This window comes from Trichomycterus rosablanca, chromosome 21 (genome assembly GCF_030014385.1).
Source record: "Trichomycterus rosablanca isolate fTriRos1 chromosome 21, fTriRos1.hap1, whole genome shotgun sequence".
Taxonomy (NCBI): domain Eukaryota; kingdom Metazoa; phylum Chordata; class Actinopteri; order Siluriformes; family Trichomycteridae; genus Trichomycterus; species Trichomycterus rosablanca.
In genome coordinates this window covers 16,339,656-16,467,281 of record NC_086008.1, presented here as the reverse complement: position 1 = coordinate 16,467,281, position 127,626 = coordinate 16,339,656, and the positions used below count along the sequence as shown (strand labels likewise).

At 37.9% G+C, this 127,626-nt stretch overlaps 1 protein-coding gene across 3 annotated transcripts; it reads right to left on the bottom strand.

Annotated features, from left to right (window-relative positions):
• Positions 1-15,436: 15,436 nt before the first annotated feature.
• slc4a4a (solute carrier family 4 member 4a) lies at positions 15,437-123,961 on the bottom strand. Of its 3 annotated transcripts, XM_063017729.1 has the most exons (26): positions 123,708-123,961; positions 112,902-112,975; positions 98,760-98,906; positions 84,251-84,386; positions 76,445-76,605; positions 74,742-74,894; positions 67,895-67,971; positions 65,092-65,249; positions 63,626-63,713; positions 63,384-63,538; positions 54,941-55,054; positions 53,803-53,977; positions 52,844-52,977; positions 47,645-47,916; positions 40,162-40,226; positions 39,261-39,446; positions 35,219-35,332; positions 34,890-35,051; positions 28,073-28,251; positions 21,676-21,748; positions 21,005-21,073; positions 20,741-20,914; positions 20,443-20,607; positions 18,678-18,771; positions 17,110-17,183; positions 15,438-16,150 (listed from the first exon to the last, which is right to left on the bottom strand). In XM_063017729.1, the coding sequence occupies exons 1-25, from the start codon at positions 123,725-123,727 to the stop codon at positions 17,146-17,148; spliced, it is 3,183 nt and encodes a 1,060-aa protein (XP_062873799.1). In that variant the 5' UTR covers positions 123,728-123,961; the 3' UTR covers positions 15,438-16,150; positions 17,110-17,145. The 3 variants fall into 3 exon arrangements, with proteins under 3 accessions (XP_062873800.1, XP_062873799.1, XP_062873798.1); XM_063017728.1 differs by lacking the exon at positions 123,708-123,961 and having other exon boundaries at positions 74,715-74,894; positions 112,902-112,992; XM_063017730.1 differs by lacking the exons at positions 18,678-18,771; positions 123,708-123,961 and having other exon boundaries at positions 15,437-16,150; positions 74,715-74,894; positions 112,902-112,992.
• Between the last annotated feature and the right edge of the window lie 3,665 nt (positions 123,962-127,626).

Sequence of the window (127,626 nt, the reverse complement as noted above, 5' to 3'; positions counted from 1 at the left end):
GATCTAGGACTTCACATTTCTGTCGTGATCTAAGTATAAAAACTATTAAAAAGAATAGCACAAATAAAAGCATTTATTTTGTGTTGTTACAAGTTAAATGCCACTCTGAATAGATGAGTTTTGAGAAGTGACTTGAATTTGGACAGGTCAGGACAATCTCGTAGGTGTTTGGGGAGAGCATTCCATAAAGATGGAGCAGCTATGGAAAAGGCCCTGTCACCCCAGGTCCGGTGCTTGGTCCTAGAGGGTATGGACAGTAGGTTAGCCTCAGAAGAGCGAAGGCTACGGGAGGGAATGTGCTGATGGAGCAGGTCGGTGAGGTAGGATGGGGCCTGATTATGGAGAGCTTTGTGAGTGAATAGAAGAATTTTGAATTGAATGCGTTGAGCAACGGGAAGCCAATGAAGTTTTTGTAGAACAGGTGTAATATGATCACGGGAGCGAGTATGAGTAAGGAGGCGAGCAGCTGAATTCTGGATATACTGAAGTTTTTTTAGGATTTTGTTAGATGTACCATAAAGGATGCTATTGCAATAATCAATTCTGGATGTAATAAAAGCATGAATCAAGGTTTCGGCGGCAGAAAAAGAGAGTGATGGACGTAGACGTGCTATGTTTTTTAGATGAAAGAAAGCAGTTTTGGTGATGTGATTTACATGGCGGTCAAAAGAGAGGTTGCTATCAAAAATTACACCAAGATTTCGGATGTTAGAAGACGGAGACAAAGTGTCATTATCAATGGTAATTTGAAAATTTTTTGTGGTTTTTGCCAGGGTTGTAGGACCTACGATGATCATATCTGATTTTTCACAGTTTAATTTGAGGAAATTAGCTTTCATCCACAATTTCATTTCAGTGATGCAATTTGTCAGAGTGGAGTGAAGTTCAGTATTAATGGATTTGGAGGAGATGTAAAGCTGAATATCATCAGCATAGCAGTGGAAATGTAAACCATGCCGACGTATGATGTCACCAAGGGGGAGCATATAAAGAATAAACAAAAGGGGACCTAACACTGAGCCTTGGGGAACGCCTTGGGACAGTGGAGCAATGGCAGAACTACAATTGTTGATATTAACAAACTGTTGTCTGTTTATGAGATATGACCTTAACCACAAAAGGGCAGTACCAGTGATGTTGACAGAGGATTCAAGGCGGGACAGAAGAATGGAGTGATTAATGGTGTCAAAAGCTGCAGTAAGATCAAGGAGGACGAGAATATTAATTTGTCCAGAGTCTGAGGAAAGAAGAAGGTCATTTGTGACTTTGAGGAGGGCTGACTCAGTGCTGTGCTGGGGGCGGAAACCAGACTGAAATGATTCAAATAGATTATTGGAATTTAGGTGATCTTTGAGCTGTGAGGCAACAACACGTTCCAGTATTTTCGACAGAAATGGAAGATTGGAAATGGGCCGAAAGTTACTCATAATGTTAGAGTCAAGTCCAGGTTTAATTTAATTAATATCACTCTAACACAAGACTGTCAGTTCTGATTCCAACACATGTTATGGGTTTGCATTAAATTTCTTCCCCATTATCTGGTAAGTCTGGTTGGAAAATTCGATCCGCTTCAGTCAATTCTGGATCTTGAATATCTTGATATTGATGCAGGATCTTTTGTCTATGACTGTCATTCCTGTGGCTCTGGAATTCTCCTACAGTGACTAGCGTGTATCCATGTGGCTCTGCTTGTCATTTTCACTGCTGTGTAGGTCGTCAGCTGTACTTGGAATGGTCCAGTCCACCTTTGTTTATTCCATTTCGTCCTTCTGAAGTCTTTGATCACCAAATTTCCTGGTTTTAAGTCATGTAGTAGCCCCATTGCTGGTGTTGGAAGGGCTTCTTTTACCTGCCTATGGATCATATTCAGAGCAGAGGACAGGTTTACACAATAATCAAGCATTTCATTATCACATTGGTTTGCGTCTAATGGTGTGGGTTTACTTGGCCCAATTCCTGTTTTTGGAGGTCTCCCGAACAGAATCTCAAATGGACTCAATCTATGTTTTGATCTTTCCCTCATTCTCATTTGCATGAGAACCAGAGGTAACACTTTAGTCCAAGACAAATTTGTTTCAGCACAGCACTTGGTGAGCTTGTTATTTAGGGTGCCTTTTTCCCTTTCCACAGCTCCACCGCTGGCTGGGTGATAAGCACAGTGCTATCTCAGATCAATACCCAAGTATCGGCTGATCTGTTTTAATGCTACACTTATGAACGGAGTACCATTATCACTAGAGATTTTACCTGGAATTCCCCATCGAGGGGTGATTTCTTTAATCAGTGCCTTCGCTACAGCCTCTGAATCTTGTTTGGCTGTTGGAAATGCTTTAATCCATTTGGAGAACATGTCCACAATTACCAAGCAGTATTTTTTTTCCTTCACTGGGAGATAATTCAATAAAATTCATCTGCAGGTGATTGAAAAATTTATTTGCAGCAGGGTATGCAGCCTGTGCTATCACTTGGCCTTTGCCAGTGTTGTTACAAAACTGTAGACAAAGTTTTTGTGCATAAGAAGTAAAGGCTGTAGTGAACCAATGTTTTATAAAGAATGCACTAACCCCCCCTTTTTACACATGGTGCTTCCCATGGGTAAATTTTGAACAAATATTTTGGGAGATACTGTTTACCATCAGCGCTAGACCGCACACCACCAGAGACAACACCACCTGCTTTTCACCTCTCTGTTCTCATCGGAAGTAGCCCGTTATTGGATTTTAGGAACCTGCAAAAATTGTTTGGTGTTAGATCCTGTACATCAGAAAAAACATTCTTATATGGTATTTTAGCAGCAGCATCCACTTTGGCTCTTTCCTGTGAAACAAATTCAAACTTGTTAGTATGAGCTCCACACTGTTTTGGAAGTAGATATCATCAATCAACTGTGAAGCCAAAGATTTGTGGGCAGTGTGGTTATCAGAACTAATCAAAAAACATTTGTGTTTCCAAATCCCCTACTGTCTATGTAAATGGTTAAGGTTTTGCTTTACACAAAATGTACACACTTCAATTAAGAATAATGTGATAATAAGGAACCACATCATGAATGTAACAACATCATGAACGATGACCACTGTAATGCCCACTTGACTCTTGCCAGTTTCAGGGTTGCGAGAAGCTAATCCAGCAACAAACAATTCCAGTTCAGGATTAAGGGGTGAGGTTTCTATCAGATCTGGCCTGGGGGAGGAAAGCTCGTTAGTTATTGAGACAGTCATGTGGTTCATCATCCTCTTCTGTGTACAATCGATTAGCTGGATTCAAGACAGTGTACCAATTTATGGTAATGTTAAGCATTTCAAGAAAAACATTAATTGTAACAAAAATGAAAATAAAATAAAATAAAATAGTCCACAGGTCTCCGTCTGTCATTGCAGTAAGGCTGACCCTGGTGTAAAATGTAATGAGCTCAAAGTATCCTTCAACAACTCATTGTAGATGGTTGGAGATTCACCAAAAACCTTGGCCTAGCCTGGAGGATGTGTAAGTGGCACCGTGAATAGAAAACGCAAACCAGAATTGGTTGTGTTTATGCATCAGAATACTGAGAAATACATTAGCCAAATCAACAAGGCCACTTACTATCCTGTGGTACTTGACTCAAAATTGTGTATAGCTAAACCGCCTAAAGGTTTTGGACAAATCTCCAGTCATCTGGTTGTGGCAGATGTCTCACCTTTTCCACCAAAAAAAACTAAAAATAAATAAAAACTAAAAAATAGAGGTCCGGACTGGGGAATCTAGACAAAGCACAATGTCACCTGTCTATAAAAAAACTTAAACCCTGGTGTTATGCCTCTGAATACTTCAGGCTTAAAAGGTACTGTGTTTGAAAAGGACAACAATCAAACTAATTCAGAGGTTTAATTCTCACCGCCCCCTTTACCAACCCAACATCATTTTTCCCTTAGCCCACAAATGGCTTGGCACCTCTGCCAACCTTGGTTGTATGTCTGTATACAACAGACCTAGCGAGGTGGTGCAAGTGAGAATCCCCACAGTCCTTAACTGTTCTAATCGCATGCACAGTAATTAAAAGCCTTTTTTTCCAACTCTTGTTGGATTTTTTACCCACTCTGATCAATAAATTAAACAAATGTTGGATTACTGGTTAATTCCCACTTGTTTTACTTGTTGGCCCAACTCAGGGCCCAATTCTTGCCATTTGCCATGTCCAGGCCTTGCTAATGAACACGCGGTACGAAACCTAGTACATCAAACAAATTACCAGGACAGAGCAAAAAACATTCTGGGAGTTTGGCAGAGAAAGCTACATTAGTTTTAGATCAATAGATATTTTGTAGGAAAAAAAAAAGTTTTCTGTAAAACATTTTTTCTGTACCATATTGCCTTGAAATCTACATCTGATCCTTCAATAACGTGCTGTAAAATGTAGTTCATCTGGTGATATGAAAACTACTTCCTCACTCCTGACTTGTTCTCTAGCCAAACCTACAAGATATTTAGTGACCTTGGTTACTGCATCAGGGCTGATTTTCCATTCATCACACGAGAAATCAGACACAGATGCAGTAAGTGTCACTCTCAATCCTATACATTCAAGTGGTTATAAGCAATGTTCTAGGTGTTCCGTGGACATATCAAGTGAGTGAAATGAAAAATAGAATATTAAACACACTTATGAAATACACTAAGATAGTTTTAGGTGGTGTGTGTGTACAATTATACAACAGGTAGTTCCGACCTTACAATCTGATTGGTTGAGAAGCGTTCTAAACGTGCTGATATTCATGATAACAGCACGGTCTTTTTACACCACAATGGTATTACTCCGCTGACATGTTGCCATTAACGACAAGCTTCATGCACACAAACGCGCACGCAGGCGACACAGCCTTTTTTTCCCGGTCGCGTTTTAAATCCGTTATCTGAAATACAATCTAGCGCACTGTGTAGGGAACATAACCAATTGTCTAATTCACTATCTAGTGCACTATGTAGGGAACATATATCCATGATCTGATACACAATCTAGTGCACTATTTAGGGAACATTAATGTGTTTGTAACGCGAACAGTTAGTTAAGCCAGTTAGCAGCTCCTAGTAGTTCTGTTTTCATCCATAGCCTTTGGTGTGTGCGAGAGGTTTTTTTATTTCTTTTTTTCCCTTCGGAGGTTCTTGCTTTCTTCTTCTTCTTGTTCTTACCTCCCTGAAATGAGTTTTTGCAACTTGGGATGTCTGCTTTGTAGTGTTAAACTTTATATTCGTTGTGGAACTACTTTTTGGCGGAAGGTATTGTCAATATTAAAGCATATTTAATATGAAATTCAGGGCTTCTTTGATTTATTTTCTTTCTTTATTTTGTAAAAACTGTTGTATAAAAGCAATAGAACACTCAAGGTCGTGTGTTATCGCGAATAACATCACGGCTGTGATGATCTACGGCACTCACCTTCCCACGTGCCTGCGACCAAATCACAGCCGTGATGTTATTCGCGATGACACACTCCCTCTCGTGTTCTATTGCTTAATTATACTCATCTGCTTCATGAGTTTTGCTGCTTCCCCAGACTCCACCCTCCAGTCTGAATTTAGGACCTTCAGCTGGTTGGTCTCTTCATCACCGCTGGAACAGTTCTTGGCTATGTGTCCCTTCTTCTCACAGTTATAGCATGTGACTGATATTATTTGGGCAGTTCTTTGAAAAGTGTCCAGTCTTAACACACTGTATCCAGAGAGGCAGTGGGTCCACCATGACCCCATCCTATTCCACGGCCACAGAGTCTTTTCAGCATAGACTGCATGTGCATGTCAAAATCCCAGGTAATGCACGTGTTTTTACCGTGTTTCAAATTTCATGTCTCAGTTCATTTCAGATGTGTTTTTCATGGGGTGATATCAGCAGGATTGCAACTGTCCTTTGATGTCAAGCTTGGGCGGAGTCATCGTTGATGTCTGGTGGCTTTGTCTGTTGACACCGCTTGTGTGAGCAGATGACATGTGGTCTTTGGTTGCTGTGACCAGTGGTGGAGGTGTTGGAAGATCTGGCTAGAGTCTTGCCTGGAAGTGTCTGCCTCTCCTTTCTTTTTTGCTGCTCCTCCCTCTTTGATGTGATCATCTGAATCCATGTCTTGTACTTCCTGTTGCTGCTGATGCTGCTGAGAAGAAAGTCTCTGTTGTATGCATGTTGGGGTGGAGTCCAGGTCAGCGTTGGCCTGTATTTTAACACACTGAGAGACAGATGTATTTGGCCCTGCCTGCACTGTCTTCTTTCTCTTTCCCTACCAGCAATTTCTCTTTCCCTACCTGCAAATGCTTTCTAATTCAGCAAAAAAACAAAAATTCCTTTCTTTCCCTTCTTGATATCTTTACATACAATTGTCACTTTAACATTTACTTTTCACATTAACACTTGTTTTATCCTACAACTTATTTGTGTTACACTGTCTGATCAATATTTAACATGCATAAATCATATATTAGGGTAATCATATGTGTTATCACATAGAATGTTTTTTGCTCTTATTGTGGCCCATATTTAGCGGAAAAGTGTCAAATTTCAACAAGAAAAATTTATAATTACTTAGTTATTACATACCTACTTACATATGTACTACAGCTTTGTAGTAGCAGCTCAGAAGTTTTAATGATATCCAAACAAATGATAATATACCACTAGAAATAATATACCCAAGAATGGTAAATGGCAAGTCAGAAAAGTTACAAAACACATACAACAACTACAAAATACACGTAACAAGACACACATACAAAAGTTACGACATACACATAACATAAATCCTCAAATCTACCGAGAATCCAGTCTTTTAGTTTGTGCAAGTGCTGTATATACGCCCCGAGCTAATGCACATGCCTTGCAGCCACAACACGTCACGGACACTACTTGCCAACCCGTACACAAGTTGCAGGTCCCAAACCATGCATTCAATTAAACACCCAGTGTTTACCTTATCTGCCGTTTCCCCGCTAAGTTACATTTGTCAATGTAAATCCAAGTTTTATCGAAAAACTTTGGTCAAAAATCCCATTTAGTCGAGAGACGGGAAGTCTCGACCCCGAAAACCCAGTTTTGGGACAATGTATATACACAGTTCCACAAAACGAACTAAATCACAATTTCATTACAGAATTACTACTGAAACAAAGAAGGGTTCTTTCTCACCTGTATGAGTATGGACAGTAGCACAGGGCAAACCACTGACGATCAGACAATGCTTCCTTTCATCTCAAAAAAATGAGGTAAAGGATGAAGATAAATTTTAGATCTCCACGAGCATCCTCAAGCTTGTCTGTCTGTCAGCCCAAACCCAAACGAACTGGCCATCTGGGGTGCCAAATTGTGGTGGAAAAACCCTTTTAATAAATACCTTGAAGACTGGATTGTAAGTAGAAAAGAGGTTTAATTTCTTATCTGCAGATAAGGATCACACTGGCAAGCCTTTCACGTAGAAACCTCAGCAGTGCGATCCCGAGAAAGGGAATGATCCACTTATATACATAGAGACAAATGTCCTTGTGGGACAGTGGGAAAGTTCACACGTTGACAGATGTTACTTAGGTAAGAAACAGGAACTGTTTGAAGACAACTACTACAGGATCTGTAAGTCGTAAAACTGAGCAACAGGGTTTGTAGGTCACTTAATTGCAAGCAATGCGTTCTTTTTGTTATGTATTAATTAACCTTTTCCTTTACAGGATTCTGTCCAAACACTAACTGATGAGGACTGTAGCCATGAACATTCTGCATGGCGTTTTTTGCCATAAGAGCCCAGTCCAATGCTGTGTCCCAGTCACAACCATTACTTGTCTCAGTAAGTGTTTGGTTGTGTCGTTCCATAAGTCCATTGCTCCTTGGACTGTAAGCAGCTGTTGTCTTTATTTCTATGTTGAAGTTTTCTGCCATATCTCTCACCTCATCATTGTTGAATTCTCCCCCATTGTCACTAAATAGTCTCTGGGGTGCACGCTTATTCAGACATGGACAAAGTGTTTCACTATTTCAGAGGACTTCTTTGTGGTCAGAATGCTGCCTGCACTAAACCGTGTGAACTGGTCAATAATGTGAAGATACCACAGGCTTGGTTTGAGTTCATGTAAATATATTGCCACGGTTTCATTGTACTGAGATGCCAGAGGCAATCCAGCTGCAGGTTTTGGTTTGGTCTTACTGTATCTCTTACATGTTTCACATTCACTAACAATTCTCTGTAGAATGATTCTATTTTCTGCATCCTTATTGCCTGAGCTACTTAGAAGTCTCTGCAGCCTGTCAGCATGACCAAACTGTCTATGAAGCTTTGTCAGGATTTTATGTTTTTTCTGCTGAATTTATTTTGTCTGAGATCGTAAGTATTTCCTCATCACACTGACCTAGATCCTCATCCTTTAAAGTGACATTGTCAGCAGTTACCAAGACACGGTCATCACCTTGAATGTTCTTTTCGTCATTGTCCACAACGCTTACACAGTAATTACCAGAGCTTGTAAAGTCAAGTTTTATGGGTTGATTGAACATCACTGCACTATCATTTTCAATGTCTAACACTGTCCCTGCTCTTTTCATGGATGCTTTGCTTAGAAGCAGTGGAAATTTAGCTGGGACAACTTCAGTTTCAATCTAACATTTTGTCTGTCCAATTTTTGCAGGATTTTTCAACTTTCTAGTGGAATACACCACTTTCCCATCCCCAAATCTAAAGGGTCTATGACTCAGTGTTTCTGTCTTCCTTAGATTGTTTATCTTATTTTTGCTTAGCTGACGGACATAGCTATCTAGCCACTCCTGTCCACACACAGTTCGTGTGCATGCAGTGTCTATTATGGCTGAACCAAAACACTCCATCATAAAAATTTCTGCTTCAGCAGGCGACTCTTTTGCATATAAGGCAATGTTACATTCCTCTACATCATTTGATTTATAATCTTCAGTCAGTTTGACTGGCTCACCTCTGTGTGGACAGTCCATGGCCCAATGGAATGTGCTTTGACAGACAGCACACTTTGATCTGCGTCCATACTTATCCAGAGGGTTAGTGCCAGGCAGTGGCGTCCTCTGTTGGTCATTTTGAGACCCAAACTTGCCCCTTTGTCGCCTCTGCTCTGCTACATACATGGTCTCCTGGTTAATTCCCACGGCTGAAGCAGGTGATTTTCCTCCAAAAATCCTCTTTAGTGCTGATTTCATTGCCGCGAAAGTCTAATCTAAGCATGCTGTCAAAGCTAACTGTCGGTCTTTCACATCCAAGCACGCTGTATCTAGTAGCTTGAATGCTAATACTGCATTGGGAAGTTTCATCTTGTATTTATGCATCCGTGAGTACCGCTGTTCAAAATCATTATATAGTCTGACATGGACACACTACTGTCTCTCATAATCCGGTCACAACTCGAGTATGCTTCATATGTTCAGTCTTTTTCTTCTTTAAGAAACAAATCATCAAGTTTCCCAAGTAAAGTGTTCATGCCAGTGTCCTTATTCAAATCGTCTACCGGTATTTCCATCGCCGTTTTTCTAGCCCTTCCCAATAGTGCCAAGCCACGGCAAGCGCTTGTTTACTTTTTTCATGTTTTCCAAAACTCTTGTCCAGATCTTCTTTGGAAGTTCTTCTTGGAAGAACTTCTTTCTTCCAACTTTCGTATGGTTTCCCTTCATCAAAGTGGTGGGACTCTGTAGTTGCTAACCATCCTTTGCTACCAATGTTACTCGATAAAAGACCAACAATCAAAGTTATTCCACAACTTTTCTTTGATGCATATATTGTATTTTGTATAACAGATTTTGCATACCTTTTAGCAATATGTATGACTGAAATATTTGCACTTGATCATTGTAAGAGGTGTCCACATACATTTGGCCATACACCGACCAGGCATAACCATATGACCACTGACAGGTGAAGTGAATAACACTGATTATCTCTTCATCACAGCACCTGTTAGTGGGTGGGATATATTAGGCAGTAAGTGAACATTTTCAAGTCAACCAGTTTAATATGCTAGTGTTTAGTTTTGGTAAACATCCAGAATCAACAAAAGCTCTGTCACAAAGCTTAATAGAATAAGAACAAATAGAATAAGAACAATTAGGGTAGTGCTCAGAAGCAGCAGACAAAACAGAAACATACAAATGTTTCACCAAATTCTTTAATAACTAAATATCTACAGAAAGACCTGAGTTTACAATGTCCAAAGCCAATTATTGGCTTAAGCTTAGCCATCAGTCCTGGTCCCAATCCCAAGTGGGGTTGTGTCAGAAAGTGCTTAAAGCATATGGGCAAATTTTTTGCTTAAAAAGGAAAGGGACACAAAAGGTAAAAGCATATAATTTACATTATACATTTTAAATCACATACTGATCCAATTTGTGTGAATTTTATCACAGCAACTTACAGTGCGACTCAGTAGTGCGTATGGCCCTATGTGCCGTTGTGCACTCCGGATTACATCTGGGCATGCCCCTAATGAGACAGCAATGGTGTCCTGTGGAATCTCCCAGACCTGGATCATCCAGGAACTGCTTACATACTCTGGGATCAGCAATTGTCCTAAACCTAGGGTTCATGGCACCAAGGTCTAACAAGGTCTCGGAGGATTTCATTATGGTTCCTAACAGCAGTCAGGGTTTTGTTGGCTATCATGTGAAGGTTTGTGCTTCCTCAGAGGCATAAATTCCACTAGAGGACGCTGGGCTCTCACATGGAGTCACTGGAGACAGTTTGGTCAGAAACATGCACAACAGTAGCTCACATTATATAGGGCTCTGGCAGTGCTCCTCCTGTTCTTCCTCTCACAAAGGAGCAGATACTGGTCCTGCCACTAGATTGATCGTCCTTGGCTCATCCAGTTTTCCTTATGATGGTCTAGTGACAAGGACGCTAACAAAACACATAACTAAAGAAGAATCAGTCAGAAAAGATAAGGAGAGAGTATTTATCTGTGGCCAGCACAAGCAAAACCATTATTTGAGGGTTGTCTTTCAGTTGCCTTCAGTGTACCTGTTGTCACAATTTGCACCCAGGCAGGTAAAATTGATTCACAATCGCTTATGCTTCCTAACTGAACAGATCCCTGAAGTTTTAAGTAATTTAGTATTGTACTGTGACAATTAAGGGATTTAACATTACGCAAGATAGTTCGTTACAAAACCAAAAACCAAAACAAATCTTCAAACGTCATAAGCAAGACTGTGTGGATCTTTGAAAGACTAAACACTAGATGGCACAGTGGTACCATCTATCATCAAGGGAAAAGCTTGGCGTTGAAAAAAAACAAGATTTCTACGCTCTTTTCTTTGCACCTTACACATGTGCTAGTAGGTGGACAGACATGCCATGAACATAGAATAAACCTCTAATAAGTAAGTGTAAGTAAATGTGCTGGTGTATGGCGCCCTGTGTTCTGTCCAGGTTGTAATCCAGTCTTGTGCCCTGCTTTGTTTCAATAAGTAACAACTGCCCTATTAGATAAATTGCCCACAGCTATCCTATTAGCCTAATAGTCAACCAAAAATACCCCATTAGCCTAAAAGCCTTCAACCAAAATTACCCAAACAGCTTAATCCCCCCTCAGCCTCAACTACCCCACAGCAAAATACCCCTCATCTCAAATTACCCTCACAGCCAAGTGCTTCTCAACAACAATTAGCCCATTAGCCTAACAGCCTTCAAACAAAACTAAATTTGCACCCCCACCAAATACATGCTTGCACACACACACACACACACACACACACACAATTACCTATGTGAGATATTATTTGGACCCCAACATGCACACTTGCATACATCCTAGCAACCACCTAGAACACTACCTGAAACACCTTAGCAACCACCTATCAACAGCTTAGTAACCCCAGTACACCTTGACAACCACCTAGCTACACCTTAGCAACCACCTAACTATCTGGTAGCAATTAACTTGTTACCATTTCAACAGCCTAGGAGTACCTTAGCAACCACCCCTATATCCTACTAGCCACCAGGCAACACCTTAGCCACCACTTGTATACTTTAGTAACCACCAAATAACAGCTTAGCAACCACATGCTATGCCTTGGCAACTGCCTAGCAATACCTTAACAACCATTAAACAACAGCTTAGCAACCTATTTACACCTTAGCAACTGCATAGCAAAACCTTAGCAACCACCCAGTAACACTTAGCATGTTAGCGAACAATACATTAGCATTTGCCAAGCATGCTAGATACAAATACATACATACTTACATACTTGCACACAACATACTTGCCCCATTAGCTAGATCACCCACAACTACCCCATTAGCCTAACGCTTTCAGCCAAAACTCTGCCAACAGCTGAAAACCAAGAGCCCCAACTACCCTACAGCCAAAACTCTCTCCACAGCTAAATACTCACTGAGCCTCAACTACCCCACAACAAATTACATATGTTTAAAGTGTTTAACATAATCTAACAGTATTTTATGATTATTTCAGATTACATTTTACGTTTAAACAGCACTTAACAAATTTTCACCAAATTTCAGGTTTACATTTAAACATTGTTTGGCCATTTTTTCAGTATTTCAGAATAGCATTTTTGTTTAAACATTATTTTACAGCCACAAACAGCCTGTTTTTTATGTTTGTAGCTGATTTTTCAAGCCAACATAAAGTTTGTTCACAAACTTTCCCTTTTTCCCTTTGTTTAATGTTTTTTTTTGTAAAAGTTTAACAAACCTAAATCTTAAACAAATGATGAAATCATGCTATGGTATAAATACATTATTATTAATGAGCATGTTCAAGGATTTTAAATATTTTTGACACATGTTGCAAACATTAACTTTGAAATAAGTGAGTATTTAGCACCCGAGCACATTCTGATATTTTAATAATGAAAATTAAGTTTCCCCAAAACAGATAAAACAAAGTCATACATGGCAGAAAGACCTTATAATTACCAGAAACTTTCTGATGTTTGGATGGTATTAGCAGGTAGGTAGATTTTCTCTATATATTAATTTAGAGAGCCCAAGTAACAATTCCTTAAGAAATACATGACTTCCTTTGTTTGAGAAAGATCCTCTTAAAATGTTGCACTTGCAAACTGAATGTTGCCCAAAACCTTTAACAAACCAGTAAAGACAAAATCCAGGAAACACTGGATACAATGCAGAAACTGGGTGCCAAACTCACCCAGTCATTTTAGAAAAAGGGAAAAAAGACCCTATTTCATAAAATCAGTTTATCTTTAATACTCAATCTTTTAAAAAATATAAATCTAAAATAATCATTTCAATGGTGTGCTCTAAAAAGTTTTCAAAATTACATGTTATTATTTAAAAAAACTATTAATACATGGTTCTTTTTTTTAAAGCTCTAGAATATTTTAATAGACTTTTTTTCTAGTATAGATGCCCAGAAATATTAAAAAAAAAATGCATTTACATACATTGGTGATTTATTGGTGAAACAAGGTGATTTAGAAAAGAAAATAGTGGGAAATAGTGGATACACAGGAACAAGGCTGAAGCGTCACACACACACTGTAAACTCTTCTTGTAAAGTGGAACATTGAAATCTTTCCTTCTTTAGATCAACACTGTGAAATCATTTAGATACTGCCAAAAAACATAATATTCAGATCCTAGATAAGGTAAATATAATGCTTATAATAGAATAATGCTGTGACATACGTTAGATATTCCGGTGAACTATTTGCTATACTGTCTATAAAGCCTGTATTAAGAATTATTTTTTAGATATGGGGCAAAGCGAATACAACACACATTTGCAACAAATAATAATTTATAAATTATAATATATTATGTCAAGCTGTAGAGCATTTGATTCTTCAAGATTCCATAATGAATTATTTATCTTAAACCAAATGTCTATGCAGTAGTGGTAATTAACTGCAGAATTATGCAAAAAAAAAGTCATGCAATTCCATTGTTTTACTGGCAGATAGTGCCAAACTTGCTTTTTATTTACTTAGTGAATTGGTCTTAAGGAATCTTGCGGTAAAGCAATGAAATTGTAAGTACTGTCAATCAAAAAGGCTCAGATTATATAAAACCCTAATACACCCATGGGAACTGTGGGTCCTGATGCAAGATGCAACAGAGGACTGATTTGAACAGACTACTGTAGAAACCTAAATATTTTTGAGAACCCTTTTTATTAAAAGTAGTCAATCAATCAATCACAAAATGCCACTGGAACAACTGCTGTGTTTTTGAAATGTGTGAAGCCAGTAGGACTGTATAAAATGTGTGTCGAAGAACACTCATTTTGCATACTTGGCATGACAAAATATGCAGAATATTAAAGGTTTTCATGTAGGGCATGCAGTTCTCCTGCTTCACCACCAAATGGCATCATACATTTTTGCAAAGCAATTTTTGTAAAATGTTTATTAATATTTTTTTTTTACTTTTTTGGAGAAACGTATTTTATTGGTAAAAATGTCTAAAGGTATTTTTGTAGAATGATGCGTGCTTCTAACAGAAGACAAATCTATATTATGTTTCTATTTTGGCAGAATTTAGTTTTGTTGTGTCCAAATGCAGAATCAGAAATGCTTTAGTTTATACAATCAATTACAATATAATAATTATAATAGTAGTAGTAGTAGTAATATAAAACAGTGATATACACTATAAGGTCCAATATATTTGAATATAATTTGAATATAAACTTGCTGGACATCCTATTTTAAAAACAAATTAAAATCTTTTCAGCTATAAAAACAGTCACTCTTGTGAGAGGGCTTCTCAAAAGACCTTGAATTATGTCTATGAGAACTTGTGCTCATTCAATCAAAAGAGCATCTGTATGGCTGGACACTGATTTGTTTTTCAAGAAAGCATCAATTAATGTTCCAGATCATTCCAAATTAATGGCATTTATTAGTCAAAAAAGTGTTAAGATAGTGTGTGTTAAACCAATACAGTGTTACACAATAAAAAAAATAAAAATTGGTTGCTAAAAATTAGGCACAGGTACATTCTGTATATAAAAAAGTAAATCTGCCCAGTTTTCAAAATTTATTTTGCTGGATACTTTTGTTTAAAATGTTTTTGCAATTCTTATTTTGGTTGTATTTGTTATTATATGTTGAAATTCAACCGATTTGAACAGGAAGGCTTTCTTAAAAAAGGAAGTAGTAAAAAAAGGGCCAAATTTGCTTGGTTGTTGACTTCTTGAAAGTGTTAGCTTCAGCAAAAAAAAGACAAAAATCTCTTTAAATCGATTAGGTAAGTTACATGCTAGATGAACAGATCAGAGAAAGCTGTAATCCTTAACATCTGATTGCAAAAAAGAGCAATCATAGGGCAAAATAGCAAAAAAATGATTGCATAATTGAATTACTTTAATTAGTGTAGAACCTTTTGAATTATTTATATATATATATATATATATATATATATATATATATATATATATATATACTGTATATATCATATCATTGTATTGAATTAATATAATTTAGAATTTAGAAATGTGTACATGTAAATTATTTATGTAATTTTTCTGTTTTAACAGTTTACCTTAGTTTATTTTAAAAGTTTAAAAAAGATATAATATTACATTTAATCCTCATTATTAAAATCAAAACCTTTTTTCTATCTAAATCTAAAGTAAGAGGTAGAGCTACAAAACAGAAAAGGAAATCAAAATATTATTTTCCTGCTACAGAAAAAGCAATTAAAGTAATTCCTTATACAAAAGAGGAATAAAGAAATGTGATGTGCCAAAATGAAGGAGTGTCTTCTGTCCCCCCATGTGTAGTTAAAAATCTGATACAGCATTATTATTTCATCATTTGAAGCATAAATTGCATAGAAATTACATCAGCAAGTGGTCTAGCAAACGTGAATAATGAGTGAGTTTTCTCACATAAAAGCAAAAGATTAAGATGACATCCATGAAAATGCTGAAGTTCTACTCACAGTAAAATAAAAGTGTTTCCACATCTCTTTACAAATTCCCTTAATCAGGTGTCTTTTATAAAAAAGAAAAAATATATATCAGCAGGTTACACTGACAGCGTGCTAGCTCATTGCGTAGATTTCTGATTGGGTGAAAAGGGGGCTACAATGAAGTCTCAGACCCTCGACTCCAGAAGAAGACATCTTCGTTGTTGTCAGAGTCAAAGTCAATTCTAATCTGAGGCACATTTAATGGCATTTTTTCAGGACTGAAAAAAGAACAAGAAAATAAATGAGATTTAGGTTTTTGACAAAACTACAGCAGAGATACACTATTTGTTTGTGCAGTCTAAAAATATGGTCACACCAGAACTGGCATGAATTTGGCCCACTAAAACACTTTCAGAATTAGATGTTAGCAAGCTAAGCTAGCTCTGCACCTATCATTAGTAAAAAGCACACACATTAAGTACATTTATACAATTTTATTATAATTTATTCTCAAGTTGGGTAATTCTCCTAAAAATCAAATTCAAATATTATAGCAATTGTGTTAAAAGTTAAAGAACCCCATTAAAGATCACCCAACAAATCATAATGATAATAACAGTAATAATAATAAACCACACTGTACAACTATTATACAACATTTGACAACACCAGGAAACACTGGGTGCAAGGCAGGAATCACCCTGGACAGGACCATGATTCCAAAAAGAAGGTTAAAAAAAGTTTTTGTGCCTACAAAGATGAGTTTAGATCTTAAAGCCAGCATGGGTAAGAATAATAAATAATAAACAAACAAATAACTAATGATAATGTTATGGCAAAAACTTTTTATAATGTCTTGCCACAATACTGCAGCCATGGTGCAAAACATGCATCAGATTATATGTATGATATATATATGCACCATTAGGAAAAAAATGCCTCTAATCACTTATATGTGTAGCACCAATCTGGAAACTTTCACAGCACACTGCTTAACCTACCTAAAATCATCTGCTCCTCACACACAAGCTACCCACTAACCACTTTTACTCTGCCTAGAAAAAGGCTATCCAGACAACCTTTGGTCATCCATAACTCACTACCGCTAGAACCATGTGACTCACACATTAGAATTTCCACTGCCACAAATTTAAATATACCAGAAATTTAAATATACCATATTTTCCACAGACAATGACGCACTAGTGTTTTATCATTCAAACCTTTTTTGATTTACCTTGATAATGGGCTATCTTCATAGTAGCACATTCTCTCAGCATGAAGAGTATTGATTAAGGCATGACTTTTCTCCTGCAAAAAAACGTCAAAATGGGTAAACTAATGTACATGGAATCATGTAAAAGTTAACACATGCAATTCACGTAAATATGACAAATATGACAATATGACATATAAATATTGTTACTGTAAGCTCAAGACCAGCTGATTCACAATATGTAACAAAAAGTTCATACTAGTACAAGTATATACGTCTCATTGGTTAGTTGTATACAAGCAAACAGCAGTAAGAAAAAAGTTCCAATATTTTAAAGCATGCAAGTCAAGTTGCAGCAGTTTACCTGCATATGCAAACACAAGTAAATTTCAGTCTCCACATCTTTCAATAAGGTCATGCTTAACCTTCCACCTAAACTAGGGTTTTTATGATTATAAATATCCAAAAGAAACCAATGGTTTATAGCAAGATTAATGATTAGAAACATGCAACTAAAACAGAATATTAAAATAAGTCATTTACTTACATCCCCTTTTACAACTTCATATTAACCCAGGAAAAGTGTAAACACATGCTAAAGTCGAAATTACAAATTACCAGGTAAAATACAAAGTAATTACCTAGATGTATTATGTATGAGCAGAACCATATTGCCAAAAGTATGGAAATATGACTGACTATAAGATTGTTGGCCTTTTTATTCCAAAACCACTTTCATTAATACACAGGCCTCCCCAGTCTTTCTGTGTAAATGTGTGTTCGTTCAGTCAAAAGAGAGTTTGTGAGGTTATGCATTGGTGTTGGATGAGAAGCCTGCAATGAAGTTCCAAATGAACTCAAAATATTTTCAATGAGATTGATGTCAGAATTCTGTACAAGATGTAAGTAGTGTGTCTGTAGGAACTGGTGCTGATTCAGTTCAAAATCAACCCTAATTTTCCTCCCAATCTAGTCATATCCAATTAGGATAAGACTAGACTGCAGTGCATAAACTGGACATGTGGCAACCCTGACCATAATAAAGTGTTTGATTAAAAAAATAACATAAAATAAATTATTTTATGCACCCATTAATAATAAGTGGCACTAAAAAACCTGAACTTAAGATAAGATGGGTGGCCATATAGTATTTAACAGAGGGCAAAATGTAATGGTGTAAAATTATGTAATTTCAAATTAATTTAGCTTTTGGAATCAGCATCTAACCAGGTAATCACTGACCTACATCACACACTAAGACTCAAGTGTTGGAAACGTGAAGGCCAACAAAACTATTTAAAATTACATCTATTTAAACTTAAATGTAAAGGTTAACCAGGTAAACCACCATTTAAAAGCTTAGAACTGGAAAGCTTAAAATTTAGGACATTACCAGTAAAGGTAACCCAGTAATGTCACTGCTTTAAAGTGTGAAAAAAGGTGTAGGATCGTTTAGGTGAAGCTGAGAGGGGAAAGTACTGATCAGAAAGAAGTTAGTGCCATCACGCAAACAGAACAGTTAGAAGGTTGTAAGGTTACAGAGGCTGATAGATGAATGAAGAGATTAGCTCTGTTCTGCTTCTACTCACTGTCAGAGGCCTTATCCCCTAAAAACGGCTCCTGCTCAATCATATCCAAGGGGATTTTAATGCTGGGCACATTCTCGTTGTATGGACTGTCAGACTGTAAGAAGGGAATAAGATTTACAGAATAGTGAAAGTGGGTGACATGGTGATATTCTGTGAATTGATGGATACCTACGACTCAGTTGTTTAAAAAAACCTTTCATTGCTTCTTGGTGTGGTTTAGGAGGATAGTTTTAGATCATTTTAAAAGGTTATGAAGTCCTCTTAAATGCCTATATTCTCCAGACTCTGTTGATACCAGAGGACACAAAGGCTATGGTGTACGGTACACACCAACAGATGTGCTACTGTGACTCAAAATAAGGCTTACTTTATTCTGTGTAATGAGGTAATTCAATACACACAGTGCATTGAATCCTTCTGTATATAGAGCTGTGTAACCACAGACCAGTCAAACATACCAAGCTAACTTCTGTCCACTATCAAAACCACCTACAAAAAACCCCAAACCATACTCAAATAAAAGTACTTTGGTTGGCAGTTCTGAGTCACACCTGAGGAAATAAACATTCAAATCTTTAACATTTTCTTTAATGCCTCAAAATTATTTAAACTACTTTGGAAAATTACTTTGGTCTAGGAACATGAGAAGCTTGCAGAAGCTTGAAGTTGCTGGTCATATCTGTACACCTGCCAACAGTAGATTCTCGCATAAAAAGCTTTAGCATGTGCTTAGCACCATGCCACTCGCTGTATTTTCATGACGATTGAGGTGGTGTCTTTACCAGACCAAAGCCACAAGGATTCCCTAACTGGCTTTTCGTACCTTAGACAGGGACAACTGTGTATATTTAGCATCCAGCCAGGCCAGTAAATTAAAAGTGACATTTGTAGTGGGTGATAAAGTACCCCATCATGCCTGGTGCTTCTCTCTGGAGATGTGATGGAAGTCCTTAAATAAGGAGCGACATATGAATCTACTGATGTTACCTAGAGAATAGCTTTTTATTATTCATCGTTTTATATTAAATAGTTTAGAAATTACTAATACATTTGCATGATCTAATTATAAAATATAGTCTGATCTTAATTCAAGTCATATTCACGAATGTATTATGTGTGAATAACAAACAATTGTACTTTTTATGTTTTTATAAAAACACAATAATAATTTATAGTCCAGGCTGAAAAAAATATGAAAACATTTGTATTAAAAATTTCAATATTTATTGTGTCTTTTAAAAAAGTGTGAAGCATTACGGAAATCTTGTACAGCTATTTTTGTTGGAAAACAGTATTCCATTATTATAACATTAGTTTATTTACTTCTTTTTTAAACCACCTTCAACATTGAACTATTAGTGTGATCTTTGTCCACTTCTAGGTAGAGAAGCAACAGTACAAAATGCTCTCAACTTGTAGACTATTTGTCTTGTCAATTGACAATTAACCAAGATTTAGAAATGCTTGTTCATAGTATATTTTGTAAAATTCTTTATTTAAGGTAGATTCACATAAACATATCTTACATGAGAAGACGTATAGAAGAAGACACCAGTATATCCCACACCTCCAATCTATTTCAATTAAATCATGAGCCCAAAGGTTCACATACCTTTTCTAGCCTGGAATGTACAAACGTGTTTGTTTTGACTTCAATGAAGATTATCGTGTTAGCTTTCCTGTGTATGGGTAATTAATGCAGAATCCATTTGGTCTTCCAACTGTGTGTAGCAATGAATAACAAACACACATTTAGAATACTCACATCATCCACATCACTGTCTATGCTCCCATTTTTCTTCTTCTTTTTTTTCTTCTCGTCTTCCTTCTTCTTTTTATCCTTTTCTGGGATGACGTCATCCAGGAAGCTGAGGTCATGCTGAGAGAAGACGTAGTCCATAGCTTTCCTCACGGCCACCAAAGCCAAAATCTGGCCAAACAAGTTGCAGAAACAGACGTGTCAATCACTGTTAGGTCTGCCCATAAAACCAAGGATCACAGCTTTTTTGTGACATTCTTGTGACATTTTGACATTCCAATCCTAACAATAAAAGCTGACTTACCATGACAGGGAAGATAATAGCAGCCACAGTGGACTTGAGAACCCAGAGCAGGGCCAGACACATCACTTGAACAAAAGTAAAAAGATGGACTTTGCGCAGTGGCACATGCCGCAGATAGATCAGGTCTGGCTGATGCTTGGCAGGCATGAGGAGCAGCTTTAAGCGGTCCATAAACTATGGTAGCAAAAAAAAAAAGACATAATAATAGAAACGTCACAGAAGCTGAGTATAATAAGGGAGATGGATGACAGAAAATTGATTTACCTGGACTCCATTAAGTGAGGCCACCCCCATGTAGAGAAAGACTCCATACAGTACAGGCATGGGAATAAACTATAGGGAAGGACAAACAAATAGCTTAGCATTACTTTCATAAACTGTCTAAATACTGATACTACAAATAATACTACAAAATATGATCACTTAGAAAAGAAAGTCACTTGGAAAAAGAGTAGAGAAGATAAGTGAAGGAATGGAAGATATAACGTGATTAAATAATATACATGGCAAAAATTAGGACATCTGAAAATTACATGCAGAACCATGGGCACTAATGGAGTTGATGCCCTTTTACTGGTATAACACTCTCTACTCATCTGGAAAGGCTTTCTACTAGATAAAACATGACTAGCACTACTGTTTTAAATAACAAGGATGCACTGACAGTCTATATGCACTATTGAATTGCCATGTATAAATCATGCTCCATCATCCGGAAAAAATCAATTCAAAGAAAGTCCTTTACTTAAATAACATTAAAAAGAACATAAAGAACATAAAAAGAAAAATAATCATGGGTGAATGTATCATCTTGTTGGAACAAACTGTGCCAGTTTTTATGTCGTCACAGAGCTTTTTATTATGACCAATTCTACAGTCAATGACTGCAAACTACAAGACATTTGTTTAGACTGAGTAATGTATAGCTGTATTACCTTAAGAATAGGAGACATGAAGACTGAAATCCCAGTAAGAAGGAAGACACAGACTCCAGTCAACCTCTGCTCCCTGCAAAACAATCATACAGCTTAATTTAACAGTCAGACAACACAATGACTCGGTGGGTAGCACTATGTTTTTTGTGTAGAGTTTGCATCTCTGTGTCTGCATGGATTTCCTCCAGAAGCTCTGTTTTTGTTTGTTTTTTACAGAATTTTACAGTAATCTTAAAAAATTACAGATTCAAAATTGCCCATAACTTTGTTTGACATTGAACTTGAACTGATGAATCATGTGTAAACATAACAAACTGTCTTGTCATAAATGTAACCAAAGTGTAAAGCATGATGTTACATTCTAATAAATAACTTAATAAACAGTCTTGCTAATAATATTTGCTAATTTAAAAATATAGACAATTTTCTGCCATTAAAAAAATAGAAGTTAACAAGTCCTTTTGTATTTTTGTTAACGTTAAGCACAATACCCTTTTGCATCCTCTTGTGGTTAAGGCATCAGTGACACTTTTTGATATTTTGTCTCTGAATTTTCAGACAACTACACGATATGACTCAAAGTTTGAAAAACGGAGCAACTTCTTTCCAATCCTTCTGACCTTGCGGCTGTAAGGCGCCACAGTTTGATGCTTCCACTACCATGTTTGGAAATTGTAATAGCCAGGTATACCTGTTTTTGATAGACATGCTTTTCTGCCCAAGGTGTTAAATTTTATTACCATAAAATCTTTTTCCTTGTGTTGCCAGTGTCCTTTTACATGCCATTAAGCAAACTCTAAGCACGTCTCGTCACTGCCACAAAAGGCCTTAATTATGAATTGCTGCAAAGATGGTTGTCCACCCACCAGGAATTTCCATCTCCACATGTTACTTTTGGAGCTTTTCTAGAGTGACCGCAGGTTCAATGTTGTTTTTTCACATTAACATTATTAAGTCCACTGTAATCCTTGGAACACTTAAATCTTTAGAGATTTTTTTTTATCTTTTCTATCTATGCTTTGCCACAATATGATTGCAGAAATTAAACCCTAGATTACACAGACTTTGACATCTTGGACTTTATGTCCTGACAATGCACTGTAAATTGTGGGCCCTTACAGACACAGGTGTGCACCTTTACAAACTATGTCTGATCATTTTAAGTTGCAACTGGTGGACTGAGTAAGTTCTATACACATCTTAAAGATAATTAAAGCAAACAGGATGCACCTTTCCACAATTTGGAGTGCAACAGCAAGGGTCTAAAGGTCCTAATATTAGCTGAATATCTGTAAGAGCTGAAATAAGTAAGAGATTAAATAAGGACAGCATTTTTTTAGTGACCACTTAGGTGAAGTATGATTAACATCAGATTTTGAAATTGTTAAATACGAAGAGACAAACCACAGAGTTAAGCTGTTTTTTATTTATTATGCATGGCTGTCTAAAGTGTTTTCTGTTTATTCAGCTTACAGCTGCATTAATAAAACAGCCCTAGAGTTTAACCAAACATGCTGGTTTTTCAAGACATGCATCACACTGAGCTGAACTCAACAGCACAGCAGCAAGTACAAAGAAAATGTTTTTAACTCTACGTGAAACCTACATGATCAAAAGTTTGTGAACACCCCGGATAGTAATCAGGAGGCATGAACAGAGCCCTGACCCTTTGAACACTTTTGCATTGAGTTGAAACAAATTGGACCTTCTCATCTGACATTAGCACCTGACCTCACAAATTATCTTTTTATTACAGTTTTTCTGAGTTGCTAAAACACATTTCCTGAAATCTCCTCTCCTAAACACAAAACCCAAAATGTAAGCTACTTTCACAAAACCTCTGACTTGTCTTGCAAAATCAATCAACTTAAAACTACTTTATCTTTGCTCAAAACCAAACACTGCCGTCAAAATACACACAAAGCCAGCCAATACATAAACACTACACAGCAGTTATTACACACTACATAAAACATTAGAAAACACTGTGCTTTTATCATAGCAAATCCAAACATCTTAATTCAGGAATTCTGGATTTTTTTTTTGTATACATGAAAACATATTTAATGATGTGTTTATATATTTATATACTAAAGAACCAACAAAGAAATACAGTATATGAACTGCAATATATTTATTTATTGTATATACGGTTTGCAATGTCAATCATTTATTCTGCCTCAGGATCATGTCTCTGGGTCACGTCACAGGACTTCATCTACATCACAGGCAATAATCTCCCTAACTAGACAACAAACAAAAAAAAATCCTTTTGCATGCCGAATCCATGCTAGAAAAGAATCCACTCTAATGTCATCACATGCTGCATCCATTGACTGGAGTATATTTTCCTAGGTATGCTGAGAAGAATTCCTCAAATGGGTTTAGAAAGAGAGAGTATGGTGGAAGGCTTAGATTTATGAAATGGAGGTTATTGATAAACCACTCACATACGTTTTGACAACGGTGAAAGCTCACATTGTCCCAAACGACAACGTACACAGGATGCTTTTGCAGCTCAGAATCCCCCGCTCAAGTCCATGCATAGCATCTTGTAGACCATCCTGAATTTGTTCTGTGTTGTAGGGCCCTATTTTACAGCATTTAGCAGATGCTTTTATCCAAAGCCACTTGCAGTATACAGTTTAAGCAACTGAGGGTTAGAATCCACTTCTCGGCTGCAGGACTGTTTTGAAAACACAGACTGGGAGTTATTTGCACAAAGTACAGACTTAGAGGAATATAGCTCATCTGTTTTGGCATACATAGCTTTTTGCACTGATGCTATGCTAACCACCAAGACCATTAAGGTGTTCCCAAACCATGGGTCGACAGAAATGTGAGGTCTCTACTTAGGGCACGGGACACTGCTTATAGGTCAGGGGACAGGCTGGCTTACAATAATGCCCGGAGGAAATTGAGGTATTAAAGAAGCCAAGTGCAGATACCAGCAGCGCATTGAGGGGCACTTTGAAAACAACAACCCCGCAGCATGTGGAAAGGCATTAAAACCTTAACAGACTACAGGAGCAACACCCCATTAATCAACCAAGATGCCATGCTTTCTGATGCCCAGTTCTTCGCGCGCTTTGACAACCACAACAGAGTGAGAACTCAAGCACCTTCAGGTGAGATCCTCTTTCAGAAAGATAGACATCACTAAAGCAGCAGGACCGGACAAGGTGTCAGGCCGCACACTGAAGTCATGCGCTGAACAACTAGCAGGGGTGCTTAGTAACATCTTTAACCTGTCACTGCAGCAGGCGGAAGTTCCCACATGCCTCAAATTCACTACTACTGTCCCAGTACCCAAAAAACATCAGCCAGGGGCCTCACTGACTATCGCCCAGTTGCCCTGACACCCATCATTATGAAGTGCTTTGAGAGACTTGTTCTAACATACATCAGAGCCAACATCCCCACTGATCTGGACAGCCACCAGTTTGCCTACCGGGGAAACAGATTGACAGAGGATGCAGTCTCGATGGCACTCCATTCAACCCTGACCCACCTGGAGCAACCTAACACATACATCAGGATGCTTTTTGTGGGATTAAACACCACACTCTGCTCATAAATTCTAGACTTCCTTACAAACAGACCGCAGAACGTCAGAGTGGGCAACCACACATCGTCCACACTAACCCTGAACACAGGAGCATAGTTAGGACTGTGCAGAGGATTGTGGGTACCAAGCTTCCAAAACTGGACACAGTGTATACTAGCCGCCTGCATAAGAGGGCTAGGAACATCATCAAGGACTCAACTCACCCAGGTAACAGACTGTTTGTCCCCCTCCCATTGGGCAAAAGATTCAGGACAATTGAGACCCAAACAAACAGACTGAGGAACAACTTTTTCCCCAGAGCTGTAGCCTCCATTACAGCTCCACGCCACCCCCCACCCAGACACAAACCCATAGCTACTGAGACAGAAAACCCAACTGTCTTGAACCCTGCCCTCCCCAAGCTGCTATTAAAGCACAGATCACTTTAAATTCTGTACATAAATATACCACTGTGCAATAATAATAATAATGTTAATAATTACTACCTGTCACAATGTAAATACTCATCTCTCATATTTCTTGTAATTTTTAGCTTATTTTGTGCTGTACCGAGTTTTTTATATTTTTTTTTACTTTTTTCTAATATATTTTCATACTTGTATCCTATGTTTATTTTATTACTGCTGCTGAGCTCACTGAGAGCTACCAAACAAAGTCTCGTTGTACAACTACAATGACAATAAAGTCTATCTTATCTATCTTATCTTAAGGGCCTTGCTCAAGGGCCCAACAATGGCAACCTGGTAGTGGTGAGGTTTGAACCTGCAATCTTCTGCTTACTAGTCCAGTACCTTAACCACTAGGCTACATGGTCACATTGCCACCACGATGGACAGGCATTTCTATAATTGCAAGTTGACCAATTATGTTGAGACCTTTTCTCCACCTCTTTGAGAGACTACATCCAGCTGTCCAAATATAAACTTTCATGGGGCCTCTCCATGGGTTTTAGTTTAAATGTGACACATCATGACAGACCTTATGTCATTGTATACATGTGCTGCTTTACACAGAATACAGTATTTGATATGACTTGTTCTTGGTCATCCTCATCTTCCTCCTCGCCCACCACCTCTGAAACGCTCTCCTCTTCTTCTTCTATTGTTGCCCTCCATTGCTTAAGTCACAATACAGCTCAGAAATGCCACATGCATTTGAACTGACTTTTATTCTGTTTACCTAATACTAATTTTAACCATATTTACTGATATGACACTTGTGTGCACAGTTTTTACCTGTAGTGTGTTAACAATGACAATAGTGTGTTTGTTGTGTTTAATCTTTGTGGCATGTGTGTGCCATTTTGCATCAAAGTGCACTACCATGCACAATGTGTGTTTGTCAGTGAGAATGTGTTTAGAGTTTTGCAAAAAGGTTAACTCGGATATAAAAGCTGTGTCAAACTAGGAGAAAATGGTTTAAGGTTGAAAAGAGTGAGTAATACAATAGACACGTTTGGCAGTTGACAGATGTGTTTCCAAGAATAGGGTTTAGTGTTTTAGCAATAGAGAAAAAACTGTAAATGGGCACAAGCTCCTACAGACACACTTCTGAATTTTAAGGAACGCCTTTCCAGAGGAATCAAGGTTCTTACAGAAAATTGAGGTGGAGCAACTTCATAATAATTCTAATGGTTTTGGAATGTCCAACAAGCTCACAGTCAAGATTGCATGGTACAGAGCAGGCTTGGGGCTGGTCCATTTTTGGCTTTGTAGGCAAGAGTCAATGTTTTAAAATGAATGCGTGCAGCTACAGGAAGCCAACAACTACACTGTTATGCCAACAGCTACAACTGTTAACATGTCTATTTGCCCACACAGAGTAAACACTGCAGAACATGTCTACATGTCTATTTACCCACACAGAGTAAACACTGCAGAACATGTTCTAGGTCTGCTTTTAATTAAATATTTTTTCTGCTACAACAATCATAATTAAAAATGATTTTCAAACTCTGTATTATAACTATCATAAAAAAACAAAAAAGATTATCATTTACTACTTTATTCCACTATGATTAATATAAAGTTATCAAAACTAGTCAATTAAAACTGCTTTCTCTGTGTCTGTGACTGAAAATGTTGAGTAATAGACATTGTCAGGACTGAAACAACAATAGTTGGTTCCTCCAGATCTTTACATAACATCACATACTCTTCCTAATGTTTCCTAATGTTAAGTGACCATGCACTGATGTGATAGGGACAGCAAAACAAGACACAGTTACTGTATCAGATTTTATAAAAATTACTGTTTCAAAATTGCTATGACTTTGACATTTAGCACTTTGTGCTAAATCTCCTTTTTGTGAACATTACAGGATTGTGATGCTTTATAAGACCAGGACCACGAGAGCAGGACATTTGGGAGCACTTCTCAATACAGAATCTTTACCAGACCTTTCCTCTTTAGTTTACCCCACAGCTTTTCAACTTTGATTCTGTGGTCATCAAACCATCCCCCTAATATTTAACATAATTGTTTTTTTAACTTCATTCTTCTTTTTACAGCAAATGAATCAGTGGTAGCAGCAAACACCAGACGATTATGCTTCTGTTCAGATTAAAGAAAGGACTTTGTCTGCCACGCTTTGCAGATGATTTTTGTGCAAAAAGGTGGCACCTTACTGTACATTTTGAGAATTTAGTTGGCACCAACATGCTACTATTATTTCCAAATGCTTAACTGTGATCAGTAATTCAGAAATGAGAGGCTCTGTCAATCTAATCATTCTTCTTACTGGGCATAATGCACTTTCTTAATACAACATAAATATTTTTATTTAGTAGAAACTTTGAATAAATTAGACTTTTTGTTGGTAAAACATACCTGACACCCAAAAATTTTGGCTGTTCTCCAGGAGCCGATGTTTCTGTCTCCATCTTCAAGCTGTCTATGTGGGCGATAGAAATGACTGTAGCAGCGACATACCAAGGCAAACCCATAAAGGAGCACAGTGCAATCAGTACAGCCACCAAAAACAGGTCCAAATGGTAGCCTGCACCTTTCTGTAATGCAGAAAGCAGGTAAAGCAGGTTATTAAAGACCACACTGTTAAACACAGTTATTTATCAAATTATAAATGCTAAATGTTAACATTTTAATGGAGAAATTTAATAAAGCCAGTAAATAGTATTTGAAGTACATATAGTGCTGTAAAAAAGTACTGTCCTCTTACCCAATTTCTTCTTTTTTTTACTAATCTGTCACATTTAAATGTTTCAAATATTTCAACTATTTTTTATAAAAGATAGACAACAAAAGTAAACACAAATGCAGATTTTAAAAGATCATTCAGTTTCTTGAAGATAAAGATTTATTCAAAACCTGTATTACCTGCATTAAAAGTAATTGCCCCCATACCTAATAACAGCTTGTGCCCTTGGCACTAACAAATGCAATTTATGTCTGCAATAACTAACAAAACTAACAATTGGTCAACTTTTCTTTGCAGGATTGTGTTCAATTAGATACACTGGAGGGTGTTTGAGAATGAACTTTTTAAGGTCTTGCCACAGCGTCTCAATAAGATAAGAACCCTACTCATAAGTCCACAGTTATATATATATATACAGTGGGGGAAATAAGTATTTGATCCCCTGCTGATTTCAACAGCAGAATATCAACAAGAAAAAAAAACATTAAATAAAAGTTATAAATACTTATTTCCCTTAATTAAATACAAATTAATTTATAACTTTTATTTAATGTTTTTTTTTCTTGTTGATATTCTGTCTCTCTCTGTTAAAATAAACCTTCCATAAAAATTATAGACTGTTCAAGTCTTTGTAAGGGGGTAAACTTACAAAATCAGCAGGGGATCAAATACTTATTTCCCCCACTGTATATATATATATATACATATATATATATATATATATATATATATATACATATATATATATATATATATATATATATATATATATATATATATATATATATATATATATATATATATATATATATATATAAAACAAATAAGAAAGAAGCATACTATTTGACATGAACAGGGTTAAAGGCACTCTTCCCTAATACTTCGTTGCACAAACGTTGGTAATAATAGCATCCAAACATTTAAGCCATCTGTGAGCTTCTTGCACCTGTCTGCTGGTAGTTCCTTCCACTTCTCCACTGCAATTCTTTTAAATTCTCTCAAAACTCTTAAATGTTTGCTACATTTTTAACTGAATTGAGATCCAGACTCATTGATGGCCAATTTTAAACATTTTTACTTCTTAACTACTCTTTTGGAAAGTGGTAGATAGGGTACTGGAATCAGAAAAGTAATTTTCTGACATGAAATGTACATGTAAGTAGAAGTACAAGTAAATGCTGTTAATAAAAACGCAAGTGGTCAGAATTTTAACAAATATGAAGATTTTAATCCTTTTAAGCCTGTAATCCACTTACATTATCTAGTTTTAGTCTAACTTTTTTGGAATGTGTTGTAGGTCTGAAATGCATGTATATGTATATTAAGTTGAAATGAAGTTGACCAGACAAACCATATCTTGAAATATCTTGAGTTTTTCACTGAATTAATTTTAGCAAAATTAGGTGGAACGTTATATCTGTGACTCAAATGTAATTAAAAATGTTAGCTAGATACCGGCACAATCTTAATGCTAATTATTAGAAATAAAAATATATGATGAGGCTTTACTTTATTAATCATTCTTAACTTACATCAATGTGTTTCTTGAGGTTGGATGGGGAGTTCTGAAATGCCTTTTGTTGCTGGAGTATCAGGCACGGTCGCTAAATCTGCTTTCATTATTAAATCAGACTTATGGTCAAGTGGAATACTACTCATGTTGCTGCTAGCATCTGACATGCCTGGAGCTGGGTGAAAATCAAAATGTATCCATCACTTTTGAATAACATGTTTGCACTTGCGCAATAATGTGCTTAACCATTGATCTAACTTATAAGTGCAAATCACAAATTCACCAAACCTGCCTGCTTGCAGTCTGTCACACATCTTTTCATCATTTAGCTACCAAATTTCTTGCCGTCGTACTTTGTAGTAACAAGTAACGAGTCTGCTTAGGGCAAATGTATCGGAATAAAAGTATAAATTTTATTTAGAAAATGTAGTGGAGTAAAAGTGAAAGTTAAAAACAGAAATTTAAAAACTCAAGTAAAGTACACATACTCCAAAAAATACTATAATGAAGTATTATTACTTTGTTACATTACACCACTGCTTTTGCACATGTGCTTTGAGCATTATACAGCTGTAGGACCCATATTGTTTAATTGAAACCTAGTTTTCTTACACTTTGGGCCTCTAGTCCCAAAGGTAGCAAAGTAGCACCACAACATTATGGATCCTTCACCATGTTTCACCGTAGGGAACATAATGCTGGTATGCATTGCCAAAGAGCTCAAAATTGGTTTATTTAGGAAGGTATTTTACATGGTGTACTTAATATTAGAGGATGTCAATAATGTTGACTACAACTGTACTATATCAAACAGCTGACCAATTTCAATTCACATTGGGTTCATTAAGCCATTGGGTTCATTGTGTCATTGAGTCTGAGAAGGGTTACAAAGCTATTGCTAGGAATTCAGCAAACCACAGTAAAAGCCATTATCCACTAAGAGAAAACTTTTAACAGTGGTAAACCCCTTCAGGAGTGGCTGAACGCATAGACAACTCTTCCAGTAGGTTAAAAACAACCCAGACCAACATCTAAAAAATTGCAGGCCTCACTTACATCAGGTAAGGTTGCTTTACATGATTCTACAATAAGAAAGCAATAGGCTAAAGGGAAAATCCTTTTTTACAGCACTGTACAGGGTGAGTCAAAAGTCGCAGGACACTTTTTTATTCCAGAAACAAAAGGGAAAATGACATATCTGAATACCCCAGCAAGTAATGGGTAAGGGGGCCTATCTTTTAAGCTATGTCCGGAACATGGCCGCCATCTTTAAAGCCGCCATATTGGATCAAGGGCAAGTTTTTCCATTGGGAAGGTGGTCATGTAACATATCAAAGAAGACCAGAATTTTCTCAGAAATCGATTGCCTCAAATTTGCAATATCTCTTGTGGTTTAAAAGTTATCAACACAGAAAGTTCAAAACTTTTGTTGTTCCATACAGGTAAATGAAGATGGAATTGACAAAAGAAGAGAGGATTGAGGTGATTCTGATGTCCGGGGAACGCAGCTGCCGTATCATAGCCGTGAGGTACTGGAGTGACGAAAACCCTCACTGGATGGCAGACACCAAAGTCATAGGTGATGTGGTGTGGAATATGGGGCACCCGTGTAATCGGACCCATTTTCATCAACCAGACCCTAAATGCTCAGCGCTACCTGACAATGCTACAGGAAACATGTTCCCATCCATTCTGACCAAAGACGGCAGTTTCCCCTGTTATTTCCAACAGGATGGGGTTCCACCACACTACGGAGCAGGTGTTCGTCAGTGGCTGAATATTAAATTTCCTGGTCATTGGATTGGCCGTCATGGTCCTGTGGAATGGCCGCCCAGATCACCCAACCTCACACCACTCGACTTTTATCTCTGGGGTCATCTCAAACACATTGTGTATGCTGAGAAAATCTGCAACAAACACCACCTTCAGCACCGCATCGTGGAGGCTTGTGACAGCATTTCTCCAGAGATTCTCATGTGGGTTCATAACAATTGGATCCAGCTCCTTCAGCTCTGTGTTCAGCACCAGGGACAACACACTGAACACGTCAAATAGCTGTGCATCACAGGGAACGTTCCCGGTTGTTGTTGCAACTTTCTCTGTTGATAACTTTTGAACCACAAGAGATATTGCAAATCTGATTGCTGCGATTTCTGAGAAAAGTCTGGTCTTCTTTAATATGCTACATGACCACCTTCCCATTGGAAAAACTTGCCCTTGATCCAATATGGTGGCTTTCAAGATGGAGGCCATGTTCCAGACATAGCCAAAAAGATAGGCCCCCTCACCCATTACCTGCTGGGGTATTCACATATGTCATTTTCCCTTTCGTTTCTGAAATAAAAGAGAGTGTCCTGCAACTTTTGACTCACCCTGTATATCTAGCCTCCAATGTCTTGAACAAACCTGCATAATTACTGTGCTATTTAAAAGCTTTGAGTCAATAAGTTTAAATGGATGATGCTGGTGCCATTGGTCACTGGTGCCATTACAATAAAAGATACTAACCATGAAACAAATGTAAGGAGAGAACAGTAATCCATACTCAAACTTGCAGCTGTAAGTTTGTTTATTTGTTTATTTATTGGTTTAATGCCATGTCAACACATTGGTTACATTCATGGCAGGATCATTAAATATTTTTTTTAACAACCAAGTCATAGTCTTTCTTGTTCTGTTGTTTTGTCTATCCTTGTATGTGTGTCCTCAGTTTAATATTCGTGAAGAGTTTGAGTACTGTTCAAGCTTTAACGCTGTTGAAAACGTCTCTCATGGTTTGGGGAAAAGGTCCTATAGATACCTGGGACAGTCAGCCAGAATATGCCTGATGGAGACAGGTACTTGGCAGGTGTCACACAATGGAGCGTCTTCTCCTCTTATCAAGTGAAAATGTGTTAATACGGTATGTCCGATTCTGCACCTGGTGTATGCTACCTGATCACTGCGTTTTTCTAACTAGACTTTTTGTTGTGTGTTAACATTTAGGCATATTTCATGGAGTTTACTTTCTTCCTGAGTATCCCATTTGGTTTGCCATCTGGTTATTATTGGTTTTTGTGTCTGAGGGTGGGAGTTTATGCTTTGTTGCTTGCTTTCCTGTTTCCTCTCTACCAGGTCTGCTTTATTGTTTCCTGTAATGCCACAATGTCCCGGTATTGCAGCTGAAAGTAAGTATGTAAGTCAGCTTTATTTATACAGCACATTTCTAAGGCCAAACTACATAGTGCTTCACAATAAACATTATTAAAAGATCATCACTTAAAAAGCATAAAAGCTTTCATAACAATAAATAAAATAAAGGCTGTTTTTAAAAAATATATATGGATTTAGAAAGTCTAATTTCATTCATTTCAGTTTGGTTCTGAGAACAACAATAAGCCCTTTTGTCTGACCTAAAAATAGTATGGGAGACATATACTATACACAAATATATTAACACAAGTAAAGCCTTAAATGTAAGGACCAGTACTTAAAAATGTATCTCAAATTTCCTGTCAACCAGTGAAGAGAGGCTAGCATTGGGCTGATATCCTTATGTGCAGTTTTAGTTTAAGTTTAGTTCTATTTTAGTTCTATTTTAGTTTAATAAAAGAAGCAGCTGCATTTTGAATCAAATTAAGTCTTGCCAAAGCTCCTTGACTCAGACAAGTATATATGACAATGCAATAGTCCAAACAGTATAAAACAAATGCATGAATAATTCTCTCTAGATCCTGAAACGTCAGAATTTGTGCAGTGTTGTGCAGTAGTTGAAAAAAAAAAAAAGACTTAACAGCTCTGCAACACACATTATCAAGACACAACAGCTATAAAACTGCATTTTTTAGGCTTTGGTTTTGTTTCTCCACTCACTGTCCATTTTATCAGCTCCACTTACCATATAGAAACACTTTGTAGTTCTACAATTACTGACTGTAGTCAATCTGTTTCTCTGCATGCTTTGTTAGCCCTTTTTCATGCTGTTCTTCAATGGTCAGGACTCTCCCAGGACCACTACAGAATAGGTATTATTCCGGTGTTGGATCATTCTCAGCACTGCAGTGACACTGACATGGTGGTGGTGTGTTAGTGTGTGTTGTGCTGTTATGAGTGGAAAAGACAAAGAAATGCTGATGGAGTTTTTAAACACCTCACTGTTACTGCTGGACTGAGAATAGTCCACCAACCAAAAACATCCAGCCAACAGCGCCCCGTGGGCTGCGTCCTGTGACCACTGATGAAGGTCTAGAAGATGACCAACTCAAACAGCAGCAATAGATGAGCGATCGTCTCTGACTACATCTACAAGGTGGACCAACTGGGTAGGAGTGTCTAATAGAGTGGACAGTGAGTGGACACGGTATTTAAAAACTTCAGCAGCGCTGCTGTGTCTGATCCACTCATACCAGCACAACACACACTAACACACGACCACCATGTCAGTGTCACTGCAGTGCTGAGAATGATCCACCCCCTAAATAATACCTGCTCTGTGGTGGTCCTGTGGGGGTCCTGACCATTTAAGAACAGGGTGAAAGCAGGCTAAAAAAGTATGCAGAGAAATAGATGGACTACAGTCAGTAATTGTAGAACTTTAAAGTGCTTCTATATGGTAAGTGGTGTCAGAGACTGGTAAATGGTTATAAGAAACGTCTAATTGAGGTTATTTCAGCCAAAGGGGGAAATACCAGCTATTAGGGCATAGGGTGTCCTAACTTTTTCCTCACAATAAATTTTCATTTTTGTTCATTACATTTTACAACTTTTGAGTTTTTTCTGTTTTATTTGTTTACTTATATAAGCTCCATCTCTCAGTACACTTCAAATAAGGCTCAAATGTCTATATGTTCAAAAAGACAAAGGTCCTCATGGAGTGTCCTATGTATATATATATATATAAGCACAAGTGTGGCGTGTTGCTTCTCAAGACTGCAGGTTTTTCCTGGACACCTAATAGGCTCAAATCAAGACTTAATTCATAGCTCAGTGTGGGCTACCTTTAACTTATGCTCCTTGCGGTTGACAATCACAGCGGTGATCTGCTGGTCCATAAATAGCAGGATGGTGACCAGCAGCGCAGGCACAGCTGATGCCAGATACACCCACCAGGGGTTGCCTCCAAATGGTGCCACAAACCAGCCTCGCTTTGGGCTTGTTGGCTAAGGAACAAGAAGAGAGATTCAGAAGCTCAGATAAGAAATTAAGTCTGGTCAAGACCCAGGTGCTGGAGGGCATAACACTACTTGTGATGTCAGTGTGCTACTGCTATTTTAAAGTTAAAGTTTAAATAATTTTAATAATAATTTGTAGAAAAATCGCAACTCACCTTAAATTCAGTTGGCACGATTAGCTTGGGTGTGTCGACTCCCACCAAAGCATCAACACAACAAAAAACCAGGATGGCCAAGATGATGGCAAAATCACTGATAAGTTTTCTTACCTAGAAACCATAACAACTGTAACTGTAACAATCAGCTGTAATGCAATGACATCAATAATGCAGTCAGAATACTATTACCCCGGTGTTTTATTAGTCATTTCCCGAATCAAATTACACAGACACAAAAATCTGTATTCAGAATAAGCATCTTCAATAAACTGTGCTTTATCAAGAGTTGGCATCTTAAAAAGGCTGTTTAAGTTGTGCTAATTTAATCAGAGACAGCATCTTAAAATTGCTGTTTAAATTGTGTTGCCAGAGTTAGTATGTTAGTAGTTTTAACTGTGCTGTATTTAGAGTTAGCAGTTTAAATAAGCAATTTATTTTGTGCTGTATACAGAAATAGCAACATGGGCATTAAGCTGTATGCAAAGATTGCAACATAAGGAACTTTTTTTCTTTACTAATGTGTAGCAATTAAACATATTTACACTGACATAGAAGCAAAAATGAAGTTTACCAAGAACAGGGCAGTGCTAGCTCGGTTCTTAAGGTACTGGACTAGTAATCATAAGGTTGTTTGTTTAAGCCCTGCCACTGCTGGGCCCTTGAGAAAGACCCATAACCCTTAATTGCTCCTAGTTGTAAGTCACTTTGAATAAAAGTGTCTGTGTCCTACCTGTGACCTTCAATTTAGTAAATCGCAGCATTCACTAGTACACCCTCTTCAACCATTTTTGGGTTTCGTTTTTGGTATATTTGGGTTCTTAGACTGTTGTCTACCGGTACTAGAGCAAAAATGTTTACAGAAAAAGCACTTCTGTAAGTCGCTCTGGATAAGAAATATAAATGTAAACTACATTGTTTATAATAAAAGGCTTTACTGACAGGCAGAATTAAAGCCCCATGTAAAACATCTTTATTTTAATAGTAATTGTACAGCTAGATTGATTTTAACAACATGTTCTCAAAGTGGGTAAAACCTTAATCATAAAAAGATTATAAAAAAAAAAGTTAAAGTGTGATAATGCTACAATAGGCTGAGGCCGACACTGACAGCGCACTGACAAATGTAACTCATTGTCGCGGTGTATCTTCCCCCCAGCACAAACTCAAAGGAGGCATTGTGTGAACTGTATAGAGCCATTGGAGGACTGCAGAACATTTATCCAGACGGACTGTTTGTTATCTCTGGAGATTTCAACCACGCAAATTTTAAATCTGTGCTCCCTAAATTCTACCAACATGTGGACTTTGCAGTGAAAGGAGCAAACACGCTGGATAATGTTTACAGAAACCTTCCCAGTGCATACAGGGCAGAGGCCCGACCCCACCTCGGCTACTCAGACCGCATCTCTGTTATGCTGATTTCAGAGTACAGACCGCTCATCAGACGCTCCAAACTGGAACTAAAACAGGTGAGAATCTGGCCAGCAGAAGCCATCTTTGGTCTTCAGGACTGTTTTGAGCACACTGACTGGGACATGTTTAGGGAAGCTGCAACATATGGCGACTTCACCAACCTAGAGGTATACACTTCTTTAGTGACCTGCTACATCAGCAAGTGCATTGATGACTTCAGAGGTGCATGCACTGCTAAGGGCCCAATACTCTGCTTTCGAAGCAGGCGACAAGACGGCCCTGAGAACAGCTAGGGCCAAGCTGTCCCAGGCAATCAGAGAAGCAAAGTGCACACACGGCAAGAGCATCCACAGCCACTTCCAGAACAGCGGTGACACACGTCGCATGTGGCAGGGCATCCAGGCCATCACCAACTACAGGACTACATCACCCGCATATGTCAGTGATACCTCCCTTCCAGATGCGCTGAACAACTTAAGCACAACTGGACCTCAGTCTGTCGGCAATAACACCTTCAGCACCACCACACTGAGTACTGGAGCTTCTCACAAGTGCATCCTGAGTAGCTGCATCACTGTCTGGTTTGGGAACTGCAATGCATCCAACCACAAGACTCTCCAGTGAATAGTGAGGACAGCTGAAAATCTTTTGTGAATTTTTTTGTAGAAATTTTTTGTAAATGTCTGTGAGAAATGTAAGAGAGACCAGACCCCTCTCTTAAATTTTTTTACAAAAAATGCTGTACCTACACTAGACTGTGCAACAATACTAGACTGTGCAATAGCTTCATTTCGCAAGCCATCAGACTCCTCAAATCTGAACTGATGGACTCGGACACACACACATACATACATAAACACACTAACACAATTACACTCACACATACACTGATCGGCCATAACATTAAAACCTCCTTCTTGTTTCTACACTCATTGTCCATTTTATCAGCTTCACTTACCATATAGAAGCACTTTGTAGTTTTACAATTACTGACTGTAGTCCATCTGTTTCTCTACATACTTTTTTAGCCTGCTTTCACCCTTTTCTTCAATGGTCAGGACCCACACAGGACCACTACAAAGCAGGTATTATTTGGGTGGTATCCAGGATAAGCAGCATCCAGGAAAGGCCGAGTCTTTGATTAAGTTTGTCAAAATATGCGTGAAAAAATTATTGAAATGTTTAAAAACAATGTACCTTAAAGAAAGATTGAAAGGGATGAGCATATTTCTCCCTGTACAGTGCATAAAAGCATTAAACAATTCAAGGAATCGGGAGGAATTTCAGTGCCTAAAGGCCAAGGGCACAAGCTTAAGCTGAATGCTTGTGATCTTCGATCCCTCAGACGGCACTGCATCAAGAACCGCCACTCAACAATAGCTGATATAACCACATGGGCAAGGGATTACTTTGGCAAACCTTTGTCAAGAACTACAATACGGAGTTACATGCACAAATGCCACTTAAAACTTTACTGTGCAAGAAACAAGCCTTACGGTAACCATGTCCAGAAGCCTCGTCGACTTCTCTGGGCTCAGCGGCATCTAGGATGGACCATCACACAGTGGAAACAGCATTCCAAGTCTTTTTTGGAAAAAATGGATGCTGTGTGCTCCGGACCAAAGACGAAAAGGACCATCCAGACTGTTATTAGCAACAAGTCCAAAAGCTGTGTCAGTGCCCTTGGCAAAGGTAATTTACACCTCTGTGATGGCAGCATTCATGCAGAAAAGTACATCTTAGAGCAACATATGCTGCCTTCAAGATGTCATCTTTTCCAGGGACGTCCATGCATTTTTCAACAAGACAATGCAAAACCACATGCTGCACACATTACAAAGGCATGGCTGCAAAAGGAGAGGGTACGGGTACTGGACTGGCCTGCCTGCCTGCCTGCAGTCCTGACTTGTCCCCAATAGAGAATGTGTGGATAATTTTGATATGAAAAATGCGACAACGACGAACCTGTACTGTTGCACATCTTAAGACGTGTTTGCAGGAAGAATGGGACAAAATAAAACCTGAAACACTGAATCTCTGTATTGTCTTGCACTTTTGTTCTGTGTTGCACCCTGGTCCTGAAGGATCATTGTTTAGTTTTAATATGTACATGTATATAGCTAAAATGACAATAAAGCCTCTCTTGAACTCCCAATGACTAGGCTGTTTTGGCCATCACCCCCTCAAGAATTAGCCAGTCACCCTTTAGCACAGCTTAGATTCAAACCAAAGATTTGAATCTCAGCAGTAGTGGGCTATGGGCCGAGTGCACAGTTTAATGTTATTATTATTATTAATTCCTTTTGCAGTTCCTGCCACTCATACACTAAGGCTAGCCAAGGTGGGATTTAGTCTAGTACACACCTGCTACACAACATGAGAAGCCAGTAACCGCTAATTTTCTGAGCCACCTTTACAAGACTTCTACTGAGAGCTTTGTAACATACAGAGGAAAACACTATGCTATCTATAGTCCTTATGCCAATACTGCTGCGCCACCCAAACTCTAAAATGCAGCTCATAACTATGTTCCTATAAAGTCACTTTACATGGCTTCCATGGTGCCCATTGCTTAATAATGAACAAAAAAGAAGAATAAATCCTAGTTAACAGTACAATTGCTTACCGTAGTGGGGAAAAATGGACTAGTCTTGAACTTTTTCAGACACATTGAGCAGGCGTAGGTGCCAAAAAATAGAATGAAGCACATGAGGGTGATGTCTGGAACATATTCACAAGCCTTGCCAACCAATTCCCCATGATACTTCAGGCATTCCTTCTTTGTCAGCGAAGACCAGGTAGTGTTTAAAGGCTTTTAGAAAGAAGACAGACACTTTGGTTAATGTGTGGTTTGGTGTAGATCTTGTGAGCAGTACACAGACTCTCACTTACTGCACAATTAAGAAAATGGGATTGTATGGCTTTTTGGACAGCTCAAATCACATTAAGGAGGAGCTCACCATTAAAATGCACTCTAAGACCAGGCTCACAAACCTGCCCTAGGTGGTGTAATTTCACCTAGTAATTTAGCTTGGGTTCACTTAAGACACAAAATGAGCTTTTTTATAAAATTACAAAAAAAATTAAGATTTTGTAATTTTATATCTTTTGGAACAAAGTGGAAGAATGAATGTAGAATGTATTGTGTTCCTGCCATTGTTCCATGTAACACAAGATCTAACATTTTGAGTTGATAGAATGGATTGGTTTTGTTATTATGTTTCAGTGACCTCTGACTAAGGTCCAAAGCTGAAAGAAGTCATTGTGACCAGGGACCAGTTTCCACATTATTATAAAGGATAACAGGACAAAGTGGGTTTTGGGGAGCTAATTGTGGCTAAGGTTGCAACAATGGATCAAATTTCTATTGGGCAATATTAAAGTAGTGTTTCAGACATCTAAAGAGGGCATGAATAATACTTGCTCAAAAACTACAGTTAGTTCCTTTTATCAATGGGAAGTTTGCATTCAGAGAAAAGTGTAAATTTTGCAAATTTAACATAACTTTAGGTGATCAATGAACTTACTAGATCGGTGTAGCTGTTGTTAAACCACACAGACATGCCTCCCAGTGGATCATCAGAGGTATTAACTAAAAAATAAAACAGATTTTATAGTTACTAAAGATTAGAAAAAAAATCTAGGACGCATTTTAATTCTCATTTTAAATGACATTGCATCAAAGCACAGACCCTCATTTGATAATTCTGAAGGCTGGACAGCTAATATGATGTTAGAGACTACTCTGATAAACATGTTACTGCAAGCAATGGACAAAAGAGCAAAATTCCCCAGGCCAACACAGATTACTTTTATTGATTGATTTTTTTTTTTACTATTTTATTTATACATTTTCTCCCTCCCCTGTTCTTCCAATTTGGCATAGCCAATTAGTCGTTCACTGCTCAGGACCTCAATCACATCTGAGGAGGGTATATTTACCTGACACATGCTCCCTTCATCGAGTGTGCACTCCACCAACCCTTTCTCATTCGCCCATACTTTGGTGGATTCGCGCATAAGGCCAATTTCGCACACAGAGAGTCACACGCTGATCTCCCTCCTCCATTTCTGCACAGGTGCCTTGGGCTACTAACCATGGTCCTTACACAGTGTTAAAGACCCGACCTTCTTTGTCCAGTCTTTTCCCACCAGCAGACTAGTGGCCGATTTTGTCTGCTGCAGGCACTGGCAATTGTGCCCTTAAATGTTCTCCCCGTGTCTACATGGGTTTCCTCCGGGAGCTCCGGCTCCTTCCCACAGTCCAAAGATATGCAGTTAGGTTAATTGAAGCTTCTAAAGTTGTCCTGGGTGTGATTGAGTGTGTGTATGTGTGTTTGAACAGTGAGGAAGCTGTTTCCTACCTTTCACCCAGTGAATTGTACCCACTGTAACCCTGAATAAAGCACTGGTAAAAACAGACAATGACTGTATGAATGTTTTTTTTAGTTTAGAGTTGTTTTTTAACAAAAAGAAATACATAGAACTTACTATACAGTGGACCCTTGACTTACGAATTTAATTGGTTCCAAATAAGTCAAAGTGTTCGTTCCCATAAGAAATAATGTAAATAGAATTCATCCGTGCCAGACCTCCCAAACCACCCCCTTACCAGTGGCGGCTGCTGGTCTTTCAAAGAGGGGAAGCTCATTGTCGGCTTACATCATACATTTTGTCAATTTATTGATACATAAATTCTGCCCTCCGTTCCTTTTCAAGAAAATGGCCTGAACTCGAACAAGGAAATGTTAAACTGAAACAAATACTATGAGTGTGTTTTATTTACACAATGAACAATGGAAATGGTCAAGTAATTTCACCAAGCAAATACCAAGAAATGGGTTGCAGTTTGTCTTTCGACTTCACTCGCAAAATCCGCGATGGGACTGAAGTTCTCAGTGATTAAGTGACGGTGTAGATCTCAAAATAGCTGTCAATCAAAACGGGATTCAGCCTTTCAACTGATCCTCCAATCATCTTGCAGAAGCTCCGCATCCAGACCCGCCCACAGCTCCATTCACCCCCAGAGATGCTCAGCGTCCAGGGGCAGGACAAAATCGTGGCATTTATCCAATGACCGGCGAGTTTCGAAGCAATGAAAAAAAACGTTCCATGCAGTCCCGTTGAAGTGAATAGACGCTCAGCTTCTACGGGCAAATGCATTGACGCTACGAGAATGTATGAGAAGTTAACAAAATCGAGTCAGTCGATTTATGACAAGTAGCTGATTCTGAACAAACTCGTCTTCGAGATGAACGTATTTGTAGTCAATAAAATGTTAACACAACTGTACATATTTGACCATTTAATTTTTGACATTTTAGGGGAAGCTGAGCTTCCCTTGCAGTCTTAGAGAAATCGCCAATGCCCCTTACATAACCTTTCTAATGTCTTAAATGGTCTTTTTCGTTATAAATACAATTATATTTTCCCTTAAATCTTAAATTATAGAACAGACATTACTGTAATAAACAATAATAAACAACAATACAGAGAAGTACTGTACTGTACATAAAAAAAACTCGCATCACATTTCAGTACAGTACGTGTGCTGTATCATACACCATAATAAATTTCCTTCTTTTTTTTATAAAATGTATCCTCCAGAAACAACAACCCTCATATTTCTCTATTATTTCCTTTTTATTTTAATAGTGTTGTATGTTGTAGGTGTAACTGCATGAAAGAATAACTTCCTTCTTCTCTCTCACTCACTGTCCCCTCTGTCTGATACACAGTGACAGCTACTGGCAGGAGAAATTACACAACACACCAAATATGAATAGATTCATTTTCTCACCACTACGCTTTCTATGCACATTCTTTGGGCCATTTTAATATAAAATTTTACAAAATATAAAGAAAACACAGAAAAAACACCGTCCGCTGTCCGAATGTTCGCTCACTGCATATATATAGAGAGAGGCGGTCGGAGTCAACTTGTTTGTGACGTCACGTGTTTTGCGAATTTTGGCTCGTAAATTTGCAGCATAATTGTCATGCATTTGGACACCTGACCATAAGCTTATTGGGTATCCTTATACAAAACCATGGGCTTTAATATGGATTTGAAATGCTAGAGTAGTGTCTGAGGAAATGTGAGACCATTTAGTCAAATTTAGGCTAGATTTGAGGGCTGGCCTGAAATCACTGCTTTAATTTATCCCAAAGGTATTCAGTATGGTTTAAGTCAGGGCTCCGTGTAGGCTACTTAAGTTCCCCCATTAAATCATGACCTTGCTTTGTGCACAAGGACATAGTCATGCTAGAACATGATGCTAAAAAATAAACTCAACAATTTAAAGGTGCGTCCATATACTTTTGGCCATATAAAATAATTTTTATAATTAGCCTGTGCTGATTTTTACCCAGTCTCCAAGTGCATTTAGAGTTTGCTAAGGCTGAGGGTAGACAGCATCCCTTGCTTGATGGTAGTAGGAGGCGAATGAGGTCACAATCCGCCTGCTGATCCATCAACACAAGAAACTTTTACCATAATTTCACACCTGCTAAAACTGCTTTGACACAAATCCACTCTCTCATATGCATGTCTGCCTAAGACAACAAACACATGTCAGCTGCTACACACGTCTGGAACACGGTGGTGAGCCACAACCAGTCATATTTACAAACTACAATAATGATGATCAGTAATAATATTGGATATCTATAAAAGTTCATGCTGCCTATGATAGAGAGGTGTCAAAACACAGTGCACCAGAGTAGCCACAGACCTGTCCACCACCGAAAGTGCTAACAATGGACATGTGAGAATTACCCAAATCAGAAAAAGTTGGGACGGCATGGAAAATGCAAATAATAAAAGTAGAGTATAAGAGTTTCTTACTTTTACTTTTATTTAATTGCAGACAGGATGAATCTGAGATATTTCATGTTTTATCTGCTCAACTTAATTTCATTTATTAATAAACCTCCATTCTGCAATTTTCTGCAATTTCCCTCTCATTCCATTCATTCAATTTCACCACATTTTAAAGACATTTTGGCACCGAGGAGAGTTTTAGCTTTTATTTTGTCCCATTCTTCCTGCAAACACGTCTTAAGATGTGCAACAGTACAAGCTCGTCATTGTTGCATTTTTCCTTTCAAAATTCTCTATTGGGGACAGGTCAGGACTGCAGGCAGGCCAGTCCTGTACCTGTACCCTCTTCTTCCGCAGCCATGCCTTTGTAATGTGTGCAGAATGTGGTTTTGCATTGTCTTGTTGAAAGATGCATGGACTTCCCTGGAAAAGATGACGAAGGCAGCATATGTTGCTCTAAGATTTCAATCTGCATTAATGCTGCCATCACAGAGGTGTAAAGGGCACTGACACAGCCCCATACCATGACAGACCCTGGCTTTTGGACTTGTTGCTAATAACAGTCTGGATGGTCCTTTTCGTCTTTGGTCCGGAGCACACAGCATCCATTTTTTCCAAAAAAGACTTGGAATGCTGATTCATCTAACCACAATACATGTTTTCACTGTGTGATGGCTCATCCTAGATGCCTCCAAGCCCAGAGAAGTTGATGCCGCTTCTGGACATGGTTAACATAAGGCTTTTTTTTTTGCACAATAAGTTTTAAGTGGCATTTGTACAAGTAACTCCGTGTTGTAGTGCTTGACAAAGGTTTGCCAAAGTAATCCCTTGCCCATGTGGTTATATCAGCTATTGTTGAGTGACGGTTCTTGATGCAGTGCCGTTTGAGGGATCAAAGATCACAGGCTTTCGGCTTAAGCTTGTGCCCTTGCCCTTTACGCACTAAAATTCCTCCCGATTCCTTGAATCTTTAAATGATATTATGCACTGTAGAGGGAGAAATATGCTAATCCCTTCCAATCTTTCTTTAAGGTACATTGTTTAAAACATTTCAATAATTTTCTCACGCATTTGTTGACAAACTGGAGATCCTCTGATCATCTTTGCTTATCAAAGACTCAGCCTTTCCTGGATGCTGTTTTTGTACCAAACCATGATTATAATCACCTGTTGACATCACCTGTTTGGAATCACATCATTATGTAGTTATTTCACCTCATTACTAGCCCTAAATTGCCCTGTCCCAACTTTTTTTGGAATGTGTTGCAGACCTGAAATGCAGGAATGGATGTTTATTAATAAATAAAATCAAGTTGAGCAGACAAAACATAAAATATCTCGGGTTCAAACTGTCTGTAATCAAATAAAAGTCAAAGTAAATGTAAGGAACACTGCATTTTTATTTTATTTGCATTTTCCATACTGTCCCAACTTTTTCTGATTTGGGGTTGTAGAACTGAACCATGAAGCAATGGAAAGAGATGGCTTGGTCTAACGAATTACCGGCCAGGGGCATGTGCATTACTTACTTGGGAAAGATATAGCACCAGGAGGCACTGTGGAAAGAAGGCAAGCTGACTGAGGCAGAGGCATTCATGTGTACATTACATCAATTCATGTGACAAGTACTACCTTCCTAAATGCTGACGCACACCAAGTACACCGCTTCCTGGCAATGATATAGCTAATGGAAGTGGGCTCTTTCATTTCATTTGCTGTCATTTATCTTCAAAATTATTTTTTTGTAATCAGGGTCAGGGTGGTTCCAGTGTCACACTTGGCACAAGGTGGAAATACACCATCACAGGGCAACTCACACTAACAGATTCACTTACACTATGGAGCAATTTAAAATAAGATCAGACCACCTTTTGTATAAATGATTAATGCAAACATCCAGGTAATTAATAATCATCAGGTTCACAAACTGTGAAGCATAGACACAGTGCTACAGTAGAGATTCATTTTGTTCAATAAACAAAATAAGAACAGAAGAGATTCAAAAGGCTGCATTAAACATTCATGCTTATTGTTTTAATGATTCATGCACCATCTGTATAGCAGAAAACATTATTGAATGTTATAAGAAGCATAAAATATTTTAAAACCTGTGGGTGATTTCCATGTCTTAATAAATGCATGTCACGTTTTTAGCACAGCAATATTTTACTGCAGGCAACTTTCCAAAAACCTGCATTAGTTCAGCTTTCTAGGGCATAAAAAACTAGCGTTAGAGTAAAAAGGGACAGTTTGTGCCAAATCAAGCTTGCTTCAGTGAGCAAGTGTAATTTTACCTTTATTTCTGCTTGGTCAGCAGCAAATATCTCTGAATGCAGTGATTCTGGCTGCTCTTAACCATGTTAACTTTGTCTTTGTTTGTTTTTTTTGTCTAAAATGCTTTTCTTCTCAGACATAAAAAAGTGAAAGCAATTTCATTAGTGAGTAGTATACAAAACCCTTTAAAAGCTGTAGGCAAAATCATGACAAGGACTTAAAAATAATCTACAAGGCTTGAGAATTTATTTGTATTTGTAAATTATTTTAATACCTACTTAAATGTATTACTTTGAATGACTAAATACAACCCCAAATCAGAAAAAGTTGGGACAGCATGGAAAATGCAAATAATAAAAAAACTTACTAACTTAACTAGCCCTAAATTGCCTCCGTCCCAAATTTTTTGGAATGTGTTGCAGGCCTGAAATGCAGGAATGGCAGTATATTAACAAATGAAATGAAGTTAAGCAGACAAAACATGACATAGCTACGGTTCAAACTGTCTGCAATCAAATAAAGGTCAAAGTAAATATATGAAACACTGCATTTTTATTGTATTTGCATTTTCCATGCTGTCCCAACTTTTTTGATTTGGGGTTGTAAATAAATACATTTATTATTAGTAATAGTAATATTATTATAATTGCTATTATTATAGTTGTTGTTGTTATTCATTAGTAGTAATTATTAGTAATTTGAGTTTTAGTTGGTTATCTGGGATTCAAGTAAAAGGTTTCCGAGTTCTAAAGTAAGATCCACTTGTTTGCCATACAAGGTATGCTCAAAAGTCTTCATCAGAACCAAAGTTCAAAAATATGAATATTCTTCCTGACTCACTTTTTTATTGGTGCCAGTCTGTTTATCCAGGTAGGTAAAAGCTGTCCATTTCAACATAATCTGAGGGTGAAGTTATTTGTCTTTACTGTGTAGATTTGTACAATCATCTTCATTGTAAAGTAATACATATCTTCTATAGTAATATATAAGTATGCAATTAAACTGAGGCTGCTGCTGGTACCTTTGTCAGATCTTCCTATCCTGCCAGTAAATGTACAAATGTACAGCAAATGTACAGCATTTTTTAAAGAGGGACTCACATAAGCACTTCTGAAAAACCAGAAACTCCCATTTTGGCTGCATCCCAAACCTTTTCACACTCCAAAGTACACTTTATGTCCTCATGTAAATAATACAGAAGCTTAATACTACTTAGAACCTCTTTGTGTGGCTAACTAGGAAAGCAAAAACTTTTAATTACTTAAAATCTGCTAAATGTTTAACAATGAGCCAAAACAGCTTTGGCCTGGCGAGACATGGACTAAACAAGACATCTGAATTTTTGTGGTATCTGATACCAGGGCATTACCAGCAGGTCCTTTAACTTCTTCAACCATCAAATGCACAATTAACCAAAATGCCCAAACGGGCATTGCTATGCACATTTTTGGGGAAGAACTGACTTGCTTAAACATGCTTAAAATGTGTAAATTACTGATACTACAAAGTGTCTTTGTTACCTGCATAGGTCAAAGCCCTGTAATACAGTGTCACCCTGACATTTTTTGGCTTGTGCCCAGTGTTTCTGTGTGGAACTGGACCCACTGTGACTCTGATCAGGATAAAGAAGTTGATAAAAATGAAGGAAATTGTAATAAAACAAATATTTTGTTTCATTTAATGCTAAACTATATGACAAGACCAGAATCCTTAAAAAGTGCTTTTACAATATATCAAACATACTGTTATGCCAGTACTGTGATATCAGGAACACAGCTTATGAGCTTACAAGGAGCAGTGCCCTCTTCATGTTCTGCACAGCAGAAATGACAACTAAAACACATTTTATCAGACCTGGTTAGGCATTTGTACCAGAAAAGTAAAGAAAACAATTTGGAGGCACAGTCCCTTACCTATAGCGGGTGCCATGCACATGCAGTCATACTGCGTGACAAGGTCCACTCTGTAGTCAGAATTGATGGGGTAGGTATGGGCAAGCTTTAGCATCTTCTTAAATGAATCATAGATGAAGATGAAGCTAATAAGAGAGGAAAAACCCTCCTCTGTGAAGCGTGTAAAGTACTGCACCAGGAAGCTGGCATCTGTGGCCACAAGCAGCAAAAGGAAAAAGGCCGACCACAGGCCAATCCACAGACGAAACTCCAGGTAGTCAAAATTGTTGTCCCTAAGAAAGCAGAAATTAGTGTGTATATATAAATATATATTTTTAAAAAGCAGGCTAAAAAGTATGTAGAGAAATGGATGGACTATAGTCAGTAAATGTAGAAATACAAAGTGCTTCTATATGGTAAGTGGAGCTGATAACATGGACAGTGAGTGTAGAAACAAGGAGTTGGTTTTAATGTTACGGCTGATCGGTATATACAGTCATGTGAAAAAATTAGGACACCCTATGAAAGCCTGTATATTTTTTAACATATTTGGACATTTGGATATTTAATATCAATTTTAACAATACTGAGGGATCCAAGTAATATGACTAAACAATTAAAAATTAAGAAAGGCCTTTTTACAACTTTCTGTAAAATGTTATTTAAAAAGAATGCAATTTCTGGTGAGGAATAAATTAGGACACCCCTACATATTGTCCCACTTAAAATAGTTAAGATCACACACAGGTGTATCACATCAGGTGCACATGATCAGAACATCGTTACCCAGCATTTTGAATGAGGCTTGCCCTATTTAAACCTCAGAAAATTAGTTTGGTGTGTCCCTGACTGTTGAAGTGAGAGTGAGCACCATGGTGAGATCCAAAGAGCTGTCTGAGGCCCTCAGAAAGAAGATTGTGGCTGCTTATGAGTCTGGTAAGGGATTAAAAAAGATCTCAAAAGAATTTGACATCAGCCATTCCACCATCCGGAAAATTGTTTACAAGTGGAGGACATTCAAAACAACTGCGACCATGCCCAGGTCTGGCCGTCCAAGCAAGTTCACCCCCAGAGCAGACCGTAAGATGTTAAAAGAAGTCATGAAAAATCCTAAAATTTCATCACAGGACCTACAGCAGGCTCTTGCTACTGTCGATGTGAAAGTGCATGACAACTATCAGAAAGAGACTACACAAGTTTAATTTTCATGGGAGGTGTGCAAGGAGGAAAACTTTGCTCTCTAAGAAAAACATTAAGGCCAGACTGAAGTTTGCCAGAGAGAACGCAGACAAAGGCCATGACTTCTGGAATAATGTTCTTCGGACAGATGAGTCTAAAATTGAATTATTTGGACACCAGAACAGAAGACATGTTTGGCGTAAACCAAATACAGCATTCCAAGAAAAGAACCTCATACCAACTGTGAAGCATGGAGGTGGAAGTGTCATGGTTTGGGGATGCTTTGCTGCAGCAGGACCTGGCCAGCTCACCATCATAGAATCCACCATGAATTCTACTGTGTATCAGAGGGTGCTTGAGGAACATGTGAAACCATCTGTAAAAAAATTAAAGCTGAAGCAGAACTGGACCCTGCAACATGACAATGACCCAAAACATACCAGTAAATCCACCAAGGACTGGCTGAAAACTAAGAAGTGGAGAGTCCTGGAATGGCCAAGTCAAAGTCCGGATCTTAATCCCATTGAGATGCTGTGGAGTGACTTAAAACAAGTTGTACATGCAAGAAACCCCTCAAACATCTCACAGCTGAAATAATTATGCGTTGAGGAGTGGGGCAAACTTTCTTCAGATCGATGTCAGAGATTGGTAGATGGCTACAAGAAGTGTCTCACTGAAGTTATTTCAGCTAAAGGGGGCAACACTAGTTATTAGAGGGTAGGGTGTCCTAACTTTTTCCTCCATTATAATATGCATTTTTGTTCATATCTTTTGTTTCATGAGTAAAACAATGTTAATTTTTGTTGTTTAATTAAAATTAAATCACTTTCTTTTCCAGAAATAAACAAAAACAAGATTGGACATTGATATGTGAACATTTCTTAATAAAGAGCTGCCTATTTAATGGGGTGTCCTAATTTCTTCACATGACTGTATATATACAGTGTATCACAAAAGTGAGTACACCCCTCACATTTCTGCAAATATTTCATTATATCTTTTCATGGGACAACACTATAGACATGAAACTTGGATATAACTTAGAGTAGTCAGTGTACAGCTTGTATAGCAGTGTAGATTTACTGTCTTCTGAAAATAACTCAACACACAGCCATTAATGTCTAAATAGCTGGCAACATAAGTGAGTACACCCCACAGTGAACATGTCCAAATTGTGCCCAAATGTGTCGTTGTCCCTCCCTGGTGTCATGTGTCAAGGTCCCAGGTGTAAATGGGGAGCAGGGCTGTTAAATTTGGTGTTTTGGGTACAATTCTCTCATACTGGCCACTGGATATTCAACATGGCACCTCATGGCAAAGAACAAATAGAATTGTTGCTCTCCACAAAGATGGCCTGGGCTATAAGAAGATTGCTAACACCCTGAAACTGAGCTACAGCATGGTGGCCAAGGTCATACAGCGGTTTTCCAGGACAGGTTCCACTCGGAACAGGCTTCGCCAGGGTCGACCAAAGAAGTTGAGTCCACGTGTTCGGCGTCATATCCAGAGGTTGGCTTTAAAAAATAGACACATGAGTGCTGCCAGCATTGCTGCAGAGGTTGAAGACGTGGGAGGTCAGCCTGTCAGTGCTCAGACCATACGCCGCACACTGCATCAACTCGGTCTGCATGGTCGTCATCCCAGAAGGAAGCTGACGCACAAGAAAGCCAGCAAACAGTTTGCTGAAAACAAGCAGTCCAAGAACATGGATTACTGGAATGCCCTGTGGTCTGACGAGACCAAGATAAACTTGTTTGGCTCAGATGGTGTCCAGCATGTGTGGCGGCTCCCTGGTGAGAAGTACCAAGACAACTGTATCTTGCCTACAGTCAAGCATGGTGGTGGTAGCATCATGGTCTTGGGCTGCATGAGTGTTGCTGGCACTGGGGAGCTGCAGTTCATTGAGGGAAACATGAATTCCAACATGTACTGTGACATTCTGAAACAGAGCATGATCCCCTCCCTTCAAAAACTGGGCCTCATGGCAGTTTTCCAACAGGATAACGACCCCAAACACAACCTCCAAGATGACAACTGCCTTGCTGAGGAAGCTGAAGGTAAAGGTGATGGACTAAACCCAATTGAGCACCTGTGGCGCATCCTCAAGTGGAAGGTGGAGGAGTTCAAGGTGTCTAACATCCACCAGCTCCGTGATGTCATCATGGAGGAGTGGAAGAGGATTCCAGTAGCAACCTGTGCAGCTCTGGTGAATTCCATGCCCAGGAGGGTTAAGGCAGTGCTGGATAATAATGGTGGTCACACAAAATATTGACACTTTGGGCACAATTTGGACATGTTCACTGTGGGGTGTACTCACTTATGTTGCCAGCTATTTAGACATTAATAGTGTTGAGTTATTTTCAGAAGACAGTAAATCTACAATGTTGTACACTGACTACTCCAAGTTATATCCAAGTTTTATTTCTATAGTGTTGTCCCATGAAAAGATATAATAAAATATTTGCAGAAATGTGAGGGGTGTACTCACTTTTGTGATACACTGTATATACATAAGTTACAAAAGTTAGGACACCCCATGAAAACCTCTTTTTTGAACATATTTAAACATATGGACATTTGAGCTTCATTTGAACAGTACTGAGCTTATATAACTAAACAACAAAAATTTTAAAAAAATTACTTGTAAAATGTAATGAACAAAAATGGAAATTTATTGTCAGGAAAAAGTTAGGACACCCCCACATTTATTATTACTTAAAATGTCTAAAATTAGAATCCGGTGCACCATATCAACCACAATGATTAGACCATCGTTAGAGGACATTGGAGTTTTATTTAAACCTCAGACATTAGTTTGGTTTGCTCTTGATTGTTGAAGTGAGTGTAATCACCATGGTGAGATCTAAAGAGCTCTCTGAGGCCTTCAGAAAGAAGGTTGTAGATGCATATGAGTCTGGGAAGGAATTTAAAAAGATCTCAAAACAATTAGAAATCAGCCGTTCCACTGTCCGGAAAAAAATTTACAAGTGGTGAATATTTAAAACAACTGCTAACATGGCCAGGTCAGGCCGTCCTAGCAAGATCGGCTCAAGAGCAGACCGCAAGATGCGTAAAGAAGACTCCAATAATCCTACAATGTCATCACGAGACCTACAGGTAGCTCTTGCCAAAGTTGATAGCAATGTACATGCATCTACCATCAGAAAGAGACTGCACACGTTTGATTTTCATGGGAGAAGAGCAAGGAGGAAACTCTTGTTGTCAAAAAAAAAAAAAAAAAAACATCTGGGCAAGACTAAAGTTTACCAGAGAATCCAAAAGTTGAATTATTTTGGCACAGTAACAGAAGACATGTTTGGTGCAAACCAAACACTGCATTTGAGCACAAGAACCTCAGCAGCAGGCCCTGGCAAGCTTTCCATTATAGAACCCACAATGAATTCTTCACTGTATCAGAGGGTGCTTAAGTAAAATCTAAGACCACCTGAAGCTGAAGAGGAGGTGGACCATGCAACATGACAACGACCCAAAACATTACAGTAAATCCACCAAGAAATGGCTCAAAAAAAAAAGAAATGGAGAGTTCTGGAATGGCCAAGTAAAAGCCCGGATCTTAATCCTATTGAGATGCTGTGGGGTGATTTGAAACGAAACCCATCAAACCTCACACAGCTGAAGAAATTCTGCATGGAGGAGTGGAAAAAACTTTCTCCCAGTCGATGTCAGAGACTGGTAGATGGTTATAGGAAATGTCTAATTGAGGTTATTTCAGCCAAAGGGGGAATACCAGCTATTAGGGCATGGGGTGTCCTAACTTTTTCTTCACAAGAAATTTCTGTAATAATTTGCATAAATTACTAAGTTATTTGATTGTTTTCTGATATGCTTCAAATAAAAAGTTGCTTTATAACTTTTAAATCTCACTAGTGATTTTTTTTACTGCTGAAAACTTTGCCCTTTTGATTTTAGATATTGCACATAAAAAAGTCAAAGAAATAGGTTTGGCTAAGTGAAAAGCATTGTCATAATGTGATGTTATAGGGGGTTTTTCTGTTACACATAAAGAAAATAATGAGTAACCTGCTAAAATTGAAGAGCAGTCTCTCAAAGACAAGTACAGGGCCCGTACTGCTGAGAATGATAAGAGGCTGTCCAGCCAGAAAGCAGAAAACGGCTCCAGATACAGCTGTGCCCAGAAAACTCTCCAGCACCCCCTGCACAAAGCAGGCAAGGTGAGGGTTATATACACAAAGCCATGCAGCTAAGGCCAGGCTAATTTGCCTTGCACACCAGTTCACCCTGACCCTGTGAGGAATGTGTGTAGGTGCAACAGTGAGACAAGTGAGGAATCTGTCCTTGCATAAGGTCGTCATGTGCAGTGAGTTGAGGGTAGTATATCTGGTGTGTAACGGTGTGAGTGTGATATGACAATTATGTTTCATGTAAATTTACTATATAACATCAACTTGCAAATGCACCACTGTAAACCGCCAAATTTTAGCATTTATGATCCATGCAACTGACCACTTCAGTTCCCAAACTAGCTGATTTTAGCTTTTCTGTTTCAAGCAATTGTTTTTGTTTCTCAAACTGACTATTCATTTTCCAGAGTGGTTCATATACAATTTTAGCATCAATCATCTAAGTAACTGACCATTCATTTTCCAAAGTATTTGATTTTATCATCACTTATTCAAGTAACTGACCTTTAATTTTCCCAAACTACCGATTTTTTAGTATCCCTCGCTCAAGCAACTGACACTTTCACTTCCCATTCCATATTATTTTGGCATTACATGTTCAAGCAATTGACCATTTAATCCCTTAAACTAGCTGGCTTTAGCATCACTCATTTGAGCAACTGACAACTTCAATTCACAAGAAAGCTGATTTTATCACTCAGCCAGGCAACATCTAAAATTATTTAGTTAATGTTACATACAGTTAACTGTTTAATGATATTGATGATTATGATAAAGCCCATATTGTTAACAAATAAATTCCTATTGAAAACAGTGGTGTAATAGGATGATTACTACCTGCATGTTGTCAGTGGCATCCCCAAGTAGTCCTCCGAATGTGATTGCATTGGTAACGGTTCCCAAATAGATAAACAGGATAGCAGACAGTGACTGGATGTGAAGCGCATCATAGAAATCACTGGCAAAGAATGGTGCTTTTCTTTTAATGTCAAGTAAAAGGCCTCCACAAAAACTGCAAACAAATATTTATTTTTACATCAATAAGTCAATAAAGCAACTCAGGTTTTAGCAAGAAAAACATTGTTTATTAACTAGTAGAATTTAATACAACGTCATACTTCTAAACGAAAGAAGAGAAATTCTGGACCATTTTGACATTTCTACATTAGAATTGCTTTAAGGACTCTAAAAACTGAACACAAATGTTCTTTCTGATTTATTTTGGTATGTTGTATTACATTATCACCCCCTTGTTTCAACTGAGGTGAAAAATGTGTACCCTGATCTTAAGTCAAGTGGGTATTTATTTATTTATTTATTTATTTATTTTTTACTAATTAATTAATTATAGACTAGAAATTTTTTCAGGTTTTTCACTTAATATTTTTCACTGCGTTTAAAAACCTTTTTTGCAAGCACATGGTTTCATGTGCTTTTGGTGCGATCTTTGAATTTTAAGTGATGATAAACACATTTTTCCTTCCTTCAGACCACAATTTTGTGATGCAGAAATCCATCACTAAAAAGTTCACAAACTTTTCTTACAGTTGAGCCATTCACATCCTGTTGATTTGATAAATGTGTGGGTACAAGGTAGGTGTACCAAATTAATTAATTACATATTATTACAGAATATTTTTTGCATGGTAAACAGAATCCGGTAATAGTTTTGTTTCCTCTTTCTTTCGGCTGCTCACATATTTAGGGGTCACAACAGCAGATCATTCTGGTTCATATGGTTCATATGGGACAGTGGTAGCCTAGTGGGTAGGTTCCTATGGGATATGCGAAGAAAGAATTTCATTGTACTGTACAACTGAATATGTATATATGACAAATAAAGTATATCTTCTAATATGGTAAACCTGTTTTAAGTTTTTCTGTTAAATGTATTTCGTTTAAAACCAGTAACCTGAGGTAGACATAATAGGAAAGGAGGAAGCATGTTATAAACTAAAGCCACTTAGGGACTCACCGCCCTGTTTTTTTCAACTCTTCCCCAGCTGCATGTCCCCCTCCCCCATGACCTCCATCATGAGGTGTGTCTCCATTCATCTGTGCACTGTCCCCTCCAGCATACATGTTCTTCCTAGATAAGAGACATGGGCAGGCAGGAGACAGTGAATAATCCAGTCAATTATAACAGAGTCCTCATTTTGCTGCTGCATTAAAACTGTATTAAGGCTAAGGCAGACTATCTTATGGAAGCTTAAAGTACAACACATTGATGCATTTTCAAGCATTTCTCAGTACATGTTTTAGTCTATGTTAAATAAACACCAACTTTTATTGTATTTTAGACCTTAATTGACTTATGACTTTTCCATGTTTAGATCATGAATTAATGACAATTCCAGAGTGTAGTAAAAGCCCTAACCCTAAACACCCACAGGCTCTTACAAGCAGTTGAATAAGAATCCAAAAATAATGGTCATTGATCTCTACAAAAAAGGAATGCTATAGCCCGCTCTAAAATTATTGACAGCCCTGGCAAAGATGAGTAAAATGTACACCTTTTGGTAAATCTCATACTAGAAAAAAGGTAAGTTTATTTTGAGTAAAAAAATAATAGTAAATAATATCAAATAATTTATTTTAACTAAATGTACAGCAATTACTTTAATCCCTAGTAAATCTAAGAAACAAATATGACAAGCTTTTTCCATTTATATTTTACTGTTTATTTGAATGTCTAGAAACTTTTATGCAGTAATCAATGACTTCATACATATATAGGGTGACACAAAAGTCATTATTATCTTAGTCATTCATAAGTCAAGAGATGACTATAAATAGCAACTTGCCTAAAATGCCCATTTCTAAAGTTCCAATAAACTTGAACTGTGACCAACTTGCCTGGACAAGGAATTAAGTTTGTTTTGCCTCCACAAATATTGCAAATAATAGAAATAGAGATAAAAACAAGTTACACTAAAATAAAAAATAAAAATACTGAACTTGGAGATTTACAGTAAAATTTGCATTTTTGGGTTACCATACCTCTAAAACTACTGTCAGGTGCCACCTCTATGCCACTGTTTGGAAGGTCCAGTGAGGTCATTTTGTTTTCAAATTAGTACTATCAACTGGAAAGACTTTAATTGTTTGAGACTTTGACTCTATTTTAGAATTTATAAGTATTGCCCAAAATGTAACAGGACCTACTCACAGCTGTAAACATACCTTAGACTTACTATGAACACATGATGTTACATTGCAACTGCAGCAGAATTCATAAACAGACTACTGGAATTAACAACTGTGTCACCATCAGGGCCTGAAGAGCTAAAACATTTAGAGTCAAGATAGAAAAATATGACCACATTCAGAGTGTGCCATCTGGCAATATTAAACACCAATTCACTTGGAGCAGCAAGGGTGTTAATAGTGACTTATCCATCAAGGAAAGCCAACTAAAATCAAATCCCCCAAACTGAGCTAACTGCATTGATTAAATAATCAAAGTCATGTATACTTGACCCTGTTCCAACCCTTTTACTTAAAGATTTGCTCCTTGCTAATGTAGTGTCCCTTAGACTTGGATATGTACCCAAATTGTGTTGTCATTAAATCCCTGCTAAAAACTATTTTTGATCCATGTCCTTTCTAATTATAGACTGAACTTTCTTTTTGTCTCCAAGATTCTAGAAAGAGCAGTTTTCCAACAATTATTTTCTTGTCCGTACAAAAATGTTCTGTTTCTCTTTTCTTGTTCTTTTAGATTTTAGCGTGACGTTTGATACGTCATTACATTTTACTGGATAGGCCAAAACACTCTTTAGCCTAACACTCTTGGTTTAAATCCTACTTTACTGACAGCTCTCAATGTGTTTATTTAAATAATAAAATGCTTGGAAACTACAATAGTAAAGTATGGTGTTCCAGTATGGGACCTCTATTATTTACACTCTATATGCTAGCATTAGAAAAATTTATTCATAAACACAGCATTTAATTTTGCTATGCAGATCACACACAGCTGTATATATCAGCTGTGTATATACAGGGTTTGGACAATGAAACTGAAACACCTGGTTTTAGACCACAATAATTTATTAGTATGGTGTAGGGCCTCCTTTTGCGGCCAATACAGCGTCAATTCGTCTTGGAAATGACATATACAAGTCCTGCACAGTGGTCAGAGGGATTTTAAGCCATTCTTCTTGCAGGATAGTGGCCAGGTCACTACGTGATGCTGGTGGAGGAAAACGTTTCCTGACTCGCTTCTCCAAAACACCCCAAAGTGGCTCAATAATATTTAGATCTGGTGACTGTGCAGGCCATGGGAGATGTTCAACTTCACTTTCATGTTCATCAAACCAATCTTTCACCAGTCTTGCTGTGTGTATTGGTGCATTGTCATCCTGATACACGGCACCGCCTTCAGGATACAATGTTTGAACCATTGGATGCACATGGTCCTCCAGAATGGTTCGGTAGTCCTTGGCAGTGACGCGCCCATCTAGCACAAGTATTGGGCCAAGGGAATGCCATGATATGGCAGCCCAAACCATCACTGATCCACCCCCATGCTTCACTGTGGGCATGCAACAGTCTGGGTGGTACGCTTCTTTGGGGCTTCTCCACACCGTAACTCTCCCGGATGTGGGGAAAACAGTAAAGGTGGACTCATCAGAGAACAAAACATGTTTCACATTGTCCACAGCCCAAGATTTGCGCTCCTTGCACCATTGAAACCGACGTTTGGCATTGGCACGAGTGACCAAAGGTTTGGCTATAGCAGCCCGGCCATGTATATTGACCCTGTGGAGCTCCCGACGGACAGTTCTGGTGGAAACAGGAGAGTTGAGGTGCACATTTAATTCTGCCGTGATTTGGGCAGCCGTGGTTTTATGTTTTTTGGATACAATCCGGGTTAGCACCCGAACATCCCTTTCAGACAGCTTCCTCTTGCGTCCACAGTTAATCCTGTTGGATGTGGTTTGTCCTTCTTGGTGGTATGCTGACATTACCCTGGATACCGTGGCTCTTGATACATCACAAAGACTTGCTGTCTTGGTCACAGATGCGCCAGCAAGACGTGCACCAACAATTTGTCCTCTTTTGAACTCTGGTATGTCACCCATAATGTTGTGTGCATTGCAATAAAAAAAAACTGTGCTCTTACCCTGCTAAATGAACCTTCACACTCTGCTCTTACTGGTGCAATGTGCAATTAATGAAGATTGGCCACCAGACTGGTCCAATTTAGCCATGAAACCTCCCACACTAAAATGACAGGTGTTTCAGTTTCATTGTCCAACCCCTGTATATATATATATATATATATATATATATATATATATATATATATATATATATATATGTATATAAATATATATATACAGTGTATCACAAAAGTGAGTACACCCCTCACATTTCTGCAAATATTTCATTATATCTTTTCATGGGACAACACTATAGACATGAAACTTGGATATAACTTAGAGTAGTCAGTGTACAGCTTGTATAGCAGTGTAGATTTACTGTCTTCTGAAAATAACTCAACACACAGCCATTAATGTCTAAATAGCTGGCAACATAAGTGAGTACACCCCACAGTGAACATGTCCAAATTGTGCCCAAATGTGTCGTTGTCCCTCCCTGGTGTCATGTGTCAAGGTCCCAGGTGTAAATGGGGAGCAGCGCTGTTAAATTTGGTGTTTTGGGTACAATTCTCTCATACTGGCCACCGGATATTCAACATGGCACCTCATGGCAAAGAACTCTCTGAGGATGTGAGAAATAGAATTGTTGCTCTCCACAAAGATGGCCTGGGCTATAAGAAGATTGCTAACACCCTGAAACTGAGCTACAGCATGGTGGCCAAGGTCATACAGCGGTTTTCCAGGACAGGTTCCACTCGGAACAGGCTTCACCAGGGTCGACCAAAGAAGTTGAGTCCACGTGTTCGGCGTCATATCCAGAGGTTGGCTTTAAAAAATAGACACATGAGTGCTGCCAGCATTGCTGCAGAGGTTGAAGACGTGGGAGGTCAGCCTGTCAGTGCTCAGACCATACGCCGCACACTGCATTAACTCGGTCTGCATGGTCGTCATCCCAGAAGGAAGCTGACGCACAAGAAAGCCCGCAAACAGTTTGCTGAAGACAAGCAGTCCAAGAACATGGATTACTGGAATGCCCTGTGGTCTGACGAGACCAAGATAAACTTGTTTGGCTCAGATGGTGTCCAGCATGTGTGGCGGCGCCCTGGTGAGAAGTACCAAGACAACTGTATCTTGCCTACAGTCAAGCATGGTGGTGGTAGCATCATGGTCTTGGGCTGCATGAGTGTTGCTGGCACTGGGGAGCTGCAGTTCATTGAGGGAAACATGAATTCCAACATGTACTGTGACATTCTGAAACAGAGCATGATCCCCTCCCTTCGAAAACTGGGCCTCATGGCAATTTTCCAACAGGATAACGACCCCAAACACAACCTCCAAGATGACAACTGCCTTGCTGAGGAAGCTGAAGGTAAAGGTGATGGACTAAACCCAATTGAGCACCTGTGGCGCATCCTCAAGTGGAAGGTGGAGGAGTTCAAGGTGTCTAACATCCACCAGCTCCGTGATGTCATCATGGAGGAGTGGAAGAGGATTCCAGTAGCAACCTGTGCAGCTCTGGTGAATTCCATGCCCAGGAGGGTTAAGGCAGTGCTGGATAATAATGGTGGTCACACAAAATATTGACACTTTGGGCACAATTTGGACATGTTCACTGTGGGGTGTACTCACTTATGTTGCCAGCCATTTAGACATTAATGGCTGTGTGTTGAGTTATTTTCAGAAGACAGTAAATCTACACCGCTATACAAGTTGTACACTGACTACTCTAAGTTATATCCAAGTTTTATTTCTATAGTGTTGTCCCATGAAAAGATATAATAAAATATTTGCAGAAATGTGAGGGGTGTACTCACTTTTGTGATACACTGTATATATATATACAGTGTATCACAAAAGTGAGTACACCCCTCACATTTCTGCAGATATTTAAGTATATCTTTTCATGGGACAACACTGACAAAATGACACTTTGACACAATGAAAAGTAGTCTGTGTGCAGCTTATATAACAGTGTAAATTTATTCTTCCCTCAAAATAACTCAATATACAGCCATTAATGTCTAAACCACCGGCAACAAAAGTGAGTACACCCCTAAGAGACTACACCCCTAAATGTCCAAATTGAGCACTGCTTGTCATTTTCCCTCCAAAATGTCATGTGACTCGTTAGTGTTACTAGGTCTCAGGTGTGCATAGGGAGCAGGTGTGTTCAATTTAGTAGTACAGCTCTCACACTCTCTCATACTGGTCACTGAAAGTTCCAACATGGCACCTCATGGCAAAGAACTCTCCGAGGATCTTAAAAGACGAATTGTTGCGCTACATGAAGATGGCCAAGGCTACAAGAAGATTGCCAACACCCTGAAACTGAGCTGCAGCACAGTGGCCAAGATCATCCAGCGTTTTAAAAGAGCAGGGTCCACTCAGAACAGACCTCGCGTTGGTCGTCCAAAGAAGCTGAGTGCACGTGCTCAGCGTCACATCCAACTGCTGTCTTTGAAAGATAGGCGCAGGAGTGCTGTCAGCATTGCTGCAGAGATTGAAAAGGTGGGGGGTCAGCCTGTCAGTGCTCAGACCATACGCCGCACACTACATCAAATTGGTCTGCATGGCTGTCACCCCAGAAGGAAGCCTCTTCTGAAGTCTCTACACAAGAAAGCCCGCAAACAGTTTGCTGAAGACATGTCAACAAAGGACATGGATTACTGGAACCATGTCCTATGGTCTGATGAGACCAAGATTAATTTGTTTGGTTCAGATGGTCTCAAGCATGTGTGGCGGCAATCAGGTGAGGAGTACAAAGATAAGTGTGTCATGCCTACAGTCAAGCATGGTGGTGGGAATACCATGGTCTGGGGCTGCATGAGTGCAGCAGGTGTTGGGGAGTTACATTTCATTGAGGGACACATGAACTCCAATATGTACTGTGAAATACTGAAGCAGAGCATGATCCCCTGCCTCCGGAAACTGGGTCGCAGGGCAGTGTTCCAGCATGATAATGACCCCAAACACACCTCTAAGACGACCACTGCTTTATTGAAGAGGCTGAGGGTAAAGGTGATGGACTGGCCAAGCATGTCTCCAGACCTAAACCCAATAGAACATCTTTGGGGCATCCTCAAGCGGAAGGTGGAGGAGCGCAAAGTCTCGAATATCCGCCAGCTCCGTGATGTCGTCATGGAGGAGTGGAAAAGCATTCCAGTGGCAACCTGTGAAGCTCTGGTAAACTCCATGCCCAGGAGAGTTAAGGCAGTTCTGGGAAATAATGGTGGCCACACAAAATATTGACACTTCAGGAACTTTCACTGAGGGGTGTACTCACTTTTGTTGCCGGTGGTTTAGACATTAATGGCTGTATATTGAGTTATTTTGAGGGAAGAATAAATGTACACTGTTATATAAGCTGCACACAGACTACTTTTCATTGTGTCAAAGTGTCATTTTGTCAGTGTTGTCCCATGAAAAGATATACTTAAATATCTGCAGAAATGTGAGGGGTGTACTCACTTTTGTGATACACTGTATATATATATATATATATATATATAAGATTGTGTAAACAACATAAAAAACTGGATGTCGTGTCATTTTCTATTAACTCAAATAAAACATATTACTTGTAAAACCTTGGGTGTGACAATTGATTGAAACTTCTTTTTTAATGCACATGTTAAGAATATTACTTGAGTTGCTTACTTTCATCTGTGCAATATTTCTAAAAAAAGAAATATACTGACTGTTAATGATGCTAAAAAAATGGATCCATAGCTTTTTGGTTAGATTATTGCAATGCTTTTCTCACTGGATGCTCTAGTAGATCCATAAACAAACTCCAGCTGGTTCAAAATGCAGCAGCTCTAGTGCTAAGTAGAACTAGAAAGTTTTACCATATTAGCCGTATTCTGTCATCTCCACACTGGCTACCAATTAAATTCTGCATTCATTACAAAATACTTTAAAGGGTTACCTATAGTAACAGGGGTTTTTGGTCTTAGATGCTGTAAAGTTACATTGAGACAATGTCTATTGTAAAAAGCGCAATACAAATAAATTTGACTTGACTTTTTGGCAGCAAACACCTTCAGGTGGATGTCATAAAAAGTTGGATGACTACACTAAAAAGAACCTGATGCCCACTGTTAAGTATGGAGCAGGGCCTGATGTTGTGGAGCGGTTTTTATGCCATAGGCTATGGGAAATCTGTTATGGCTCATGGCATCATGGACTCCAGGAAATACAAGGACATCAAAATCTGTCTGCCACTGCAAAAAACTAAAAATGGCTCATTAATGGATATTCTAGCAGGACATTGATCCAAAACATATGTCCGGATCAACACAAAAATGGTTAATTGAACACAAAATTAAGCTTTTACCATCTTTATCTTACTCCCAAGATCTAATCCCTATAGAAAATCTGTGGAGTAAACTGAATTGAATCATGCACAAGTAAGGACCTAGGACTAGGAGAAATTCTGAAAAGAGAAAAAAAAAGTCTCCGGCTCTGTATTCCACAACATAAAAGCATTTCACTGCTAGTCAACCATGTATGACCTATGTCCAATAATCTTTGCTTTGATCTGATTTGACCTTATGTTATAAGAAAACATTAGGTACTGTTTTACTGGCAATTAGAAATTGTACAAAGTATTAAATGCAGGGGTGCCAATAAGAGTGGCAGATGTGTTTATTTAAATAATTTCTTGATGAAGGATTTCTGAATATCTCTGAATAAATAAAACAGTTTTACTTTTACTAAATTTACTTTAAGGGTTGTTCTCTTTTTCAGTTAACCATTTACCAAAAGGTGAATTTCTTTTAACCCTTTTTACTTATCATCACCAGGGGTGCCAATCATTGTAGACGGGGACTGTATGAAAAAAATATCAATAGGCTTCCAGTTCACTGTTCAAATGTCATTAAAACTAATTGGACGTATGAAGGTCAAGGCAAGATAGAACCACTTGTATGCTGAGCAGAAAGATAAAGCCAAACTCCCATATAACAGCAAAGAATTTGCAGGTTTAGCTTACACAGATGTGGTAATGCACCTTTGGGCTGCACAGCAATACTTGCACAAAATAATCTGCATGGAAAATCATTCAGTGGAAGGCTTATGTGCAATTTCATCACAAAAATCAATGTCTGAAATATTTATGTCAGAGGCAGCAAAAATAAACTTTTTGCTCTCAAAGGTGTGTATTAAAAAAGAGCATTACTTGAAACAAAAAATGCCAACTGGTAAGCATTACAGTGGGTCTAATATTAAATCTGAACAAAAACTCATTATAAGTGTTAACCACTTAAAATTTTAACCACAACATTTGGAGTACCAAATCATTGCTTGTACCTTTTGTCTGATGATGGGAGTGACTTTGGAGGCTCTATTCTGATGGCAGGGTCCCATTCACCTGGAGGCAGGACAATTACTTCATCCAAGAACTCGTCAATGCCAGCAAGTAAGTCTTGCCTGTCCTTGGCTTTGTACGCAATGTCATGGAATACCTTCAGAAAAATCACCCTAATTATTTACCAAAAGTTTGTCATTAGATAAAAAAACACAAATTACATGCTCAACATTTCATTGCATACCTCATCAGACATAAGGGTAGCTATGGCTCTTCCAATTTCATGATACGACTTGGCTTTGCCTTTGGGCCCAAGAAGAATGAAAAGGAACCTGTATGGAAAAGTTAATTGCTTCATTTACAGTCTGCTGTATCAAAAGTTTTCACATATTTTACAAGGTCCAGGACTGCTGATGCAGATGTAGTTTTGTCTGTCTTTATTCATCCTGCTAATTAAGGTCCCCATGGCCTAGAACTTATCAAGTTATTCTAAACAACCAAGAAGCCAAGTGTGTTAGATAAGAAAGTCATTTAGTCATTTCAACTGTCAGTAATTTAACTAAAACCAAATTCAAGCTACATTCTGAGATGTAAAATGTAAGCCTGGGTTGTAAATTCGGCTTCAAAGTGTTTGCACAGAAGTGACTTCTTTATGGAGCTTTTAGGCTGCACCATACAGTCAAGCCGGAAAGTCTGCACACCACTTTCACCTTCTCCACGTTTTATTACATTACAGACTCATTCTATAATAGACTGAGTTCATTTCTTGTCACAAAGTTCTACACAATATAGCCCACAATGACAAAGTGAAAGCAGGTTTTTAGACATTTGTGCTAATTTATTAAAAATCAAAATGTAAAATATCATATGTACACAAGTGTGCACACCCTTTGATATAACACCAAAAAGTGAGGTGCATTTTGTTTCTACAATTTAACTGGAGTCCACCTGTGGTAAATTCAATTGATTGGACATGATTGGGGATTGCCAACACCTGCCTACATAAGGTCCCACAGTTGACAGTGCATATCAGAGCAAACTCCAAGCCATGGGGTCAAGGGAATTATCTGCAGACCTCAGAAACAGGATTGTGTCAAGGCATGGATCTGGAGAAAGGTACAGAAAAATTGCTACAGCTTTACAGGTCCCAAAGAGCACAGTGGCCACCATCATTCATAAATGAAGGAAGTTTGGAACCACCAAAAATCTAGACCTGGCCGCCCGGCCAAACTGAGCAATAGGGGAAGACGGGCCTTGGCCAGGGAGGTGAGCAGGAACCCGAGGGTTACTCTGACAGAGCTCCAGCCTATCCTTGTGGAGATGGGAGAACCTATCAGAAGATCAACCATCCAGGCAGCACTCCACAAAACACGTCTTTGTGGTAGAGTGGCCAGACAGAAGCCACTCCTTAGTAAAAGGCACATGACAGCCAGCTTGTAGTTTGCCAAAATTTGGAAACTGTTTTTTTTCCCATGAGACAGTGAAATAATTGTCATTTAATTTAAATAATTTTTTAATTTTAGTATTTAACCAACTAATATTGTGTGGAATATGCTTTTTACACTACTGCACAGTTGACAAAAAAGCTAACAGATGGTTGAATGTTTTGGTCAAAAATTACTATATACTATAGCAGATGTTTATTTGTAGTGCCTTGCAATATCACAATTACAAGCATAAACCAGGATTTAAAGCTTATACTGCTCATACCTGGTTGGAACTGGCACTTCTGTTAAAGCTCCTAGCATGACGGCCTGCTGTAGCCTCACAAAAGCCACAAAAGGAGCATCTAGGAAATCCACTTCCCCAACAAGCACGTTGGAGGCCTCTGCATCTCTGGGTAACTTCTTCATAAACTTGTTCTTCAGCTGGAATGACAGGACAATTAATGAATCCAGTGACATGGGTAAAGCTATGATAATTAAGCTTTGGACAAACCATGCACTCTATTTCTACATGCCAAGGAGTAATCAAGGAGAAATCACCAACTGTCCATGTGATTGTACATTTTGAATAAAAGTTGGACAGAAGGCTGCTAGGTAGCAGGTGTCTTCTGTTAGAGCTGCATTTTGACTACATTGACCAAGACACTCATGTCAACAAAATAATGGCACCTAACATACAGGTAAGTTGCTTGCATAGAGAACATAAATACATCAATTTTATGTCATACATTAATTCTATGCAGAGCAATGCTTTGGGAGTTCTTTGGGCCCAAGCTCATCTCTTACCCAAATATTTTGAGTGTGGTAAAGGGATCAAATTCTAGACTTCATTTTTAAATAAGAGTAATAAAAGTATAAAACACAATTAAATGTGATCTTTTTAAGCTTTGTACTTTTGTCTGTTTAATGACAATTCAAAAGAAAAAAAACAAGAATCAGGGATTTGTTTAATTAAAAAAATGTTTGTTTATTAGATAAGTGGATATATGCACTGAAGATATATTAAAAACAAAAAGGATATCAGTGTTCTTAATTAGTTCTCAATGTTCAAGCTGCTCTAGGATTGCATTGCCAGCATGCAAAAGTTTTTTTTCTGTACTGATCAACATTAATCTTTCCATTAACCCTAAACAAAAGCTGTTGGTAAAAAGCATTTCCATAAATTAAGGTACTGAAATGTACCATTTTTTGTTGGTGGAGTAGTATCCTAGTGGGTAAAAATTATGTACCTTTTGTTTGTATATTTTTCATTTGGGTACACGCAATCCAGATAATGTCTGAGAGTGCACTATACCTTTTGTGACATTACATTCAATTGTACAACTTCAATTAAACTTCAGTTGGGTACATGCAATCCAGATAATGTCTAAGAGTGCACTATGTACCTTTAATCCTTTTACTTTATCTTGGGTTACTGTGGTTGCTGTAAGTGGTTCTTACCTAGAATTTCACCTGGAATGTTTTACTGTAGTCTAAGCTCTGAATTCTGCCACTTTGTCAAACACTATTCAAACATATTTTTAGTGTGCCGAGGGGTCAGTCATAAACCAGCAGAAGACAAAATCTGCCAAGAATGTTGACTTAAGATGATATAGGTAATAGTGTGTTACTCATTGACTGAAGAACAATTCAGCTAAAAAACTATCTAGTAAAACAAGGTTCTACCTACCAGTGTAGTGTAGCAAGGATCACGTTGCATTAGTTGTGTAACATACAGTTTCTGGAAAATTTTGAAACCCTTTACAATTTCTGCATTAACTCCTGATTAACTGCATTTACTGATTAACTTAGCATACTTAGGATCTCTACATTAACTATGTACATGAAATTTGGCCAGGTTTTGGTGTTGATGTACAATGCTTTTTTTCCTTCAAATATAGCACATTTGCCTGATCATTTTACAAAACATTGTCCACTAGCATTGTAAGAGATCCAAATTGTCAACTGAGACATGCAGCAATGCTGGTGACCATATGAATAGTGCTTAAAGTATATGCTGTGCTCTGTTTGGGTCCCCAGGTTTATAAATAGCTAATTTATTGTTTCCCTAATTGTATCTATTCATCTTGTTGCCAACCATCCTCTTACTATTTTACCTTTAACTCTTCCAAGCATATGTCTTTTCCAGTGAATTGACTGTTCAATTCACGTGTAAAAAATAAGAGAGACTGGCTTCAAGCAAAAAGTAAGGTTTTGTTTTTCAAGGATCCATTTGTTTTGACTTGTTCTGACAGAATGAACCCAAAATATTTCATGTTTTGTCTGAAAGTATACTAACAAATGAAATCACCATTAATCGTTTTGTTGAACAGACAAAACATGAAATACTGTCCAAATCAAATGTAAGAAACACTTTTTTGCATTTTAAATACTATCCCAACTTTTCAGTAAAGTACTGTACTACTCCCAGTCACTAATCAAATTTCATCCACCAGAAAGGTCACTAAAACCATGTGATTACAGGATCCCAAACTTTTAGAATGTGGAGGGCTGATTCTAAATTATATCTAATTATTAAGATTCAGACCCATCCATCTCGCAGTCTTGACTAATTGTGTCACTTGAGCTGCCAATTGAAGTTTTAATTTCTCTGCCATGTTAACATGGTTTGCTGCCATGATTTTAAGCTTAACACATTTAATTGTAAACATGTGATTGAGGTTGGCAGTGTGTTTAGGCTTGCATGGTACACCACATAGCTGTCTAGGAAAGGGCACATGTTTTGATCATGTTAACAAATTGATCACCTACTAAATCAGGTACATTACAAATGAAATTGCAATTATTGTTCAGAATTTTTTTTTTAGATGTGTCATTATGTTAAGGTCATAATGTGTAAAATAACTGAACAGCTGAAATAACTGTAACTGAATGTAATTTAATTGAAGTTGTACAACTGAATGTAATGTCACAAAAGGTATAGATTTTGACAGAATGTGTTTACACTTAATTCCTGACAGGCATCAAACACAGCACAAACCAAATCAGGAAAAATGGTTACTAAATATTAATACATAAATATGCAAGGAAAAAAGGTTGGAAGGGGGACATCTAGAATGTGGACGTACCTGATCCTTCTCTGGTTTGTCAGAGATATCAGTCATACTGCTTGACTTCAGGTTCCGATGTGAGGTGGCAGGGCTACCTGAACAAAATGAGGAGCCATGACATTGTTAGTCCAGTCATTTCAGCTCTTAATGGCAAAACACAGGAGAAAAGCTTAGCATAAAAGAGACAGTGGCCCATTCCACTCTGCATGCATAGGTTAGAAAAAGACCAGGAAACTGAAGGAAAAGCAATGTATTTATGTATGAATTCATATTCTAGTTATCACAACTCCCTTAAAGCAAAACCTGACAAAAAGTTATGACTTTTACAGCTTTTTCTTTTTTTCCCTTTTTTTTTTAAAGTACACTATATGGCCAAAATATGTGGACAACCAACCATAAACATGTTGGACATCCCTTTCCAAAACCTTAGACATAATTAGACTTTACCCTATTTAAAAACAGCATAAGCACTTCTTCAACATCAAACATGTCAAGCCTTCCATTTGTACACCTTTTATTTTTCAAAATAGCTGAACCTAATAATAAAGAGGGCTGTCCAGATCAATTTGACTATATAGTGTACCTTATGCTAGGATTATTTAAGGTACAATTTGGAACATTTTAATACTGAGCGTAGCAGCTGGAGAAGTCAATTGTAGTGTAGATAACCAAATATGTGTTCCATACTGCTGCGATGAAAGACAAAGCAAAAGCAGAGTATACTTGAAACCACCGTGGAAATATTACAGGATCTTACTGATAATGAAACAAAACAAAAATAAAATAAAAATGCAATAATGGCATAGGTGGCAGTTTGATGCAGATGATAAAACATTCTCTGGGAGAACAACAACTCACTAATATGGGGAAACTACAGCAAGGACAACAGAAAATGACAGATCTTTGTGGTGCCAAATAAGTAAAACCCTATTACTAAGTTAACAAGGTAAAGATCAAAGAACAAACTAAAATATGATCTGTTATTGTTATTGTATTGTAATGCTAATGTAGTTATAATTATATACATATATCCTTTTCAGACAACAAAGTTATAAACACCAAACATTAATCTATTAAACACTCATAACACTACACAATGGATGAATGAAGCAAACACACATGTAGGAATGAATTCTACATGACAATGATTTTAGTTTCTTATTTTAATTTTAGAAATCTTATTGCTTTGCAGGACTTACTAAGCCATCCCACACTCAGACTTCCTGAGACTCGCAGCTTCTCATCAGAGGCATGAGCTGTCAGGCAAGGCACTGAGCTCTCAAGTGAACTAAGGGCTTAAGTAGCAGAGCAGTCAGAGGGGGGAAACAGGAAAGATTAAAAAGTAAAGAAAGATGACCCAAAAGGCAGCGGTGCAGTTGTAAGAGATGTAAGAGATTTGAGCAGCACTCATGAGGTTTTTAAGGAAGTAGTTTGCTTGCTAGACTAATCAGTTTATTCAGACTGCCAGTTTCATTCATAGATACTCACCAAAGCATGCTTTGAACCTACCCATTTTTACTACCAAATGACTAACATTTTATAATACTGTGGTAAGGTAGGAAAACCACAATCGGCTGTTGTAGTTTGCCTTGTAACCAGTAGAGCCAAACCTCTACCCAAAGCACATTAAAATCAGTTAATAATATATGACATTTATCACACTATAGTTCAGTACCTCATTTATTTAAAAACAATTCCAATGCATTAAAATATAATTTATATTCAGCAATTTTGCCAAAAACATCAGGTGTCACTTCCATTCCAAACAGAGATGCAAATGAATTAATTTCAAAAAGGTACAATTTTAAACGTTTTGGCTTGACTTATTGATTAGAATACTGTTATTTCAACTTTTATTTTATTGTAGACTGTATAAACGCAAAATATTTCATGTTTTGTCTGGTCACCTTTATTTCATTCATTACTATACATCCATTCCTGCAATTCAGGCCAGCTGAGGGCTACTAATGAGGTTATGATTTCTTATACTAATGATTTCACCCTTTTTAGAGCATAATATTATTTAAAAAATTCAAGGAATCTAGAGAATTTCATTGCATAAAGGCCAGGGACGCAAACCTAAGCTGGACGCATGTGCTTTCTAAACCCTCATAGCACTGCATTAAGAACCGTCAGTTTACTGTGCAAAAATTAAGCTTTTATGTAGCCACGTGCAGAAGAAGCAGAGATTACTCTGAGCTCGAAGGCATCTGGAATGGAATGTGAATTGTGGTCAGATAAATCAGAATTCCAGATCTTTTTTTAAAGAAATGAACACTTTATGCTCCGAGCCAAAGAGGAAAGAGACCATCCAGACTGTTTTCAGTAACAAGTCCAAAAGCCACGGTCTGTCATGGTAGGGGTTGTGTCAGTGCCCTCGGCAAAGGTAATTTACAGTCAAGCCGGAAAGTCTGCACACCACTTTCACCTTCTCCACGTTTTATTACATTGCAGACTCATTCTATAATAGACTGAGTTCATTTTTTGTCACAGAATTCTACACAAAAAAAGCCCACAATGACAAAGTAAAGGCAGGTTCTTAGACATTTGTGCCAATTTATTAAAAATCAAAATATAAAATATCATATGTACATAAGTGTGCACACCCTTTGATATGACACCCAAAAGTAAGCTGAGGTGCATTTTGTTTTCACTTATACTGCTTGAGATGTTTCTACGATTTAATTGTAGTCCACCTGTGGTAAATTAAATTGATTGGACATTATTGGGGACACCTGCCTACATAAGGTCCCACAGTTGACAGTGCATATCAGAGCAAACTCCAAGCCATGGGGTCAAGGGAATTATCTGCAGACCTCAGAAACAGGATTGTGTCAAGGTATGGATCTGGAGAAGGGTACAGAAAAATTGCTGCAGCTTTACAGGTCCCAAAGAGCACAGTGGCCACCATTATTCGTAAAATTCCTAGACCTGGCCGCCTGGCCAAACTGAGCGATCGGAGAAGACGGGCCTTGGCCAGGGAGGTGAGAAGAAACCCGAGGGTCACTCTGACAGAGCTCCAGCATAACAAAGGAGTGGAAAAAGTCTGTGAATGTCCTTGAGTGACCCAGCCAGAGCCCAGACCTGAATCCAATGAAACATCTGTGGAAGGAGCTGAAAATGGCCTGGTACTGACGCTCCCCATCCAACCTAATGGTGCTTGCAAGGATATACAAAGAGGAATGGGCAAAAATGTCCAGAAACAAGTGTGCCAAGCTTGTAGCTTCTTTTTCAAGACACCTTGAAGCTGTAATTGCTGCCGATTGTGTGTAGATGTTTGAGGCAAAAAAAAGAAAGAACTCGATCTATTATAGAATGAGTCTGTAACGTAATAAAACGTGGAGAAGGTGAAAGGGGTGTGCAGACTTTCCCGCTTAACTGTACACTTTTGAGATTGTAGCATTGATGCAGAAAATACACTGAGAGTGAAAAGCGAATTCACTGAGAGTGAAATTTGACCCAGGCTCTTAAGTTAAGGACATTAATGCTATTAACGTTAATTACTGATTAGTCTAAACATAACAATTTACTTCCTTAACAAATCTCATCATTACATAAATCAAAACACAGTTAAAGTCAGAGATGTATACTTGTACACTTGTAAAATATTTCTTGCTAGTTTTAGAATTTATTTATTTAGAATTCTTTTTTATGTTTGGACAGATCTACCAGTTCCAGCAACTTCTACTTTACAGACATTACAATTGACCATAAAAACTAATTTCTTGTTAGTTTTATAATATTTTAAATATTGTACTACATTATATATTAACATTTTAATGATATTGTTTTTGATAGGTTTGGACAAACTAGGCTTTTTTTTTAATAATAGCACAAATTAGCCAAATGACTAACAATACATTTGGCCATGCCACTAATAACATTATTTAACATAATAACAAGCTCTACACCATTACAAAACTTAATGTCAGGTTGTGAAATTCAAGTGGGTTCCAATCATTAAGTAACAAAATAGTTAAAGAATCATTTACAATTTCTCACAGGTGTATGTAAACTTTTGACTTTAACTGTAATTTATTATTAGTTACCAATACATAGAAAAGTTTCTCCTATTATATATTCTTAACATTTCTATTTAAAGTTAGGTGATGATTAGTCAAATAATTCATGAAAGTGCAAATAACAAGGCCTTAATTAATAGCATTAATAAGCAGGTTTGATACAATGATATAATTAGAAACATTTAATACAATGATTAATCTTTAGTTACTATTCAGTATTGAGATTAACATAATATGCCAGTGTTTGCATATTATATTTACATTTATATGTAACAATTAGTGTAACTTTAAAGGCAATAAAGCAAGACCAAAAATAAAGTTTATTTATAAAATATAAATTCTTGTTTTAATTGCAGTGGAGGCTGGTTAACTAACCCAAGCTGTGTTCTATGGTGAAATTAGAATTTCAGTGATAAATTACTATTTTTAATGAAGTTATTCCATTAGTTAGAACACAATCAAATGCTGTAAATGTAGTTATATCTTTACAACACATACAGTGCCTTGCAAAAGTATTCACCCCCTTGGCGGTTTTCATGTTTTGTTGGCTTACAACCTGGAATTAACATTGATTGTTTGAGGGTTTGTATCATTTCATTTACAGAACATGCCTACAACTATGAAGTTTTCTGTTATTTTGTCCTATTTGTTGTTTGCTTCACAATAAAAAAAAATTTTACATCTTCAATGTGCATAACTATTCACCCCCTAACATCAGTACTTTGTAGAGCCCACCCGCAAATGGCCCACCTTTTGCGGCAATTATAGCTGCAAGTTGCTTTGGATAAGTCTGTATGACCTTGCCACATCTAGCCACTGGGATTTTTGCCCATTCCTTAAGGCAAAATTGCTCCAGCTCCATCAAGTTGGATGGTTTCCGCTGGTGAACAGCAATCTTCAAGTCTGACCACAGATTCTCAATTGGATTGAGGTCTGGGCTTTGACTAGGCCATTCCATCACATTTAAATGTTTCCTCTTAAACCACTCAAGTGTTGCTTAGGGTAGCAGTATGCTTAGGGTCATTGTCCTGTTGGAAGGTGAACCTCTGCCCCACTCTCAAATCACCGGCAGACTGAAACAGGTTTGGCTCAAGAATATACCTGTATTTAGCACCATCCATATTTCCCTTGTTTCTGACCAGTTTCCAAGTCCCTGCTGCTGAGAAACATCCCAACAGCATGAAGCTGCCACCACCATGTTCCAATGTAAGGATGGTGTTCTTGGGGTGATGAGATGTGTTGGGTTTGCACCAGACATTTTAGACAAGTTCAGTTTTAGTCTCATCTGACCAGAGCACTTTTCTCCATACATTTGGGGAGTCCCACATGCCTTTTGGCAAACTCAAATTAACTCAAACTATTTTTATCTTGAAGTTTTTTTTTTATTAAGATAAGATTTTTATCTTTTTTCTGGCCACTCTTCCATAAAGCCCGTGGAGTATACGGCTTATTGTGGTCCTATGGACAGACACGCCAGTCCCTGCTGTGAAACTCTGCAGCTCCTTCAGGGTTACCTTTGGTCTCTGTTCTACCTCTCTGATTAATGCCTTCCTTGCCCGGTTCATGAGTTGTGGTGGGCGGCCCCCTCTTAGCAGGTTTGTTGTGGTACCATGTTCTTTCCATTTGATGATGATAATGGTGCTCCGGGGGATCATTTCTCGCTCAAAGATGATGTTTCCCCACTGTTCTTCCACTTTTTAATAATGCGTTGGACAGTTCTTAACCCGATTTTAGTAGTTTCAGTAAACTCCTTAGATGTTTTCTCTGCTTGATGCATGCCAATAATTTACCCTTCTGAAAAAAATTAACATCTTTTGCACGACCACAGGATGTGTCTGTCGACATGGTTGTTTAACAAATGAGAAGCTACTCAACAGTTAGGGTTAAAATAGATGCTAAAATCACCCATGCAGTAATGATCCAATGGGAGGCTCTTACCTATTTGCTTAGTTAAATCCAGGTGGTGTGTGTGTGTGTGTGTATATCAGTGGTGGCTGCTGGTCTTTCAAAGAGGGGAAGCTCATTGTCGGCTTACATCATAAATTTTATCAATTTATTGATACTGCAGGAACGACCCAGTTATATTTATAAATACAAACTGCAATATTTACAGTGTGTGAGGGTGGGGAAGGCGATGAGGAAACAAAAATGTCACCACTTAGTTTTTGTTGTATAATACGGTTCTAGTGCATATATACACTTTTGATACACTTTTTTAAGTGACTGCTGACCGTAATTATTCTGAAAGCATTATGTGAAATCTTATATGGTGCAGCTGTCCAGTAATGGTTTGTGGTTCCATAAACTTTTCAATAATCTAAGCAGTTGTATTGACAGTGATGTTTAAAGTGTTAGCTGTAGCTCTTTAATGTTTTACCATTCAAGTGTTGTTTCTTTAATTTTGTTCCAGAAAACTTTTGGAAGCTCTTTTAATTTTACTATGATGGCAACTTGTTTTGTGAAACCCTTGCCAATGGCAAGGTGTTTTATAAATAAAACCAATAATGTTGTTTGCAACATTTACATCTAAAAAATGATTTATTATTGATTATTTTTACTATACTGCCAATATTTTCCCTTTTTAAATTTCACATTTTAAATTTAATCTCATTTTATTTGACATATTATGTGTATATAGATACATGCACTGGAAGAATATTAAATAATACGAAAAAGCAAAAAGTGGTTAAATGCTTGCTTCCTCCCACTGTATATTATCTTTCACATGTTCAAATAAAACATTTCTGCTTATTGAATCTATTGAATTAAAAGTAGGTCAAAAGATAAAAACTGCACCAAACTAGCACCTGTATTACCATTATCCGTGTTGGTAAACAGCCTACTTGCACTGGACACTGTCTTGCCGATGTCAGCAAGGGAGCGCAAGTTTGATTTTTTGGTCTGGTGGCGATGCTTTCTCAGCAAGGTGTAGATAACTTTATCCTTCAGTTCTGCCTTCAGCAGACCGCCTTCTATTTGACTGTCCGTGATCATTTCTGTAAAAGCATAAGAGAAACAGCAAGGTTGTGTTATTTCTAATTATTTTTAGATTTTATGAATTGCTAGGGCATCTTTACATGGGTAGGGTTAGGGTTTTTCCTATGTGCCAGCATTGACAACAGAATTTTCATGGAGGGTGCATCAGTCAGCTACATTAAACCTTAAAAAAATGTTTAAGTAAATAGTGCAGGCTGAAAAACCCCAGTACTTAATAATAGGTAAAACCTTTTTTGGCAGCAATAATAGTTCTGTAGCTACTGATCAAGCAAGCCGATGATGATTACAAACTGATTTGTGTGTTATATGTTTAGGCAAATGCATTCGTCTAATATCATGACTTATATAAAGATCAGAGCATATTTTTAAGTTTTAATCAAATCAACACATTTGTGTAGAGCTTTTAACAGTGGACATTGTCTTTTTTTAAAGATTTCAGGCCCAAAAGACCTCATTAAGCAATCTAAGGGCAACAGTGGGAATAAAAACCTCCCCAAAATATTACAAAGAATAAACCTGAGAAGAACCCAACTCAATAGGTAACCATCCTCCCAGAGTAAATTGCAGAAGGAGACAAATGTAAAGTTTAAATCATTTTTAGTAATAAATAATTTTTTTAATTTTATAATTTTCTTATAATAATTTTGTTGGTTTGTTGTATTCAAGTAAAAATAGAAAACCACAACCTACACTGCAAACTATTTCTAAAAATTCACATTAATGCACAGTTTATATTTGATGTGCTTAGAAAACAGAAAAAACTTGACATGTACAAATTTGGCCAAGTCAGTTGTACAAAGGAATTGCATTCTGGCCAAAAAGGCAAAGCAAAGCAAAACGTTAATATGAAAGCAAAGAACCTGCAGGAACGTTTAACTGACAAAGCATCAAAAGTAAACTCTGCAGTCATGATTACTTTGAGTTTTTCATATAAATGTAAAAACATTTGAAAAACTGACATTGATCATATACTCTGTGAAATTATTCTTAACATGGTAGAGATTATTTTTTAGCTTCACTAAATATTGTTTGTAAAAAAAAAACAGCAACCTGAGCACCAGGCTTTTTTTGGAATGAGACACTGCTTAAAGTGCTTTTTAGTAAAATAAATTAATGTGGATATTGCTGGTGCCAATTAATTATTGTCAGGTAGGGTGTCTAGAAAAATAGAGGGATCATTTTACTTTTGTAAGTTTGTAAGCTCGTGGTATGAACCTTGCCTAATGTGAAAGGAATTCAGATCTCATTTAGAGTTAAATAAGATTCAGATGAGTCATGTTACAACTTGGGTCAGTTTGAAGCAAAAAGGCATGTGGAGTAAAAAAATCTTTTTTGACTTGACTGAATATATGGACTCAAGTGTTTTGCTGTAGCAGTTTGGGTAAAAAGTAAAATGTGCTAAATCCACTATACTATTGGGAAGTCTTTCTACAAGATTTTGGATATCTGGGAATGTGTGTTTATTCAGTTAAAACAGTAATTAAGAGACAAACTTGAGTTTTCAAAATTGGCACTGTGGAAGCTGAGATTACTAAAAATTGATTCTCACCCACAACCTGGGGCAGAGTTAAAGCATCTAGGTCCAGCATGATGGTTCCCTTCTCTATACATGTCCTGAGCTCAAACAAACTGTGCAAGGAGAGTGTGGCCACATGAGGTTTGCTCCAGCGCTCCCCACCCTTTTCTACCTTTTCTTCAAACTTGATCCACCTGAGAAAATTAAAAAACATTAAGTTACAGTTTTAATAAAGATCATTATCTGAATTTCTGTCTCTATAAAAAGGGATGTACGAGGGATCTTTAAAAAGTTTTTGCACTTTTATATTTTCGTTGGAAACGGTGAGGGCGGGAGGAGTAGCGATTGGTCGTAACTATGACACTGAGAGAGAGCTTATAGTCCAGACTTATCACCATCTGATTTTTACCTTTTTGTCAGCTGTAGCCTAGTGGTTAAGGTACTGGACCAGTGATCAGAGGGCCGCTGGTTCAAGCCCCACCACTGCCAGGTTGCTGCTGTTGCCCTCAATTGCTCAGACTGTATACTGTATCTATAATGTAAGTCGCTTTGGATATAGGCGTCTGCTAAATGCTGAAAATGTAAAGAAGCTTTTAGGGGAAGAAGATTTTTATGTCATGATGATGTGAAAGCAGCGGTGCATCAGTGGCTATGCGCTTTTCTGCTTGAAAAAATGCATCGAAAGGTGAAAGGTTGTGTTTTAATTTTCACTGAAACATGGCTTAGCGACAACATTCCAACATCGGCTAGCATCGTATCGCGCCGATAGAAATGCAGCTCAGTCCGGTAAAACACGAGGAGGAGGCGTTTGTGTTTACATTAACACCGAATGGTGCAAGGACTCTGTGCTTGTTGTGGCATACTGTTCTCCGATGGTGGAATTTGCTATTGTTAGATGCAGACCTTTTTATTTACCACGGGAATTCACCAGCGTGCTTATTGTCGCGGTGTATCTTCCGCCCAGCGCGAACGCAAAGGAAGCATTGAGCGAACTTTACAGAGCCATCAGCGAACTGCAGAACACTCATCCAGACGGGCTGTTTATTATCGCTGGGGATTTTAATCATGCAAATCTCAAGTCTGTTCTCCCTAAATTCCATCAGCATGTGGACTTTGCTATGAGAGGAGCGAACACGCTGGATAATGTTTACACGAACATTGCCGGTGCGTACCGGGCGGAGTCTCTGTAATGCTAATTCCAGCATACAGAGCACTCGTCAGGCGCTCCAGACCTGTACAGAAACAGGTGAAAACCTGGCCAGAAGGATCCATCTCTGCTCTTCAGGACTGTTTTGAGTGCACTGACTGGGACATGTTTAGGGAGGCTGCAACATACGGCGATTACACTGATCTAGAGGAGTACACGACTTCAGTGACCTGCTACATCAGCAAATGCATTGAGGACGTCACTACCACTAGAACCATCACTTCCAGACCCAACCAGAAGCCGTGGATGACTCCAGAGGTGCGTGCACTGCTGAGGGCCCGAGACTGTCCCGGGCAATCCGAGAAGCAAAGCACGCACACGGCCAGAACATCCACAGCCACTTCCAGAACAGCGGTGACACACGGCGCTTGTGGCAGGGCATCCAGGCCATCACCAACTACAGGACGACTCCACCCGTCTGTGACAGTGATGCCTCCCTTCCAGATGCGCTGAATGACTTCTACGCTCGGTTCGAGGCGCAGAACAACATGTTGGCGAGAAAGATGATCCCACCTTGTGACGACCAGGTGCTTCGTCTCACCACAGCGGACCTGAGGAGAACTCTGCACGGAGTCAACCCACGAAAAGCTTCTGGACCAGACAACATTCCTGGCCGAGTGCTCAAAGGATGTGCAGACCAGCTGGCAGATGTATTCACTGACATCTTCAACATCATTCTGAGCAGCGCCATCGTTCCAACGTGCCTCAAGACGACCACCATCGTACCCGTGCCAAAGAAGTCATCTGTGTCATGCTTCAATGACTATCGTCCCGTAGCACTCACGCCTATCATCATGAAGTGCTTCGAGAAACTAGTCATGAGGCATATTAAGACCCTACTGCCTCCCACCATGGACCCACTGCAGTTTGCGTACCGTCCTAACCGCTCAACGGACGACGCCATATCCACTACACTTCACCTGGCTTCTACACACCTGGACAGAAAGAACACTTACGTCAGGATGCTGTTCATAGACTTTAGCTCAGCATTCAACACCATCATTCCTCAGCATCTAATTGGAAAGCTGAGCACGCTGGGCCTGAACACCTCTCTCTGCAACTGGATCCTGGATTTCTTGACTGAGAGACCTCAGTCCGTCCGGATCGGTAAGAACACCTCCAGCACCACCACACTGAGCACCGGCGCTCCCCAAGGCTGTGTGCTCAGTCCACTGCTGTTTACTCTGCTTACGCACGACTGTACAGCAATGCACAGCTCGAATTCCATCGTTAAGTTTGCAGACGACACAACTGTGGTGGGACTCATCAGCAACAACGATGAGTCAGCGTACAGAGAGGAGATACAACATCTAACGGACTGGTGCCAAGTCAACAACCTGTCTCTGAACGTGGATAAAACCAAAGAGATGGTCATTGACTTTAGAAAGACACTAAGGGACCACTCCCCACTGCACATCGACGGCTCATCTGTTGAGATCGTCAAGAGCACCAAATTTCTCGGTGTTCATCTGGAGGAGAATCTCACCTGGACCCTCAACACCAGTTCTATCACCAAGAAAGCCCAGCAGCGTCTCTACTTTTTGAGAAGACTGAGGGAAGCTCATCTGCCACCCCCCATTCTCACCACGTTCTACAGAGGAACAATCGAGAGCATCCTGAGCGGCTGCATCACTGTCTGGTTCGGAAATTGTACTGCGTCGGACCGCAGGACTCTCCAGCGAGTAGTGAGGACAGCTGAAAAGATCATCGGGGGTCGCTCTTCCATCTCTCACGGACATTTTTAACACCCGCTGCATCCGCAAAGCTCTCAGTATTGTGGACGATCCAACCCATCCATCACATGGACTTTTTACTCTGCTCCCGTCTGGGAGACGATACCGCAGCATCCGGACTAACACAACCAGACTGTGTAACAGTTTTATCCCTCAAGCAATCAGACTCCTCAATTCAGTACTATAACAATTTCCTCCGGAAATTTTCTGCTGCCACACACTAAACTGTATTGACTATGTTACTTGCATTTTTTGCACACCTCCTGGAACTGAACAAGTAATTTCTGCACCTTACTTGTATTTTTGCACCTTATTTACTTTTTAGGCACCTTATCGGCATTGCCAATTTTACGCTGCTAATGTACAACATGTCACTACCTCATGAACCATTGTACCATCTATTCACCATCATGTACTAACACTTGTCTTTAGTCCTGTCTTCTAATTACTTGTTTATATTAGGGATAATTAGGAATATCTTTTGTTGTATTTACACTGTTTTGTATTGTCTTGCACTTTTTGTACCATGTTACACCGTGATCCTAGAGGAACGCTGTTTCGTTTCAATATGTACTTGTATGTACCTGAAATGACAATAAAACCTCTCTGACTCGGACTCGGACTCGGACTCGGACTCGGACTGTAAAAAAGTGTAATTTGTTAAAAAAAAAAAAAATTTAAACTTATTTAAGTGCAGAAACCTTTTGAAGAACCCTCGTATTACATGTAACATTAGTAGTGCAGTGGTTAAGAAATTAGCATTTTAGATAACCCTCAGTTGCTTAAATTGTATTTGGTCACAACTGTTACTAAGTCAATTTGGATTAACTGTCTGCCAAATACTGTAAATTTGAATGTGTCTTACAATAAAAAAAAATATTTCTTTACAATGGGAAAATAAAAACACTAAATATCTTATATCTAATACATTTGCATAAACCACATTTTATTATTACATATATTATATAATTATATATTATTTATATATTATACAATTATTTTATACAATTTAATTTTATTATTATTAATTTCATTACTTTTCTATTCAATTTATATTCCTCCAGCAATGTAAAATGCCTAAAACTTTCAAAGTTTACTTATGTTGTGCATGTCATTGTACATTTACAACTTCTTGTTTAATTAAAGGTATAAACTACCCTTTACATTTTTTATAGTCAGTACAGTTGGTGGATACAATAAATGACTGGTGTCTTAATACTAAGTTTAAGATAAATACCTGCTGCAACCCTGGCACTAAGTACAGGTCCTTCTCAAAAAATTAAATAAAGTTCATTATTTTCCATAATGTAATGATCAAAATTAAACTTTCATATATTTTAGATTCATTGCACACCAACTGAAATATTTCAGGTCTTTTATTGTTTTAATACTGATGATTTTGGCATACAGCTCATGAAAACCCAAAATTCCTATCTCAAAAAATTAGCATATTTCATCCGACCAATAAAAGAAAAGTGTTTTTAATACAAAAAAAGTCAACCTTCAAATAATTATGTTCAGTTATGCACTCAATACTTGGTCGGGAATCCTTTTGCAGAAATGACTGCTTCAATGCGGCATGGAGGCAATCAGCCTGTGGCACTGCTGAGGTGTTATGGAGGCCCAGGATGCTTCGATAGCGGCCTTAAGCTCATCCAGAGTGTTGGGTCTTGTGTCTCTCAACTTTCTCTTCACAATATCCCACAGATTCTCTATGGGGTTCAGGTCAGGAGAGTTGGCAGGCCAATTGAGCACAGTAATACCATGGTCAGTAAACCATTCACCAGTGGTTTTGGCACTGTGAGCAGGTGCCAGGTCGTGCTGAAAAATGAAATCTTCATCTCCATAAAGCTTTTCAGCAGATGGAAGCATGAAGTGCTCCAAAATCTCCTGATAGCTAGCTGCATTGACCCTGCCCTTGATAAAACACAGTGGACCAACACCAGCAGCTGACATGGCACCCCAGACCATCACTGACTGTGGGTACTTGACACTGGACTTCAGGCATTTTGGCATTTCCTTCTCCCCAGTCTTCCTCCAGACTCTGGCACCTTGATTTCCGAAAACAGTACTTTGGACCACTGAGCAACAGTCCAGTGCTGCTTCTCTGTAGCCCAGGTCAGGCGCTTCTGCCGCTGTTTCTGGTTCAAAAGTGGCTTGACCTGGGGAATGCGGCACCTGTAGCCCATTTCCTGCACACGCCTGTGCACGGTGGCTCTGGATGTTTCTACTCCAGACTCAGTCCACTGCTTCCGCAGGTCCCCCAAGGTCTGGAATCGGCCCTTCTCCACAATCTTCCTCAGGGTCCGGTCACCTCTTCTCGTTGTGCAGCGTTTTCTGCCACACTTTTTCCTTCCCACAGACTTCCCACCGAGGTGCCTTGATACAGCACTCTGGGAACAGCCTATTCGTTCAGAAATTTCTTTCTGTGTCTTACCCTCTTGCTTGAGGGTGTCAATGATGGCCTTCTGGACAGCAGTCAGGTCGGCAGTCTTACCCATGATTGCAGTTTTGAGTAATGAACCAGGCTGGGAGTTTTTAAAAGCCTCAGGAATCTTTTGCAGGTGTTTAGAGTTAATTCGTTGATTCAGATGATTAGGTTAATAGCTCGTTTAGAGAACCTTTTCATGATATGCTAATTTTTTGAGATAGGAATTTTGGGTTTTCATGAGCTGTATGCCAAAATCATCAGTATTAAAACAATAAAAGACCTGAAATATTTCAGTTGGTGTGCAATGAATCTAAAATATATGAAAGTTTAATTTTTATCATTACATTATGGAAAATAATGAACTTTATCACAATATGCTAATTTTTTGAGAAGGACCTGTACAGAAAACAATATTAACCCTTTGATGCACAAGCTAAGCAAACCCCTTCTAATGCACAACATGGGTCGAAAATGACCCATATTCGTTTCCTATGTTATTTCATGTATTGCTGAGTATATTTTTGGTATATATTTTGAAATCAATTTATTTCACCATTTGCCAAGTGTTTAATTACACATCTTGTTTTTGATTATCTTCCACCCTAACACTTTGAAGAAGGCTATTAAAAGCAAAGAATATTTTCATATGCACATTAGACCCATGTTGTGCATTACAAGGGTAGTAATACAAAAATTATTTTTATTAAAAAAGTAAAAAATATAAAACTGAAATAAGGATTTGTGATGATCAAAAACAAGTTAATTGAGGAATTCACGGAAGCTTGAAAGATGAAATTCATTTATTGCAAATATATAGAAAATAAAAACTCAGTCGGGTCACTTTTGACCCAGGTTGTGCATCAAAGGGTTAAAACAAAACAACGAGCCTAGAAGTAGCAGCAACACATGAAGCTGCAGCAGCCAAAACCTGTTCAATGTATGGATAGATTAACAAAACAGTAAAACATTAATATGGGAAACAAAATGTTCCTAATTTAAATCATAAAAGTTACTTTGATACAGTCCTAGTATTCATTTTAAATGATCTGTCTGCTGGTTGGTATGCAATATGATGGTCCTAAAGTGTAAGACCATGGTTTACCAGCTTTCCAAATTATCAATATTATTATGTGTACAAAATAATGGCATGTTTAACTGGTGAAGGTGTTAAAAAGAAAAATTGTACAGTAATTGTACAAATTTATTCCATATTTTAGATAAAAGTGCATGCTAAATGCCACAAATCTAAATGTAAATATTTAAAAAATAAAATATTTTTTCTATTGCATGTGCTAATTAATCTTAAATGGCAAAAGTATTTGTATGGTATTTAAAAACTAAAAAATGTTACTGCTTTATAAATAAAGGCTCAAACCAACCAGCCAAATATGAGCAACAACATCTGTCTGTTTGGGACTCTTTTGTAACGCAAAAGGACAGACTTATGGCATAAGTGTTTTTAAATGCTGTCTATAATGTAATCTGCCTTGGCAGTACAACTTAGCATACTGGCACCAGGCTGGCACTGGCATCCTGCATAAAGCTGAATGTTTTATTAATACATTTGTACATTACATTAATAATACATTATTATACATTAATACATCTTTTTCATGAGTAATTAATCTGCCCTTTTTCTGTTTTTCTTTTTAGTCTGTAACTAGTAAAAAACAAATATGCATTATTGTTAAGAACTTAATTCCATTTTTATTGATCAAACTTAGCTATAGTTTGTTGAGTTTTGTGCACCAAAGAATGTTTTAGCTGGGAATAATTCACAGTAGTGATGCCAGAATCAGTCACAGCACCTTCACACACTAAAATATTTGTATAATTAACTTTCCACTCAATAAACGTTTAGGGAGGAAAACAGCATGACAGTACGTGGTAGATACTGCCTTGTTAAAATTTTCCCAAAAATCACTTGCACAAATTTTAGGTATTTTACCCTTGAAACAAAAGAACAAAGCCAAAACCACTTCTAAATGTAAAATGCATTTAAATACAGCATGTGCTGTGATGGATACCACCAAATAGGTTTGGGAATAAATTGACAAATCATTACATCATCATCATCATCATCATGTGCAAGTTACTATTTACATTGTTTAAGACAAGGTAAGGGCAACAGTATTCCCTAATGGCAGTGGCCTTTATCAGCAGAATAATGCACCCTGCCACAGTGCAAAATTGTTCATAAATTATATGTTCAAAATGACAGTTCAAGGGGTTGACTTGGCCTTTAAATTCCACAAAAAAAACTGATCCATGGCTGCCCCATCTCACAATTTACATCAGGGTCATGGAGTAAACTCACAAAGACATAAAGAGAACATTAAAAACTGTATGTAGCCATATTTACAAACATGTCCTAAAAAGGAAAATATAAAGCTTTGAAAAACATTTTTGACTGATTTAGGTTTGTTTCACATGTAAATAAATTTAGGCCCTGAATAAAGATATTTTACCTAGCCGTCTCCTTCCATTCCATTTCCTGCCCATCCACAGAAAGTAGTTCATCCAGTTCAGTGAAGAGTTGAGGAGGTGATGGCCCATCATCGTCCTCACCTAGGATAAAGCGGATTCGCTCAGCTGCTGGGGAAACTGAAAGAGGAAAAATACTGCGAGTCAGAGGCTGATGAGCGCAACCAACAACCTGTAACTTCTCTTGCTCTTCTAAACCATTAGGCCAGTTTTCTGCTTTAGATGTAACCAAGGGAGTCAGGTCAGGTGGAGAAGGAAACTTCTCTTTAGACAAATCCTGTTCTGTGCCTTCGCTCTGATTGCACAGAGATTTCTGTTCCTCTTCAACCTCATTTTTCTCCATATTATTATTATCCGACATGCTCTCCAGATCCTTTTCTGTCTCTATTTAAAACCTTCTGATAAAGTTTTACCCCTGGATAAACTTGCTGAGGGTGGGTGAAAAATTGGAAGTTAATTCAAAATCCCCACTGTAGTTAAGCAAATTCAGGTCGTCATTAAAGTTCTCGATGTAGCTGCTGTCCTCTGATAGTCTCCAACTACAACACACTGACACCTAGGTAACTAAAAATGGGGGTCCCCTTGTTCCCTAACTGCATCTGACCGCCCCTCTGCTGCTCCCCCAATAGCCCAGTTTGCCATTGGGCCTAAAAGTCTGGCAGTTTGCCCTTAGCTCCTCATTAACAATTAGGAAATGTTTCCTAAATGATTCAGTCTGCACAAAAGGACTTTGCTTTCGTTCACTGTTGTGTTCTCATTTAAATATTTAATAGACAGCAGGGCTCAAGCTATGACAAAATAAAACAATATTTCAAACAAATAATTTTAAATATACTTATCAGAAGGTTTGGGACGAAAAAGTTTCCTGTACTTAACTATTTTGATTGATGTATTTTAGTGTTGCTAATACTGCTATGTCACAATTATCCAATCCCTAAATAACACTGCTAATCCTAAAACTTACTGCTAATCTGTATGACCTAAATTTGGGTAACAACATGGTTAAACCATTAACCACCCTTAACCAACCTTACTTCAATTTTGGTGTGTTATATAAATATATTGACAATTTAAATGTTTAAGGTGTGTTGCAATCATGGTGAAAACTGCAACAAAAGCTAAAAGAGAAGATTATTTAATTGCACTAAAAATTAAAGAGTAAAAGATTCCTATAGATACCATTGGGAGTATTGTTCACAAGTACTAAACTTATGCCACAGCAGCAAACCTGTCTGGTCATAGTAGAAAGTCCAAAATTGTGTCAAGAGATCTTATTAATCTCAAAGAAATAACGCAGTGTTACTGTGAAATGCAGTAATAAACTGATTGGGGACTGATCATTGAAGGCTGGGACAACTGTGTCATTGGCAACCATAAGATCACTTTACTTAATGGCTGAACTCAGACACGGGTCGACTAAAATATGCCACACGGAATTTGGCTAGGTACTGGGTGGTCAGTGATGATATAGGGATGATATATTTTTTGCTGCAGGAACTGGACTTTCCAGCAAGACAATGATCCCAAACACACTTCCAAGGTCAACCAAAGCTTGGTTAAGAAATCACCCCGGAGTACCTTAAAGTATGCATCTTACTTTCCAGACTTGAATCCAATACAAAAATAAGATTAATAGAAAGTAGTTGCAGCACATCAAAGTTCAAGGAGCTGGAAGCTTCTGCACAATAGGAATAGGCAAACATTCTACAAGAGATGCGTCAGAAGCTCATTAGCACTTACCATAACTGCTTATTAGAAGTAATCAAGGCAAAATGAGGTTCCATCAGGTAGTGAGGTTGGGGGCTGAATAATACAGCACATGGACAATTGTCATAATAACTAAATGTTATTCAATTTAAACTCAAAATTATGTTAAAGTATGTTATTCAACCTGCTTGTTTGTATCAATATTTTGTATCAATATTCTCTGTTTACTGATACCTCTTGTTGTATCATTTATTTAATTCAATACAGATCAATAAACCGTGTAGAGTAAGGAGAGTTAAATATTTCTTCAATTTCTTATAGCAACAAATAAGCATTGTTTTGTAGGATGACTCAATTATCACACCTATATGTATTACAAAAGTAACTTTTACTTTAAGGACACAAAATCTGAGATGAATAGATCTGTACAGATCTGTGTAATTTGTCCTTATTAGTTAAAGCTTTTCTACAAAGTATTAGCATACGTTGCATATTTTATTTAGTTTCTTACAATATATTTTCCCTTGTCATCATCGCCTTTAAAATTACATAGATGGAAATTATGGTGATAATGTTGTGTCATTTCTGCAAAGTGGCTAAAAAATACGTTACTTAAAGTTTAATGTAATTCAAGTCAATATTTCAATTCATTTAATTATAAGCTCTTTTTCCATGACAGAAATTTTGACATGGACTGTATAAGCATATCAATAGCACATATTACACAGATGATTTTATGTGAATGTACTTTATTTAAAGTTCATTTATTCAAACATTTTTTGTAAGTATAAAAAGGTGATGCAACCCTTCAGCCAAACACATGTATGCAAATAAATAAATAAACAAATAAAAATAACAAAAAATAAAACATGTTAACATGTCACAAAATAGGACCACTTAAAAACTAAAAAAAAAAAAAAAAAAAAGTTTTAATTTTTTTAAAAAAATCTCATTCACAGAAGCAGACATGTTGCAGAAACAAAATACTTTTGTATTTTGGAATGCTTTTCGAAAAGTTTCCAGGGTATTGCATTACAGAGAAACCTTTGTGGTGCAGTTCAAGTCTTGTCAAACACAGTCACCTGTAAAACACAGTCACGGACAATTTTGTATCTCCAATTCACCCCTACTTTCATGTGTTTGGACTGTGGAAGGAAACCAAAGGAAACCCACGCAGACATGTGGAGAACATGCAAACTCCACACATAAAGGACCCGGACCGCTCCACATGGGAATGTAAAGGTTAATTAATGCTGGTTTATGGTTAGCCTGATTGGTTTAATGGTTTAATGGGTTTTTTGGCAATGTATGTAACATATTTTAAACTCACTGTTACAAGCTTTCATGCATTTCATAAAGACATGTTTTGACAAGTTTGGACTGGATGAACTCCACTGGCCTGCACAGAGCCCTGATCTCAACACTAATAAGATAAATTGGCTATGCCTTCTCATACAACATCAGTGTCTTAGCTCACAAATGCTTTTATTTGTTCATTCATTCACTCATTCACTCATTCACTCATTCACTCATTCACTCATTTACTCAGTGGACTAAATATCTACATCTTGTAGAAAGTCTTATCAGAGGATATGAGGCTGCTAAAACTACATTTATAAAACAGATAGTTCCGGTCCTAAAATCTGATTGGCTGAGCCGCGTTCGAAGCCGTTGTAAAATCCCCGATAAACGCACACCTATGACCACATCACATCTTTGCATATTAATACGCCACTGAAAAGAAAAAGTTAATGTTATGTTCGCCCTCATGTTGCCTAGCAACACTGTTAATCGAACTACCTTGCGTCGCAGAAGAATGCTTTATTTTAAGTTTATACACAATAAATACATTTATGAATGAAACATTGTTGTATTTATTGTATTTTATGTTGACCGCTGTTTTATAAAAGCAATAAGCCACTCGAGACCGTGCGTTACTGCTATGATTTTAGCACAGGAAAGAAGTTTTAGGCACTCGGCTTCGCGTCGTGCCAAAAACGTCATTCCCCGTGCTAAAATCACAGTAACGCACGGCCTCTCGTGGCTTATTGCTTTAATTAATGCCCATGGTTTTGAATGGAATGTCCAACAAAATCATGGTCAGATGTCCACATACTTTATATATAGGTCAGGTGTACTTTAAAACTAAAGCATGAACCATAAAAAGAAACACAAGTTGAAAGGGGCCTTACAAAAACAATAAATAAATAAAATAAATAAATAGAAACTATGAATCGTGCTGTCTTGTGTTACTGCATTGCACCCAGTGATCACGGGGAAACTTCAGACACTAACCAGGATAAATCAGTGGTAAAAAAGGAAAATTAAATTATATATACAACAGATATAGAAAGACTACTAGCTAGCTAGCTATAGTGATTGCTATATCCAAGTTGTGCTATATCAAAAGGGGTGTCACCAGGCATTGTAATAAGCAAAAAATATACAGATGTATATGAAAATGTATAGATGTATATAAGTAGATATGAAATCAAATAAAATAGTATTTTCTCTGTAACTTTGTTTATTAAATCTGATGCCCAAATGTTTCAGCTATGCAGAAGCTAAAGTCATATCCAGCAAGACTTTTAAATGGGCTGCTTGGATGTTTCACACATGCTGCTGCCCTGAGCTGCATACAGACGACATCAATACGGATGCCATCCACTAACCCCCTGAAAGCCCTTGCCTCAACAAGTTGCTAAGCAAATCTCTATTGCAAAGATGAAGGAGGAGAAAGGGAGATGAGGGGGTACATCAACATGGGTAAGTGTGCAGTGAGAAAACAGCACGAAAGAGGAGAAAAGGGAATGAAAATTGCATCATTCAAATGCATTTCAGAGCTGCAGGCTTAGTCACCAAGAGCCACAGGCCTGCACAGAGGAGCCTTTGTCCATGAAATGGTAGGCTCATGGGAAAAGCAAGGGGAGGAGAAAAGTGCCCAGTGCTCAAAATGGGGCTTGAAAATCGCTCAGAGCCTTGGTCTCACAAACTGTAAAATACAAAAACCTTGAGTTTGCTGAGCAGGCTTGTAAAACTCAAAAATGTATCTTAGGTCATGCCACAGTGTTTAATTTGAGATGAGATTTTGACCTGACAACACAAAAACAAAAAACTGTTCAAAGAAAAAACAGACCTCCTTTAAGCACACAGCACATATGCATGTATACAACATCTTCCATGTTACAGCAGTTTTTAGTTGATGACAAACCTATTTTAGTAGTTCTTAAAATAACATATGGTCATTCGTACAAATTTCCTTTTAGAATATAATAACAGTTTGGGTTTTCTTTTGTATAATTGGCAAAAAAGACCACTCTTACATGTACTTTATACTGGTTGTTCCTAAACTCAACCTTATTGTATGTATGCAGAGAGGTCACCAGCTATATAATTATGAGTAATATTAGGGAGCCATGCCATAAAGTCAACTGCATAATAAAATTATTTTTATTTGATATTAAAAGGTCTGTTTACCATAGTTGTGTCTTAATCATTGGGCATCAGCTTGCAGTTAATAAACAGGACAAGTACATTGCCTTTGTATCTTCTCCTGGCAACAAACACTAGCGGGAAACATCCAATTGGCCAGAAATCAAGACACAAAAAGGATTTGAAATTCACTTCCTATAGTGGCCCACATTCACAGTTTGTACTGTGTGAGGCAGGCAAAACCATGGCTGGCACATATTCACTACTCACTAAGTGCTGAATACTAAAAAATACTTTTAAAAAATCACTGTGTTCAAGAGGGTAAAGTCACTTTAAATACACGTCATACTATTATTACAAAATTATTTTCTTAATGAAAACACTTTAGACAACTAAAAAAGGCCTTCTTTTCTACAGCATACAGGTGTGTAATTAACAAAAATAAATTATATAAATAAAAATTTCTAATAAAAAAGATGACCATGTTCAATATTAAGAACTTCAAAATCAAAGCATCTAACAAAGCATCTAAATTGTAAAATCAGCTTCTAATTAAGTATGTATAGTAAATTCTGTTGGACATTACTCCAAACCGTTGCCACAAAGTTGGAAGCATTTATTGTATGTAATTAATTTTATATACCTGTTTGGAATGGGTGTGGCTGAAATATGTAAACTTAAAAAAATTTGTAGTTATTTGTGATATCCACATACCTTGGCACAAATAACTAAAAACCTTTTACATTTACAGTTTCAGTCACACCCATTCCAAACAGGTGTATAAAATTAATTACACACAATTAAATAAATGTTTATAAATGCCTCCAACTTTGTGGCAACAATTTGGGAAGTCCCATTTTTACAACATGACTATGCCCCTGTGCATGACTGTCTATTATATACAGACTATTATGTCTATTATATAAATGTAAATTATAAATATATAATTGTAAATTCTTTTTTGTCATTTTGAATTCTGTCTCATGTGGAAGAAGGAAAAAGGCAAGAACAGAAAACACATTTGAGGTGTCACATGCCACTGAACAGTTGCTCTGTCTTTTGTTTGCAGCACAATGTTCTTGCATTCAGAATGCTCATTGTCTTTTGTTCATGGCCACCCCAACTAGCACATACTTCATACATCCAGCAATTACAAATACTCAATATTCAAACAAAAATACTACAAATACATTCAAGGTGGAAATCAGATTAAAAAAATATTTCTTGGTGCAAATAATCCCAGCATTATTATCTTCCTATGTCCCAACGTTTCTGGAAATGAGATATGTAACTAAATGTCAGTCATAAATGCATCCACCTACTAAACGACACACATAAGGTGATTATTTCATTTGTTTCTGTATACTGATTTACTTATATATATTAAAAATCTTAGTTTAAGCCAAGAACAAAACTGGAAATCTCTTAAAAGCAGAATGACATTTTGTACAATTAAGTACAAGTCAGTGTCTGACATTTGGACTGACATTCCATACAGAAGAAGTAAGTAATAAAGTAATAAATTATATAAAACCTTCACAAACCTGAAAATCTTAAAGTATGAGCACAATATTATTTCAGGCCTTATTATTAGCAAATAGATTGTGCAGATTGTCAGTATGCTTTATAATAATACAGCAAAACAAGCTAGTGGCAGTGGTGGCTCGTAGAACAAGGCAACTGATCATAGTTAGTGGTTGAAGTCCAAGTGCCAATATGCCACTGTTGGGGCCTAGAGCAAAGGTCTTAACCCACAACAGCTTAGGTTGTATCCTGTCTTAACTGAATGTAGTGTGGACAACAGTGTCCACTAAATGAGCATGACTATTATGAGAAAGAAACTTTGTCATGCTGGGATTAGTGACATGATTAAAGTTAAATCCTACATATAAATCTTCACCCATTGTACATATGATCTTATAAATCATATGTACTGTACAATGGGTGAAAATGTGTTCAGTTGTTGTTTTAATATGCTTGATATATCAACAATATTCTGGTGCAAAACCTTTAGTTTATTTTTGAGTGATCTGTTTCAGTGGTGAATAATTTGCAGAACATTATACATAATATCACATGGCCTTTTTGGCAGAAATCACACATACAGTAAATGGGACATGGGCATGTATAGATACACCTGTAAGGAGCTTGAATGTCAACTAAGCCTTTGGATTTTAAAGAATTCTGTGGGTTTTTAAAGGCTTTTTTAATAACATTTTAACACAAAAACAATTTTTTAGACATGGAATGAACAAGTTGGCGACATATTGCAACATCTATCTTTTTCCATTCTTCAAGTATGACCTCTTTTAGAGCCTGGATGCTGGATTGAGAGTGATGCCATTATACCATCAATGAAACGCAGCTCCCCGACACCTGCAGCACTCATGTAGCCCCACGTGCCACCACCATGTTTCACTGTAGGCATCATGCATTTTTCTTTGTACTCCTCACCTTTGCGACGCCATACAGTTTGGAAGCCATCAGTTCCAAAAACATTTATCTTGGTCTCATCACTCCAGAGTATAGAGTCTCAGTGGTCTTCATCTTTTTCGGCATGGGCCCTGGCAAATTCTAGGCAGGCTTTTTTGTGCATGGGCTTTAGAAGAGGCATACCATTCTTCTGCAGTGTACGCCATATTGTGTCTCGGGAAACAGTCACCCCAGTTTGGCCTTCTACTTCTTTAGCTAACTGCAGTGAACTTGCATGGTGATTTTCTTCAACCCATCTCATCAGAAGGCACTCCTGTTTGGGTGTTAATTTCCGTGGATGGCCTGGACGTCTCTGTGAAATGGTTGCAGTTCCATCTTTGTAAAATTTTTGTATCACTTTTGCTACAGTATTCTGACTGATAAGTAAAGCCTTGTTGATCTTCTTGTAGCCTTCACCTTTCTTGTGTAAAGAAAACATTTTTAGCCTGCTTTCACCCTGTTCTTTAATGGTCAGGACTACTACAGGACCACCACAGAGCAGGTATTATTTAGGTGGTGGATCATTCTCAGCACTGCAGTGTGTGTTGTGCTGGTACGAGTAGATCAGACACAGTAGTGCTGATGGAGTTTTTAAATACAATGTCCACTCACTGTCCACTCTATTAGACACTCCTACGTAGTTGGTCCACTTTGTAGGTGTAAAGTCAGAGACGATCGCTCATCTATTGCTGCTGTTTGAGTTGGTCATCTTCTAGACCTTCATCAGTGGCCAAAGGACGCTACCCATGGGGCACTGTTGGCTGTATATTTTTGGTTGGTAGACTATTCTCAGTCCAGCAGTGACAGTGAGGTGTTTAAAAACTCCATCAGCATTGCTGTGTCTTGTCCACTCATACCAGCACAACACACACTAACACACCACCATCATGTCAGTGTCACTGCAATGCTGAGAATGATCCACCACCCAAATAATACCTACTCTGTAATGGTCCTGGGAGAGTCCTGACTATTGAAGAACAGCATGAAAGGGGGCTAACAAAGCATGCAAAGAAACGGATGGACAACAGTCAGTAACTGTAGAACTACAAAGTGCACCTATATGGTAAGTGGAGCTGATAAAATAGATGATGAGTGTAGAAACAAGGAGGTGGTTTTAAAGTTATGTAATGTAAGAAAAAATATGTATATATGTGAATATGTGTATATACACTGATTAGCCAATCAGTGTATATACACATATTCACATATATACATATTTTTTCTTTAAGTGAGGACATTTGTCTGGATGATCAGATGCAATTCCAGAACCACCAAAAAGAGGTTAGAATCAGAGGCTGACAAAACACAAATAACATTATCTTTGGTGTAACAAGATTTTTGGGGGTTTAAAGGCTGTTATACCAGAAAGAAGTCTCTACTTTAAAATCAACACGTTAAAGCTTGACTAAACCTTTTACACTCAGGATCTCTACTGAAATGACACCCACAGAATAGTGAGAATTTTTACAAAGAGCATCAACAAGCCAGAAGAAATATTTTCTGCACTCACACAACGACTGCTTCTGTTGCAGCAACAAGAAGGAGACTCTTAATACAGCTTTCCCTCCCTCAAACACGGCTAATTGTGTATGCAGAGCACCAGTAAGATTCAAACCTGCATTTGACCACAGCGCTTCCAGAGTTCCCCAACATTACTTTTTTTTTTTAATGGGTGCATATAATAATCACTAACAATAAACTAGGAGGTTATGGCACAAAGTTAAATTACATTACATAACTTCTTTAACCCACTTATTGATCTAAATTTATGTATATTTATAAAAAAAAATAAATAAAAAAAAAATAAAATAAAAAAAATCATCTTTTAGGAAATCAAAGAAACCCATAGGACTGACGTGACATTTTCGCTACAGGTGTGTGTAAACTTGTGACTTGGAATGTATAATATCGCGCTCTAATTAAGATATTTTTTACATGTAAAGAAAAAAAGACAGTGAGTGAAATGTATGTAAGCTAATAGCACATGTTAAACTGACTCACACACCTAATTTCAGTAACCTAATACAAGATGCCTAACATAGAAAACTTATTACTAAGTGTTAAAGTAATTCAGTTTACAGTGCGAGTGTGTTTGTGAGTGAATACATGTGTCGACTTGCAACATATTGGCACCCTGACAAGAGTGTACTCCTGCTTTGCAGTCAGTTTTTGACCCCCTTAAAAGAGGATAAAACATAGAGTGAATATTATGATGAAGATGTCAAAGTAAAGGTTTAAAAAGCAGTCATCAGGAACACAGGCTCTTATGTGAATATTACTTTGTCAAGTACCACCTACTTAAAAATTGTTGCAAACCAAGGTTTCCCAGCAGAACATTGCCAGGAACATCACACTACCTCTGCCATCTTGCATGATAACCTCAACATCTTGAACATGATTTGTCAGACCAGGCCACCTTTTCTACTGCTCCATGTTTCAGTTCTGATGCACACGTGCCCACTGTAGGCACTTTTTGAGGTGGACAGGGATCGGCATGGGCACTCTGACTGGAGGAAGCTGTGAATTACTGTGTGTTTTGATACATAGACAGCATTACCTTTTTAGCAATTTGTAGTTTTTCTGTGGAATAAGACCAGATGGGCTAACTTTTGCTCTTTGGGTGCATCAGTGAGACTTGGGTACCCATGACCCTGTCGTCACATGTTTAAAACAGGTTAACACATGGGTTAATAGGCAATATGGTCCAAAGTATATAAAACATCAGATGTTTTAACAACAACCATTGCTAAGGTTTAGGTGTATAAAACCAATGAATTTAAAACAAGGTGTGCTTCAACTTTGTGGAAAAAAAAACAGTTTAGGGAAGGTTGTTGTCTTTAAGAGCATAAATGTGCTCCTGTACATACATTTATTGATTGATTTATTGATTTACTAGGATAAAAGGACATGCTGATTGCAAACCAAGCCTCCATTAACATTAAGCCTGACCTTACAATTGCTTTTTTGATTAAATGGCTAAATCTTGTGGAGAGTCTTTCTAGAAAAGTAGAGAATGTAACAGCCTTGCAGAGGGGCCAATTCCAAGTCCCATGGTTTTGAAGTAGGATAAACAACAAGCTAATCCACATAAGCTTGTCCACATACTTTTTGTTGGTCACATTTTTTTTTTAATGTGAGCTTAGAATAGGCAATTTGTCTCATACAAAGTATAAATGCAATACCATTTTAAGCAAATTTCATTATTTTCTTTAGATCTGAGCACAGTAGGTGCACAGCGACGTTGTTGCAACATTACACCCGGCTCTGTTTTATTTCAAGGCTGCTTAAGACGTTTAAATGTTTGACTGACTTACTCGCTGCTGTATCTTTTCCTTTATTTCTGTCTTTATGCAGAGAGGACTTAACTATTGGTTATATCACAGCAACCCTCACACCAACCTTTGCAAACACATTCCTTATAACGTGGCAAGTAGTAGGCAGCAGTGACCTGGGGCTGCGTGTGTTCTCTATGAAGAAGAAAAAAAAAGGTATGAAAGAATGTGAAATGCAAAAAAAATGAATTTTCTCATTCACAAATGTATTCAGACCCTTCAGTTAATTATTTTTTAAAGCTAATTTGGCAGCAATTAAAGCTCTTAGTCTACATCAATATAGCTCTACAAACTTTGCACACCAGGATTTAGGCAGTTTAATTCATTCTTCATGGCAAATGGCCTCAAGCTCCAGCAGACTAAATAGTTCTTTACAGACATACTGCTTGCTTTCTAACTAAATGGCTACATTTTCATTTAATCAAACCAGGAAATCTGTATCTTCATGTTGCCAGAATCCTTTGATCTTCCTTTGAAACGGTGCAGACTAATTAGTTTGATACTGTAGCGTCACCGCTAGGGGGCCGCCACGGGCTTTACCCAGAAGCCCTTGCGGCCATGCTGTCCGTGCTCACCTGGGCTGGATAGGCAGCTTATATGTTTGTCTGTCGTTTGAATGTCTGTGTGTATGAATGAGTGTCTGTCCCAAACCGCTGAGTGAACTGCCAAGGGCAGCTATCTCGCGGCCCCGACGCTCTCCTTCCTACTCGCCGGCGCCACATTGGTGTTAGAAGTGGGATTGTGGCGTTTGGGTGGCTCTGGTGGTGCGGTGGGCCAATATGCCCGGTCTGTCTGAGTGCGCTAGCCCAGGTGGCTGTAGGGGCAGGGTGCCCTGTCCAGCAGTGGGTGGAAGAGCGGCTCGGCAGTGTAATGGGGGCCGAGGAGCCACCCAGTGAACGCTGGTGAGTTGGTCACCGGGTCGGTTGACCATTAGGAAGGGGGCAATGTAGCATCACCGCTAGGGGGCCGCCACGGGCTTTACCCAGAAGCCCTTGCAGCCATGCTGTCCGTGCTCACCGTAGCCGTGTATCCCAGTGTTGGGAATGGGGTGGCTGCGGTGAGGGCTGGATAGGCAGCTTATATGTTTGTCTGTCGTATGAATGTCTGTGTGTATGAATGAGTGTCTGTCCCAAATCACTGAGTGAACTGCCAAGGGCAGCTCACTCGCGGCCCCGACGCTCTCCTTCCTACTCGCCGGCGCCACAATACATTATGTTGCATTTGTGGGACTACTAACAGTTTCATTGTACATTCTTACCACTAAGGGTGCAATATACGACAATAAAAGACACTTCACTTTTATGATACAAGATTCAAGCACACAATTACTTAAAAGCCAACTAATATACAATTACAGATACTATATTATCAAATATACAAAATGTAGTGCATTATTAATTGAATAAATAATTACATAAAAAGTACTGACTATTCAGGCTATGCAGAAAGTGGACTATGCAGAAATTCACTGTCTGGTCCAAAACATCACGTGCTAGACCATCATTGCTGAGATCTCTATCAGCCAGCCGGGCGCTTACACAGACATACGATTGGCTGTGTGACTATGAGAGGCAAGACTAAATGACTAAACAGTGTTTCCTCATAACTGCCGTAATTGCAACCCCTGCTGGCTGATTGATGGCGCTTGCACAATAACACAAGCTATAAAGGAAATCGGTGTGCAAAATAAATTCCCATATAAACCCACCAAGTGCAAGTGAAAAGACCAATACTGCACACATATCGGAGGTGGCATGTAATGGTTGCAAACCTCCTAGATCAGGAGTGGAGGTCTGCAGCAGTTAGGCTAATTATAAGTGATATGACTAGATTGGGAGAAAGATTGGGAGAAAACTTGGGAGGGAGGGGGTGGGAGATACATGAACAGAAAAAAACAATCACATTACTCATTTACACTATAAAAGTATTGTTATGGTGTGTTTCTGAAGTTAAATACTATTTTACTTATAAAAGCATTAAAAGACATCACTTCAATTCTTTTTGTTTCAGCCACAACAACTGCTAATAATGTAATACAATATATAAAGGAAATTATATGCTTTCAAGTTCAAAAAAGTTTATCACAGTCCAGCATAACTGTGCATCTGTGCACAAAGCAAGGAAAAAAAAAAAACATGAAAAAAGTTTGGTTTAAAATTGCCTACACAGAGCTCTGACCTCAGCCCCACCAAACAGCTTTGGAACAAACTGGAACATCAGTAGGGGTGGGGCGACGCGTCGACGAAAATACGTCGATTTGCAAAAACGTGCGTCGGCCCGATGTAAAGATGGCCACGCCCACTGAAACTATGGAAGCTGCGGCTAAAAAACTCACACACGAACATCTAAAGTTTAGGAGTGTTTTCACAAAGATATGTGGTGAATGTGGTGCTCTGTAAACTTCTGTAAACTTCAACCAAAGTGAAGATGGTTTATCGCAGCAGTACTTCTATGCACGAGCACATGAAGCACAAGCATCCCGAAGAGCATTTTCAACGTCACGTCAGCAAAACACGCCGGTAAGTTTGTTTACATTTACTTCTTCAACCTAGCATTATATGTAAGGGTGTACACATACACATGTAGGTACGCTGCTAACGTTAGTAGTAGTCACTGTTAGTAGTTGATTCTCAGTCTTCATCACCCCATGTTAGTAAAATAAATTTACAAATTAAAGTAATTTCTGCACCGTTGCTGTTGTGGTAACGTAATGTAGCACCAGGCGTTATGTAAGATTGTTATTCTCCCGTTTTATATTTTTCTGTTTACTTTAATGTCACGTTGGAGGAAGAGAATAGTTTAAACTAACATTACAGCCTGTCGCTACAGCCTGTAAATTGTTTTATTTATTTTCTTTGCACTTCATTGATGTATAAATACATTTACCAGTGATTACCGTAACTACATATCACACCAGAATGAAGTAATTCCCAGTTATAACCATTTAAGTTTGAAGTCTAGTTTTTAAGTAGAATATTGATTCTATATTTCAGGTAAAGAGTTGCTGTGACATACAGTTATAAAATTAAACTGTCACAGCAATTTAAATTTGAGGTCTAGTTGTTTTTCTGATAAGATATCTAACAACAAAGTAGTGATGATGCCACTATCATTGTAATTCTGATATGCTTTATGTTTCTCTTTTTAACAGTCAAGCTAAGAAGTGTGGAGGACTTTCTAAACAAGCTGGAATATGCAAAGAAATAATTCCTGTTGTACTGTACATCTGTGTATGTATATATGACAAATAAAGGCATTCTATATTCCTTTACTTGAATTTTACAAGCTCTTCCTTTAATATTATGGGAGATTTAATGTTTGACATTACAATAAAGGTACATATTAACACAGGTTTTTTTGCAGAATACTGCCCTGAAGTGCATATTGTGTTAAGAGAAAATATTGAAACATTAAGATAAATTCTGTTTTTCATTATTTTATGTAAGCAAATTTCCACAGACATACTTCAGAGGTCACAGAGGCGTTTTCAAAAATAGGGTTTGTATCTGTGTGTGTTTAAAAGTTGCTAGCATAAGCTGATGACACTTACCAAGAGGTTTAAGGATTTTGCTGTTGACCTCCTCTGTGTTCTCAGTCACCCTCTCCTTCCTCTCCTTGTGGCTAGTGCGCCGACGATGGCGTCTCCGTCTTCGATAACTTTTGGGCACATGTACTCCAATGTAGATGGTGTGATGGCCTGTAAGAAAAAAGTTAAAGAAAAATGCTAAGAGTTTGTTTGTATTCACAGAAAAACACATTTTCATGTATCCTAGCATCAGTTATTTAAAAAAAAAAAATCATATACAGGTCCTTCTCAAAAAATTAGCATATTGTGATAAAGTTCATTATTTTCCATAATGTAATGATAAAAATTAAACTTTCATATATTTTAGATTCATTGCACACCAACTGAAATATTTCAGGTCTTTTATTGTTTTAATACTGATGATTTTGGCATACAGCTCATGAAAACACAAAATTCCTATCTCAAAAAATTAGCATATCATGAAAAGGTTCTCTAAACGAGCTATTAACCTAATCATCTGAATCAACGAATTAACTCTAAACACCTGCAAAAGATTCCTGAGGCTTTTAAAAACTCCCAGCCTGGTTCATTACTCAAAACTGCAATCATGGGTAAGACTGCCGACCTGACTGCTGTCCAGAAGGCCATCATTGACACCCTCAAGCAAGAGGGTAAGACACAGAAATAAATTTCTGAACGAATAGGCTGTTCCCAGAGTGCTGTATCAAGGCACCTCAGTGGGAAGTCTGTGGGAAGGAAAAAGTGTGGCAGAAAACGCTGCACAACGAGAAGAGGTGACCGGACCCTGAGGAAGATTGTGGAGAAGGGCCGATTCCAGACCTTGGGGGACCTGCGGAAGCAGTGGACTGAGTCTGGAGTAGAAACATCCAGAGCCACCGTGCACAGGCGTGTGCAGGAAATGGGCTACAGGTGCCGCATTCCCCAGGTCAAGCCACTTTTGAACCAGAAACAGCGGCAGAAGCGCCTGACCTGGGCTACAGAGAAGCAGCACTGGACTGTTGCTCAGTGGTCCAAAGTACTGTTTTCGGAAATCAAGGTGCCAGAGTCTGGAGGAAGACTGGGGAGAAGGAAATGCCAAAATGCCTGAAGTCCAGTGTCAAGTACCCACAGTCAGTGATGGTCTGGGGTGCCATGTCAGCTGCTGGTGTTGGTCCACTGTGTTTTATCAAGGGCAGGGTCAATGCAGCTAGCTATCAGGAGATTTTGGAGCACTTCATGCTTCCATCTGCTGAAAAGCTTTATGGAGATGAAGATTTCATTTTTCAGCACGACCTGGCACCTGCTCACAGTGCCAAAACCACTGGTGAATGGTTTACTGACCATGGTATTACTGTGCTCAATTGGCCTGCCAACTCTCCTGACCTGAACCCCATAGAGAATCTGTGGGATATTGTGAAGAGAAAGTTGAGAGACACAAGACCCAACACTCTGGATGAGCTTAAGGCCGCTATCGAAGCATCCTGGGCCTCCATAACACCTCAGCAGTGCCACAGGCTGATTGCCTCCATGCCACGCCGCATTGAAGCAGTCATTTCTGCAAAAAGATTCCCGACCAAGTATTGAGTGCATAACTGAACATAATTATTTGAAGGTTGACTTTTTTTGTATTAAAAACACTTTTCTTTTATTGGTCGGATGAAATATGCTAATTTTTTGAGATAGGAATTTTGGGTTTTCATGAGCTGTATGCCAAAATCATCAGTATTAAAACAATAAAAGACCTGAAATATTTCAGTTGGTGTGCAATGAATCTAAAATATATGAAAGTTTAATTTTTATCATTACATTATGGAAAATAATGAACTTTATCACAATATGCTAATTTTTTGAGAAGGACCTGTATATATATTTTTTATTCAAGATTTATAAATTATTTGATTTTGTGAAAATACAAAACTGTAAATGCTATTAACTATGGATGTCAATGAATAACTTAACAGTGAATTCTTGTTGGTTATCCCTGGTTAATGTTGTTGATGTCTTTATTTCCAACAGCTGATGCTTGATTTTTTTTTTTATGAGGGTGGAGCTAGTCTGTACAGAGTAAATGTGCAGATTTTTAATGCACCCCTACCAACCCTCTGCTTCCAGCTGCATTCAGAGATTTTTAAGTAGTAAAAAAATATGAACAAAGGGGTAACCAAGATGAGCGCCACATTAACTTCTAGCAATTGTAACACACTTTCACTCTGACCAGTGTTCACACCACTATGGTTTATAATTTTATAAAGAATTTAAAGTTTGAGATGTACACATTACTAGAGGTTCTCACAAATTTGTCCCACTTGATAACAAAAACTCTATCGTCTATTTTAACAATATTTAAAAACAACTTCTCATGATTGTCCTGATTGCAGGTCACAGTACCCAGTTGTTGGTGTAAATAACACAGAGTTCCTATGATAAAACTAGTCAGCAGGACCCAAACAAAAGTTATACACAGAATGTTGTCAAATGTGTTTTATGTGCATAAATTGGGCACATCACTGTAAAATTAGTTGTTTCTTAATACTGAAGCATAAAAATCATAAAAAATAATTTAGATTGACACTAGATTAAATTATCTCCAGTTGCATTTAAAGCTTTTAAAGTTTTATTCATTTACAATCGAGTGAACACCAGAGTATACTTTTATTCATATAAATATCTTTATGGCTCACATTTACCATATAATTTGGTTTATTTACTTTATCATTTACCTTATAATTACTACTTTCAGGATGATTATGCACCCAACACAAAGCACAATTCATTGTGAGCAGATTTCCTAAACATAAAAGTGAAAATAGTGTATTTTAGTAGTGCCTATAGTCAACATGGACCAAAATGACAGAGAAACCTATAACATCTTGAAAATTCCATACACAAAATGAAACCCCAAAAGCAACTGGGGGTTCCCACCCAGTATTAACATGGTTTTCCAAACAGAATGGCTAGAGTATATCACTTAGTATTCCATTCCAATAAATGTAACTCCTTTATAAATATTACACTGAGATACAAAGAATACATTGTACAAATATTCGCTTCATGCTTAGCAGGTCACTAACTCACCCACACACCTGTGTCACTAACTGGGTGGGGGTAGGTCAAGGGAACTTCTACAACAAGTCAACCGCACAGCCACTAACTGTAAATAGGAAATGTTGTTCAAAACCTTGAGGTCAGCATCTTGGTGTCAATTGTTTCCTCAAAGTCCACTGGGAGAGCCGTGTGGTGTTCTGACCAAATTAAGGAGGTAAATAAATGCCAACTACTTCCTTTACACAGTGTATACAGGAAATGGCTACAACATTCAAGAGGACATGATGAAATAATGAAAAATTGTCTTTGCTTAGGCAGAAGAGAAAAGCTAGCGGGTAGCTGTAAACTTCATGAAGCCACGACCTTTTTCTAAATCAGTGGTTTCCAAACATTCATTAATCTTTCAAAAGATTAGACAAAAGTATGTCTTGAACACCTCACACACATTCACATAGACAGTCTCATGCAAAAAATTTTGACAACCATGATCACATTTCATGCTTTGTAAAAATAAATAATAATATAATTAAGTAATTGCTACTTACACTGTTTCATTTAACATAATGGAAAAAAAAATTAAACAATATATTGTGATGTAATATTGTCCATCCCTTACTTAGATATGGCCAGTTGTGTTTGTTTAGTGCATTTCCAGGCTGGAGGCATCTTTCACATTTGAACTAGGGTCGCTTTGTTGGTGGGATAGTGTATTAGACAGCTGAGCCACCCCAGCACTTATGGGCTGTTTAAAACTTTGCATAACAATGTATTATTAAAATAATCAAAGTATAGAAGAGAGGGGAGAACATTTACATGTCACGGGACACAAACAGCCCACAGACTGCAGACTGAAAGCCCTTATTCTAGATCATACTGCAGCATGCTTAAACCACTGCACTAAGAGGTAGATTTAAACTGAAGATGATAATTTGACTATTTGACCTCAGAGTGTGTTAATCTCACGAAAACTTGAAAACATTGACGTAGCTATGTTTTCAGTAAGATTGTTTTTAATCAAAACATACTTCTGCTGGAGCTTCCTGGGTATTAACTAGCACACAACAATTTATTTGGTACAAGGCAGCAGTACACTGTGCCATGCCAATGGGAGACCATGCCAAAGTGTACACACACAGTGACTGTAAGAAAAGACTGAACATATGTCTTTAAACTTATTATACTAAAGCATAACCCACAAAGATATACATTTCATGGCAACTATACCTTAAGAAGCCAGCAGAAAGTGTTTGGATAACGTTTTAACTAACAGATTTACTGTTATCTTAGTTCAAGGTTTTGCATCAAAGTGCAGGTTTGATGTACAGGTCCCAGCCAAAAGCACGTCACAAGATTTATTAGACCAGAGAACACTTTTTTCAATCTTCAGCTGTCTGGTGTCAGTGACCCTTCTGATTAAAACAGTAAACAATGCAAATGTTCCACCTATGCAGCCCCATTATTTTTTGAGAAAGTAGGTTGAGAACAATTTTACAACCCCAAATCAGAAAAAGTTGGGACAGTATGGAAAATGCAAATAAAGCATTTCAGACCTGCAACACATTCCAAAAAAGTTGGGACAGTAAAGCGTTTACCCCTTTGTAATGTTGCCATTCCTTTTCACCACACCAAGACGTTTTGGCACAGAGGATACCAAGCAAGCGGTCGTTGTTGTCGCATTTTTCGTTTCAAAATTCTCCACACATTCTCTATTGGGGACAGGTCAGGACTGCAGGCAGGCCAGTCCAGTACCCATACCCTTTTCTTCCGCAGCCATGCCTTTGTAATGTGTGCAGCATGTGGTTTTGCATTGTCTTGTTGAAAAATGCATGGACGTCCCTGAAAAAGATGATGTCTTATAGTATGTTGCTCTAAGTTCTTAATGTACTTTTGTGCATTAATGCTGCCATAACAGAAGTGTAAATTACCTTTGCCAAGGGCACCAACACAGCCCCATACCATGACAGACCCTGGCTTTTTTACTTGTTGCTGATAACAGTCTGGATGGTCCTTTTCGTCTTTGGTCTGGAGCACACAACGTCCATTAAAAAAAAAAAAAAAAAAAAAGACCTGGGATGCTGATTCATATGACCAAAATACACGTTTCCACTGTGTGATGGTCCATCCTAGATGCCTCAGAGCCCCATAATTGTGTTAGTATGAAATGATGAAATGTATAAAAAGGACAAATGATAAAACTCGTTGCTAACTATTTTGATAATTTTAAGCAATGTTGCTGATTAGTTGTTGCAGCCATACTTGTCAGTATATTCTGCACTAAAGTATATGAGAAAAACAAACATTTTCATTTAAAACTGAGTTAAGAAATGATTGGATAAGAAGACCAAGTGCTGATATGCTGGCAAAGGTAGGGATGCCAATAACTGCATTTTTGTTTTTAAAAAGGTATTATTTTAAAACTTCATTAAACTTTATACAGTTTGGGCACAACCTCCGATGTAAAAATTTTTTTTTTTTAATTCTTCATTTTACAAATGATTTATGTTAAAATAAAGTGTACACCCACTCTCTGGGTAAGGTCATAGCCTCCCATGGCTTCTCCTACCACTCGTATGCAGATGACACTCAGCTCATTCTGTCATTTCCTCCTTCAGACACACAAGTCTCAGCTCGCATCTCAGCATGTCTGCGAGATATCTCACAATGGATGTCAGCTCATCATCTAAAACTCAATCCCAGCAAGACAGAGATGTTGCTCATTCCCGGAGATCAATCTCCAACCCAGGACCTAGTCATCTCTCTTAATGACTCCCAGATCAGACCATCTGATAAGGTAAGAAGCCTTGGTGTTGTCCTGGATAACCAGCTGACCTTCTCTCCTCATATAGCCAACATGACAAGATCGTGCCAGTTCCTCCTCTACAACATCAGGAAGATTCGACCATTTCTCTCCAGGGAAGCTACCCAGATTCTGGTCCAGTCACTTGTAATCTCACGGTTGGACTACTGCAACTCCCTTCTGGCAGGTGCTCCTATGTCCACTATTAAACCCTTGCAGCTCATTCAAAATGCAGCTGCCCGTCTGGTTTTTAACCAACCCAAACACTGCCACATCACCCCACTGCTGCGTTCTCTTCACTGGCTTTCTGTAGCTGCACGCATTCAGTTTAAAACACTGATGCTCGCCTACAAAGCCAAAAATGGACCAGCCCCAAGCTACCTTCACGGTCTAATCAAACCCCGCTCTGTACCGCACAACCTCCAAGCCACCAGCCTCGCTCAACTTGATCCTCCACCCAGGTCTAAAGGAAGACAAGCATCAAGGCTCTTCTCTGTTCTAGCACCCAAGTGGTGGAATGAACTTCCTCTGTCTGTCAGAACATCTAAGTCTCTTGCTGTCTTTAAAAAACGATTAAAAACACACCTTTTTACTAAGCACTTGAGCTGACTTGTACTTATTTACTAAAAATGTTTCATTTCCAGGAAAAAAAAAAAAACACTTTGGTTCTAACAAGTTTCAGCAGATTTGTGTTCTTCGACTGTTGTTTACTTAAACTTGAGAAATGAAATGTTTACTATGGAAGCACTTCTGTAAGTCGCTCTGGATAAGAGCATCTGCTAAATGCAGAAAATGTAAATGTAAATGTTAACACAGTCAAGACAAAATCTGGAAGACCAAGAAAATTCTCTAATAGAATTGCCTTAATGCTGGCCAGAAGTGAAAAGTTAAACCCTATATGACTATGCTATGGACCTGCAGCATGGTTTAGCCAACACAGATTTTAATTTAGTAGTCAAAACTTTTAGATTGCTATTTAAATTCTTTGCCATGGCCTTACACATCTTCTATGTTGCTGAGTGTATATTTTTTAGCCAGCATGGTTGGTAACATGAACAGCAAGGACTGAATGTAAAAAGGTAACTGGGGGAAAAGAAGGGTGGGTGGAAATCGGCTTTGTACTAGATTTCCTGTGCTCTTGGACAACCCCATAGAAAACAGTGTGAATTAAGATTAGCACGCACACACTTTTACCAAAGAAAATAAATTGCTACGGTCTGGCCAAGAGCTGAGTGCTTTCAAAGCTCAGAACCTCTGTTACACCCCAAGAACATCGGGTTCCGCAGGAGAATGAAACCCACGCACACACGCACACACACAATTAACAATGAACAGCCGTTTTTTTTCAGCGCTTGGCTTGAGTGGTGCAGTAAGATGTCATCAAAGTGCGCACATATGAGACGAATATGAATGTGTGGAATACCAAATTCACTCTGAAAGTGTCTACATGTATCTGTGTTTAGCGCTTACATGAACAACAATTGTCTGTTGTTCATTCAGGGTGAAAGCCAGATAGGGACTCGTCATAACTGAGGCAATTACGACCTCTGCTGGCTAATTGATGGCGCCTGCATAGAGTCGAGGGATAATGCGCCAATCAGGTTGTTGCTCTCCGTAGACAAAGCTAATCCGCATATGAGCTCGCCTCGTGCAGGCGAAATGATGCAGTCGGCTACTGCACACGTGTCAGAGGGGGCGTGTGTCAGTCTCACTCTCCTCAATCAGGACGGGGATCGGCATCAGTAGTGACAAAGCCTAATGCAATTGGGTAATTGGATGCACTAAAAGTTGGGAGTAAAAGGAGATAAAATGCATAAATAAAAAAAAATTACAAAAAGAATGACCTGGAAACACTTAACCTCTCTTAATTATCACTGCTCATAAGTTCTAAATTGTTTTAGTACAATAAGTCTAAAGATTTGTACACAAATGTAAAGTGCATTACGAATTAAATGTATTATTATTATTATTATTATTAATATTAATAAGTCACATTATCTTTGTGCACCAGCACACTTTAAAGGAAATAACGGGACAGCAAGTGCAAACACGATAGTGCCGCTTCTCATGTGAATGTGCCTTTACTGAACAAAATGCGGTATACCAAGATTAAGCATCTCCACGATTAAGAAGCATAAGAAAACAATAAAGAAGTAAAGGTAAAGTGCAGGTTGTATTGTACAGTATTTTTTTAGTTTTAGTTTTCAATTGTATTTTAGTGTTTTTATGTGTTATTTTCAGTGTATAAGTGTCAAAAACAACCCATTTTTACATAACTCTAAAATATATGCAGTTCCACGGGACCATGGAACGCATTAACAGATTTCACCTACATCTTTATGGGGAACAAAAACCTTGAAAATCAATGCCCAAGAACCAATTGACGTTGTGGTAGGTTTTACTTTGTGAGTGACACAAATTTTATATATGTTTTTATAAATTAGGATTATTATTATTATTATTATTATTTATTTATTTATTTATTTATTTATTGCCAGTTAAAACTTTTAGTTCATTTAATTCTGTGTTTGTATGATTTGTGTGATGGGCCCTGCCTGCTGAGTCTGGTTCCTGTCAAGGTTTCTTTCTGTAATTTTCAGGGAGTTTTTCCTTGCCACAGTCGCCCTCGGCTTGCTCAACAGGGGTTTTTGTATCTGTTGGTCCTGGATTTTGTAAAGTTGCTTTGAGACAATGTCTATTGTAAAAAGCGCTATATAAATAAAGTTGACTTGACTTTGCAGGTACAATTGCTGTCAAAAGGGCTTCTCCAAAGTACTGAATAAAGAGTACAGATACTAATAATTATTGTCAATAAGAGTTCAGATATGAAAATACTTCAGCATTATGGTCAATCAAGTGTGGATTAATGGATAAAATTGCATACTTTTGGCATACCTGAAATGGAGAATACAGAATATTGTTGTCACAGGTAGTAAACAACCAGTACTTGTCAAAAATTCCTGCAGAGCTCGAGTGGTGCAGCTGTAAAACACATAAAGCCCACCAGTGCTGAGATCTCAAGCTTGCGAGTTCAATCCTCAGCTCTGCTACCGACTGGTCGGGTGCCTACATGCAGAAATGATTGGATAATGTCACCCACTGACACGATTGGCTAATGTGTGCTGGGTAGGAAGGCCGGAGAGATTCAACTATGGCGTCTGCTGTCTGGTCGATGGTGCCTGCACAGAGATAACAGGGCTCTAGACTAACGTTTTGCACTGGTTGCACTGGTGCACCTAACTTTTTTTCTTAGGTGCACCAGCACAAAAGTTAGGTGCACCCAAATTTTCGACCGCATCGCATTTAACACCGCAGTTTTACAGGTTCACTTTTTTTTTTTTTTTTAATCACTGTCCATACAGGCAATATTGACTTGTAAATAACTAACAATCTGGTCAACATGGTTTCGTCTGATGATCTGTTTGCTGCTGCCTGCCGCTGAAAGGCAGTGGGGAGAGGGGACACTTGGGCAGTGCATTTATCGAGGCATGTAATGTGTTTTATAGATGCATTGGGCTTTTTCAGCCTTTCAATTCAAAATGTATTAGAACCAGTCACAAATATACTATTGCCGGCCACTGTCTTCTTTACAGTTAATTATAGTATTACAGACTAATTATAGCACACTTATAAAAATTATAAAAATAATAGAGTAAATGTGTATGTACAGTGTATCACAAAAGTGAGTACACCCCTCACATTTCTGCAGATATTTAAGTATATCTTTTCATGGGACAACACTGACAAAATGACACTTTGACACAATGAATAGTAGTCTGTGTGCAGCTTATATAACAGTGTAAATTTATTCTTCCCTCAAAATAACTCAATATACAGCCATTAATGTCTAAACCACCGGCAACAAAAGTGAGTACACCCCTAAGAGACTACACCCCTAAATGTCCAAATTGAGCACTGCTTGTCATTTTCCCTCCAAAATGTCATGTGATTTGTTAGTGTTACTAGGTCTCAGGTGTGCATAGGGAGCAGGTGTGTTCAATTTAGTAGTACAGCTCTCACACTCTCTCATACTGGTCACTGAAAGTTCCAACATGGCACCTCATGGCAAAGAACTCTCTGAGGATCTTAAAAGACGAATTGTTGCGCTACATGAAGATGGCCAAGGCTACAAGAAGATTGCCAACACCCTGAAACTGAGCTGCAGCACAGTGGCCAAGATCATCCAGTGTTTTAAAAGAGCAGGGTCCACTCAGAACAGACCTCGCGTTGGTCGTCCAAAGAAGCTGAGTGCACGTGCTCAGCGTCACATCCAACTGCTGTCTTTGAAAGATAGGCGCAGGAGTGCTGTCAGCATTGCTGCAGAGATTGAAAAGGTGGGGGGTCAGCCTGTCAGTGCTCAGACCATACGCCGCACACTACATCAAATTGGTCTGCATGGCTGTCACCCCAGAAGGAAGCCTCTTCTGAAGTCTCTACACAAGAAAGCCCGCAAACAGTTTGCTGAAGACATGTCAACAAAGGACATGGATTACTGGAACCATGTCCTATGGTCTGATGAGACCAAGATTAATTTGTTTGGTTCAGATGGTCTCAAGCATGTGTGGCGGCAATCAGGTGAGGAGTACAAAAATAAGTGTGTCATGCCTACAGTCAAGCATGGTGGTGGGAATGCCATGGTCTGGGGCTGCATGAGTGCAGCAGGTGTTGGGGAGTTACATTTCATTGAGGGACACATGAACTCCAATATGTACTGTGAAATACTGAAGCAGAGCATGATCCCCTCCCTCCGGAAACTGGGTCGCAGGGCAGTGTTCCAGCATGATAATGACCCCAAACACACCTCTAAGACGACCACTGCTTTATTGAAGAGGCTGAGGGTAAAGGTGATGGACTGGCCAAGCATGTCTCCAGACCTAAACCCAACAGAACATCTTTGGGGCATCCTCAAGCGGAAGGTGGAGGAGCGCAAAGTCTCGAATATCCGCCAGCTCCGTGATGTCGTCATGGAGGAGTGGAAAAGCATTCCAGTGGCAACCTGTGAAGCTCTGGTAAACTCCATGCCCAGGAGAGTTAAGGCAGTTCTGGGAAATAATGGTGGCCACACAAAATATTGACACTTCAGGAACTTTCACTAAGGGGTGTACTCACTTTTGTTGCCGGTGGTTTAGACATTAATGGCTGTATATTGAGTTATTTTGAGGGAAGAATAAATTTACACTGTTATATAAGCTGCACACAGACTACTTTTCATTGTGTCAAAGTGTCATTTTGTCAGTGTTGTCCCATGAAAAGATATACTTAAATATCTGCAGAAATGTGAGGGGTGTACTCACTTTTGTGATACACTGTATGTGTGTATATCTATTTATATGTGTGTGTATATTTAAAATTATATGTATATGTTTGTGTGTGTGTTAGAGTGTAATCTTAAATGCAGTGCATTATATTATCGGCTTTACTGAATCTTTTACACAGATTCCCAAAATCGCTTGCGGTGCACTCACTGCGTATTTTGACTACATGTATTGTAATATATTTTGGTCTTTTAGTTATTTTTATATTTTACTTAACGAAAATATTGTCGTGTTTTTACTTTCACTATCGCGGCACTTTACCGCTAGCATTAGCCCCTTGCTACTGTAGAGGGTCGGCTCACCTAGCCGCTGTCCGGTGGGGATGCTGCGGGTCTTTTGCTGTGCGGTGGTGGAGGTGTGGGAATAAAGGCACACGGCAGGGTAGAGTCACTTTAACTGTTTAGTCAGGACTTAAGTGAGCGTTACAACACTTTACACCGCCGAGCTCCAGAACCCGAACTTCCATTCTGGAACATCCGGCAAGTCTCATATACAAAACTAAACTTACGGCAGAACGTCCGAACGCACGTGTATAAACCTGGTGCTGCATTCTGATTGGCTGAGCTGAATGTCGCTCACATATCACCGCTACAATATTGTCCCGCCCTTCACTATCTCTGATTGGTTTAGACCATGATATTGGCCTAATGTGTGTCTGTTGTTTTTTTTTCCCTCGGACGCCTGGTCGCACCGGTGCGACCTGAGATTTTTTTTTGTCGCACCATTGAGAAATTAGGTCGCATGTGCGACCAAATTGGTCGCACTCTAGAGCCCTGGATAATGAAGATCAGTGCATGACTGATCCCTGTGCGATACTGATCCCTGTATGAACCCGCCTCATGCAGGTGAAAAGAAGTGGTTGGCAACTGCACACGCCAGAGGAAGCGTATTTATGTATGGCCCCAGACAGGTAAAAGGTCTGCATCAGTGGAGAAGAGATAAAAAAAACAGGGTAATAAATAAGATTCCTGCAGTTTCCCACCTAGTGATGACCATCTTCACCATGTTCCATGTTATTTGTAATAAATTGGAACTTTTGTACCTCTCTCCCGACAGAAACCTTTCAACAGTGAGAGCCCTTTAAATACTTTGTAAACTCTTTGAGCATCATGGCTTTTCCAATAAGATGCAACTTGGTAAATGTTAGGAAACTCCTACTAGAACAGCTGAACTTTGTAGTTGTAGCTTAGTGGTTAAGGTACTGGACTGGTAATCAGAAGGTTGCCGGTTCAAGCTCCACCACTGCCAGGCTGCCACTGTTGGGCCCTTGAGCAAGGCCCTTAACCCTCAATTGCTTGGACTGTATACTGTGAGAATTTTAAGTCGCTTTGGATAAGAGCGTCTGCTAAATGTCGAAAATTTAAAATGTAAATGTAAATATGGGGTTCATCAGAGTCATTTTAATGGTGTGTAGTTACTACTATTTAACACAAGTTTGAATGTGATCCATTCTGAACACAGCCACATCCCCAACCATTATGTATTATATATTATATAAGGTATAATATAGGTGTTGCATTTATATTAAATTTTTACTTTAATTTTCCCCTTCTAAACGATTTCAGTTTTTCAATTGAATTGCACAGATTATAGTAATAATCTATAGTAATAATTATTGCCTAATGATTTTCAAAAAAGAAATAATTTTAAAAAGAAAACAAAGTTGGGCTAAAAGTTCTAGCATTCAAAGAAGCTAAATAAATTACAGCAGCAAGCAGCAACTTTTATACAACACACAACAGAAACCAACTCTCAGTAGATCTTCAAACTGCTAACTGAAGCTCCTAAAATGACCTTGGTGTATAAAATGCTATACAAATAAATTTGCACTTGCACAAAAAGAGCATGTAGTCTACTAAACACTTCCTATTTTGTAAAAGCCAACACATATCTTCTATTACAGCTGGAGTGAAGTACAGCTGTAAAATATTACCCAATTCTAAATAAACTTTAGTGAAGAACTCCTAATGAAGTTACTTGAGAGCTAAGTAAAACAGGAAGTGTCCACCATAAGAGATGTATTTCTTTAACCTGGGAACACTTAGGCTCGTCTAGCTAAAGGAAATGTGGAAAACGAACCTGCTTCAACACTGACAGGATAAAGCAGTTAATCAAAATAAAAAATTTAAAAATGTTATGAAACATGGTATGCACTATGATGGTCAGTTCTTTTTTAAGTTCTCCTTACAAATGTTCAAAATTAACAAAAAAAACTAAAGAAAAAATATATGGAGGAATTTTCTTACTGAATAAAGTAGTTTATTTCTCATATCAAATAATGTATCTGAGTAAAAAGAAACAGCCATAAATTGTACATCAAAATGGCATAAATTATGTTTTTAATTATCTAAAGTCCCTGAATTTTGTACATGCACCCCTGTTTTAATGCAGTGCTTACACACATAGCACATTGTAATTGAAAAACAAACTGAAAAAAACCACAAAATGTTGTGTGATTACCTTGTCAGGTAACATTTGTGGTATTTACAGTTGAAATTGGATTAGTTTTACTTGCAAGACTCCATAAGGTGTTTGCTATGGCTTTGCAGCTTTCTTAGTTTATGTGTTCTAAGGTGCCCTACAAAGATATAAGCCAACTAGACTAGTAGGAGATTAGCGAAGTAAAAACAGTGCCATGTGACAGTGCACTATATCTGTACCACATAACCCAACTAAAACTGGTGCAATGATCAAGCAGCTAAATTTCTCATATGAATTTCTGTCCTACATTTGAAATGTTATATATGCAAAAATATAATTATATGAAGTATGGTTAGATGATTGGTAACACTGTTAAACACGCACAACCCAATAATATTTAATATGTTACTAAAAATAATACTCTAAATAATACTTCAAATCCCTAATAAAGTTGCTAAACTTGTAGTAGCTGGTATTGCACTGTAGTAAATGTAAGAAAGTTGCTGGTATTACATTGCAGTCAATATAAGAAATACTACTATTAGACAAAATGGTAAGGAAATTACATAAAGAAATGTCAATCTTTACCTTCAACTTCCTCCTCATCGCACACATGCTTAAGAAAAGATGCCCCTCTGTCCAGCACAGCTTCATCCTCCATTCTGTAATAGTAAAAGAGGAAGAAAGATTGTTCACATTTGTCTTCCAGGGACAGCATCGAGCCATAGCACCTGGGCTCATTCACCTGTAAAATGTTATTGCTAGGGCCAGCCATGTTCCCTGGTTAGCAAGGAACTCCAACAAGGATGGCACTTCTGCTTCTGGATGTAGTTCTGGATCCAGCCCTAGGCAATAGGGAGATACCTTGCCTAAAGAGACATGTAAACTAATCACCACAAACATAGCTGGTGATAAGTGCTGACAGCATAATCCACCCTGTGGGGGTTGGGACGGAGCAGCCTGAGCATCCTGGCAAGACGTTAATTGACTGTGATGGGCTTGGAAGTTCCACAAGGCAATACATACTAAGCGTGTAACTGAGTTCAGAGTTAACCAATTTAAATAAGAAATTTCCTCTTGTTGACCTAAATAGCCACATATACACATGCCAACCTATTGCCACACACCCACAAACTAACAGGAGTAGGTCTAGAATAAACTAATTTCCTGTTGGGTGGCTCTTTTATCACTACAGAATGCATAGTAGCACTGATCAAACTTTTCAAATCTTTTTTTAAAACCATCTTGTTTTTTCATCACTATGTTTTTTTTTTTTATTTACCTGTGTTCTGGGTCTATGCCTTGTATTATCTAACTTTGTAACTAACACATATCTGAGTAAGACATTTTACCATTTCATGAAAATGGTAGAACTTGATGGAAGCAACGCATCTCAAAAAAGTTGAGACAGGGGCAACAAAAGGCTGGAAAAGTAAGTGGTACTAATAAAAAACAGCTGAAGGAGCAATTAGCAACTAAGTCACATGACTGGGTATAAAAGAGCATTTTAGAGAGGCAGAGTCTCTCAAAAGCAAAAATGGGCAGAAGTTCACCAATCTGTGAAAAACTACATCTAAAAAACTGTGGAACATTTTCAGAAAAATGTTCCTCAACATAAAATTGCGAAGACTTTGGATATCCCACCATGTACAGTACATCATTTCATCAAAAGATTCAGAGAATCTGGTGAAATCCCTGTGCGCAAGGGACAAGGCCAACGGTCAATATTGGATGCTCGTTTAAAAGCCTGCATCTCTGATAATATTGGGTTGCATTAGTGCCTATGGCGTAGGCAGCTTACACATCTGGATGGGCACTATAAATGCTGAACAGTAGTAGAGGTTTTAGAACCACATATGCTCCCATCCAGACAACGTTCTTTCAAGGAAGTTCTTGCATTTTTAGCAAGACAATGCTAAACCACATACTGCTTCCACCACAACAGCATGGCTTCGCAAGATAAGAGCCCGGGGGCTGAACTGGCCTGCCTGCAGTCCAGACCCTTTACCAATAGAAAACATTTGGCGCATCATGAAATGAAAAATCTGACAAAGACCCAGGACTGTTGAGCAGCTAAAATCCTACATCAGACAAGAATGGGACAACATTTCTCTCTCAAAACTCCAGCAATTGGTCTCCTTACTTTTTAGACGTTTACAGACTGTTGTTAAAAGAAAAGGGGATGCTACACAAGTTCTAAATGAGTTAATAATTTTCTTAAAATGTTAAAATGTCTCACTGTCAACACCTGTGCTCTTTGTTAAATCAAATATGGGTCTATGAAATTTGCAAATTATTGCATTCTGTTTTTATTTACATTTTACACAGTGTTCTAACTTTTTAAAATTGGGCTTGTACATTAGTACCAGGGTGACTGAAATACCTACATAGGGTTTATTTACATCTGGGAACTTTAGCACATCACGATATTATATAGGAATTTCTAAAGGAAATTTAATCACACTATGACATTTCACCAGGGCTTTTTGAGTTCACAAAGTGGAGGGCAACTCCATATTTAAGCCCACGGCTTTGAATGGGAGGGCTAACAAGCTTATACATACAAGCTTACAAATGTACAGTACAATGAAATCATTTTCTTTGCATATCCCAGATAGTTTGGTGTGGAGCCATTTTGAGGCTCTCCTGGAGCCAAGAGAACTAAGTGGCTGCAATTGACTGATAGCCCAGAGGCATAAAAACTGAGCTACCACTGACCTTTGCATAGTAAAAAAAAGCTGTCAAAATAAATGCTAAAAATCTGCCAAATCTCTATAAACAATAACTTAGTTGATTTGCCAGACTGACCCAGGCAACAGCTGATCTTTGGATTTATCTTTAATTGAAGTCTTGCCAGACAAAACACAAATATTTATTGCTACATTCCAAGCTTACGGTCATAATATGCCAAAGGATAGATTCAAACACGTAAAAAGCAGCATTGTACCTGTCATTTACAAATGTACTTTCGAACAGACATGAACTTGGTCCATAAAACATGGTTTGTTGTGGAGGAACCCGCATGAACACATTTAGGATTAACTGGAACTCTGAGCACAAACTAGGCTCTCTTATCCATTATCAGTACCTGACCTCAGAATAGTTCTTTGACTAAATAGGCACAAATTCTCACAGACACACTTCAACATTTTGTGGAAAGCCTTTCCAGAAGAGTATTAAATGAGAAACTCCATATGAATGTCGCACTTCCTATTCCAAAAGCATTGGCCAATAACATGGCCAAGTTTCCACACTGAATACATTTAGAGAAACAATGAACAAGCCATTAAGAAGCTTAAAGGCCCAAACAGAAGACACTATGCATATGGTTGCCAGAAGTCTAAATTGCCAGCACTTAATAGACAAATTCTATTTTTTTACCATCACCAAAGTTCAAATGCATCAATATTCATCCTGATTTTTGATGTCCAGCCTGGCATCTTTAAAGAACCAGAGAAAAGACCAGTCTTCTCTGTGGAAAAAATATTTTTATCTGAAGGTTTTTTACAGTCCATTCATTTATGTTGTACCAGCTGATATAATGTACATTTAGTGTACCATTACATTTACATTACTACAAACAATATGATATTGTGATGTATAAATTTACTGCAATAAGTCTTATGCAAAAGGCTGGATGCCCTTAGTGAAACAGAATATTTTGGTAATTTTATTAACAGTGAAAATTAGTTAACTCATCCTCTAAAGGGAGAGGTAAAGTTTCTTGAATGCAGGTGTTGCACAGCAGGCAAAAATACACTATATTGCCAAAAACCATTCTGCACAAGTTATGGCATTTAATATTTTATCATGTTTAACATGTAAAATTCAGCAACTAAAATACATTTTTTTTAACGCAGGGAACTTGACCAGGTGTGGATGCATTTCTTTTTGGCGATATAGCCCAACCCTATACTGGATGCCCGAACCACCCCCGCCCACTGATTAATAAAGTCTGAATAAGCAACATTCTTTCACTTCTCCTGACTCAGGGTGACTATAACAGCAGGTAGGGATGTCAATTAGTATATAATATGTTTATATATAAACAGACCAGCATGCAAAAAAGTTTTTGCTAGTTCATGGAACAATTTTTGACTGCAGTCATGTCAGAGGTAAAGTTTCTTGAATGCAGGTGTTGCACAGCAGGCAAAAATCACTTTGGTTACTGTATACTGTTTACCAGTACATTTATCCAATTCAGATTTCTATACAGTGTACTTTGACCTTGTATAAAAATTAAGCATAAACAAAGATAGGTACAAAAAAGGTAACTTGGATGTACATCCCCAAATCAGAAAAGTTGGGACAGTATGGAAAATGCAAATAAAAAAAAAATGTAGTGTTTCTTACATTTACTTTGACTTTAATTTTATTGCTGACAGTTTGAACCCAAGATGTTTCATGTTTTCTCTGCTAACTTCATTTTATTTGTTAATATACCGCCATTCCTGCAGTTCAGACCTGCAACACATTCCAAAAAAAGTTGGGACAGGGGCAATTGAGGGCTAGTAATGAGGTGAAAAAACTAAATAATAATGTGATTCCAAACAAGTCATTTCAACTGGTGATTGTAAACATGGTTTGGTACAAAAGCAGCATCCAGGAAAGACTGAGTCTTTGATGAGCAAAGATGGCCAGAGGATTTGTCTGTCAACAAATGCATGAGAAAATTATTGAAATGTTTAAAAATAATGTACCTCAAAGAAAGATTGGAAGGGACTTGTATATTTCTCCCTCTACCGTGCATAATATTCCTCCCGATTCCTTGAATCGTTTAATGATTTTAGTGCATAAAAGCCAAGGGTGCAAGCTTAAGCTGAATGCCTCAAAGTATAGCTGATATAATCACATAGGCAAAGGATTACTTTGGCAAACCTTTGTCGATCACTACAATATGGAGTTGCATGCACAAATGACACTTAAAACTTTAATGTAAAAAAAAGACGCCGTGTGCTTCGGACCAAAGACAAAAAGGACCATCCAGACTGTTATCAGCAACAAGGCCAAGAGCCAGGGTCTGTCATGGTATGGGACTGTGTCAGTGCCCTTGGCAAAGGTAATTTACACTTCTGCTATGGCAGCATTAATGCAGAAAAGTACACTGAGATCTTAGAGCAACATATGCTGTTTTCAAGACATCATCTTTTCCAGGGAAGTCCATGCATTTTTCAACAAGACAATGCAAAATCACGTGCTGCACACATTATAAAGGCATAGCTGCGGAAGGAGAGGGTACGGGTACTGGACTGGCCTGCCTGCAGTCCTGACCTGTCCCCAATAGAGAATGCGTAAAGAATTTTGAAATCAAAAATGCAACAACGACGTTTGCAGGACGAATGGGACAAATTAAAACCTGAAACACTAAATTGCTTGGTATCCTTGGGGCAAAAATGTCTTGATGTCTGAAATGAAGTTGACCAGACAAAACATGATATATCTCAGGTTTATACTGTCTGCAATTAAATAAGTCAAAGTAAAAGTAAAAAGCGTTTTATTTTTTATTAGCATTTTCATGCTGTCCCAACTTTTTCTGATTTGGGGTTGTACATTTAAGGTTCTTGTCTTGTTAAAACACCAGGGCTGTTTACTTGAAATTATACTTTTTTTCTAACTGGTTCTGGTCCATTTGCAGCATACACACTTTTTTTCTACAGTCATGGCAAAATTATTTAATGATTGTCAGAGATCTTTTTTTTTTCATTTTAGACAGGCATTTCTGTTTCTTCTTTGGCAGATGAGTTTTGAATGGGCAATTGCAGATTTCTCTGCAAATATTTTTCCTGGCTTCTCTCCTACATTTTGTGTTACCTGAACTTTCCACTTACGAATAATTGTATAGACAGGAAAGTATACTGATTTTAGGGGCTTTGTATATTTTTCTATTCAAGAACTATTTAATAATTTTGGCAATGAAACCCCCTGGCAGCTTAACCGTAAATAAATGGCAACATATATTTTCATGAAGCATTGCAGCATTGATATCTAGACCCTTATTGATTAATAGCAATTGAGAAATTAATAGCATTTTTATTAGTGCACCATCAAAATACTTCGAATTTGAATATCAGCAAGGTCTAATGCTAATCCAATATAATTTTCTTACAGTAACCAAGCAAGCTCAGTGCAAGCAAATTATGCAAAATGTTAAATTCATGATGGTGACATACTTTAAGAACTTGTTTTCATGTGGATGATTTGTGTAGAGTTGATGAAAACTACAAGTATTCCAGGAACACTTAATATAAAATGGGAATTCACCCTGGGCTGGGCGCCAGTTCATCACAAGGCACACTATTCATCTATTCTTATTTACATAATAGAGCAGTTAGAAGTAACAAATTCAGACAGAGTCATGTTTTTTTGTGAGGTGAGAAGAATACAAAGAACATGGAGGAAACCCACACTGACTTTGTGCGGGACCAACAGTTCCTGTGGTGCCTGTTATTATTGATGTAATATAATAAAATCAATGTGTCATCATAATTGTTCATAGTTCAACTACCTTATTGAATTTGTAATTATTTTGTTGTACAAAATTTTATTTAGTTATTTACAATATCTTTTATATAATATTGTTTAATATAAGCCCTCTTTACATTTTCATTTTACATGTTCTATATTTTAATTATATGGACATTTGAACCCTAAACTTTTGTGTACTTGCATGTTTAATGTAAATGGAAGATTACTAAAGTAATGTACTCTCACTATTAAATAAACCAAAGCATTTAGGTTTTTCCTGATCTTTTTGGATAGACCAGAACATGCCTGGAACATAGTGGCTCTCTTTCCGCAAAATCTCTCTAGCCATTGCAACCTATAGAACAAAATCAGAAAAAAACAAGCATTCAGGAGAACAGCCGGCAGCAAAGTACAGTAAATGTGTTGCTACATGTACGCTGTATATTCCAAAAACCTGCTCAATATAGCATGTAGTTTAGTGTTAATTTTTAAAAACTCAATATCTAAATATTAATTTTTTAATATTTATTTTAATATACTATTTTAATAACAGTAACCATATGTTAAGTCTTTAAAATAAGGATTAATAATAAATTAATTTTCTATTAACTTAGTATTATAAAATTCATTGTATAAAAGCCCTGATGTATACCAAGCAAGCACACTAGGAAGTACAGACCCTAAATTGTAGCCTATTTTTGTGAGACGTCAAATACCTGGACGTTTAACCAGAACCCCTCCCAGTCTGTGGTTGTGCAAAAATGGTTAAAAAATGATTCATGGAATGTATGTGTTCATTAACATGATACCAATCTCCCACATGAAAAGAGAATCTTAAAGCATGTCAAGCAGTGCTATTTGTGAAAATTAACAGATGTTACATGTTCAGCCAAAACAGAATGTTAAATTTTTTAGGGGGTTTATTTTTGTCCTGAGAAATGGGTTAGTTCTTGAAACAAACAAAGACTGGAAAACTAAGACATATGGTTGTGAAGAATGTATCATAAAAAAGTAGAAAGTTTTAATATAATTTTTATTCAATCACATGTATTCAATGTAATATTTTAACTGTATATTTTAATAAACTGAATGCAACTAAAGTAATTTACTCAATGCAGCTAGATTTTTTTCATACACAGTCAAGCCGGAAAGTCTGCATACCCCTTTTACCTTCTCCACGTTTTATTACATTACAGACTAATTCTATAATAGATTGAGTTCTTTTTTTGCCTCAAACATCTACACAAAATCACCAATAATTACGAAGTGAAAACAGGGTCAGAAAATATGCAATTTTATTTTACTGACAAAAATCGTTTATTTAAGGGTTACATATCTGTACACACCCTTAGCCTAATACTTGGTTGATGCACTTTTGGCAGCAATTACAGCTTCAAGGTGTCTTGGGAAAGAAGCTACGAGCTTGGCACACTTGTTTCTGGAAATTTTTGCCCAGTCCTCTTGGCATATCCTTGCAAGCTCCATCATGTTGGATGGGGAGCGTCGGTACACAGCCATTTTTAGCCCCTACAGATGTTTGATTGGATTCAGGTCTGGCCTCTGGCTGGGCCACTCAAGGACATTCACAGACTTTCTCCGAAGCCACTCCTTTGTTTCTTTTGGCTATGTGCTTCAGGTCGTTGTCATGTTGGAAGGTAAACCTTCACCCCAGTATGAGGTCCAGAGCTCTCTGGAGCAGGTTTTCTTCAAGGATCTCAGTGTACTTAGCTGCATTCATCTTTCCCTCTATCAGGACTAGTCACCCCGGTCCCGCTGCTGAAAAACATCCCCACATCATGATGCTGTCACCGCCATGCTTCACTGTAGGGATGGCATTAGCCAAGTGTTGAGCGGTGCCTGGTTTCCTCCAGACGTGACGCTTGGTATTCAGGCCAAAAAGTTTAATTTTGGTTTCATCAGACTAGAAAATCTTGTTCTTTATTCAGAGAATCTGGCCACTGTGCTCTTTGGGGCCTGTGAAGCTGCAGCAATTTTTCTGTACTTTTCTCCAGATCTATGCCTTGACACAATACTGTTTCTGAAGTCTGTTTCTGAAGTCTGTTTCTGAGATCATTGACAAGCTCCTCCCGTGTAATTCTGGACTGACCTCACCTTTCTCAGAATCATTCTTACCACACTAGGTGAGATCTTGCATGGAGCTCCAGAGCGAGGGTGATTGACTGTGATCTTGTATGTCTTCCATTTTCGAATTATCGCAGCAACAGTGGTCTCTTTCTCACCAAGCTTCTTGCTGATGGTCTTGTAGCCCATTCCAGCCTTGTGCAGGTCTACAATCTTGTCCCTGACATCCTTTGATAGCTCTTTGGTCTTGCCCATGGTGGTCGAAAGATTTGAATGGAAGAAACTGATTCTGTGACAGGAGTCTTTTATACAAGGACAGGACTAATTTGTGTGCCTCATGGGCACATAACCGGTCTGTGGGGGTCAGAATTCTTGCTGGTTGGTAGGGGATCAAATACTTATTTCCCTTAATTAAATACAAATTAATTTATAACTTTTTTTTAATGTTTTTTTTCTGGATTTTTTGTTGATATTCTGTCTCTCTCTGTTAAAATAAACCTTCAATAAAAATTATAGACTGTTCAAGTCTTTGTAAGGGGGTAAACTTACAAAATCAGCAGGGGATCAAATACTTATTTCCCCCACTGTATACACACAATATACAGATATGTAATTTAGCAGCATCTGAAATATTTACAAAACAGTTAAGTGCACAACATGTAGGATGAGTACTACAGTGTAGTCAATTTGGCAGCAGATGAATATTTTTACGCTTACGTATTATGTATTATCAGTCATTTATTTATTTAGTAGGGAGATCGCCTGTGGGAAGAAACTGGTTGGGAAAAAGTTGTCACCTTATGTTACAACAAAATTTGTCCAGTTAATCAGATGGTCTCTTGGAGCTAAGTGTGGCGTGCACAGCACGAATCTGTGTTAACCCAACACTGGTAGGTGATAAGAAGCTGCTAAAAATTGGACACATGTCAAAGGGGGCGTGTGGTTATCCGGCTCTCCTTGATCAGATCTGAGGTTGCGCAACAGCAGCAGATTCACAACCGGTAATTAAAAGTGATTAGACTGGGAGGTAAACGGAATGGAGGTGAAATGCAGAAAAAACAGAGGAATACATCAACTCTTTGAAAAAAAAGTTGTCTGAACCCAAACTCATCTGAGATGAATCAAGAGACATCTGCTGAAATATCTGCTGTGGTTGGAGTCTACATTTCAGGTTGTTTTTGGAAATAAACAGTTATCTATGCCAAAGACAAAATAGAAAACATCCAGACTGTTATTAGCAAAAGTAAAGAGCATCTGTCACGTTATTGGTGTCCATGGCATGGCTGATTTGCAAATGTGTACCAATACCATTTACACGTAAGACAGAATATGTGTCGCTAATTTTCCCATAATGTGCATGGTTATTTCAGCACAACAATGCCTCTTTCTGCATGCACTACAACAATGTGACTTTGTAGACATAAGGTGCTTGTGCTTGACTGGCCTGTCTGCAGAAAATATATAGTGCATCATGAAAAGGAAAATCAAACAACAGCAACTTCCACTTGCAAAACCGCAACAATTACTATCAGTAATTGTTCCCAAACCAGTTCCCAAACCATTAAAAAGAAGAATTATTAGGAAAGGTAAAGTCTCATTAATAGAACATAGTGCCAAACATGCTCTCCCAACTAAATTCTAAATACAATATATTTACAAAATACAATGAAGTTAAGCAATGGAAATTAAGTTAATTAACACTGGAATTTTTTTCTTACTATGTTGCTCAGTTAAATAAAGATTCAAGAGAAATAAATCACATGAAATCTAAAGTTAGGCAGTGCTAAACAAGAATACTTTTGCTTAACCTCTAGAGGTCATAAATCTGAGAAAGTAAATGTTAGCAACAAACCTCTGGATAACATACAGCTTATTACAAGGACTTTATCTTTCTGTGGAGTATTTCCTAATAACACAACATTAATATACCTATTCAGGGTTAAGTACATTCTTGCAGTGTTTGTATTAATTCATTTATTAAATGTATATTGGTTTTTCCATAAATTTTGCAATACAAATTATTGTTGACATTATTTGCATTAGCCAAACTGCATAAAACAGTGGCCAAGCCAAGTTTTCTGAGTTTAAACTATTCTGGGCTCATGTAGCTCACATTTATTTCATTGTTAGCTGTTCAGTTGCTCATATAAAAACTTGGTATTTCATAGCTTACTTGTGTATGCATAATCTAATATCTCATATTTTCATCATGCCATGATTTAAAAGATTTAGATATATAAGAACTACACATAGTTTTCAATAATTTTCTCAAATTCTGTTATAAACTATGCATTTATTAAATTATTTAAAGAAAATGCTGCAACTGTAACAAATAAATAGACCCTTAATAAATGTTAAATACGTAAAGATTTTTAATAGCAGAAAAAACACATAATTTAATAACTATTTTACTGAATTACTTGAATTTTAATTTTATGACAAAGTAAAGATAACTGGACCACTTTTAAGATTCATATGGTTATATGTCACCATGCTCTTATTAATTTGAAACACAACCCATTGATTTTATGCAAGGGTAAAAACCTTTATCTAAATAAAACCTAAATCAATACACTAATATACTTCATGGAATAGGAATGACTCTAAAGGTAACAAGTAATTTGATACCATGTCCAACAGTCTGTTCTCAAAAGAAGGGCTCCTTAATACACTTTTTGTTGTTTTTCATAACTATAGGAAGTCACCAATAGGTAATCAGACGCATTTTAAGGACATAGTGTATTATAGTGTGTATATATAAATAATGCAAACATTAATTTAATACTGCAGAAGTCACTGTATGAATACAAGTGTAAATACAAATCAACAAACGGAGCGTTCACTTACTTGCTCTTCGGGCCGCTCATTCTGAATGTTCGTTTAGTCTGGATGACTCCAGAATATAATAATCCTTCTGCAACAAGCAAATCTGCCCAGTTACCCAGTTATGTTTTTAAACGTCTTTAAAACATTTTAGACGCATTTATGCGCTCTACAGGCACCCTGACCTAAAGTACCGCACTCAAAAAAGCAAACCAAAACAAACCCAAACTCATCCAGCGGTGCACAGCTGAAGCTACTGAAATCCTGCAAACTTTACACAAACCAGGCAAGTTCTGAGCAAAAAAACCTCTAGTATATAGTAAGTAAAAGTGAGATAAGACCTAGATTTAGCCAGTTATTGCTCATTGTTGTGGTGGCCGGGTAGTCTGCCTGAAAGTGGAGAGCAGAGCTGGAACGCTTGAAGTCTGAAAGGCTGCGGTTCATATTTGAAGCCTCACGGTGTGGGAACGTCACGCAGGAGTGCAACGTCACGCAGGAGTGCAACGGTGACTCTTTACCTGGACTCAGCTGATCTTCAAAACTTAGCACTAAATACTGAACAACACCTGAAGTTATCTGTTTTTTTTCCAGTAGTTTTTTTTTTCTTTTTTTATTTAACCTCAATGCATATTTAATAATTTCCTCTCTGAGTTAGATCCTTTGTATTTATTCTAAATTCCTCACCAGGTCGGCCAGGTTAGAACTTTGGTCTGGTTACAGGCTGCTATTGATTTTTACACAGAACTAACAGCGTCCCCTGTCGGACGGAACACTAAAAGCGTGTCTCCTGAAATTGAACTATAGCATTTTTCCGTTGTTCCATTCAAAAAAAGTGTTTTGTGTTTCGTTTATTGTATCTCAAAACATACAAAAGTGCAAAAAAAAAAGAATTGGGAGAAATTGTAGCAGTTTAATAAACAAACCACCCACCTCCTTGTTTAGCGATCGAGTCACTGCAGTACCACTGTTGTTATTATTATTATTGTTATTATTATTATTGTTGTTGTTGTTGTTGTTGTTGTTGTTTTGTGCTCTTTGGAGACTTTTCCATGATCAAAGTTAGGATGGATGTTGACTTAATCAGAACAAGCCCTGGAAACATATTTCGCAATGTTGCATTACCAGTAGCACACTATGGTGCATTTTCTATTTTGATTATGTGTTTTTATGTTTGTTTATATATTATATTTATGCATTTTCTTAAAGAGAAGTCACATATATTTAAAAGCTTATCACTTAAAAAACTTGTGTAATATAAGACAATTGTGTAAAACAACAAATGAAGTGTATAAAAATGTATCATTTACCTGTTTGACGTAACCTTATCATATGTGGAAAAACGTTGTGCCTAAGTATGCTGTCAGACCACCACTGTGTACCTAAACTGCTTTGAAATTTTACATAACAAGAGGAAAATAAAATTAAAAGAAGTAAGAGCTAAATGCTGGGATGTCAGTTAAATATTTAGGCTTACATTAGTCAAAGCCACAGTAATAAAAAGATTTAGCTGAAAGTTTATCAGTTGTTTAACTGGCTCTTATATTATAGAGCACTGTAATTAAACAATATAACATATATGCAGGGGTAAAAAATCAGCTCCAGTATTTCCAAACCAACATACAGCGGACCACTTATTTAGCATTAATTATAAAGTTAGCTCCGTAACAATGATATTAATGTTCATAAAGTTTGTGGCTTTACTTGTCATGTGTTTGTGTTTACATACAAAGACAATGCACACCATTTCCAAAAGTCTTTTAATGGTCACACAATCGGATCTTAAAGCAATTGGGATTCCATGACCACTCGACGAGAGAAGTTCATGCAAGAACTGCCACAATGGCATAAAATTCCTCAGTAATTTTATATGGTGGCACAACAGGTAGTGAAGGTGTCACTTAGCATTTTTGATCTTGTGGAACTTAGGAACTTAATCCTCACTTACGATTACTGGTTATGGTATGTTCACCATGCCCATGTGGGTTTTCACCCACTCTCCAAAATATACAGTAGGTAAACTGGCTACACTAAATTGATCTAAGGTGAGAATTAGTAAATGAAAGTGTGGGTGTGTGATGCATTGGTCCCCCGTCCAGCCTGTATTCCTGCCGCTGCACAGTGCTTTTGGTGGACACCTAATTAATCTCAACCCTGACCAGTTACCAACTATTGCTTATTTGAACATCATGATTGTCATGAGTCAAATTTACATTTGGCTAAATTTTTATTTCCTAAATGGGATGAAATAAATTTTTGACAAATAGTAACTGAAAACATGAATGCTCAGTATTTTACCCCAAAGTAAATCACTAATTTGTTCCATCTTGGACATCCATCAGGCATATTAGTCAGCTTTTCTAAAAGATTTACATTACTACTGGAGAAAAAACAGATGTCCTTAGAGTCACTTTACTGAATTCTAGAGGTGTACTGGAGCTTTTATTTAACTTCTGCTGTGTGCATCATATTGGACTCAACTCTCATTTCACATGCAAGTGTAAATCAAATGTATGACAGTGGAGTATAACAGTATAAATTTCAAATTAGACAAAAAAAACTTTTGAAAAACAATCTATGGTTGCATTAAGTTTAGCAGCAATTACACGAACTAAACACTTTCACTTTTAAATTATACACACTGCTAGGTATGAATGATAAACTTTGTGACTTTGACTCAGCCATTTAGATGTAATTTTGCCTCAGCTGAAGCTAAATTTCCTCAAGAATGGTTTGCTGTCAAGTGTAATTTCCCTTAATATTTATCCAGGTCGTGACACAGAAAAACACCCCCACACCATTATACTGCCTTCTTTGACTGTTGCTATAATTGTACCTAAGATGAAATGCTGGATTTAATTTTTCTGTGTAGAAAACACTTTTCCAAAAGGTTCAAGGTGCAGACATGATTAGCTATGTCTGAGGGAAAGCAGGCCTAAGGGATTCTTCATTGCTGCTGTGATTGCTGCCCCTGCTGGTAGGTTTAAGGGCACCTACAAATAGATGAAACTCAGTGTGTGACTCTCTATACACAATACTGATCCCTATGTGAACGTGCCTCATGCTGGTGTAAAGAGGCAGTTGGCTACTGCACACGTGTTGGAGAGGGTGTGTTAGGTACGGCCCTCCTTTGTTAGGATAGGGGTCTACAACACTAGAGAAAAGATACAAGTGGGTTATTAAATATGACTAGCTTTGGAGAAAAAGGACAAATTAAAAGAATAAAAAGAAAGGAAGATGTAACTATTTCTTTATTCTTAGTTCTTTTATTTGTAGTTCTTTAGAAATTTAACTAGTTCAAAATTAAATTTGTGATGATTACCAAGGGGCTAATGACCTTTTCATAGATGTTGGCTAACTTTATTTTTTGAATAAATATACCAATGTATTAATGAATGTGATGTGTTCTTACTCAAATTATCTGAAGTAATTTAGAGTTGCAGAAATGCTATAATTAAGCTAAGCTAACTAGAAAGAAATTGAAACTCCAAATCAGAAAATGTTGGTGACTGTATGGAAAATGCAAACAAAAAAAAGAAAGAAACACAATGCTTTTAAATTAACTTTTACTTTATTTTTTGTCTGGTTTAATTTGTTAATATACATCCATTCCTGAATTTCAGGCCTGTAACAAAAGTAAAAAATAGTGACGGGAGCAATTTAGGGCAAGTAATGAGGTAAAAAAAAATTTTAAATGATGTGATGGCATGGGATTGTGTCAGTGCCCTTGTTAAAAGTAATTTACACGCCACTCAGAGCTGGGATTTCGAATACATCATATCGAATCTCAGCTCTCCCATCCGGCTGGGCTGGGCAGCTATATGAACAACAATTGGCTGTTGTTAATACAGGGTAGGGAGCCGGATATGGATCTCATAACTGATGCAATTACCACCTCTGCTGGCTGATTGATGGCGTCTGCACAGAGTGGTGGAATAATGCTGAT

What these genes read in the sequence shown, in the direction of transcription:
- slc4a4a (XM_063017730.1), bottom strand. Translation starts at nt 112,974, where the DNA reads ATGGAGGATGAAGCTGTGCTGGACAGAGGGGCATCTTTTCTTAAGCAT. An exon ending in GTGCATGGCACCCGCTATAG is followed by an intron (nt 40,227 to 47,644) that starts GTAAGGGACTGT and finishes TTTATTTTTTAG; the next exon opens with TTAATACCTCTGATGATCCA. An exon ending in CTATTATCTTCCCTGTCATG is followed by an intron (nt 20,608 to 20,740) that starts GTAAGTCAGCTT and finishes TTGTTTGGCCAG; the next exon opens with ATTTTGGCTTTGGTGGCCGT.